This window comes from Poromitra crassiceps (genome assembly GCF_964638095.1).
Source record: "Poromitra crassiceps genome assembly, chromosome: 28".
NCBI lineage: Eukaryota > Metazoa > Chordata > Actinopteri > Beryciformes > Melamphaidae > Poromitra > Poromitra crassiceps.
Window position 1 is genome coordinate 14750045 of NC_139651.1, and position 137500 is coordinate 14887544.

The following is a 137500-nucleotide window of genomic DNA, read 5'->3' on the forward strand; positions in this document are numbered from 1 at the left end:
TGTTCTCTGTGTGTCTGTTCTCTGTGTGTCTGTTCTCTGTGTCTGTTCTCTGTGTGTCTGTTCTCTGTGTGTCTGTTCTCTGTGTGTGTCTGTTCTCTGTGTGTCTGTTCTCTGTGTGTGTCTGTTCTCTGTGTGTCTGTTATCTGTGTGTCTGTTCTCTGTGTGTGTCTGTTCTCTGTGTGTCTGTTCTCTCTGTGTGTCTGTTCTCTGTGTGTCTGTTCTCTGTGTGTCTGTTCTCTGTGTGTCTGTTCTCTGTGTGTGTCTGTTCTCTGTGTGTCTGTTCTCTGTGTGTCTGTTCTCTCTGTGTGTCTGTTCTCTGTGTGTCTGTTCTCTGTGTGTCTGTTCTCTCTGTGTGTCTGTTCTCTGTGTGTCTGTTCTCTGTGTGTCTGTTCTCTGTGTGTGTCTGTTCTCTGTGTGTCTGTTCTCTGTGTGTCTGTTCTCTGTGTGTCTGTTCTCTGTGTGTGTCTGTTCTCTGTGTGTGTCTGTTCTCTGTGTGTCTGTTCTCTGTGTGTCTGTTCTCTGTGTGTGTCTGTTCTCTGTGTGTGTCTGTTCTCTGTGTGTCTGTTCTCTGTGTGTCTGTTATCTGTGTGTCTGTTCTCTGTGTGTGTCTGTTCTCTGTGTGTCTGTTCTCTGTGTGTGTCTGTTCTCTGTGTGTCTGTTCTCTGTGTGTCTGTTCTCTGTGTGTGTCTGTTCTCTGTGTGTGTCTGTTCTCTGTGTGTCTGTTCTCTGTGTGTGTCTGTTCTCTGTGTGTCTGTTCTCTGTGTGTCTGTTCTCTGTGTGTGTCTGTTCTCTGTGTGTCTGTTCTCTGTGTGTCTGTTCTCTGTGTGTGTCTGCTCTCTGTGTGTGTCTGTTCTCTGTGTGTCTGTTCTCTGTGTGTGTCTGTTCTCTGTGTGTCTGTTCTCTGTGTGTCTGTTCTCTGTGTGTCTGTTCTCTGTGTGTCTGTTCTCTGTGTGTGTCTGTTATCTGTGTGTCTGTTCTCTGTGTGTCTGTTCTCTCTGTGTGTCTGTTCTCTGTGTGTCTGTTCTCTGTGTGTGTCTGTTCTCTGTGTGTCTGTTCTCTCTGTGTGTCTGTTCTCTGTGTGTCTGTTCTCTGTGTGTGTCTGTTATCTGTGTGTCTGTTCTCTGTGTGTCTGTTCTCTCTGTGTGTCTGTTCTCTGTGTGTCTGTTCTCTGTGTGTGTCTGTTCTCTGTGTGTCTGTTCTCTGTGTGTGTCTGTTATCTGTGTGTCTGTTCTCTGTGTGTCTGTTCTCTGTGTGTCTGTTCTCTGTGTGTGTCTGTTCTCTGTGTGTCTGTTCTCTGTGTGTGTGTTCTCTGTGTGTCTGTTCTCTGTGTGTCTGTTCTCTGTGTGTCTGTTCTCTGTGTGTGTCTGTTCTCTGTGTGTCTGTTCTCTGTGTGTCTGTTCTCTGTGTGTGTCTGTTCTCTGTGTGTCTGTTCTCTGTGTGTCTGTTCTCTGTGTGTCTGTTCTCTGTGTGTCTCTTCTCTCTTTGTTCAACTCTTTGTCTGCGCCCAGAGCGGAAACACCGGAAACCGTTGCCGCCATGACAGTCTGCCCACATCTCAGAAAATACCTTCGTTTTAGAGCCACAATATTGTTACAATATCAACAACTAGCCAACGGATATCAAAGATGGTGGGCTTTATGGAAAGAGCGTGACTCGAACAAAACTAATGTAGCTCACAGCTAACAGCTAGCTAATGCCAGAGGCTAACGCCAGCTATTTACTGTAACTTATAGTGTCATTATTATTATCTGAATATCATACGTCAGTCGTTAGACAACCATAATGTCTGACGCCATCACCCGTTTTTACCAACAGCTTATTTTTAGGACTTTGAGCCCAAAATCAGGTTATCTGTCAACAGGCGAACACTGTGGCTAATCAACAGAGCAGGGAAAACACAGCTACACAGGAAATATCTCAAAATGACAAAATACACTGGAGAGGCTGTTTTTGAACATTTTTGAATGTTGGCAGTAGGGCTGCCCTCGACCAAGGATTATCCTGGTCGACCAGAAATCGACCACAGCTCCGACCGATCGATTGGTCGGAGAAAAAAAGCGCCCTGAGCGCACTATATCGGATAGCTGATCATTTTAAATAAAAGCTATTTGCAGCATTGTAACTTTACCGGAATGGACAGACTGATCAGCGTGACATGCAACACCTGGCCACCTGCTCAGTTCAGAGAAAGCCTGTGCAATGGTTATTTAACGTTAGCACACGTGGCATGTGTTAATTAGTTAGTAGAAGCACAGCTAGACAGCTTTTGTGATTTATTCCAGTAACATCTTATAACAGCCTGTCTAACATTACCGGGGGTTGGAGTGTGAGTGAGTGTGAGTGAAAGCGGCTGGACGTCCAGTCTCACTGATGACTCATCTCATAAGGTGCGTAGTGTACTGCGCTCGTTAACAGCTGATGGTGGCTGCGTGCGTCCATCGTTTGCGCTGATAGCTGAGCCATTTGACTGTTCATTCCATCACTCTGCTGGTTGCTCTCCTTTCAGATAGCCCGCTAACTATGCCTAGCCTGTCTCTCTCTAGCCTGGATCCCTCCCTGTGTGCTTCTAGAGAAGGTCCGTGTTGCAACTTGCTTCCACGCTGCTTCGTTCCGGATCGCTTTTATTTTTATGAAATCGAATTTCTCCTGTGAAATTATTAACACCAGCGATTGCTCGACCGACGTTAATCTCGTCGACCAAGAGCACGCCGCCGACCAAACAATTGACCAATCGACCTGGAGGGGGCAGCCCTAGTTGGTAGCCCGAAATCGCAGCGGTTCAAATTGTAAAAGACTTAAGGTAAGGTAAAGTGACATCAGTGGCCAGGTCTGTGATGCTAGTTGGTACCAAAGGAAGCCAAAGGGATGAAGAGAGGAGAAATGAAGTCTAATGTTGTTTTAATGGTGAGAGCTTCACAGGAATAGATGTGACCCAGACAGCAGGTGTGGAGTCATTACTGTCCTGCAGTGCTGTGGTAGTCGTGTGGAGGTGCAGACCACAGCAGCACTCATTACATAGGGACATCATGTAACACAGGCCTGTGTGCTGCTGACCTGTCCACCCTGCACCGAACACCAGCTATTAAACAACAAGGCCGTGTCGAGAGAGGACAGTAATGATGCTCATCAGCGGGGTCTTTCTTTAGGAAATCATTAGGCTTTTATTCTTTACCGCCTCGGAAGCTGTTTCAGGGGGCGGCCGGGTGTCGGGGGGCACACACGGTATTACCAGCAAAGTCTCGTGTCAGCATATAATTGCATGCAGTGTGTGAGTGTTTGCGCGTGTGTGTCTACAAGATTTTAATCAAGAATTTCTTCCCTGACGGACATAAATTAAAGAGCAGGTAAACAACCCCCCTTGGTTCTTCACTGGTTCTACTAGGGATGCACCGATCCACATTTTTTCACTTCCGATCCGATATTCCGATACCTGAATTTGGATATCTGCCGATACCGATATTATTCCGATACCGATATTTTTCTTGAATATACAGTATAGGCAAAGATTTGGCCAATTAAAGATTTTTTTTTTTTTAAATATACCTTGCAAAAAGCAGACAAAATTAAGAAAATATACAAGGCAAAGAAGGATACTATTATACATGGGCAAATGACGGCAAATGACGGCTCGCGCTGGAATTGCAAAAAAAAAAAAAAAAATCTGATTCCGATCCGATCCGATTCGATTCGTGAATTATGTCAGTATCGGCACCCGATACCGATATTGGATCGGATCGGTCCCATCCCTAGGTTCTACACACACCTACCAGCTACGTGATTTAGGCTACCACTGCTAAAGCTCAGAAAAAGAAATACATATCATTAATTTCTCCAGAATGTCAACAAGAGTCGCTCCTTCACTTTTGCCTATTGCTTTCATGAGAGAGGTTTTGATCAAAAGCTAAGGAGACATGGGTCACTGGTTTGATCCCTGACACACGATCGTTGCAAGTGTCATTACATGACATTACGTCATTTAGCAGACGCTTTATCCAAAGCCACTTTGATCACATGGTCAGTGCTACGTGGAGTTTCTGCTTTAAGGCCTTGTTAAGGCTCCAATAGCACGAAGTGACAGCGACATGCTGTCACCCAGGAGCACGCAGTACAACTCAAATAAGGATGAGGGGGGGACTCACTATGGACTCGTGGTTGGTCTTTGTCTTGCTGTTGCCGAAGTCTCCGTCCAGGTGTTTGTCCTCGCCGTGGACGGGCAGGTAGCTGTCGTTCCGCCACGACGCCGTCATGTTGGCGGGCTGCTCCTGCTGCTGCTGGCCGGCTGAGTGCTTACAAGCCAGGGGAGGAGAGCCTGCCAGGTGCACACAAACACAAGGGATTGGACCCAGTTTCATTATAAAAAAACTGTGATGTCCAGTGTCCACACTGGTTGTTGTTGCTATGTTACAGAGTTGCAAGCTGGGGACACTCAACAACTCCATATCAAAATTGTCAGTGTAAATTCAACTCTTAAAAGTGTTCAAATCAACACTGGAAACGTAGGACGTAACAGTGAGTTTGTGATGGATACAGGTTTTGCCTTAGTAGGCACATTTGAGCTCACTTTCGACTTTAGCTAGGTTGCTTGTTGTAATAGCAGTAGGGATGCACGATATATCGGCAATCATATCGGTATCGGCCGATGTTAGTCATTTTTTAACATATCGGTATCGGGCCGATGTTGCAATGTTAATATCGGTTATCATTATCAGCCTAATTCTTCACATTGAGATGAAATAATGCAGTAAAGCTATGATTTATGGGCTTTTACAAATGTTTTTGAAATAAAGAAACGCAGTACTTTTCAAATTCACAGTGTTTACATGTGTTTTTCAGTATGTACAAAATTTGATTATCATAGAAATAAATGTGTTTTTATACAGATCATATCGACATCGGTAAATATCGGTTATCGGCCATAACAGCAATGTTAATATCGGTATCGGCCAAACTTTTCATATCGGTGCATCCCTAAATAGCAGCATAGAGTTTGGCTGGTTGCTTGTTGTAATAGCAGCACAGTCAAGTAAGCATTGTTGTAAATGTCTGTTCACCCAACTGCCATATTATCCCTGTCCCAGTGTCCCACACCACTTCTCTTTCCATGTGTCCCCTCAGCCAAACATGCATGATAGAAAATGGGCTATGTGGAGACGGTAATGCACTAACGTCTCATTGAGGAACAGGTAACAAATTATTATTAATTATATACAAATTATTCCATGCGTCTGCTCTTATTTTGTACTTCTTATAATGTTGATGTGAAACTTTATTTATGTGCAGAAAATGTGCTGTTTGCAACATTAACACTACTTCTATTGTGTCACATCTGTCGTTGGTGCACGTTGATTAACGACACTATTATTCCAGTGATTATGATTCCATACTGAACAACTTAAACAATGCTTAATGAAGTATGGAAACGACAATGTTCCTGTGGGGGCGGCTTTAACGACAATGTAAATATTTGAGCAGAATAGTTATTACATTCATAATACATAGCCTACAGAGAGAGAGAGAGAGAGAGGGAGAGAGAGAGAAAGATATAGGGAGAGGAGAGAGAGAGAGAGAGAGAGAGAGAGAGCGAGAGAGAGGGAAGATTATTGCATTTAAAAAGTACCCTAATCCTGTGTAAGCCAAATTGTAAAGTTAAAAAGCATGACCATCCATCGGAAGTCACCTTCTATAGCAGGGGGTTTTCAAAGTCTGAGACTGTGGGCCTCCCCCAAGACAAAGCCTGGAAAAAGGAGCCTCCCTCGCCCAATTCCTGGATGCCTATGGGATCATGATTATGTTGTTTGATCCCATAGACACTCAGCAATTGCAACCCGTCAAAAACGGACATTTGCTCAGGAACCCTTTCCGCCACTTTTCGGGATGAGCGCACCGACTCTGCCCGGTAGCCGCAAGTTGTGGCTCGGCCCGGTAACGTCTCGCCCCCGGGGGCCACAGCTCGACTCGTTGGTTAAGTTTAAGCAAAACAACTTGGTTGGGTTTAGGCAAGTAAAACAACGGTTGGGTTTAGGCAACAAAAGCAACTCAGTGGGTTTAGGGTTTGGGTTGGGATTCGAACACGCTTGTCTCATGACGAGGAAGTCGGGAACACTGCGGGTTCCGTCACTCCCACCCCTGCTCCCGATAGTGGAGATGTTCGACGTGCCTCGCCCGTAACATCAATATCTAAAGGGACAAGGTCACATGACTGGCTGTTCAAAAGTGTTTTAGTGTGGAGTTTGCACTGATTCATAGTGTTGTTGTTATCCAGCATAAAACACGGTGTATCATGTGAATTGTGTTTATTTGTGATTTTGTTGTTTGGTGGTGTATGAGCCATGTGTTAGATGATGTCATCATTCCTACTATGATGTCATAGATCACTGATGATGTCACAGATGGTGATGATGTCATAATTCATAGATGTCTTAAAATATGTCGTCTCTGATGGCCTTACTGATGATGTCACAACGCGCAGTGTGATGTCATAGTCGGGCCCTATAAGGCTGTGCTCTGCAAGTCCTCTGTAGTTGTTCATAGACTAACCTGACGGCAATCTTCTGCACAGTTTCCATCTTCGAACTTTGCAGACTCAGCTATCAAGTGCTACAGCAGCGTTCCAAGTTATCGAGACTTCAGTTTACCAAGTGTGTCTTGGACATTAAGTATCCGCACGTAAATCCACCAGTCTCACAGCAACCTTAACACCATGCCATGATTATGATCTGGACGAAGCAACAACACTACCGGTGTGGAATAGCGGCGATCAATCATTTCGACCAGTGTGATTAAGAGTTGTTTATGTTTTCCAACTCAAATACCTGAAGGGTACTTGAGTTGATATGTCTTGAATAGCAAGATTTCCCCTTGACAGTCCTTTGGTCTGGTATTATCTGTACTGCATACTTAGCATACTTCAAATCAACACACATATTGGTAGGCTACTTTAAAAAAAGTTATTCCATTACAGTTCCTACAAAATTGTTATCAAGTGTGTAGTTAAGGGATTACCCAAACTCAGTAATGCATTCTGATTACTTTCACTGACTTCCACATTACTTTGCCATATTCGAGATAAGGTGACCATAAAACTTTATGTACATCGACTAAAGCAGAGCACCAGGCCGCTTTTTAAGATGCTTTTTTTGGGTCCGTTTTTGCCTTCATTCAGTATTAAGACAGGCGAGATAGACAACAAAGAACAGGGACAACGAAGGTCCCAGGGCAGATTCAAATCCAGGACATCAGAGATATGCGATACGTGTCTTAGCCTGCTCCTCCAGGATGTCACCGTGACACATTCTTATTAGATGGGCCATTTATTTGCTTTGGCAGGTGTCCAGAGAACACCTGTCACTATTTAATTACGTAAGCTGTATATTTAGCTATATCTAATCAAGACACATCATTCTGTTTTGAGCTAACGTAATAACACAGTTACTTATTCTGTATTTAAAATACGCAACACTCTATCAACTGTGCCTTTATCTGGGAAGTGAGTTTTGAAATTCATAAATCTCATCAGTTAATGGTTAACTCATTTGTATTGATCAACAAACCTATATCATCCCCCATCTCATATATTATTACGGTCATCTTGTGCTATGGGACGGCAAAAATCTCACTTATGTCCATTTAAGTCTTCCGTCCTTACATCTGACCTCCAGTTCAATCACAGCTATGGCCATCAAGAGATCTCCATTGTTAATGAGACCCATCAACCTTTCATGGTTGAAGACTGAAGAGAGCCCTGAGGTGCTCTTTAGGTTAGAGAAGGATGCTTTACTACACAGCCATTCAAAGGTTCATGCTGTACGTACATGCAGGGTTCAAACATTGACAATGTTGATTCACTGCTGATGCTAACCTCGCGGAGCTATAGACTCGGAAATAGTTGAGTTATGTTTATCATCAACCGTTATTGTAATGTCTGCTCTCCAAATTCATAATTAGGCCTATATAGGTTGACAAAGTGGGTTGAAGAACCAAACCTAGGTTAGAATAACCGGTAATACTTTATAAAAACATCCAGTCGTAAGTGATTTATAAGCCTTTAGTTAATGATGAACTAACCATTTACAAAACATGAATATACATTTGTAGATGATTAATAAATGCTATGTTAACATATCACAAATGTGTTGTAAGTCATCTATAAGCCTTTAGTGAATGAAGTGTTCCTCACCTCTTATAAATGATGTGTAGGCTAAATCATTTACAATTCATTTACAAGGCTTTCTGCATCCCCTAAAGTGTAAACCATTCATCACACATGCATGTTACATACAAGGGGGTAACTCAGTTTGTGGAAATTGAAGCCGAAGCAGAAGTGACTTAAACCTGCATTCTTTCGAATGGTCTGCATGGGGCGACTCCACTGGAAAGAAAAATAAGTCTGATTGTATGGAAGTGAATGGGAAAATGACCCTGCTTCTCACTTGATTTAAACAGTAAACACTTTCCTAATGAGTTTATGGTCTCAATCGCTAGTTTCAGACTATGTTGTAGTTGCAGACTATGTTTTGGGGCGTGATTGACAGGTCGCTTGTCCATTGATCACACAGCTCGCCGATCACGGACCAATAGCAGTCCGTGCTCTAGATCCAACACAGTCTCTTAGAAAAACGTATAATACCAACGATGTGGACCAACGTTGCTATTTTACAATTTCGGCTCGAAAAACGTAAAATATTAACGTTCCGAGTGGTTAGGGTGAGGATTAGAGTAGGGGGAGGGGTTAGAAACAGAAAATCTCCATAAAACACGCCCAAACCCCGCCCACCGCTGTAGACGCATACGTTCCCATTTTACAATTTCTTAGCCGACATCGTAAAATAGCAACGTTTGTCCACAAACGTGCCTATTTTACGTTTTTCTAAGAGATCGGGTTGTCTAGATCAGAGGTTCTCAAATGTTTTTCAGCCAAGGACCCCTTACAAGATAGAAAATATACCGGGGACCCCCTCATTCTGATTTGTGATTTTGGGCTAAGCTTAATAGTTTCCACGGTAACGTGCTTGACTTTTAAATTTGTTAGATTAGAATCTAATCCATGAACCATTTTAGATCTAAAGCATAAAATATTTCCGTTGAACTATGAAGCTTTTGCAACAACAAAAAAGTTTTTATTTTTATTTCCCTGAAAACCTTTCGCGGACCCCCTTTGCAAAGTGCCACGGACCCCTGGGGGTCCCCGGACCCCCATTTGAGAACCAATGCTCTAGATGGCAATGGCCATAAACCAATGGGTCGCACATGCCATCATTCGAAAGAATGCAGGTTTAAGTGCACTTCTGCATTGGCTTCAATTTTGACAGACAGAGCTACCCCCTTGTATGTACTGTAACACATTCATGTGTGATGGTTTACACTTCTGCAAAGGGGATGCAGAAAGCCTTGTAAATGAATTGTAAATGATTTACACATCATTTATAACAGATGAGGAACACTTTATTTACTAAAAGTTTATAGATGACTTACAACACATGTGATAACATAGCACTTATTCATAAATTATACAAATGTATATTAATGTTTTGTGGGCCTAAATGATTAGTTCATCATTAACTAAAGGCTTATAAATGACTTAAGACTGAACGTTATTATAAAGTGTTACAGAATAATCTAATAACCGTATTTTAGACACTTTGCGTGGGAGTAATATGAGGGCTTCCCCGATTGATAGGCTGCGTGTGCGCCCATGTGTTTTCTATCGGCTTTTCAACAACCACAACCCACCTGAATCTATAGGAATCTAACGGACATCAGGGACCTTTCTAGCCTACAAAACGCAGCCTATATAGAATTAATATGAATTAGCCTAGACGCCTCTTAAAGACATGCAGCGCGTCACGGGAGCGCACACCTCATTATTGTGCATTTATTGCTGAATAAAAAGAAGATTGGTAAGTGGTGAGTGAAGCGCTCTTACCGGGCTCCGTACTATCATGCTTGTTTATGCTGTCAGCTGGTTCGTCTCCGTTGCCTTGTCTCTCCATTGGAACGCGGTATATCAAAAAGCGCACAGGTTCCTTCAGAGATCCCACCTGAGTGATTACTCTGCTCTCCCCGCACCTGCTACTCTGCTGTCGCTCTCTGCAGCAGCAGCAGCATCTATCCCTCCGCTCTCACTGGAGCGTGTGCGGCTTCACAGCTGCCTGCGCTGTTGCATGGTAACGGTGCACGGCTTTCCAGTGGAGAGCTTCATCCTTATGGTAACCTGACTATATATCTAAAAAAGCCTTCTATGAGACTTAATTGCCTGTCTAAAATTGACTAGACCTATATCCCCAGGAATTAGTTAAATGTCTCAAATAAATTCAGACTACCGGTATTCTATGCCTAAAAGCGATATTCTCCGTCTGACGACGATCCCCGTCTAATGAGATATCCACTGACAGACAGCAGCAGTGTGGTAGGCGCAGTAAATACTCTCCCACAGCGCGAATTCGTGCCAAAACGGTCTTGATATTGTGATGCATTCAAGTCCCATAGGAAAGAATAAAAGTGGATACCAGCTCCTTACACTGTATAAAATATTTGACATGATTGATGGTGACATTGTTGTAGGATATATGGATCTTGTGCTGTGTGGTATTGTGTAGGACTACTGTCTTCAAAGCAAATTGCCCCTCAGGGACATTAACGTTGAATATTGAATCTTGAATCTATTTGGGACAACTCGGACGGCACCAACAATGAAATAGGCTATAGTTAAGAATAGAAGATTATGTATTCATTTGATATAAAACAGACACAATTAACAATTTCCATCACAAAAATTAAAAGTTGGATTATTATTATTATTATTTATTTATTTATTTTTGTGGCTATCCGTGGATTGCAAATTACATTTTATTCTGGTAACCAGGCTGTGTTTAAATGTGTGAACCACTAGTCATTTATTTTATCCATCATATCGTTTATCGGGGTTTCTCCCACGGGACCTGAATGCAGCATCATCCTACAGCGCAAGAATCACTGTGCCAGCTGGTCCCGCCCACGCGTGCTGGGGTCTTCCAGCAGACGCGAGGCGATCTGAACGCATAGCATACTGTGGTCTGTTCCGAGAGAGGCAGGCACGTCTGCATACTGCTGACGTTCTGATGAGTGTTGATAATGTCTCTTGCTTATAATGGCACATAATAGCCTACCTGCAAATATGAGTTGAGGCCTTTATATTCACAAGGATCAATTAAATTGACATCAAACAACTTAATTCAACATTTTAACTTTTACATAGGTCTAGGTTCGCAACATTCCTTCAGACTTCTACCATATAGGCTACAGTAGGCCGCCCTAGGCTATAGGCTACGTGGTGGACGGTAAGGAGTTTTTATTATTATTATCATTATTATTATTATACAGTGGTGGTTGGTCAATCGTTTGTAGGCTACCTATGCATACGTCACCAGAATACCTCAACGATAGAGATCAAAGTCATGAGATTAGCAAAGAAGTAGGCCTATAAACTAACTTTAATTAAGATCCAGTTTTGGATTAATTCTTCTAATGAGCTCTATTCATTCCGCTCTCTCAGAGTCCGTATGAAGGCTATAGGCTATCTGGCTATGAAGCGTAACGTTATAGCCATATCAATGGCGACAGTGCGGTGGTTTAACCGGCACTGAAGAGACTACTAGGGCGTTTCAGCATCAAAGCACATTTTGAAGACTACGGTGGAACGTTCTGGACACCTGCGACATGTGCGTAAAATGAAGACATAGCCTACCACAACCACTCCACACACAGCAGGCCTATCCATAGAACAATCAATAAACAGAACACGATCCATTGAAACTATAGGCTGTAAAAGGGAAATCCATTCATTCCCAGATGCGCCTAAGGACATAAAAGCCTCTGAGTCTGTGCGTAATGCAAAGGGAACTCCCAAATATCTTCGCCTTCATTTTGGAAGCACAGCCAAAATCGTCAGCCAAATAACTGACTATAGCAACATTGGTTATTACAACAAAAGATCTCCATAAAATAACACAAAAACGCGCAACACGACTTGTAACCACAGAGCCAACAGTAGCCAGCTGCCGTTTACGCACAGCGCAATTGAATGAGAGAAGAGGCAGAAGAGAGGGAATGAGAGAAGATTGGCGTCGGCCTAATTAAAAGAAAATTTATTTGAAGTGAATATTTACCCTTTCTCAGTCACGTCTTTGTGTCCAGGTAGAAGGAAGAACAGCTAAAGGAGAGGTAGCACTTCCGACTCACCTGTCGGCAGGCAGGCAGGCAGGGCAGGGCGGAGGAGGAAATGCGTGAGTCAGCCCAGGTGAGGCTCTCCTCCCACACTGCAGCTCGCACACAAAATAAATGAAGTCACTATGCTGTTATGCAGGCTGCAGGCAGCACATCGGACACTGAGCCTGAGGTTCTTGCCAAGTGTTCAGATACAACATAATTTTTAATTAATTAATAATAATAATAATAATATCAATAATAATAACATTTAATAATAATAGTAACAACAACGACAACAACAACAACAATAATAGAAAAATATCTCTCTGTCTGTCTGTCTGTCTCTCTCTGTGTCTTTCTCTCTCCATAGCTTTTGCTGTAATTATTTTCTCCAGCACTTGACATACAGTACATGACAGATATGACTGCTATATGGTCATAGGAATATTGAAAAAGTGTTAAGTGCCTGACTGGTTGTGGTTTTTGGTGATCTATAATAGGAGGAAATGAGTGGGCAGCGCCAGCATGATAAATGGCAGCCGGGGAGTCTGTAGGTTAGAGACAGACATTCCTATGGGCAGGTATAGACTCGCAGCACACTGTCAAGTGGTTGCAAAGACACACAGACTTGGCTGCTACAAGAACGGTCAGCCGCACGACAGCATTTATTGTGCAGATAAAGTTAATGAATAAGAAGCAGGAATCATGCAGATTCACAGTATCCAGGAACTAATCATGAAAAACAACGAAGAACAGTCTCCTTTCCCCACCTCCCCATTTTCTCCCCTTGGCCAATTTCCCCCCTGCTGCTCCGGTCTCTGCTCCAACCTGCCGATCTGGGGAGGGCCGGAGACTAGCACCATCCTTCCTCATCCTACACATGCGCAGCTGCCAGCTGCTTCTTTTCACCTGACAGTGGGGAGCTTCACCGGCAGGACGTATAGCACGTGGGAGGATCACGCAGTTCCCTTCCGCCTAGAACAGGTGCCCCGAGAGGAGGTGCTATAGTGCAGCGACCAGGACACACATGGGGTATGTGTGTCCTGGGAGCATATCAACATGATCAGGAACAACTTGTTAACTATTTATTATTAGCAATTCATTCCTGATTTGTTCCACTTGTTCCCATACCAAGATTTTTGTTGTACTGTATTAAAGTAGCCTATAGAGTTCATAGATGTTTCAATACAAAGCATGGGAAATAAAATAGCATAAGCATGAGAAAGCAAATTGTTCTTGCACTATGGAGCCTAGAGCCGAATCTTTCTGTGCAAACAAATCAGATGGTGAAAAGCCTCCCTCTGTTTCCCAACCAAATGTTTCCACAACACGAAGGCATTTCCATATTCAAAGTGTGGCTCTCTCCATGTGCAGTCAGCTCAGGACAAATTGCTGATTTATTCTGGCTGCTGCCAACGGTGTGAAACAGACTTCTTCTACACATCTAGTTCCCTCATATGGCAATGTAAAAGCATCGGTTCCTTACTTACTGCTCCGGTTTAAGAAATGCTGCTATATAGAATCAGTGATTTGGAGGCATCGAATTCAGTACGATCAGTACAGCAAAACTGGATCAGCACTGTTACTGTGAGACATTTGACCAAAAAGTCTCATAACTCTACTATTCCTTCTCTGTGAAGTCCTTTATGTGCTTTTGTGATGAATCAACTTGACTTCACTTGATGGTTCCACTAAGGATTTGACACATCTTCCCCTAAATAAGGTCTTCTATGAAAAGAGAAATGAATAACAAATTAATATTAATAACCAATTAGGCTACATTCACAATCCGGCACAAGCAACTCTTAACCAATCACAGCGTAATGTGAAATCTCAGATTACATTTCCCTAATGTCTCGAGACAGACTTTCGACTTGCATCGAAAATCTGTCGGCGAGCTCGGTGAAAAGCCGAATGACAGCTCTCGTAGGGGGCAGGCTCGCATGTCGTGCTTTACCCAATCAAAATGGAGCGGACGTGACCGACAGTCAACCGGTGTGTAGTCAAACTGACCATTTTCAGCGTGTAGCAACAAGCTAGCGTTGTTGTTGTTTCATAGCGACGGAAACGTTTGAGAGCGACACACAAAGAGATCCATTAATGGGCAGAGCCGGTCGGTCGGAGCCAATGGCAGAGCTTGCAGCGAGCGGAAAGGGATTTTCTTCCGCTGCCGACGGAGCCCATTGAGCTCCGGTTATTCAGGCATTAAAACGAGCCTGCCCCCCAGAGGTTAGAGGGAGAAAATAGATGTTTTTTCTTTTAACCGTTGGGTTCCCAGATTGACATTTCCCAAGCATAGGAGCATAACTTACTTAATCCTTTTCGTGCTCGATAGCACGTAAGGTCTTTACCAACGAACGCCAATGCTGCCTGTCTGCTGACCAATGCTGCACTTCGCCCCAGGTCCATCCCAGTTGTTCCATTTCCTCCTCCACAGATCTTCTCCATGTCTCTTTGGATCGGCCTTGTTTTCTTTTTCCAGGTGGTGTCCATCTCATGGCCACCCTCGGCATAGCACTTGGGTCCATTCTGCAAATATGTCCGATCCATAGGAGCATAAACAACAGAGAAAATATTTAGTTTATTTTTTCAAGATTCTTTTCATCCCATTTTTATACCCCATTAGTGCTAACTTTAATTTATTTATCCTGGTTGCTGCTCCACCCTCTGCTGATCTGGGGAGAGCCGAAACTGGCTCCATGCTTCCTCCGAGACATGGGCAGTTAGCCAGCCGATTCTTTTCACCTGACAGGGGAAGCTTCACCGGTAGGACATAGCACGTGGGAGGATCACGCTATTCCAACGAGTTCCCCTCCCTCCGAACAGGCACCCCGAACGACCAGAGGGGGCACCACTTCAGCGACCAGGATATTGCATGTTTTGGTGAGGGGTTCCTATAGGAAGGAAACCCCCAGGGGGCACGGGGAGAACATGCAAACTCCACACAGAAAGGCCCTTTTGACGACCCCACCCGGGCGGCGGGCACTCGAGGACATGCGGACGGGCACGCACTCCTTCAGCGCTCACAGCGTCCCAGGTGAGAATCGAACCCAGGACCTTCTAGCTGTGAGGCGACAGCTCTTACCACTGCACCACCGTGCCCCCCTAATATTTTGTTTCTAAATATGTTTTATGCCGTTTAACTGATGAAAATTGTGTTGCTTCTGCATGTATTATTGAAATATTGGTTGTTCTGAATGATTTATACACTCTGCGCTTCACACAAAGTGGCTCTCATCAGAGGATGGCACAGATGATTAGTCAATGCATGTTAGGGGTGGGGGAAAAAATCGATACACCATAGTATCGCGATATTTTGCCTGACGATATTGTATCGATATTTGGACGCCAAGTATCGATATTGCAATTTTTTTTTTTTGCAGGCCATGCCAGGCCACCGGACTACTATAAACTTTAGTTCCAAGGCCAGCAGTAAACAAACGGTAGCATATTTTCATTTTGTTTTAACAGTAACAGTTTTGTCATAACCGTAATTTACAAATTCCCCAGTTACTGTTTTGTGCAAGTGAAGTGAAGTTGCATTGTTCAAAAACTACCTAAGTACAGTAGTCCACACACATCCAGTAGTACAGTACACACATGTAAGTAGACTGTAACAAACAGTTCAGTTTGTCAGGTGCATGCAACTATGACATGACTTTATGAAAGTTGTTGGTCTGTCTACTTGACAATGTTGCTGCAATAAAATGGTTGAAGTCAGATGTACAGACTGGAAAATTGTTCTTATATAAATCAGATGTTGACAAAGTTTTCCTTTGGGGACATCATTTGCAGTTGAAAAAGTAAGAAATCGCAATATATCGAAATATCGCAATATTCAATATATCGCAATATCGGCGATATCGCAATATCGCAATACTATCGTATCGTGACTCAAGTATGGTTCTAGTATCGTATCGTGGGCATCTGGTGATTCCCACCCCTAATACATGTGCTATGTTGTGTAGGCTGACACATAACGGCTCATACCTTTAATAGCCACTACTGGAACTTTTTACAGTAACAGAGTGCCACAGGGATGACATACTTTTGTAGGCCAGCCGGGAAGTTAGCATCGCACTGGTTCTCTCTTGTCTGGAAGTCAATGGGAGGTTTGTATGGGGATTTTGGTTAGATGCATGAAATAAGGTCTGTGGTTAACACAAGTTTATGAAACTGCGTGTTCAGCAAGATCATCTTCAATGAGGACCACTTTGATCATTTTTGAAGCGTAAATGCGTTATTTCCCCATACAAAAAACCCATTGACTTCGATACAAGGGAACCAGGAAGTCCTAACTCCTGGGTTTAGGACTCATTCCTGCGGTACTCTATAGTAGGCCTAGTAATACTAATAGTAGTATTATTATCCAGGATGTACTGTAATGGACTGCTGCCTCGAATTATTGCAAGGTATTGCAAGGTAGCAAAAATTCTATTGAGCACATTGTGTCGGAAACCTTCAGAATTGAGTCTCCTTTATATTCAGCATTTGTACATCATTTCATGAAGGGGACAGAGCGATCTGAATTCAGGCAGAAGTGAATTTGTCTTCATTTAGCTGCCCTGTCCAAAAGGAAATCTCTATAACCTGTGTCCTCTTCTCTGAAGACGAGTGAACAAGTGGTTGACATTCTCAAGTATGTGTGATTTTGATCTGATGTGAAGATGTCATAAAAGCCTTTTCACATCAATTGATGTCGACAAACAAATTAAATATGCAATGTCTCGCCTGCAAGGAAATGTGAGAATAGAATGTGAGTTGTTCCTGTAGGTAGTGTAGGATATGCCTGTGGGGTCCTGTGGGAGGTGGAATGTGTCTTGCTGCTCGCCTGATTGCACCAAAGATGATCATGTGATCTCATCCCTAACAAACACCTTGATGAGTGTAAACCCCCGGCATTCCTGGACCACTTATCCATGTGACTCTAGAGTCCATATCAAAAGTAACCAAATCTGACAACAGACGCTATCAGAATAACTTAAGTCATCGGTAAACAAGTGTGTTTTCACACCACAGCTTCAAGCAGTTTTTTTTGCAACCTGTTTGGGTTCGCTTGCTTTCTCACACACCGTGGCAAATCAAAACCAGGGTAGCGCTGTTTGCGAAATATTTCCCAAATGGGTGTCAGTGTGGACATTGGGTAGGATGGCTGTTGATTGAAATTCAAGCCTTTGCCGTGATGCAGGTGAGGTGAGGGCCCGGGCAGGGACAGTTTCGGGTGGGGAGGGGTGCGTTTGCATGAAGTGAGCTAATGCTGAGCTATTGTGTTGCTTTACTCACATCATTACTCGCTCTCCCTCTCTCTCCAAACAGCCTCAGGTGTTGGTTTACACACCACACCTAAACCTTCCAGAGGCATCATCCTGCAGATCAGGAACCAGGGCAGCGGTCACTGAAATGTGAGTCCTCTGCAAGTAGTCTTTTGAAGCGCCCCATAGTAGCTCTGTGGGCGGAGCAAGGCGGAGTAAAGACACTTAAATCAATCATCAATCATTATTTATGCAGTAGATTTCATACAATTCAACCCAAAGTGCTTTATGAACAGGGTTAAAACCAGTTCATGACAAAGAAAGGAAATAAGATAACCAACTATTAAAGGAGAGATTTTCTTTTTAAGTTGGACGGACAAACCTGCCTATTATCTAGGGCTGGGTATTGGCAGTACCTCACGATACGTATCATGATACATGGGTCACGATACGATTGTATCACGATACATTGCGATACAATACATATTGCGATATATTGCAATACTCTACATAATTTACTGAACATTTAATTAGCTGTGTACCACCACCCAGGTAGTGTAATAATATGTACATCACTTTATATTGATAACTTAGTGGGCAAATTGAGTCAAAACTAGTGTGTGAGTGTTGAGTGTGTTACTGAACGTACTGAAATAAAAAGTATTTTTATGGTGTCACTGAACCATACCATTTGGCTGTGCCAAAAATCGATATGGTGATATATCACAATATTTTTCTGAAATATCTATAACAGTATTGCGTAAAAGAAATATCGCGATATATTGCCGTATCGATTTTATTGCACAGCCCTACTATTATCCCAACACACACATGCTGCCAGCCACACACACACACACACACACACACACACACACACACACACACACACACACACACACACACACACACACACACACACACACATGCTGAGGGTGGCTGGCCGGTGAAATGTAGAAAACCACAGGAATGAGTCCGGAATGATACTTCCGGGTTCGTCAGGCAAAAAGTGAATGGGGTTTAGAATGGGGAGAAGCTCTGAGCAAAATGTGTTGCAAAATACTGCTCCCACTTCCTTCTATGATAACTGCTTTAATGGGCACTGCTGCTCTGGGAGTTGAGTGGGTGGGACTGCTGTACCTGTGCAGGGAAAATCAACCAATAGCAAAAGCTCTTTGCAATATGCATGTGGGGGCGGGGGCACCCGGGGGGTGGTGTAGCAGTCTGTTCCCTCAGCGTGTGTGCGTGTGTGTGTGTGTGTGTGTGTGTGTGTGTGTGTGTGTGTGTGAATTTTGGAACGTAAATACATTTTTTTAAACGTGATTTTTAGAAAACGCTTCAAAAGGCATAAAAGTTATTCACGTTTGTGAAGAGTATTATGCTGAACCCAAATTCGCGTTCCCAAAAACTTTTGTTAACCACAGACCTAATTTTATGCATTTATTTTTTATTTTTTATTTTTAATACAAACAAGAAAAACAAACTCAGACACAGGAAAGAAAAGAAAAACAAAACAAACAAAAAAACATACAACATTACAACAATAGTGTTACCAGTCACATAAGGTGCTTGTGCTTGAAAAATGATGGCGCGTGGGATCCCACCCAAGGGGTCCACGAAAACCCAGACGGGCGAGCCATCCGCCACCTCTAACCTCAGTCACTTGTCATTCTTGACCTCGTCAAAGTAGGCCAAGAACGGCTCCCAGATAGTTGAGAACCAGAAGTCAGTTGGTTCTAAGTGAGTTGGTTCTCAGGGACCCGAGTCTTATTTTATGCATTTAAGTGAAATTCCCATTCTAAAAACCACAGACTTTTCCACTGACGAACCAAAATGGCGGCGATTTCTGGATAAGCCTACAAAAATACGTCACCCCTGCGCCGGTCCTCTATTGTCTCTGCTTTTAACCCATCCAGGCTTGTCCTTCCTCCGGGGGGGCAGGCCAGCAGCAGTGGGCAGCTTTCTTGTGTACAGCGCCCACCGACCAACTTCAAAAATTGTCGTCAGTGGTCAGATGACGATCTTCTGCGTGTTTTTAGTGTGGGTCCATCCATACTACCAATGTTGTATGGAGGGAGCATGGGGAGAACATGGGGAGAACATGCAAACTCCACACAGAAAGGGCCTTTTGACAGTAACATCAAAGCCTTCGCTGTATGCGCTAGGGCTGTGAATCTTCACTGGCCTCATGATTCGATTCGATTACGATTCATCTGTCAACGATACGATTCGATTCGATTCCACGATGCATCTCGATACAGCTCCAAGTATCGCAGCTCCACGTATCACATCCTCAATTTTCTGTATTATTACTGCACATGGCTACTTTTTCATCAATTAATACAAGCAGTCAGATAAATATCAACTCCCTTTTTTACTTAGAAAGTGCTTTAAAATCTGAATGTCAATAGAAATTTAAACATAAATCCAATTATATTATGGATTAATTAAATCTGAGTGAAATCAGTCTGTAGACTGAGCTCTGCCAGCCATGCGCATGTGGTGGAACACACTATCCCCCCCCCCCCCCCCCAGTTCCCCTCCCTCCTGAACAGGCGCACTGACAGACCAGAGGAGGCGCAGTGGTGCAGCGACCAGGACACATACCCTTGTCCGGCTTCCCACCCGCAGACACGGCCAATTGTGCCCCACCAAGGGGGATGCGAACCTGCGACCCTCCTTGTTCGGTAGGAGAGGGAACAGACTGCTACAACACCACCCGGGTGCCCCCGCCCCCACATGCATTACTGCAAAGAGATTTTGCTATTGGTGTGATTTTCCCTGCACAGGTAGTCCCTCCCACTCCCAACTCCCAGAGCAGCAGTGGCCATAAAGCAGTTCTAATAGAAGTGGGAGCAGTTATTTTGCAACACATTTGGCATCAGAGCTGAGATCATTCAGGCTCGACAGAGAGGAGCTTCTGCATCGCCGCTGTTATTTGGAGCCAGGTCTTCATGGGAAGAAAGAAAACACCAGTCACCCGCCCACACATCAAGTATGTGCGAGTTTGAGCACTTCCCCCCATGCACACGCACACACACACATACACACACACACACACACACACACACACACGCGCGCACGCGCGCGCGCACACACAGACAGATACACACACACACACACACACACACACACTCACACACACACACACAGACAGATACACACCTCAAGGGCTGGCCGCCTGTCGGACTGTGAACGTGTGGGTTTGTCAGCATCTTGCTGCAGTCCAGCCATCACTCACCTCCCACCACACACACACACACAGACACACACACACACAGTCTGTGCCGTGGTCCGTGGACCACCGGTGGAAATGTGGAGAGGAATCTGGACCAATAACATCGCAATATTGTGCTACTGGCCACCAGCACAAAGTCTTTGCAGTCCTACTGCCAGAAATTCTCGAAACTTGAAGATGCATTTTCCATCAATTAGGGTTGGGACCGATCCGATCCAATATCGGTATTGGGTGCCGATATTGGCACTAATTCACGAATCGGAATCGGGGGGGATTTTTTTTTTTTTTCAATTCCAGCGCGGGCCGCACAGCTGGCCGTAAGTTGCCCATGTATAATAGTATCCTTCTTTGCCTTGTATATTTTCTTAATTTTGTTGTCTGCTTTTTGCAAGGTATATTAAAAAAAAATCTTGAATTGGCCAAATCTTTGCCTATAGACGGTTTTAACATTCTAAATTGAACCCCCGCTCACTTCCTGTTGCAGTGTTTGCTATGGACATAAAAGAAAAAAAAACATTCAAGTGCAGGACTGACCATTCCGTGAAAACCGTCTATACAGCTGAGCAGCGAAAACAAAAGTAACGATGTCGAGTGAATATTTCTGCAGTTTGCCGAATGCTGAGAAAAAGGAAGTGCTGTGGGGTTGCAAACCGTCTATACTGTATATTCAAGAAAAATATTGGTATTGGCATAATATCGGTATCGGCAGATATCCAAATTCAGGTATCGGAATCGGATCGGAAGTGAAAAAATGTGGATCGGTGCATCCCTAGCATCGATACATATGGACATGGTATTGATATATTATATCATTGTTAAATTAATTGTGATACTTATTTTCACTGTAAACAAATAAAAATTGATTAAAAATCTGAGAATCGATTTTTTTTTTACCCAGCCCTAAAACTGAGCATCCCTGGCTGCATCTGAACCAGCTGTTCAGTATGAAAGACAAGACAGACAAAGACAGGGACAGCTTAGGTAACACCAGTAACATGCTAGATGTGTGAAATGTAATTATTAGGGTAAATAATTAAGATATACTTTTTTAAGTAACGCAAATGTACTTTTACTTGAGTACTTTTAAATGGGCTACTTGTTCACTCTTACTTGAATCATTTCCTAGTCTAGTAATTTTACTTGTACTTGAGTTCATTTTCACTAAAGTAACAATACTTGTACTTGAGTAGGACTTGTCAGTACTCTTTCCATCTCTGAATGAGGGGGGAAAGAGCTTTGGCTATCTATAGAGAGCCAAAGTGGAACGTCACTTCCTGCTTCAGCAGCACTGTACCAGAGATTTTCATCCGCCATTTATTTTCCCATAGGCATTTAGTAAAATGCTTAAAAAAATAGTTTTACTTGTTCAAACCAAATGGTGAAGATATATTTAGAGGGACGGCTTTAGCTCAGGAGGTAGAGCGGGTCGGCCAATGACGCAAGGGTTGGCGGTTCGATCCCCGCTCCCTCCCAGCTGCTGTCGTTGTGTCCTTGGGCAAGACACTTAACCCCAAATTGCTCCCGATGGTGTGTAGGCACCCTGCGTGGCAGCCTGCCGCCATTGGTGTATGAATGGGTGAATGTAGACTATCTACTCATTGTAAAGCGCTTTGGATAAAAGCGCTATATAAATGCAGACCATTTACCATTTACCATCACATAACATTTCACTTGGACCAAAACGTAAAAAAAAATTAGGGTTTAAAGAAAATATTTTTTCGATGTTGTTTTTTAAAGTTTTGGTGAAATGTTCTATGCTCTCTCCCGATTCTAAATATAGCTGAACCGTTTGGTTAGACCAAGTAAAACTATTTTTTATAAGCATTTTACGAAATGTCTATGGGGAAATAAACTGCGGAAGAAAATCTCTGGTACAGTGCTGAAGCAGGAAGTGGCGTTCACTTTGCCTCTCTATAAATCCTGATACTTCTTAGGGTTAGGTGGGTTTGGCGGCCTCAGCAGTAGTCACTGAAACCTCGTACAGCAAAGGTCCACACTGAGCCACACACAAGATGGCCGTCATCTGTGCTGCTTTATTAAAGGTCATTGCCAATAAAAGACGTGTCACCACACACGCACTGGCTCAGTGAAAAGAGGATGGCCACGGTCATTCACTTTCCCTTTTTATCCGCTTGCTAATTGTGTTCATCTATCCATCTTATTTGTTTGTTGTGTAAAGCAATTTGTCATGGCTGTTTGGAAACGCTTTGGATAAATAATTCAATTCTTAATGGATCTCGAGGAGTTCAAAGAAGACATTTGTACTATAGGGTTAGACACATAATTGTCATCATCGCCTTTACTCAAACACGATGCAGTTTCATTCTAGATTCTAGAATAGATCAATGGTTCTAGTCAGACATTTGGATCAGTTTCATTCATACTCCTCATGCATGATGTGTTGTTCTGAATATCATTTTAAGTTTGAATGGCCCGTGGTCTAAAAACGCTTTTAGAGGCATTCCCACCCCGACGAGAGTAACATTCCAGGGCAGTGGTACTCAACCTTTTCCCTACTCGAGACTGAGCCACAATCCAAAAAAGTCAGTGTCCTTCCATTATTTATTCTTCGATTTTTATTTATTTATGTATTTTAAGTAGGACTTAAAAGAGCCACAACTACGCATAAAGGAGCCGCATGTGGCTCTAGAGCCTCGGGTTGAGTATCACTGTTCTAAGGGAATACTTTTATTTGTTTAAATAAATAAATAAATATGTCAGCGCCCGTGGCTCCTGCGTCACATCACTGGCTTTCCTGGGGAAGCTAAGCAGGCCTGGTTGTGGATACTCCATGGATGGGAGACTGGTGTTGGAGGAGCATTAGGAGGTGCTCTTCTCCTCTGGTCTTATTAATAATCTCCCCAATGCCCCGAGGCAGAGACAGGAGGGACTCTGTCCTTGAGTGAGCACCGTCCTTCGGACTCTCTCAGTGGTCAATAAAGATCCCATCGGCACTACCCCGGTGCCCTGGGGGGGTGTAACCCCGGTGCCCTGGTTCCCACTAGGGGTGGAAATCGGAAGTTTGATCACGATACGGTATTATATCGATTCATTGGACAACGATGCAATATTTGCCGATATCACAGAATCTGCCACGATACGATTTCGATACGATTCTATTCAGGGGGGCTGCGATGATTGATATTAGACGATATGCGATTTATATCAGAGAGGGGAGCGAATATCCTCTCCCTCTTTTTCTCGCATTGTTTGTAGCCTATGCGGAAAGAGGTGCGCTTGGGTGGAAATGGTGACGCAGATGTGGTGTGGAATTTCAAAATAAAATAATAGAAATAATGTTTATTGGCAATTTATATCGATGTTTCCACTGTGTGCATCATCAATGCTATTGGATTGTTCATCATTGAATCAATGTATCGATGCAGACCTCCACCGCGACGGTAGCTGATGTGTGCTGAGCGTTGTGGCGCAAACTGGCTGCCGTGCATCACCCAGGTGGCTCCTCCTACACATTGGTGGTGGATGAGTTGAGCCTCCCTCCCCTGATATATTTGAGTAGAAAGGCGCTATGTAAATCCAATCAATTATTAGTATGATCACTATGTACATAGACTGTTAAGTGTTTGACTAGAAATAACTGACCTAGAAGATACCATAGATGCATATCAATGAGTGCTAAGTGTGTGTTGTTGCAGGGCAGATCAAGCCTTATTAATGAGCTTATGAACGGGATGAGAGATAAGATCAGACTTTAATGATCCCTGTGGGGGGGAATTGCATTTGCCATCAATCTAAAGTGCAGTGTAAAAAAAATTAATAATCAAACAATGAGGTGGACTAAACCAACCTGGGTCTGACTCCCACTCCGCTGACACCACACACTACAGGCAGTTATACAGCAGCACACGATTTGGCTCAGAGCATAGTGATGTGATAGGAGGAGCAAACATTAGCTCCCTTCGTGTCTGTGTTTCAGGAGTAACGTTAACACCTTTTAGGCAAACATGAACTCAATAATAAAATAACAAATAATAAAACTATAATTAAATTGGCTATGTTAGGCTATACATTAGATGACTCTTGCTCACAGTCCAGCCAAACCTGAACCTGCAACAACATGGACCCAGCTCGTGAGTTGGCATGAGTTTGGTCACGCCCACAAAAAAAAGTGTGCCCATAGAGACACTGCATGAAATAGGCCACCCCCATCACGGGGGAAAAGCTCCGTTCATTTCCACACACCAGCGTCATTTTCCTTGAATTAAACATAGCTAAAAGCTGTTGTGTGGTGGTACAGACAACAAATGTAAAAAAATCACCAGTTAAAGTTTTTTTGTACTCCTGAGCAAAACAAGGAAGCCATTGAGAATTGGCGAGAAGAAAAATGTGGATCTACTGTAGCTGTCAAGGAAGTAAGTTGGAGTGTTCATCTTCCGTATATACGATCTTTTTGTGCAACACGCAACCATGCACGCGACATAGGAGAACGGCAGGATTGGAGGGAGGGGGGGTTTCTGTTTTCCCCCGTCTTGGGCGTGGCTTCTGAATGATGACGCGTTACGCAGTGTCTCTATGGCACCGCGTTCCAGAGGCTGCACCCCTGAAGTTGAGCGCACGCAGCATGCAAACATTATATTACAACTGTGTAGGTGGAATTGGGTGCTTTTGACTGGGGTCCCCAACAGCAACACATTGGTATCTTTAAAAAACATGAATTAAAACTAAAATAGACATGATAGAATAAAGTACCTGCAAAATATGACAAAAAGTAGGCTTATACCTCTGGGATCTGCAGGTACCCGCCGGTAGGATTCATTACAGCAAGATTGAAACAACAGCATCAGAGGCCACATATGTGAGTGTGTGGTCCTGAAAACCAAGGAAGCTGCAACCAGATTACAAACACTGAGGGGGGGGGGGGGGGTAGAGGGAGCGAGAGAGGGAGAGAGAGGAGGGAGGGAGAGGAGGGAGAGAGAGGAGGGAGAGAGGGGAGGGAGAGAGAGGAGGGAGAGAGAGGAGACCCCTAACCCTGCTTCAGATGATCTATAACTACCATTTCCTGTTATGACTCTGAAGGGGCAAGTCTCTTAAAACTCTAATATGCAACTTTTTATACTTTGTTAAAACTAACAGTAAATACTGTAAATAGGATAGGATAGGATTATATTATAATAATACATTATAAATATCAGTCTGTGTGTTCTTAAATCCTCCTGTTTGCTTGAAATTGATGTTTCAATGAATATACTGTGTACGTAGTCTGACATTGTGCCTTCTAGGAGTGACAGAGAAGCTAGTGGTCATTCTGCTGGGGATCCCTGGAACCTTGTCAAGGGCTCCTCGAGGTCCCTGCATGCCTGACTCACTGCCTGGGCCTCATCTTCACTGCCTGGGCATGCCTCATCTTCACTGCCTGGGCATGCCTCATCTTCACTGCCTGGGCCTCATCTTCACTGCCTGGGCCTCATCTTCACTGCCTGGGCATGCCTCATCTTCACTGCCTGGGCCTCATCTTCACTGCCTGGGCATGCCTCATCTTCACTGCCTGGACATGCCTCATCTTCACTGCCTGGGCCTCATCTTCACTGCCTGGGCATGCCTCATCTTCACTGCCTGGGCATGCCTCATCTTCACTGCCTGGGCCTCATCTTCACTGCCTGGGCCTCATCTTCATGCCTGGGCATGCCTCATCTTCACTGCCTGGGCATGCCTCATCTTCACTGCCTTGGCCTCATCTTCACTGCCTGGGCATGCCTCACTGCTGGGCATGCCTCATCTTCACTGCCTGGGCATGCCTCATCTTCACTGCCTGGGCATGCCTCATCTTCACTGCCTGGGCCTCATCTTCACTGCCTGGGCCTCATCTTCATGCCTGGGCATGCCTCATCTTCACTGCCTGGGCATGCCTCATCTTCACTGCCTTGGCCTCATCTTCACTGCCTGGGCATGCCTCACTGCTGGGCATGCCTCATCTTCACTGCCTGGGCATGCCTCATCTTCACTGCCTGGGCATGCCTCATCTTCACTGCCTGGGCCTTATCTTCACTGCCTGGGCCTCATCTTCACTGCCTGGGCATGCCTCATCTTCGCTGCCTGGGCCTCATCTTCACTGCCTGGGCCTCATCTTCACTGCCTGGGCATGCCTCATCTTCACTGCCTTGGCCTCATCTTCACTGCTTGGGCATGCCTCACTGCTGGGCATGCCTCATCTTCACTGCCTGGGCATGCCTCATCTTCACTGCCTGGGCATGCCTCATCTTCAGGCTAGATGACAGCTCACCAAGAGGAGTGACAAGTGTTGGGGAGGGAACTTGGCCAACTGAGGGGGAGGAGGAACTAACAAGAGGAATAAGTCAGAAGTATACTTCCGGGTTCTTCGGTTACATGCTGCCACTCCGACGTTCTGCCACTCCGAAATATCGGCACTCAGAAAGGGATCATGTCTATGTTCCCCGGGTTCTATATTCCCCGTTTTCCCACGCCAAACCTAACCTCCCCCCATGCCTAAACCTAACCTCCCCCAGACCCTAACCCAAAACCTAACCTCTCCCACCCCCACGCCTAAACCTAAGGTCGGCATTGCGGCTTCTAAGGTGAACGACCGCCAGTCCGAATAATGGAAGTTAACGTTGGGAGTGGCAGCATGTCGGAAAGGCAGACAGTTACCGGGTTCTTCAGTGGAAAAGTCTATGGGATTTAATATGGGGTTGCGCTTAAATGCATAAAATAAGGTCTGTGCAAAAGTTTATGGGAACGCGAATCTGGGTTCTGCATGATAATCTTCACAAACGTGAATAACCTTTGGAGCGTAAATGCATTTGTGAATGGCCAGCTAGGCATCCGTACAACCCCCGCCCCTCCTCCTACTAGTGCTATTGACCTCAGTGACAGGCAGCACAAACTAGCTGGCCAGCTAGTTCACTCATGTTTTTGCCAAGTACATTAATAACATACCAGACAATCAACAGTGTTGTCGAGATAGGAAATGGGGATCTTTAACTGTGATTGTTTATGAACTTTTAGAAATAAAAATATACTTGGATAGGTGCAACTAAGGTATTTCCTTTTTATTTGATCAGATTGCCCTGGAAATGATCCGAAATATATTTCACAGGGGCAAAAATAGCCCTAGTTTAAAAAAGTTAATTTCCTACCCCTGAGGCAGACAGAGCACAGTTGACTACATGCTTCCAGTGTTCCGCATTTCTGACACTGATACCAAGCACACTGACTCCACCATGACTCTGCAGAATGTTTGACATGACTTCTTATTATTATTAGAACTGTACAGTTTCCTCTTTGTTGTGACAATATGACACGGGACTTTCTCTCAGTCTACCCACATTTCCAAAGAACTGTAACCGGTAACCCCGCAATTTCCATTCTATTTGATTGTTTTGTATTTTGGGGTATTTCTAATTTCATTGCTTATATTATATTTCATTTGTGTGCTTATTCTATTTGCAACACGTCCTCATACTGAAACGACAGAATAAGCTGATTTTCCAAAGACTCCCAAAACGACATATGAGCCAAACAGTCCGTGCAGAATTTGAAAACGCCACGTCAGTTATGTTTAGATGTCGGTTATGTTTAGGCAACTAAAACAACTTTGGTTATGTTTAGGCAACTAAAGAAACTTAGTTAGGGTTAGGCAACTAAAACAACTTGGTTAAGGTTAGGGTTTGGGTTAGGGTTAAAAACAGAACACTTTGGGAGGCGCACCAGGTCTCTCGCGACGAGGAAGTTGAAAGGCGAGGACGTTACCATTCCACCAATCCCACTCCTCCACCCTTACGTGTGAGCTATTTCAATATCAGACTGTCGTTACGTTAAAGACCACCAGAGGTCACCACTACTTCCTTGTTACAGTTTCCGACTCTGGCATATTATGCACTGCACGCATGCACTTCCTCACGCGACCACAAGAGGTCGCATTCGTAAACATCGATGGTTTAACCACGTTAATGTTGTCGTTTCCTCGTGAGGACGGCCTGTCTATCTGTCTCTTTTCCCTGCTGAAACCCATCACTTTTTCTTCTTTTTTCTGCAACGACCTAATTTCCCCATCAGGATTAGTTTCACCTAATCTTATTTTATGATTTAGGTTGCTGACCTATTAGCTGCTTTATCTTGAAGGGAACAGGAAAAGCCAGCAGCTTCAGAAATAAGACCCCTGAAGTGTTAGATTTAATACATTTTAAGACCTTTTTCAAAACCTTTTCAATATATTTTAAGACCTCAACACCACTTTAGTCACATCAGTGTCAAGGTTGTAAATCACAAGTTCCATCATATTACTGGATATAGATTATTTGGACGATGATATGGTAAGTGCTGATATCACAAACTGTCACAATACAATTCTGATTCAAATCAGGGTTCTGTGATCGATATGAGATGATATCATATGCCCATTTAACACAATCAGCACAATAGCTACAAAATGCAATGCCTCATCAAATGGCCATTAAGACTTTTTAATCATTTCTAAGGACCTTAATTTTGCCTCAACTAATTTATCAACTTTTAATACTTTGCAAGACCCCGCAGATAGACCTGCATTCAAAAACCCTCAGTTGAGGATGTCTCCAGAATAATATAGACAATATAGAGACATGTTTATCCTCCCCTAACCTAACTTTGACCATTGTGACTGGCAGCTTCTAATATTAGGCCTGGTTTCTATTTTTAGCACCAGTGTGAACAGGACCTAGGTCAAGCAGCCCTCCTCACACCAGAGTCCTCCGCCAAAATAACTCTATTAACTGTTTCCCATGCACCGTCCTCTCCACTTCCTGTTGCTGCCCCCTCCTCCAAAACACTCTCACACACACGCACATACACACACATGCACGCACACACGCACACGCACACACGCACACGCACACACACACACACACACACACACACACACACACACATACACACACACACACACACACACACACACTTCCTGTCATGACAAGGCTGAAATTAAAACAGGCTGTGACAGAGTTTGGCCCCCTCCACAGCCCACAGTGAGATAGGGCCATTTTCTCACAGTCTCATTCACAAAGGTGGGAGCAGTCAGGAGTACGCCTGCAACTATAAGGATTATTTTTCATCCTCGATTGTTTTCCTCAGTTAATCCATTCATTGTTTGGTCTATGAAATGTCAGAAAATGGTGAAAAATGTCGATCAGTGTTTTCCCAGAGCTTAATATGACGTCTTCAAATGACTTGTTTTATCCACAACCCAAAGAGGTTCAGTTTACTGTCAATTAGAGTCAATTAACCAGAAAATATTCTCATTGAAGAAGCTGGAATATTGACTTTTCTTTCTCCTGAAAATGACTCAAACTGATTAATCGGTTGTCAAAATAGTTGGCGATTAATTTAAAAGTCCCATCTTGTGTAAAACAATATTTCTTGCTTCTTTGATTATAAAGGACTTGGGCTTGTTGCTATATCAACATCATGAAAGTCTCAATGTTCCCCCAGATAAAGACACAGCAGCCATGTAAGGAGAAAAAGCCTCCAAACGAGCCAGTTTGACTTCCGTGACATTGTGACATCACAAAGTAACACTCATTTAAATTGCCCGCTTACAGCACCGCCCCGCCAACTCAATGTGGAAGAGCAAACCTTGTCGTCTGTAGCAAAGCTGTGTAGCATGGAAACATGTACATAAAACAATCAACTGAACCAAGATGGATCTATCCTAACAGATAATCGTATCATATTATCTTCTCAAAAGCGGGCATAGTTAATGAGGGGAGAGACAGAGGACATATAGAGAAATCCCACAGAGGCTTGCAACACAATTCATAACCTTGTTTTAAAGACCCATGAGACATGTTTTATTATACAGTTAAAAATAGCATGGGACCTTTCGTAGTTGACAACTAATTGATAAATCAATTAGTTGTTGCAGCTGTAGTCAGGTGTTGTGGGTTTTCATATCAAACAATAGGACTATCTTGACCAAAATGTGATTCAACAGCAGCGTCTCGTTCCCCTAAGCCTGAGGCGGATCAAACGTCTCAGGTGAGCATCATGGCCTAATTGTTTGTCTGTGACCCGTATACCTGCCTCCTAAATGATGCCCGGAAGGCAGAGGTAGGCAAATGTCACGCAGGGCGTCAGTTAGTTTATCTGGTTGTGTGTTTTGTCTGACTGGCTGGAGGATCATCACCAGTATGACTTTAAAGTGGCTTTTGTTGTTAGTGAAAGCATGCCAGGGCTTGGCAGTGATACAAACGCACACGCACGCACGTGCACGCACGCACGCACGCACGCACACACACACACACACACACACACACACACACACACACACACACACACACACACACACACGGTAGTAGGGTGGCTGGTTACAGTAATGTTGACATTTCATATATATATATATATATATATATATATATATATATATATATATATATATATATATATATATATATATATATATATATGATATATACATATATATTCATACAGTCATACATTAAAGTCATACATACAGTATATATTCATACAGTCATATATAATATACCGGTAATACATATTCTCATTGTATTGGACCCCAGGAAGACTAGATGTCATCTAGGCGGCAGCTAATGGGGATCTTTTGAATAAGCAAATAATAAACAAATAAACAAATAGTCTGCAGATCTTCTGTCTGGTGTTAGGAACATATGGCAACTCTGCTCAGCAGGGTGCTTACTGGTTAGACTAGACACGGTTGGTTTGAAAAGAGATATAAATGTAATCAATAATTAATTATTACTACCACCACCACCACTATTTTTATCACACCTTGATTGAAGTTTCCATGTGGATCACTTTTATCTAAACAGGAATATATGAGACGATTGGTACCGTCGATCTCACTATAGGGATCAGCCGAGCAGCATTTTGGTAAACAAACTGCTGGCAACAGCAATGGAACCCTATGGAGCACAAGTGGTGCGAGGCTTGAGTGTCTGACTCTAGCCAGTTAATTATGTTTACATTGTAAAAACTGCGACAGTTCACACAACTTTAACCCGACATGCATATATTATACATCAAACTATTGAGCTACTTCTGCTCTCACTCAGAATGAAAATATAAGCGATGTGATGTATAGCTTTTGAGATATTAACGTTTGTTTGGCACAACTCATACTATTAACTGCCGCGGCGTTCAGCATTTCTGGGTGGCGAGTGACGTCACGCTGATTCGTCGTATAGTACTAATGTTTCTCAACATTAAAGTGTAATTTATACTCGGAGGTGAAAGCCCTCGCCGCGCTCGCCGTATGGCTACACCAGTCCGTGGCCGGCGTGCAGCTCCCCAAAAATGTGACGCGACTGACATAAAACGCGTCACAGCAGAGCATTTTGCCAGAGGAGGAAATGGGAAAACAGAGAGAGATGGTAAACACTGATACACTGATACAAAGTGGGTTGATAATGGGTAAAGCCATCCTTTAAATAGCACGGGGACACTAATGGTTTGTCAAAGTGCCATCTAACCGCCCCGCCCGCTCACGGCATGTGCCGGAAAATGAGCTGGGAGCTGCTAAGCTAAAGCCGCTCTGCTAGCGCCACGCGGACCTTGAGGTACTTGAGGCTGAGGTGGGAATGTAGCGCGCGAGCGGGAACGCGCTCATAGCGGATAATTGTTGCTAAACATGCAGGCCGACCGGGTAGCGTCAGGAATTCACTGCCTGTTTAGAAATATACAGTGATCATGGGCGTGTTTGCGTACTGTAATCTTACCAAATGTCTCAAAATGAATGAGGCAATGATTTCTTGATGTTGAAATATTACACAGAGCATCTAGATCGCGGTGTTAAATCCCAACATTATCTGCATTGTAGTATGTCGTCTGTGGTCTGTCATACTATTGTTCCAGTGGAAAACTACCAGCAAGTCAGGACCACACACCCTTTAAACAAGCTGTTGTCCATTCATTGTCCTCCTGTCTGAGTGAGCAGAAACCTGATGGGCAGGTTGGTGTGTGTGTGTGTGTGTGTGTGTGTGTGTGTGTGTGTGTGTGTGTGTGTGTGTGTGTGTGTGTGTGTGGCACAGGTGTGTGTGTGTGTGTGTGTGTGTGTGTGTGTGTGTGTGTGTGGAAGCTCCACCTATTACTCACCCAGTAACAATTCAGTTTACCTGCAAAACTCTTGTCAGTCTGACGCCTGCAGCATGGAGAGCAGGGAGAATGTTATGTGGCTCACCATCGCCATCATCTGGTAACCTGAAGAAAAGAAAAGGCATGGTAGATCAACAACAGACTAGTACACACAGGTTTCCTTTTCCCCACAGTCCTACTCTCTGGAATTATTTAGCATTTGTTTTTATTAGGAATGCAAATTCTAATCAACAAGGACGCCTAAAAGAAACTTGTGGGTTCAGCATAGGTTTTGCCTAGGTTGGCTCCTCCTGGATTCGAACCAGAAATCCTCGGTTTACGAGACAAATGCTCTACCAATGAGGCTAAAATCTATGAAGCCTCGCTCCCTTGTCTCACGTATATATTGTCAAGATTTGGCCAGATTTGGGATTTGATACCTATTGAATTGAACAATAATAAGAATGCGCATTAAGATGAGAAGGAACACTGACGGACCACGTGACAGACCACACTGACCACCTGACCGACCACACACCAGTGGTCCGTGGTACAGTGACGGACCACACCAACTGGTCCGGACCATTCGCTTTAGCACCCCCTAGTGGTACAGACCAATGGTCTGTACAGACCACTGAAATGGCTACAACCCCTGCTGTAAAAGTAAAGTAAATTTGATTTATATAGCACTTATCACAGAGAGGACTCACAAAGTGCTTCACAGGTTAAGAAACACACAAAATAAACACAAAGACAGGACAGTGCATACAAGTGAAACAGTGAGATGCTGCCCGCCTTGTCTTCAACCAACCCAAATTCTCTCACGTCACCCCCCTCCTCCATGACCTCCACTGGCTCCCCATCCTGTCACGCATCAAATTCAAAACCCTTGTCCTCACATACAGAGCTGTCCACTCAACTGCCCCCCAATACCTTCAACCCTTGGTCACGTTCCAACCCTCCCACCGCTCCCTCCGCCCCTCCACTAGCGCAAGCCGTCTCATGCCCCCCCCTTGCTTCGCGGGCTCAAGGGCCGCTCTCAATCTCGCCTCTTTTCCTGTCTCGCCCCCAAATGGTGGAACGAGCTCCCCCCCTTGGTCAGGACATCCGAATCTCTCCCCATCTTCCGCAATCGGTTAAAAACCCATCTCTTTTCTCTCCATTTCACCTCCCCCTAACCTTCCCTCTCCATCACCCTTAACATGCTGCCCACGGACCTTCAACTGTCTGTTTGTTTGTTTGTTGGCTTTTATTGTATTTATCTTTTTCCTTATCTCTGCTTTCCACTATGTATGTTACATGATCTTATGGTTGTTATTTTCTGTATGTACGTCGCTTTGGAGAAAGGCGTCTGCCAAAATGAAATAAAGATGGAGAAATAGCATACAGGATAGCAGGGTACAGAGAAACGAACATCAGACCAGTCTAGGCAACAAATGCCTGTCTAAACAGAAATGTTTTCAACTGCTTTTTAAAGATCTCAACTGAGGCCGCGGCCCTCAAGACCGGTGGAAGAGCATTCCACAACCTAGGAGCTACAGACTCAAAGGCTCGGTCACCTTTGGTTACGAGTCTGGTGCGAGGCACAACCAAAAGACCCTGGTCAGCAGATCTCAGTGACCTGCTGGGGACGTGTGAATAAAGCAGGTCACACAAATATGCAGGTGCCTGACCATGCAAGGCTCTGTAAGTAATGAGCAGAACCTTGAACTGGATCCTGAAATTAACAGGAAGCCAGTGCAGGGAGGCCAGGACAGGGGTAATGTGACTAGACCTACTTGTCCTGGTCAACAATCTCGCCGCAGCATTTTGGAGCAGTTGGAGGCGTGGTTTGTATTTAAACTTCACATCTTTTTAAGTTGCATTTTATATCTACCCATGTCTTTCATTTTTATATCTGCCCGTGTGTGTGTGTGTGTGTGTGTGTGTGTGTGTGTGTGTGTGTGTGTGTGTGTGTGTGTGTGTGTCATGTAGGCAGGATATTTTACAGCTTATCAATCAACTTTATTGTCCAAAAATGACATCAATGCAATGAAACAGTCAACTTCACTGGGGATTTAATAATGATAAATAACTAGAGATACAAAAACACATAGAACAAATATAAAATATAACTTGAATTAAGAAAAAAGATCAAATATACACAACATGTTGTCTATGACTTAAGAAATACTATCGGCATATCGGCCGATAATATCGGTGGACCGATATATCGGTCGGGCGCTAATTAAAATCAGTAGACACTGCAGTCTAGTGTGATGGGACTGGTTCGTATCCCTCATTACCGCCACTGAGGTGCCCTTGAGCAAGTCTCCCAACCGCTCCAGTGGAGCTGCTCAGTGGCCAGCAGATCAGACTGTGGTTGTACTGGTCAGCTTCCAGGTGTGAATGTGTGTGAGAATGTGAACAGGGCTCTCCTGAAAGAGAGAGCATTGCTCTCAGTGAGACTCCCCCTGTATAAATAAAAGGTAAAAAAAGATAGAGGATAAAAGTGTCATCCAGAGGGCCTACAGCAGAGCCCATAAGACACTTATAAGACATTTAATAGGTACCAAATGCTGTCCCGAAAGTATTATAGAAAGCAGGAAGCCCACAGTATTCAGGTTTACAATCATTTGCTTTGCCAAAACGTAATAAATAAAAAGCATGGAACATTCGTAGCCTATATTTAACAAACCTAATTGACACAAGTGTTGGTCATCATAGCCTGGCTAACTACAAATGTACAAGAAAGATACATGTGTATTGTGTAGCCATAGGCGGATTATGACATCTACATTGGCTGTAGAGATGACTGCCTGCCTTCTCTCCAATACAATGGAACTGGATGGCACTCGGCTTGTGCTGCTCGAAGCACTAAAATAATCCATTTGAAAAACTCAACAGCAACGTCTCTTTCCAGAAATCATGACCCGGTTACTCAAGATAATCCACAGACTTTGCTGTGAGCATTTCATGTAGGAACTATTTTCTTTTGTAGGAACTAGCTAGCACTAGCGGGGTGTAGTTCAGTCAAAATAAACAGTCAAAAGCATTGAAATAGTTATAAAAGCAATGAGTATGGCTCTGTATTCAATATTTTTTTTATTCGGCAACATGCTTCTCAGGCAACTTCATGTCAGCCTATGGCCTAATACTTCAGTATCACGCCACATATCTGTCTCTTCTACAGCTGAATCGCTTGGTGTGACCGAGTAACACTATTTTTATAAGCATTTTACGAAATGTAGATGGAAAAATGAATGGCGGATGAATCTGCTGGTTCGTATGTTTAACCCGGAAGTGGGTGCGACTTTGGCAGCCGAGGAGTAATCAGTGCTCATTGACTACACCTGTGCAGGTCCAGGCTGTAGCCTACATAAGCTGGCTGTGACTACACTCTGTCTCTCTTACCCTCAACTACTGAACCAGGTAGGCCTAGTCCACTTTGGCTTGTGTTACATACTTGTTCTCAGTCAGCCATGCACCTGTGATTATACTGCTTAATGCATCCCATCCTCATTTGATGTAGGCAAATTTATTACCCTTAATGTTGGTTATTATGTCTGCTTTACCTGTGACTTATCCCTTGTTTCTTCCTTCTAGAGTGTGTTCCACAACGAACAAGTCATTTCAGTAGTGTAAGTCCTTTCACCTTTTTAAATGTCCAGGAATGTTCTATATCTTTGCCTTTGAGGAAAGAATGGCCGTGCGGAAGTCCCGAACTTCCTGGTTCAACACTGTTTCTGTCTGGGGACTGCCCCCTAGTCCGATACCTCACGAGTCCGACACCTCATGGTTTTGGGTTAGGGTCTGGGGGAGGTTAGGTTTAGGCGTGGGGGTGGGAGAGGTTAGGTTTTGGGTTAGGGTCTGGGGGAGGTTAGGTTTAGGCGTGGGGGTGGGAGAGGTTAGGTTTTGGGTTAGGGTCTGGGGGAAGTTAGCCTCTTTTTTCGGACTCGTGAGGTATCGGACTCGTGCCATGGCACCTTCTGTCTATGGGATTTTTGAATGGGTTTTTGCCGCGATGCTTCAAATAAGGTCTCTGGGCAACGCAAGATTAATCAAACGCGAACCAGAGTTCAGTCGGATAATCTTCACACATGAGGACCACTTTCATGAGTTTTGAAGCGTAAATGCGAGCCCTAGAAGTAAAATGCTCGAGCTAAGCTAATTCAGAACTACACACTGTCGCATAGGCTTCCACGTCACGTCACCACTCAACCTGGACTGTTGTTGATGTGTGCACTGACTACCCCGGGCTGAACCAGGTGAGGGAAAGAGAATTTCCGTGTTCGCCCTTTGAAGTGGTGACGTTATTGACGTATATATCCCCATCGACTCAAAAGTGTAGTCTCATTTAGCCGTTTGCTAGCTAGCCACCCTTTTAACGGCACATAAAAGCTTCAAAACTCATACAAGTGGTCTTCATGTGTGAAGATGATGTTACTACCATCTGGTTCGCGTTTGATTAAGCCAGCGTTGCCCAGAGAGCTTATTAGAAGCATCGCGCCAAAAACCCATTCAAAACTCCCATAGGCGAAAACTGTGTTGAACCAGGGCTGTTAGCATCGATGATTTCCGGACTCGTTACTGCGGCTCTCTTGAGTTTGTGCTTGTGTGAACAACATTTGTCTCCATTTTTGTTTGTCATGCCTTATGGTGACTACTGTTTAATTTACAAACATTCATGTTTGACTGAATCACTGCCCAATGCTCATAATGCTAAGCTAATTGTTTGAGTCTAGTCTATATTAAGACTAGACTCTTTGTGTAGTGTGCTATATATTTGCTCACAGAGGCAGAGCCGCTCCTGTCTGACGTAAGGAATTAACCCTCTGCTGGAGAAGCCAATGATGTGAGTGAAGTTATGACTGCGATGTGAATAAAAATGTCTTTCCTAGTATCCTGCTCTACTGAACACTTGACATAGGACTGGTGTTGCAGTATCGTCAATTAAAAATCACTTACTATTTTGTTCACAATCAGACTACAGCTTAATAATTCAGAGTGCCAAAGTCACGCCTCCTTCCGTATTCAGCATATGCACAGGCATTTCAAATGCTTAGTTTTACTTGGGCAAATGAACTGATTCAGCTACAGTGTATATTTAGAATGGAATCAGGAGAAACATAACATTTCACTTGGACTAAAATGAAAATCTAAAAAAAAAAATAGCATATAGGCAAAACTTTTTAAATTTTGGTCCGAGTGCATCTCATGATTCTAAAGATGTCTGCATTGCTTGGGACTCAGTAAAACTCTTTTCTATGGGTAAAATGAAATCACTCAGTGAATATGCTGAATGTGGAAGGAGGCGTGACTTTGGCTACTCTTACGCCATCATGAAATAATGACTTGAGTTCATTCTGCCTGAACAGGAGGCCCATATGGAGGAACACTGCCAGCCGGAACACTGCCAGCCTTGAGGCCATGAGAAGGCGTCATGACGAAGCCCGCGTCATGGCTGCCACCATCCTCAGACGCTATGGCCCCACAGCCTTCCTCCTCCAAGACCAGGCACAGGACAGGACCTTCAGGGTAATTACTCTGCATTTCAGCATCGGGCTGCATTGAGTACCACAGGAAGAGTCCTAACAAGACCTGCGTGAGACCAGGATGTTGGCAATGCCGGTTCCCTCATCTCAAAAGTCATGGGGTTTCGGGTTAAATGGCTGAAAAAGCTCTGTGGTTAACAAGCTTCTGAAACTGAACCTTGTATTGATCAAGATCATCGTCACAATGAACACTACTCTTTGAAGCGTCAATGTGCTTTGTTACAAATTCCAGAACTCTCCAAAGCTCACAACAGTGGTCCCATTTTGTGAAGGTCCTCTGGCTGAACACAAGGTTGGCCTGTTTTCATAAACTTTTGTTAACCACAGACCATATAGGCATTTAACCAAAATCCCGTACAAAAATCTTGACTTTGAGATGAGGGAACCAGGAAGTACCTGATTTCTGGGTCAATGGCTAAGTCATCCTTGTGGTACTCTATTGCTTCTCAACAATGCTGCTTTGAGTCTACTTTTTCAAGGGGTTGTATAAAATACCTGTATTGATGGATTTTCTTAACAGGTGTCTCTAGGCGACCGGCACACCTGTACCTGTCCTGTGTTCCGCCGGGAGCTTCAGCTGTGCAAGCATATCTGCTGGTATGACACAATATGATGGTATTGAAGTATATTTTTAGCCAGCCAAGCAATCTCATTCTTCACACACTTGGTTGGAAGTGTACAGTTCTGTTCAGATTACTTGGGTCATGGGGTTAAGTAGAGAACCACCTGTGATATTTGCCTGAAAGCTAATGGCTTTAGGTTAAGATGGCAGTTGCTAGTTTGCACGTCACATCTATTTCAAGTTACCCCAACGCTAGAAAGGATTTCTAACCCTTTTCCACTTCATTACAGGGTTCTGAGGTCGGAATTCCTAATCCATCCAGACAACGGATGTAAGTTGACTATATGAATTGTTTTTTTTTCTTCCTTTTTTAAAATCCAGTAATGGTGTCATTCTTCTTGTTCCCGATTTCCCCTCGGGGCTCAACGTTCTGATTTTTCTGAAAATGTAGTTGTAAAGTAGCTTGGAGTCAGAGTGTTGGCACTTCCGGTTCCTATTCGGCTTTGGGTTAAATGCTTGAAATATGTCTGTGGTTAAAAGGAACAGATTTTCAACCAGCTTTATCATTACAAACTCATTACAAACTCTTGACTTATCAGAAAACTAGTTTTGCAGGCATTCATTTTTACTTTCAAAAGTTTGAGATTTGAGTTGTGGTTAAATCGACTCTAAATAAATAACTGCAAAACTAAATTAATGACTGCAAAACTGTTATCTCATACTACAGAGCTTTATTAAGTGCGGCGTGTAAGCCGAGCTAGATCTAACAATTTCACCGAAAAACCAGCTCTGGTAATTTTTCAAAGAACTGTCATAAAAATTAGAGATTTTAAAAAGGACTATGCTCTAGATGCTTATCAGCTGGGGCTGGTGGGAAGCCAAATGGAAAAAGTCTTGAAGAGACGCGACAACATGGCCCTGGCAGGTCATGTTGCGCCTCCAGTCCAGCGAGGCCCTGCAGCACCAGCTCCGATGCCACAGAGCCCAGGCCGGCGACCACGGAGCCCAAGACCACCTCTGGCACTCCCACTTGAGGAGGTGCGGAATGCCAGAATGGTCGCTGGTCAGCCTGTCCGCAGCCCCACAGCAGAGGCCCCTGCACTGGTCGCCCGTCAGCCTGCCCCCCGCCCCACAGCAGAGGCCCCTGCACTGGTCGCCCGTCAGCCTGCCCCCCGCCCCACAGCAGAGGCCCTCCCGGCACATGGTAGGCTATGCTGACAGGCTCTTCCAAATCTTTTAAATAAAGTGTCCCACAAAATCGAATTACTTTTACCAGCCTTGTGCATTCATACAGTGACTGCAAAGGGTTTCCAGAAGTTGCTTCTTCTTTTGACCGGATCACTAATGATGCCACTCTTTTTGTAGGTGCTGCGGGAGGACGAGAAGCTGCAGCCACTGTCTGGGCAAACCGCCTGAGGCCTGGGGACCATCCAACCCCAACCAGGCAGTGACTGCAGTACTTTTAAGTTGTTTTTAACGGTTTTAATAAAAGTTGTGTTTTTTGTATAAACAAAGTTTCTGAACTGGTATTTGTAGTGCACAAAAAGGAAAGATGTAAACATCATTATAGAGGTAAACACAAGAGTTGCCCATGTTTGGTAAAGGAAATCCCCTAATCAATGGCTAGAGATGCAACACAATACAAATGCATTCAGTGAGACTACTTGAAGAGGCTCAATGGTAGGCTTATTTTGTCAGCACAAATGCAATATACCGCTCCTTACAATTAGACTAACTCAAGCTGCTCAATAGCAACTTTGGTCTGAGTGACAACGTGTTTTCTACATAGAATTACAACGCTTGATGAGTCTTTCACAGTAGGCTTTTGTCTTTGTTGTACACGTTGAAAATCTACACTGCTTCTAACGTGGTGTCAGTAGCACAATAGTGTGCTTCATTTGACTCGGGACAACAGCCAATCACAAATTAGTAGAAAGACTGACCCAGAGATGTGACCTCAGTGTACAATCAATATTTCACTTGGGTAGAATACTTTTCAATGTGATTAAAAAAAAACAAAACAGAATTGGTAAGCCATCACATGTCGGCACCAGTGCATGGTGGGACAGTGGTAGCGCAGTCTCCTCACAGCAAGAAGGTCCTGGGTTCGATTCCCGCCTGGGAGGCTGTGGTGCAGCCCCCCCCCAGTTCAGTGCCTCTTGTCAAAATGAAACAAACATGCAAGATGGTCGCCTGACCAGCGACGATGACAGAAGATGGATGCCGCCGCGTGCTGAAAGCTGTTCCTCTGAGGAAAGGACGAGCCTTATCTGGGTTAAACAAGCGACTTATTTCACCAGCCTCTGTGCGGCTGCAATGCATGTGTTGTGGATGTCTGTGTGACAAGACGGGTTTGTCCATCCAGTTGGTCTTTCATTTGAAAGTTTCTTCAAACATCTCACTGCAAGGCAAAAAATATACTTCATTCTGTGGTTAAGACCTATTTCTTAACTTGATTAAAAGTATTCCAACTACTATTTTTGACTGAGGTGGCAGAGTAGGGGCACAAAGGGTGACCCCAAGTGTTTATACCTGAACTTCTGCATTGTGAGCTTAAGGACACATTAGGATGTCTTTGAACCTGACGTCAATTTATTCTGACATCCATGAATGAAGGAAACTGTCTGAACCAATTTAATCCCCACTTCCCCACATTTAAGCTGTTTATGTGCATTTTTCTGCATGGCGTTACCATGAGCTCTGGCCTTGGAGGGGTGTGTGAACTTAAAGGAACACTCCGCCGATTTTCCACCAGCTTTGTATCATTAGAACATCAGTATATCAGAAAACTGAACGATATTGAAGTAATTAATTTAGCTTGACGCAAGCAGAGAGCAATGTGGATGTGTGTGTCACATTTGGAGACCTGTGTTCCAGACCAGAGGGGTCTAACTCCCAGGGGTCATCCACTAGTATTTGTAGTTTCTGGAGCCATATATTTGCATAATATTGTGATAACTTGTTTGATAGCCCCAGTCTCTTGGATAATGTCAGAGTGTGTGTGTGTGTGTGTGTGTGTGTGTCTGTGTGTGTGGCACAGGTGTGTGTGTGTGTGTGTGTGTGTGTGTGGGAGCATGTGTGTGGCACAGGTGTGTGTGTGTGGAAGCTCCACCTATTACTCACCCAGTAACAATTCAGTTTACCTGCAAAACTCTTGTCAGTCTGACGCCTGCAGCATGGAGAGCAGGGAGAATGTTATGTGGCTCACCATCGCCATCATCTGGTAACCTGAAGAAAAGAAAAGGCATGGTAGATCAACAACAGACTACACACAGGTTTCCTTTTCGCCACAGTCATCACGGTCCTACTCTCTGGAATTCTTTACCAATTGTTTTTATTAGGAATGCCAATTTTAATCAACAAGGAAACGTGTGGGTTCCGCGTAGGTTTTGCTTAGATTGAGCGTTGCTTCGACGTATAGTGTGGACGGGGGCTTTAACGCATGAAGCCACAAGTCTCTCCTCTTGCTCCTTATCCCACTTGTGCTTTCTGACCCCATGCACCACCAGAAACACAAAGCAGACAGGCTGCCTGGCTACACAGCTGACTGAGGCAGTGTGAGCCACTCTCACGCCACCTACTGTCAGGGAGTGAGCATAGCAAGTCTACTTCCTTGTGATAGAGAAACAGTATTCACTTTGTTTGTGAAGTTTATTTTGTAATATCCAATTAAATAACTGTATTAAACCCAAAATACAGCAACGTTCTGTTTCACAACATAGTCACAGCCTGCAACAGCTTTGAGCCCCAGCCAGTGAAAAAAGCGTCGCTTTCCCATTCAGTCTGGTACATTTGTTTTCTGTGCTTACTTTTTGGCTGTCCAGGCGGCTCCCCTCCCGGCTCTCCCCTGTCTTCTTCATGTTCCTGGTCGGCACCACTCATTTTCTTTACGTTTTAGTTGATAGACTAGTTTACCAGTGTTGGGGTAACTCATTACAAAAGTAACATATTACATGTAATATATTACTTTTAGCAGTAACTCAGTAATATAACTTATTACTTATATGATTTCAGTAATATTATACCAGTTACTTTGTCAAGTAACTCAAGTTACAAATTGAGTTACATTTGATTAAATCAAAGCACATATTTAAAAAAGATACAATCATTTCCTAATCAAACTGTGTGTTTTTATGCAAATAACCACTATAGATGACAATAACAAAGCAAAAGAATAAAATTTAGAATTTGGGATTGTTTACACTGACTTCATGGCGGTTGAAATTATTTTTTCGGGATGGTTCTGGGGCAGGGATGTCATTCTGCTGCTGCTGTTGTTTTGGTAAAAGTAATGCAAAAGTAGTGTAATAAGTAACGAGTTACTTTACACAGAAAGTAATATTGTAAAGTAACTTATTACTTTCTAATGAAAGTAACTAGTAATATGTAGTATATTACATTTTTAAAGTAACTTGCCCAACACTGTAGTTTACACAACTCGTCCCGCATCTTCCCGCATTCTGCTCTGTCTGTGACGCGCGCCTCTGTGACTGTGTTTATGGTCTTCAGGTTGCGCGAGCCGCGCTGGCCAGGCGGCGACGCATTCAGGGTCACTCGGAAATTAGGCGAATGGGAAAAGTAGCTCAGTGCGGCCCTTATGCTGCATTAGTCCAGTAGTAATGTGGGTCAATTATTATTATTATTACCTCAGATATTTCACTTAAGTTAAGTTAAGTTAAGTTAAGTTATCCTTTATTTATCCCCTTGGGGAAATTCATCCTCTGCATTTGACCCATCCTCTACTAGGAACCTTCCTAGAACTAGGAGCAGTGGGCAGCCACTGTGCAGCGCCCGGGGACCAACTCCAGTTCTGAGAATGATTGTTGGAGAAGGCAAATATCCTTGTGACACTGTACGAATGCACTGTACTAACTTCTATTGTATTGTTTATGGTACATTCTTATGCCTATGTGTGATGTTTATATCTTTTCAGGCCTGCGTGTGAGCAACTGCAGCATGACTCAATTTCCCCTCGGGGATCAATCAAGTTATTCTGATTCTGATTCTGAATCTGAATCGAGGTGTGCTTAGATTACCGTACTCTGGCGTGGGTGCGCCCTTTGGCTGCACCTGGGGAGAAGTCCGTCTGCGCGCGCGCTTCCGTGTCACTTCCTCGTTCTTCAGCTCAGCAGGAGGAGGCAAAATCTTTTCTCCGGACGGGGCCATTCGAACAACAAGACTGTTGTCTCATATTTTGACACTTTATTTAACGCCTGGTTTAACCGGCTGAGCTATTAGGCTACATGCTCCCATCGTCAAAAACTTAGTTTGGTCTTTCTTCGCCTTAGAGCTGCTCCTCGACCCGGACTGAAAGTTTGTGTGGAGCTATGGCTGACGGTCGGGAAGCGGAGGAAGCAGCGGGAGAAGAGCAGGGCGCCGTGGGAGGAGAAGGTAACAGACCGTGTCAACTAGCTTCTTTCTTTATGCTTGTCTGTCACTGAATGAACTATAATTTAGACCAGACAAAGCTGCGCCGACTCGCCCCCGATACGCTCCTTCCTTCCTCTGTATGGAGGGAGCAAGTACGCCAGCGTCCATTTAAAAAACCGTCTACACTTTGTTTTTCTTGTTGGCAAATGTAGGCCTACATACCAGTTGGGACATGACAAAAGACCTACCCAAATTTGGTAGAGCCTTCTAGTAAATTCGCCATACAGACAATTCATAAAGTAGCCCTCAATGTCATGTCATCACAATCTCCCCTTTTACAACGTATTGCTAAGCTAGCTACTTAGCGTATGGTTTGGTGGGTTAGTTCGGGGACACGACAGGCGAACCAATTGTAAAAGTTGACATTTGCTAGTTGGCGTATGTTTGGGTGTATGCCGAATTGAAGAGTGAATCCTAAAGACACGGTGGTCTTATTAAAGTGTTGTTCTACCTGTTTGTGTTTGCTAGTAACTTGCATACAAGAGAGACCGGTGTGTATTGGGGCGGGGCTATGCAACCTTTTAAACCAGGGGTGGGCAACTATTTTTCATGGGGGGCCACATGAGAAACCCAGATTGTTGCCGGGGGCCGAACAAATATTGTCATGCCGTAACCCATGGATGGGCAACTTTGATGATAGAGAGGGCCACAAAAAATGTCCTCGCTACCAGATTTTGCTGAGGGCTGAACGGCGCCAGCGCGAAAAATTTGGGGCATTTGAAGCCAGGTTTAGAGGAATAACTCATTTTAAATTAACAATTGTGATGCCATTATTCAGTCTTAACCACCAATATTTGATCCTTTTTTCACTCCTATGTCACCACCTGCTCTCCCTGCAGGGCTTGAAATTAACTTTTTTCACCACCTGCCAATATGGCTGCTAGATTTTAAAGTTACCAGCCAATTAGAATTTCCACTAGCCGAAATGTTTTTCTTGAAATAAACCAGAATATGAGTGGGTTAATTTAAGCATAAGTATCAGTAAGTGGCCCGGGATTCTCAAAGCCTGTGTTGAGGGTCACACAAGAACAAAAATGCACTCTTGAAGCTAAATAAATCCAAAACCAACAAGTTAATTATTTAAATTTCTACTTCAATGTAGAACAGTCATTTCTTACACATGGGATTACTTTTAGCCTTTTAGTCATAAATATTATTGAAAGATATTCCATATTCCAGACTGAAATGCTATAACAGAGTATTGGCCAGAATGACATGAACATTTGGACACTTATTCAGCGGGTATCTTGCATGTTGCGTTCAGGAGCACTGTAAAAAAAAAAAAAAAAAAATTTTTTTTTTTTTTTTTTTTTTTTTTTTTTTGCAATTCCATCGCGGGCCACACAGGGGGCGCCCGCGGGCCGCATACGGCCCGCGGGCCGTATGTTGCCCATGTATGTTTTAAACAGTGGTCCTGGCGAGTTTCGATGGTTTAAACTTTAGAGCAGCAGACTTCAACTATCATTTGATTTATTAGAGTGAGTAGCCTACGTAGGCTATATTTTTGAAGACTAAAGTGTGACTGAAAACTATATAAATGTGAGTCAGTGTGTTGTGCTATTACAGTGATGGCGTCAACTTTATTAGGGTTTAAAGGACAGGGTGACATGCCTGTTTTCAAAGTGGCCCCTGACGTCATAGGAAAGCTGACATCACAGTAAAGCTGACAAGTGACAATTTGGAAAACAAAAAACAAAACAAAAAGCTGACAATGTGAAAGAGGAACTTTGAAAGCGGAAATAAGAGAAACCTTGAAAGCAAAAATAAGAGAAACCTTGAAAGCAAAAACAAGATAAATATTAAAATAAATAAAAGTAATTTCAATGAAATATGACTAAAAATGAGTGGAGTGCCCTATCTCATTAAAGGGATAGTTCAGATTTTTGGTCATGGGGTTGTATGGGGTACTTATCGATAGTTAGTGGGCTAGCCACAATAGATTGCATCCAGCACGCTTCCATGTAGGAGCAGCGGGGCAGCTCTGACAGGTAAACAGAGCTGTCTGCTTCTGTGACTGGGTTACGTTTTTGCTTGTGGCCCCCAGTCACAGAAGCAGAGAGCTGTGTTCCCCTGCCAGAGCTGCTCTCCACTGCTCCTACCTGCTGCAATTCAGAGAAACAGGAGAGACCAAAGAACATTTAACTCGGCCCAAAACACACAATAAAACAGGTTAAAAACAAGAAAATCATTTATTTATTTGTTTTTATTTTTTGTAAGATTTGTGGGCAATAATTGATATACTATCACATTTCCAGATGTCTTTGATGACCCCATCTTGGAGCAAGGAGCTGTGGTTCTCAGAGGGTAAGTCTTCTCAAGACCACTATTGTCAGTTTTTCTGGGTGAAGACGTTCTGGGTTCAAATAATCCACAAAATACACATCTGTTGCTATTATGGTAGGTCCTGTTTTATGTTCTTGTTCTCTGACTGAATTTGAGTACTTTATGGGGCAACTGTATTGGCTCATTTCCACCACATATAACAGCACAGTACAGCTCTACTCGACCTGGTCTTACTCATCTCTACTTGATATAGACTCTGTTTCCATAGCAAGTTTACTCGCCTCCGCCCACACCTGGTCGTCATAGCGACCGCATATCTGCCCTCCGCCCATAGCCGAATTAAAATTGAATCCATACACAGAACTTTTAAACTGTTTATGAAATACTGGTGCCTCTAAATGACCTACAGTGTACATGGGCAAATGTGACAATAGTGTACATGGGCAAATGTGACAATCGGCCAGGAGAATGGATATCACTTTGTTGTTACTCAAACTCACATGCATGCGCTGCGCGAGGGACGGGAGTTGCGCTACAGGGAGAAGGGAAGCCTCTACCCCGGCGGCCTCTCACCAGGCAAGACCGCGGCTTCACTAAACCCCCGCCTCCGGCCTAGCGGAGCCAACGCACCGCACAACTACAAAGGGCTTCCCGAGGAGCGGACTTTTTCTCTCTCAAAACAATTGAAAACCACCGTCATGTTAAGCTGAGCAAGGAGATCGATTTTATTTCACCAGAGCCGAAGGCAGCAACACAAAAGACTGATGGAAATAACATTAACAGAAGAGAAGGTAAGCTCCACTAAACTGGTATCCAGCATTGACAGTCAGTAGATACAGTAAACACGATTCTGCCTGACCTGCCTGATCAGTCGTCTGCAGTGTTTTCACGTCACCGTATGGTACCGGGTTCACAGCGCTGGAACCTCAACAAAGCAGGGACCAAAACTAGCACGACTCAACGCCGACTCAACCCGGGCTGTCCACGTTTTTGATCGGTGGAATGAGACAAAAAAGCGAGACGAGCTGGGCGGGGCCGCGCTGATACCAGCAGTGGAAATGGGTCATATGTCCCTTCAACCCCCCCCCCATTGGGGGACAATGACATGCTGATAAAGTGAACCTAATTTGATTTCCTGATCTTTGTCTGGTGGTGGTGACACTGTAAGAAAGGCTGATCTCTGTCTACCCTGGACTTCTAATCTGAATGTAATGTATCACAGTTTTCTTCCAGTAAACTGTTGCACGCTGTTTTCTGTCCTACAGGTATGTGATTGAGCGTATAAATGCAGAGGACCCTGGTCGACGCGTCTCTGCTGTGGATTTGGGGGGAAGGCCACATGAACTCCAGGATCCCCAGATCAAAGAAGTGGTGGTGCAACTGCTCAAGATCGCCGACGAGATGAACAGGAATGCTGAGCTCCAACAGTACGGCAAATACCGGAAAACAATACGTTTTATTTTTGGTTTGGGGCACAGTGGAAAAGTTTACTTTATTGCATTATTTTATTTGGTTTGTTAAAGTTTGCACTGCCCTATAGACCCTTTTCATGGGGGCCATTTTGTGTCGAGGGTGCAAGCAAAACACTAATGAGGATTTCCAACTTCCATGATAGTAAGTTGGAAACCCTCATTACTGTTTTGCTTGCACCTGTGTGTACCCTGCCTTTTCGACACAAAATGGCCCCCGTGAAAAGGGTCTATTACCAGATAACCAGAGCTTGTAAACAAAAATTACATGCGCTCACAAGTATGGTTGCATGTTTTTTGCACAGTGCTTTGGCAGTCTGTTATCCTGAGAGGTTAGAGAATTTCCAGCATATGAACAGTTCATGAAAACAAATTAACCTGAAGAAGACCTTAACCAGAGTGTGGGCAATAGCCTTCCCTGGCTGGTGTCTCTGGCATCGAATTACAGCAAAGAGAAGGCTAGCAGTTGAAACGTTTGCCTGCTGGCCACAACAGCAAGCAAAACCTTCCAGGTATCTTTGCTTGCGGTTGTGGCCAGCGCCAGCGGGCAGCCGAAAACATTGCCAGCCGACTACTTTCTTACTGTCACAATCACCGCAATATTTGTAATACCGTGCTTATTAGCAGTTTTAACTTGACAACAATAACAACCATCACAACCCACCTGAATATCCGGTTTACTTCCTGTATACATAGCGCAGGCTGATATTCGGTTCATATTAAATGTTAACGTTAGTCCGTGTCTCCGACAGACACAGTAACAACGTCGTAGCCTATTTCGGTCTTTATGTTTTGTAACAGTTAGTAGTAGCGTTAGTAGTTGTTGTTGATAGTTGTCATAACAACCAACCCTGTTGGAAAGACGTGCACACGCTGGGTAGTAGGAAGCGTTGTTGTCTGGTCCGGAGCTAGCCTGAGAGGCTAATAAAAGCTACATGTTACAGAGTAAGCTGAGCTCACTATCAGTACGTTATTGCACGCATAGGCCTATCTTAATATTTAAACATTTACATAGCAAAAATAAACAAATAGAAATAGAGGTATGTCAGTGTTTCCCTCTGAACAGCTGAGAAAGTGGACACTGTAAATAGTTAGCAGACTTAGCACTGTGAATATGATACAATTCAGGAGGTGGCGGTAATGCAACATTTAAAGATGCCAACTGCCATAAAACACTGAAGAAGAAGCTGAGAAAAAGGAAGTGCTGTGGGGTTGCAGCTGATGAAAACCGTCTTATAGACAAGCCAACCGCGGTGGATGGCAAGCAACTGCCACGACCGCGCTATGTTCCTGTATTTCCTTTTTTCCCATGGTGCAGCAGAGCGCATCACACGCCAAATTCAGCTCCTGCGTTAATTCATAGGTGTCGCTTCATGAGAAGTCCTCTAGTTTCTGGTGTTTGGACCTTCGGGCCAATCACCGTGCTTAAACACCCGCAAACTCCACTCAACCGGGACGCCGAGCGACTTTAAACAAACGCACATTCAAACAAAAAGCGCAGACAGTTTATGTTGTGAAAACTTCGATTAAGAAGAAAATATGCATTCTTTCCTGTTTTCAACCCAATGTGAGTGCAATGTGTTCATTTCAATTCAACTTGTTTGTTTCTATGAAGAAACGGAACTAAGCTGTTTCTGCAAATCTTTTGAGGGTGAAAGAAATTGGGGAACTCTACTGTGCACTTTAGATCGCTGATACAGTTGTCATATTTGCACTTTAACCGTTGTGCTGCACTTTAAACTGCTGCTCTAGACTGTTCTTATAATGTTTTTATTTGTCTTATTTGTTTTTATGTATGTACTTGGTATAGGGGTGTCAAAAATAATCGATTATAAGATGCATCGCGATGCGGACGTGCACGATTCTGTATCGATTCACAAATGTCAAAAATCGATTATTATTATTATTACCGTATTTTTTTTTTTTTAAATAATCAAATAAAATATAATGGAAGTACATGCAGTTGTTTATTTTAATTATGGATCATAATACAATGCAATTCCAAATGCACTTTTATTTTAAAAGTAGCCACACAGTGAGAAAAAAAGAAAGTGAGAAAAAATAAATCATGTATTGCGGAAAAAAGTGATGCATCGATTTAAGATGCATCGATAATCGTAATCGAATCGAATCGTAGCCCTCTGAATCGTAATCGAATCGAATCGTGAGGCCAGTGAAGATTCACAGCCCTAACTTGGTACTACGCTTTTTGCAACCCAAATTGCCCTTTTGGGACACTTAATAAATCTTGAATCTTGATCTTGAATCTTGAAAGAATGAATGTTCCTCATGGATAAAAACAACAACTCATTGATAAAAATAAAAAAAACTCTTCAGTCATATGATGATTTTTAGAAGGATTATCTAGTGACAATCTCTTGATATGTGTCCATCTCTTCCTGTCAGACTCATCAGCCAGGTTCAGGGCAACTGTGCTCAGGACGTCTTCATGACGGTGGCCAGGAACATCTTCACCGATGGCATCAACTGGGGTCGAGTGGTGGCCCTCTTCCATCTGGCCTACAGACTCATCTACAAGGTAAGTAAGCAGCTGGACACACCATCAACTGATCTGACAGTCTCTAAGCAGCTGGACACACCATCAACTGATCTGACAGACTCTAATGGCTCATTTCCACCGCAGGTAGTAGCGCGATCCCGCTCGACTCGATAAATGGTCTCATTCCACCACTAAAAACTATCCCAGCCCTGGTCGTATTGGGGTCGAGTCGTGCTACTTTTAGTACCTGCCTCGTCGTGGTTCTATTCTGTGAACCCGGGTTCATACGGTGACGAGAAAACATTGTTGACGTCTGATTGGTCAGGCAGAATCGTGTTTACTCTGTCTACTGACTGTCATATGCAATGCTGGCGGCTGCATACCAGTTTAGTGGGCTTACCTTCTCTTCTGTTATGTATATTTCCATCAGTCTTTTGTGTTGCTGCCTTCGCCTCCGGTGAAATAAAATCGTGGCGGGTGTTCAATTGTCTGAGAAAAAAGTCTGCTGCTCGCTCAGGGAGCTCTGTAGCTGAGTGGAGGCTGCAGCGCTCCGCTAGGCCGCAGCGGGTGTTTGGTGAAGCCGCGGTCTTGCCTAGAGGCCGCGGGGTAGAGGCTTCACTCTGTTGCGCCTCTCCCGTCCCCGCACAGCGCAGCGCAGCGCATGCCTGTGAGTTTGACTAACTACAAAGTGATATCCATTCTCCTGGTCGATTGTCACATTCGCCCATGTACACTGTAGGTCATTTAGAGGCACCAGTATTTCATAAACAGTTTAAAAGTTCTGTGGATGGATTTAATTGTAATGTTATGTTATAGCCTACTTCGGCTATAAGCGAAGGACAGATATGCGGTCGCTATGATGACCAGCTGTGGGCGGGGGTGGGTGGGGGCAGATGATCCGCGGTGGAAGCAAAACGTCCATCGAGCCGAAACGATTAGAGCCGAGTGGTGACGAGCTGTGCAGGGCAGTAAAATGTGGTGGAAATGAGCCATTAGCAGCTGGACACACCATCAACTGATCTGACAGACTCTTATGAGGAGCAGAGATCAGTCCCTGTTACGTAGGGCTCAATCATTGTAGCTTTTTGAAGGCCAATGTGCTTTAAATGAAGCTGCCCAATAGCTGATATTTTGGGCCGGTCGGTACCCGATCTGGGTCGCGCGAAAGTGAATGGTTTACGGCACAGGCCTCCCTTTAGCCATAAGCTCTCGACCGCAGATTAATGTGCATATAAATTCAATTGGAAAGACAACTGTAATCATCTGACACTGGAATAGCATTAACACATTCAGTGCCAAGGACGTCTGTGGACGTCCTAAAAAAAAGTAACGAGGAGTGCCAAGGACGTCTGTGGACGTCCTAAAATCATAATTCATATTATTCCATAATTCTGCTGTTTAAGGTCGTACCTAGCCAGTGAGCATGAATCCCTTCAAGGGATCACACGGCGCCACCTTAAACATCGTCACAGGAGCTGCTCCACCCACCTCAGATCCTTTACTTTGTACAGGAGACAGCGGAGAAAGTGGAAACCGATGCATGCTTTCTGCCAGAGCCGTATATATTGCTCTGTCTACAGCGGACAGTGGGCTCGGCTGCATCCGCGCTCACAACTGAGCTCTTATGCTTCTATCTATCTCCACACGATTTCCTAGAAAGCCAGCATCCGAAGCCGAACGGCCAAGCCTTTTCGTTCAGTCGCGTTTGCCAGCGCGCATCATTTCCTTCTTGATGGGCGCTGGGATCTGTCCGGGGCAAAAACGAGAAAACAAACTCTGTGCGTGTGGGAGGAGCCCGCAGCTCAGAGGTGGAGAGGGGAGAGGGGGGAGGGGGGGGGGGGGGGAGAGGGGTGTGTGGCACACAGGCTTCACAGAAACCACACCACACGCCACCACATCAGAAAACACCAGCCAGAGTCAGTGAATGTGCTCGAAATTAGAGTGCAAAAGGTATTCATAAAAGGGCCTATATCTTGGAAAGTAAAAAAAAACGACAGAAAACCCTTGAAAGTGCACTTTTTTGAGAGGCTGTAATTTCATAATGGAACTGTCTAGAAACAAAATTTCTTCTTTGGAAGAAGCAGGAGTGTTCAATGTTTCATTAAAGTCCAGCCCCGTTAATATAGCCATAATAGAAAAAATTCTATAGCTGTTTTCAACTGAATGGAAGTGAATCTGGCACAGGCTCCAGACAATTTTACTGAAGCGCTGTGGCACTCAATGTGTTAAGGTTGACGCAGACTCACTAGCCAGCTACAGCTTTTTTTCTCCCATGGCCATTTTTGTTAGCGAGTTGGCTAGATAGCTAACTGATCACGTCAGCAAAAACACAGATCTATTGCAGATGAGAGGTATTTAAAAATCAGTTTAATTTTTGTGTTTGACAGTGTTTGACCACCTGAATAAGGGAAACCCAGAGAAGGAGTTGTGACTGGTGTTTTTGTTGGTTCGCTTTCTAAGGCCCTGACCACCAACCATCTAGAGAACATCAAGATCATCATCAGCTGGGTTCTCCAGTTCATCCGAGAGAAACTCTACACTTGGATCTTACAGCAGGGAGGCTGGGTGAGTGATCAACTGTCCACACATCATCTGTCCACAGGGCCAGTGTTTCCGTTAGCCGCTAATTGCTGCTATCTCTCCTGCACTCTGGGGAGAAGCCCTCGTTGTCTATAGCCGCTTTCACACACAGATCGCGCAATATTGCAGTTCAGAAGGCCCGCCACACCGGCAGCCTTGCCACAGAAATTGCTTTCACACCAAGCAGCCCAGCCATATTTCCGCCTCGGAGTGCGTTTTCAGGTAGCATCCAGCCATCCACCCCTCCCGGATTGAAACGAGGGTGAACAATGGGCGCCGAGTTTCATCATTATAATAATTAATCAAACTCTGACTAATTAAAATGATGCTGGTCACGAACCAAACCAACCAAAACATCGCCATGTAGCGTCGACCGCTCACCCAAATATGCCGACAATGCAGAAACGGGTAATCATTTAAAGTGTTCTCCAAGACAAGGTAGGCTGCTGAAAAATCTTCATATTCCACCTGCATTATTACGAGAGGACATACTGCGTGCGGATGCATGAATATATTCTGGGGAGTTGAAGATAATTTTGCAGCTGTGCATACAGCAGGCTGCAGATGGATTTCTCTGTGCGCACCTATTGCGAGAGAGATTATTATTATAACCGAGGAGTCATAACGCACAACAGGCGAGACAGACAGCAGATATGTAAGGGATAATGTATAGGGAGGCGGTGATTACGGGGGAAATAATGACCGACAGGTGAATGATTGAGCCCGACGCGTAGCGGAGGGCTTAATCATTCACCTGAAGGTCATTATTTCCCACTAATCACCGGCTCACTATACATTATCCCGCTTAGAACACGGCCTACAACTAAATCATTCAATAATCTGACAAAAATAATTATTCAAATAGATTTTTTAATAGCGTTTTCAACGACAAAGCGGTTTCATTCGTAATTGGCACACAAGACACCACAGCTGCAACTGGTTGGCCTAATTAGTAGTGTCTGCTGACAAAAGGCTCTTATCAACTGATTAATCCAGGTGTGGCAGAGCAGCGGTCGGTTGTCGAGACATAATGACCGGTGAATCTTGTTGATTGACCAATCAGAATCGAGTATTCAAGAGAGTCGTGTTCTAAGCTTTGGTTATCTTACTTCTGATAGTAGGCTGTTCCGTGTTGCAGCTCCTACCTTTCAGGTGGAGGCGGAGTGGATGGTGATACGGCGCTATGACTACCTCCACTGGCGGAACACAATTATCCACCACCCCACTTTCATCACTTTCACATCGGAGGTGCGGATCACATATTCCGTAACATTTACCGCTTTCAAGGCCGGTGTGAAAGCGGCTTATGATGCTGAGCGGGTGCAGGGTTTTTGAGGTCAAGCAGACTGATCACCCGTTATTTTCTTCACCTCAGAGTTGGTTTAAGTTTAGCGCTGTAGTGTGTGTTGGCCAGTTGTTACCACTGAGCGCTGTTCCGCTGCACCAATCTGGGAATCAATCTGTAAAATAAATAAATAAATCCAACCTCTGGGGGCAAGCTAGTTTTAATACCTGATCAACCGTAACTGGACTTGAACTCGCCCGCCGCGCCCCTGAATGCTAATTTCACCGAACGCTCGCGCTATTATTGGAGCGCTATTAACCCGATTTTCTTCCACCATGCAGACAGATTTTCATGCAAATTGAAAATCTGTCTTGACTCGAGAGATTACCGCTGTGCTAACGTTAGTCTCTGAGTGACGGCGAGTTCATAATATACTTCACGTTCATCTCACAAAGGTAATTATCGAGTCATTATTATTATAATTTCTTTGCAACCGCTGCCTTTTTGCAGGTGAACGACAGGATACATATATATTTTGACAAGATAGATCAGAGTTCCGCCTTTTTCGTTCGATGCACGCAGAACTGTATTGCACGGGTGCTACTGCGGTAAATTCATTCATCGCACAGACTGATTTGTTCGTAGCACGTGGAACATATGTGGCACTGTACAGCCCTGGTCCATAACATACTGTATCTCTCACTGCTACTAATTTACCCCGCCACTCCAGTCTACACTTGCTGTCTGAGATTAATTGAAAATTAGAGTATTGGTCTTTAGGGCTTTATGGTAGACCAATCCGTAGACTCCGAAGCTCTCAACGTTCTCTCATGATGCACTTCCTTTCTTATTTGATCTTGCTCTCATATTGCTTTCTAGGAGGGAGTGATCCAGGGTATTTCTCAGTGGAGGACGGTAGCCATAGTAGCATCAGTGGTATTGGTGGCTGCTATTGTTTTCTACAGGAAGACACGCTGAGGCCATCAGACATCCACACCAGAACTGGAGATCTATCTCTTGGATAAGCTTTGCCTGGAACTATAATAAAACGTGATTTCTTGATTTTAATACCCACACTCTTCAGCGCTGGAGGTCAAGTATTTAGACGGGGGCCTCCTGTGTTCTCTCTCAGGTGTCCAAGGACCAACAAGGCCATTTGAGCCAGTTCTCCTGTGTACAACTACTGACCACCGTCTGTGGAGTTGTGAATTCTAGCACACCCTGTGAGGCTGTGAACAGCTGGTAGCATTTCTAAATGTGTGACTAAACTGGTCTCAACATGATTCAATAGATATGGTCAATTTCTGTGGTTTTTGACTGGGAACTGATATTTTGACACTGATATCGATTTTGTGTTTAACGTCCGCTTGGTAGCTACTAGCTAACTAGGTGAGCTACTTCCTTGTAAACACATGTGAATTGCACACTAACTGAAGTGTCTCGTACAGCCATTCCCAACCTGTGGGCCATGAAGGTATTGCAAGTGGGGTGCCAAATCTTTTCCTTTGTGATTAAAAAAAAATATATATTATTACCTACGAGAATGCATTTCTCCATTGTTGAATGATACCGTTTTAGAATTTCTAATCAATTATTCGTTAATTACCCTATTGCAGACAGCCCCTTACTTTTAGTTTTACCGTTAAATAAAAAGTGCTCTGAGGATTTGGCCTCCGTACTGTTTACGGTCGGATGTGGGCCGCGGACATTTTTGAGATTTTCAAGTGGTCCATGAGTCACAAAAGGTTGGGAACCACCGGTCTAGTAGAATCTCACCTACGTGCTGATATCAGGCTCGCAGTTGGATGTTAAAGGTATGGTCTGATTTGCTAAATTAGCCAGCTAGCTAACAAAGCCTATTCTCAGGCTACAACTGTGTTTTGGAGTAGCGCTAAAGACAAGACCGTTTTACTGTGTCACAGTAACCTACATTTGCAAACAAATCAACCTTCTCAGACTATTCACTCTGACTACATAATTGAATGGACCTACACCCATGCCACAAGTCTTTTTTTGTCTTTTTTCTAACCTAGTAGTTATATGGACATTTATTTCATACTGTATTCAGCCAATTCTCCAATGGACCTCCATGTTGGCACCAGACGTGGTTGACAGGAGATTTATGATACTGTACAGCTACAGAGTCTCTTTAACACGGGTGCAGAAAACTGCTGCATCCTGTATGTAGATATCAAACCTGTAATGATCTGTATCCTGCAGCTGAAGTTTGCACAATTCAGGGGCCAGAGAAGACATTTGGAATAAGGGAAAGGGTTCAAGGTCTCTGGAAAAGCGGGTTTAGGGACAAAGAGAATTTTAAAGAATAGTCTTTCTTTTGCTCATTCCAGGATGGGTCAGATGTTTGGGTCTAATGAGGTGATGTGGGGACCGCTGGTAATTTATGTGCTGTATAGTGCCTTATGAACTTTTGTCAAGTATTTTTCCTACCAAATTGATCTTGTATTTTTGAAAAGGAGATTGTGCTATTTATCTGGTAAACCATGGTGTTTTTTTTACGTGATCTAGGAGATGTTATTTGTCTCACCAAATGCAGAATTTCTTCCAGTTTTTATTTAAAATGTGTAAATTGTTTTAAGAGGAAATAAAAACCATGAGACAACCTGTTCACTCCGCCTAAATGCATTTATTTGATCTCATTTATAAAATATTTGACATGACATGTTTTCAATAACGTGCATAAAACAAAGTTATGATTCACCAAACATACAGTATATCTTCCAAATAGCTGGTTTACCTATTCAAGATCATAGGTGATGTAGAACTGGCAGTAAAAATGGTCAGGAATGTTCATTTATGCACAAATCCGCTCTTTTCACGATTTATAGATGAGGCCTATTGTGAATTGGGTGACTTGTTTGTCATTTATAAAAATAAAAATAAAGTGGCTCCCCAGAAAAAAAACATTTGGGAAACTGTACACTATACTTTCTTGCTGCAAGTCAAACCAGCTGTTCACAGTTAAGAGCTGTGGACCTCCAATTTGACCACTAGAGGGTGTTATAATATCACCTGAAAATTATAATCCCGTTGATTTAGTGCAGAGATTCTCAGATGTTTTTCAGCCAAGGACCCCTTACAAGATAGAAAATATACCGGGGACCCCCTCATTCTGATTTGTGATTTTGGCCTAAGCTTAATTGTTTCCACGGTAATGTGCTTCACTTTTAAATAGGTTTGTTAGAGTAGAATGTAATCCATGAACCATTTTAGATTTAAAGCATAAAATATTTTCGTTGAACTATGAAGCTTTTCCCCTCAAAAAATGGAAGTTTTTATTTGTATTTTCCTGAACACTTTTCGCGGACCCCTTTGCAAAGTGCCACGGACCCCCATTTGAGAACCACTGATTTAGTGGGTCTATGATACAACATGCTTCTTCTGGACCACATTTTGTAACAGTCCGGTTAATTTAGGGGTGAAGTTTTGGGTGCCTGACTATAGGGACTCCATGCCATTTAAATCATGAACTTGAGTAAACTTACACAAATGAGAACCAAGAGCTACTCCCCCCCCCCCCATACTGAAGCGATAGTGCTTTTAACAAACAAGTATTGGAAAGTGCTTCACAGTAAATAAATGAAGGGTTAAATTCCAAGACACCATGTACTCTAAATCGCTTTGTAAACTGAAATGAGTGGATATTACATGGGAACTGTCAACTATGATTGAATGCATGGTCAGGGACCACCTGCAATGCCTTCACGGACGACCAGGGGGCCGCGGACCGCCTGTTGGAAACCCCCTGGCTGAGCGCCGACACAGAGTACACGGAGTACTCATTATTGTTTCCCATTTGAGTTTGTGTGCCAAAACTGTTGTGACACACTGAGTTGGCCAATTGGATGTTGAATAAATATTCTTATCAGAACAGTTTGTTGCTCCTGTTCCAAAGATGGGTTTAACCCAGACATGTACAGTAGCTTACACATTGAATTTTAGTGTTTTTAAGGACAGGTTGACAGCAGCAGAAACACACAGCAGTAAAAATTAAAAAAGAACTTGAAAAACGTGACGGAGACAATGAGAGTCAGGGATTGAAAATGCCATGATGTTGTCCGATCATCCTCCATGCAAATCATCCAATCATCCTTTCAGTTGCATCCAAATTCTAGTACTACACACGTGTATTTATTATTGATATTGTTATTATTGAGACAAACATGTGCATTTATTATTGATATTGTTATTATTGAGATTATCTTACTTTGGAGCAAGTCCAGCAGCCACAATTCCATGCTGACCACTATATCACTGAATTGATATACATTGTTTTTAGATTGTAATATTCAAAACGTTTTGTGGTGTTATGCAATGAAATGATTTTTAAAGTCTTTTAATGAAATGAAATTTGTTGGATTTCTGGGGGGAAACTCACGCAGGATGTCACTTTTAAAGAGTGTAGTATATAAATACATTGATTTAAAAAATATATACAAAAAATGATCTTATTTGATGCAATGTAATGCACTTTGAAACGGACTTGATAATTAAATTGACGATAAAATCATTCCGTTTCCCTTTTGAAGCTGGGGTTTCCTCATTGTAAACAACAATCACATAAGAACCTGTTTGGATCCTCTCAAAAATCTAATTTCTAATTGTTATCATTTTGATATTTTGTGGCTGCAGCATAGGGCTACACAGGCCTTATGAGGACGACTATGTCACTACATGACCATTTTGCCAGCTATGTCAAAATGTTGTTGCTCAATATGTCAGAACTGCCCTTCTTACCCAAATATAACCTTATGATTTCAAGCTCAGGGTCTTTTTTGTGACGAGCGTTAAATAGATGCAATAACTCTGCTGTATCATTATGGCTTTCTATTACCCAGCTTAATAGGAAAAATTCAACTTCATGGCACTGATTTCCTGTGTAGGTTATCATGTTCTACAGCTTGTGATGTCAAACATTTCCTTTCCAATTTAATTACCAAACAAGACGCACAATTATTGTTATATATAATATTTTAAAGGCAACATGGAAACACGTACAAAAAGAAAATAGATATGCACAGTAAGACATACAAGGCTCGCATTCACAATCAAGCTGACATTTAAATAACTAAATAAATACTACAATTTACATTCATCTCTTTGTCAGGCCTGAGTATCAGGAGTGGTGAATGTGAGTGGATTGTCCAACATTCTGATCCTTCACACTGGTTACCTCATAAATTCGTGGTGCTCTTCTTCCTAATCAGTAATCCATGATATTCTTATTTTTTATTTTTTTCCCACCATCTTTGGTGCTAAACTAAGCCAGCACTGTTTTGACTTTCTCTTTTCTCTGTTCAGCCATGGTGGCATCACTGCTCATAACTACCCAGTTCTTCTTCTGGTTATTCCAAACAAACGTAAATGGCATCACTTCTTGTGTCCCAAGAGCTACCGGACACCGGCTGTTCAGAACAGCAAATGGAAAAGCTTTCATGAACCATAAGGTTGAAAATCACTATTGTGTTAGATCGATAGTGTAGCAAAATAGAAATGTATCTTATATGAGAATGTGCTGGATCATTATTTTAAGATGGCACATTGGATCAGTATGTGCCACTCTCCACTCTGCAGCAGCACTGCTCTTAATCTCTGCAGCCATATCTGAGCAGACCACGAGGGCTGGAGGTCCTAACAGCAGAGTCTGGACATCGGGTCAGTCCCTCATTTGGTCCAGATTCTGGTCTGATTCCACTGCTTTATAGCATGCAGGGAGGTGTGTGCACGGCTGCAGCCTTCAGACAATCCCGGACCCATCTCTTCACAAGTGTCCCGATGCTGTCAGCGTTCACAAGTGTCCCCATGCTGTCAGTTTTCACAAGTGTACCGATGCTGTCAGTGTTCACAAGTGTCACGATGCCGTCAGCGTTCACAAGTGTCCCCATGCTGTCAGTGTTCACAAGTGTACCGATGCTGTCAGTGTTCACAAGTGTACCAATGCTGTCAGTGTTCACAAGTGTCCCATGCTGTCAGTGTTCACAAGTGTCCCCATGCTGTCAGTGTTCACAAGTGTCCCATGCTGTCAGTGCTCACAAGTGTACCGATGATGTCAGCGTTCACAAGTGTCCCCATGCTGTCAGTGTTCACAAGTGTCCCCATGCTGTCAGTGTTCACAAGTGTCCCATGCTGTCAGTGCTCACAAGTGTACCGATGATGTCAGCGTTCACAAGTGTCCCATGCTGTCAGTGTTCACAAGTGTCCCCATGCTGTCAGTGTTCACAAGTGTCCTCATGCTGTCAGTGTTCACAAGTGTACCGATGATGTCAGCGTTCACAAGTGTCCCCATGCTGTCAGTGTTCACAAGTGTCCCCATGCTGTCTGTTCACAAGTGTACAGATGCTGTCAACGTTCACAAGTGTCCCCATGCTGTCAGTGTTCACAAGTGTCCCCATGCCGTCAGTGTTCACAAGTGTACCGATGCTGTCAGTGTTCACAAGTGTCCCCATGCTGTCAGTGTTCACAAGTGTCCCCATGCTGTCAGTGTTCACAAGTGTACCGATGCTGTCAACGTTCACAAGTCTCCCGATGCTCTCAACAGTCACAAGTGTCCCCATGCTGTCAGCGCTCTCATCTCTTGTTGAAGCTCGGACTGTGGATGATCTGGGAGAGCTGTCCAAAGGCGTCCATGGTGTCCACAGTGTCTTGATACTGTGTTCCTGTCGCGCTCTGCTCCGACTGGTCCGGGACACGCAGACCGGCGGCTAAGCCTGGATCCAGGGTGCTGATCCTGGGGAGGAACTGGGACAGAGCTGGGAGACCTCGGTCTCGGCCCTGGAGCCTCTGCCGGGGGTTTCCCAGGCTGAGCAGGGCTCCGTGTTTGTCGGAAGTGTAGATGTTGTAGCCGTCTGGCAAGATCTGCTCTCTGAAGGTGCAGTCGTCTCTGGTGTAGATGTGCTGTGGGACATGGAGAACAGCTTACATTTAGAGAAGATATTTTAATACAACTAAGATCAGATTCAATCCGTAGAGTCTCTCTCAATCTTTAGAAAAGGCTAAAGACCCTGCTCTTTAGTGACTACTTTCTCACTTTATGGCACTTACACTCGTTCTCTCCTGAATGGATCCTTGCTTGTGTTGGATAAAAATCTCATATGTACGTCACTTTGGTAAATTGTTGTAAATAGTACGGTAATAAATAAGATTAAATTAAACTGGTTTGATTCCGGTGGGGAAATTGGATTTTTGCACCAACAAGATTTTTTCATCATTATCATTAATATTTTGACAGCAAAGACAACTCAACCAATGAGATCATGTCTGCCTCCGGGGCCATGTTTGTATCACTAAAACTCCAGTCTGTGTTGCGGTTACTGCTGTTCAAGTATACATGTTGATTGGTCCAGAAAACGCCCCCCTTTTTATCAAAAAGTGTGTAGATTGTGCTGGACGTTCTTCAACAGCTGTTTACTCAGAGTCAGTCAGAGGCCAAGGTTGTTGTTGCTGCTCCTGGTGGTGGAGCTTTTCATTCAGCTTTTTCACTTTGCAAACATCCTAGCCTGCACCAAAGGTTGAACCCATCGACTGACTGACTGACTGACTGACTGACTGGCTGGCTAACTGACTGACTGACTGGCTGACTGACTGGCTGGCTGGCATGCAGTATTTTCTGAACGTGTAAAATGATTCACAAAATAGGAGTGTCAATATAGGTCAGTGTGATAGAACTATAAATATTGGAAAAGCACAGTCTGACTGTTTTAAGATCACTGATCTATAGTGAGCAATAGCGAGTAACTTTAATACTAAGGAAATAAAATTTTTTTTTATATGATTGTCAGTTTTATTTTATTCCAGTAGTCATCTTAGGTAAGATATTTCTAAAATGTTCAGTGGTTTGTCAAATTTTCGAAGGACACTCACTAATGTGTCAACTATGATCATTCAATGTTCTGATGTGTTTAATCATTAAACAAATCAGAACATTGAATTAATGAATGAATGAATCATTAATGAATTCATTAATGAAGCATGAATTTAAAATCACATTAAATGTGATATTAAATTAAGCATGTAGCCCTAAGCGGTAACGCTTTATTGAGGGTGCATATGACCACTGATATGACACCATGACATGACACCTGATGAAAAAGTAACGCACGCTAAAAGTTGTGGTGAGGTGCCGACCACTGGAAGCAAACTTCATATAGAAAGAAGCGTCGCACATTCTGGCTCCATATGCATCTATTTTTTATTGTATGACGTTTCGGCCCTCCGGCCTTCTTCAAGATCAACAAAAGTATACCTGTCATGAACATGACATGACACTGTCATAACCATGACATGACACCTGTCATGAACATGACACCTGTTTAGTTTAGTTTATTAGGATCCCCATTAGCCATTACACAAGGCAACAGCTACTCTTCCTGGGGTCCACAGTCAAAACAAACAATACAGATACATTACAAATATGCAAAGTAAAAGACAAAACACATTTTAAAATCATACGTTTAAGATAAACAAGAGAAAACAAACAAAAACCTATACAGGAATATAATACTATAATATAATACATCTACCTATAACCCTATAACACATGCATATGTTATATAACGTCTAACTATATTACTACATTAATTACTATCAACTCTATATGATATCTAGGTGTATACTCACTATTTTTAATACCAGTTCCATTCATTAACCTATAATTAACTAGTTATGAAATTATAAAATGTACTTTTAGCTTCTTTTTAAGTCTATATCTATTTTTTATGTTTATAATTGTAGGAGGTAAAGTATTCCATTCAGACATGGCTCTGTACATGACAGATTAGGCCTAGGTAAAGTGAAATACTCCCTTGCCACCTGTCTGGTAGTGCAGGTATGTCTGTCACATGTATATTGAATATGATTATATAAACATTCTGGTTCCTTGCTACCACAGATCTTTCTGAAAAACAAAATTAGACTCACAAGCAGTCTTTGTTCCACCATCAGCCATGCTAGTTTTTTATGCATTAGCACTGCACTTGACCTGTAACTACATTTAAGTGCAATACGAGCTGCTTTGTTTTGACCAATTTGTAGTTTCCTTAGTTCCTGTTTTGATGCACTGGACCACGCAGCAGGACGGTAGTCAAGATGACACAAGACCAGTGCTTGTATAAACTGGACCACTGAAGCAGATGTTAAATACTCAGCAGATCTTCTGATTAATGCTAACCCCTTCCCCATTTTCTTAGTTATATTATCAATATGTGATGACCATGAACATGACACTGTCATGACCATTACATGACACCTGTCATGAACATACCTGTCATAACCATGACATGACACCTGTTGTGACCATGACATGACACCTGTTGTGACCATGGCATGACACCTGTCATGAACATGACATGACATGACACCTGTTATGACCATGACATGACACCTGTCATGAACATGACACCTGTCATAACCATGACATGACACCTGTCATGAACATGACATGACACCTGTCATAACCATGACATGACACCTGTCATGAACATGACATCTGTCATAACCATGACATGACACCTGTCATGAACATGACATGACACCTGTCATAACCATGACATGACACCTGTCATGAACATGACATGACACCTGTTATGACCATGACATGACACCTGTCATGAACATGACATGACACCTGTCATGAACATGACATGACACCTGTCATGAACATGAATGAGGCTTTATGAATGTGTTCATGACTGTTGTCGTTATGTGTCATTCGGTAAGTTATGTCATTGTTAATGCAATGTTGACATTGATGGAAATCTGTTCGTTATGACAACTTGACATTAACTAAGACAACATAGCATATGACTATTCAGCATGCAATGTGAAAATGGAAATTAATTACAGAGTTGATTTTGGCTAAATAGTAACTTTGTATACTCCTATAATAGGCCTATACGCCACTTTATTTGCTATACAGGACGAATATAAGGTTTTTAATTGGTGAACGTCTTTTTTGGAATAAATTCATGCTAAAAAGTCCTTACCGAGGAGTACAGTCTCCCATTGCCCTCTATGCAGAGAAACCGTGCGGTTGCTACTCCTCTGATGACAACACAGCCTGGGCCCACCGGCCGGATCTCCAGCAGACCTGCAATTCAAATTTAAAATCATCAAAATCCTGCATGTGCTCCGGCTTTTGTTCACGTGGCTTTATCTACATGCATTTCTCAGTCGCCAAAGATCTAACGCACTATTTGAAACTCTGGTGTTGTTGTGGTGGACTCACTGTGCAGGGTCTGGTCTGCAGAGCTGTGGATCTGTCCATCTCCGCTGATCAGTAGGTGCACGCCGGTCCTGGCTGCGTACAGATGCCTGAGCCTCACCACCTGGTCCCAGCCCTGGGCCATGTGGGGCCCCTGCTCCGCCAGGGGGAAGCAAACGACTCCCACGGCAAAAAGCACATTGGCAACGGACACTGCAGTGAACATTAGGAAAGGCATCTTAGTGCGTAAAAATCCTCTGTGCGCGCTCTCCTATACCGCTGCTGGCAGTTGGCAGTTGTGAAGTGAAACGAGCCTAAACCAACCCCAGCCTTTTAAAGGTGACCCTTATCAGCTGCAGATAACCCCCCTTCCCCAAAACCAGTTCTGAGAAGCACCACAAACACACCCCTGCTTGGCATCCAACTAAATCATAGCGCTCTGTTGACCCGGGCCCTGTTCGTCACCATCTGTCTGCGGAGAGCACATTGCACCAAACTCCATTTGAAAACTGGCAATTTGACGTTGCCTCGACTAATAGAGCTGATATTCTATGGAAATAATAGTAATAGGGGAAAAAAATGCTTATGGCTAGCTAGGCTGGTGAGTACATGTATGAATAATTATGTTGCATAAAAAGCTGCCAACGCACACACACTGTGAAATAGCTTTTTTGTGTGTGTGGACAGGGTTAAAGTCTACACATTTGGGCTAAATCCAAAAGCTGCTGCCAGACTTGAGTTGACACTCATAACAGGCTTCTTTCCTGCTCTTCTTATCACATTGTGACCTGCGCTTCCGATGCGCCCGCCTCACATTCACATACAAGTTAAACAGTAATGGAGAGTAAATATCCCCATTCATGAAATTGCAACCAGCTAGCCCACTTTCCAAAATGCTTATCTCCGTCACTTTTTGGATTTGTAAAGTTGATCCTCACCTCGGCTGACAGGGGAGGATTGTTTGACTGAGTGTGTGACGATGACACTCTGACAAGTTCATTTTGCTAAGAAGTATTTGTTTTTTCAAAGCTTCCTGGTCACCCACAACGTCTCTGTGTAGATTCTGTCACTAGATGGCGCTCCTAGAATATGCATTTATCTCTTGAGAGCCAAAGGCAACATTGGGGATTTGCAGCAATGGGCTATTGCAGGGGTTTTCAGAGTGGCAGGGGAGGCTCATTGAATGGAAGTGAAATAATATTACATTAGTTATCCAAATGTGTGATCTGGTTAAAGAGATTTTGATTTGATTTGATCTTCATCAAATCAAACATCACAGTCACAATAAAGACAAAATATAACCATAAACAAGTCAAAAGTCTTCAAAAAACAAGGATGAGTTTGAGAAGGGGCAGAAGGAAGCAAAATCACAAAAGCCTCTTCCTTACAATATCATAAAATAAAAATCTCTTACAAAAAATAAATAGCCTACAAATTTAAAATAAAGATTTTTTTTAAGAAATCAAAACCTGAGTCGAACTTGTCGATAGACTCGATAGACTCGATAGACCCTTTTCGCGGGTATACAGGATAAACAGGTGCAAGCAAAACACTAATGAGGGTTTCCATCTTCCATGAGTGGAAGTTGGAAACCCTCATTAGGGTCTATTCGTACTGCCGTGCGCTTGCTGATATAATCATCGTGGATAGCGCATATGACATCACCGCTGATGGCATAACATCATCGGCTCTGATCATGTCACCATCTGATGATGTCATAGGTCATTTTGTGCTCCCATTGTGATGACATCGGTGATGATGTTATCATTCACAGGAGATCCAGGGATAGTTTCAGGGTTTCCTGATCACTCAGGAACATGACCGTGTGTAAATAACAGTTTGAATTCGGCAAGCTGGATCGAAAGCCTAAAATACATCTGGCACCAGACACCCCAGAGTCCACCACAACCCGTCACTGTGCTGCTGGAGATGAATGTTGGTTCTTCATGTCAGCCCATAGTTTATTACAAGTAATCCAGTAGACCACACTTAATTGTCCAGAGCTTAGGCAATGATACGATTGGCAGACTATATTTAAAACACAGGCCTATGTGATTTGCATGTATTCTCAGACAGGAGAAGTCAAACAGCGCCACATGAAACCTTAGGCTTTCTACTCTATTCTTCAGCAGTCACTATCGTTCACACATCATTCATTCACATCACTATAGTCACTATCGTTAACACATCATTCATTCACATCACTATAGTCACTATCATTCACACATCATTCATATCACTATAGTCACTATCATTCACATCACTATAGTCACTATCATTCACATCACTATAGTCACTATCATTCATATCACTATAGTCACTATCATTCACATCACTATAGTCACTATCATTCACATCACTATAGTCACTATCATTCACATCACTATAGTCACTATCATTCACATCACTATAGTCACTATCATTCACATCACTATAGTCACTATCATTCACACATCATCCATTCACATCACTATAGTCACTATCATTCACACATCATTCACATCACTATAGTCACTATCATTCACACATCATTCATTCACATCACTATTAGTCACTATCATTCACACATTCATTCACATCACTATAGTCACTATCATTCACACTCGGTGTGAGTGTGAATGATAGTGACTATAGTGATGTGAATGAATGATGTGTGAGTGACTCACACATCATTCACGTCACTATAGTCACTATCATTCACACATTCATTCACATCACTATTAGTCACTATCATTCACATCACTATAGTCACTATCATTCACACATCATTCATTCACATCACTATTAGTCACTATCATTCACATCACTATAGTCACTATCATTCACACATCATTCATTCACATCACTATAGTCACTATCATTCACATCACTATAGTCACTATCATTCACATCACTATAGTCACTATCATTCACACATTCACATCACTATAGTCATCAGTCACACAGCCAATTTGCCAACATGTGTTCATTGTGAATGAAGCTGTGTGTCATTATTAAAGTTAAGGGGAGCCCTGGTGGCTTTGGCTTAGTGATCTGATCTGATCTGATCTGATCTGAGACAGGTAGCATGTAACCCTGGCATCCTGGGCACGAATCCGGCCTGGTCTGTCTCTCAACTGAGCTGTCCAATAAAGCAGTAATGCCATAAAAATAATCTTATATTAAAAAGAAAAGAAAAAAAATACTAAGTTAAGATAAGATGATACTTTAAATACCGCATGAGGACAATGATAGGATACAACAAAGAACAAACGGAAAAGCAATAAGAATATAGCAAATGGATTAAGCATGACACAAAATTATGTGTAATATATTAATGGGAACTGTTGATTTTTTTTTACATCAGTAACACAATAAGTCGTCAAAACCATAAGAGACAAAGACAAATCAATGAAAATCCACCAAACATAAATTATATGCCAAGTCAAGTCAAGTCTATTTGTATAGCACAGATTTCATACACGGAGGCAATTCAAAGTGCTTCACATAAAATGTGACCTATGTCATGCCACAACATGACATAGGTGAGAAACCATTTTAAAGAGCAAATCTGGTCACAATACAATTAGTGCTGTGGGCCATAAAAAACACTTGTGCTAAGTGATATTTGTGGCGATGTGTTGACTTGGTTACAGGCCCCGCCCACAGTCCAGCTGATGAAGTGAGTGAGCCTTGAGCCAGACGACTTGCCCCGTCGTCGACATCTGAGAAGCAGCATGGCGGTCCTGCAATGTTGATGACGCCGCGCGGGTCAGAGCAGTCTGTCGGTTGAAAGACACTTTAAGACTCAGCAAGATGACGTCAGGCCACAGTGAATAGAGAGGCCAAAGTGACCGCCTACTTCCTGCTTCAGCACTGCACCAGAGGTTTTCGTCCGCCATTTATTTTCCCATACACATTTCGTAAAATGCGTATAAAAATAGTTTTACTGGTTCAAACCAAACGGTACAGATATATTTAGAAACAGGAGGGATCGCATAACATTTCACTGGGACCAAAACGTAAAAAAAAAAAAAAGCGCGTTTAAAGAAAATATTTTTTCGTTGTTTTTTTTTTACGTTTTGGTCGGAGTGAAATGTTCTGTGGTCTCTCCCGATTATAGCGTTAGCTGAACCGTTTGGTTCGACGAAGTAAAACTATTTTATAAGCATTTTACGAAATGTCTATGGGAAAATAAATGGCGGATGAAAATCTCTGGTACAGTGCTGAAGCAGGAAGTGACGTTCCACTTTGCCTCTCTATATATCAGGCGTTTGTGTGCGCAGAGGCGGCTACTCCCATACAAACTAATGACCTATGTGGTCATCCACATACTCCTTGGTCAAATCATAGGGATGTTCTGTGCATGTGCTCGCTTGTCTAATTGTCTTCCACAGATCAGAAAGAACAGTAGATGTGACATTACATTATAACTTATGGTATAGAGAGGCAAAGTGAACGTCACTTCCTGCTTCAGCACTGTCCCAGAGATGTTCTTCCGCTTTTTATATTCCCCATAGACCTTTCGTTAAATGCTTATGAAAATAGTTTTACTTGGTCAAACCAAACAGTTCAGCTATATTTAGAATCAGGAGAGACCATAGAACATTTCACTGAGACCAAAACTTAAAGAAACAACATAAAAAAATTAAATGCGCAAATTTTTACGTTTTGGTCCGGGTGAAACGTTACGCGGTCTCCCCTGTTTCTAAATATATCTGAACCGTTTGCTTTGAACAAGTAAAACGCATTTTACAAAATTTCTATGGGAAAATGAATTGCCGAAGACAATCTGTGGTACAGTGCTGAAGCAGGAAGTGACGTTCACTTTGCCTCTCTATTAGTCCTCAGACTGATAGACTCTGGGCCCTATCTTACCTTTTTTCTTTGAATGACCACTGAGTCGCTGACACGCGCGGCCATCGATGTACTGACCCAGTGGTAATTAAAAGAAGAAGAAAAAGATTTGGAGTGCTAGAAACTAGCAATGAATGACAACGCCTTGTGCCTTGCACCGGGCGTAAGATCCAGCTTCTGGTGCGTGCGTGCGTGTAATGTATGTGTATGTGTGTCATCATGGCAAAATGTGGTCCTGGAGACACCTATTCTAGCAGGAACTACCACAGAGGTGGTTTTGAATACTGTGCCAGGTGTTTATATGTTTTGTATATTTTGCGATCGCGATAGCGTCGAAACCCTGCCAAAAGGCAGTTACGAAACTTTACAGGCGTGTCGTTGACATCAAAATGAAGGCCAGGTTTGCTGAGTGAGTTTTTTGGCGTTCATCGATAGCAAATAGAAGTGGACCCTATCCTACAGTCCCTTGCTCTAAGGGGAGGGAGGGGGGCTATGCTGTGTTAGGAGCTGTGGTGGTTGAGGCCTGTCACGGTGGAAACCCAAGACCTCCCTGATGGATAAGGGGCTGTTGAGCTGGAGAACTTTGGCATGGTTGGCATAAGGGACTCCTAACACAGCAGAAACTGGCAGGCCAAAAAGGCTGCAGCTGCTATAGTGATATAGTAATGTGAAAATGCAGCGAAGGGAAACGCTGACCTCGACTGGGGACACTGTTAGAAGGTCCAAGGAACAGTTTTAAGAAACTCCTACATCTGACTGACAGACATGCCCTCTGTTCAAGATCCTGTAGGATCTGGTGGAAGATCGGTGGAAAGCTCCTCAGTGGCAAAGTGCTGGGGTGGACGAGGATGGAAATGCTGAAGGCTGTGAATATAGACCCTTTTCACGGGAGCCATTTTGTGTTGAAAAGGCAGAATAAACACAGGTGTAAGCAAAACACTAATGAGGGTTTCCAATCAATCAATTCCAATCATGGAAATTGGAAACCCTCACTAGTGTTTGTGTGTTTGTTTGTTTGTTTGTGTGCACGCACACGCGTGTGATTGACTGATTGGCAGGTGTGTGGCAGGCAGCAGGTGTGCGCTGGTTGCAGCCGGTGAGGCCATTTGAATGTTCCCACTAAGCAGCTGATTTGCCTCTGGCCCCGTCCAGCAGCCAGCAGCTAACTCAACCACTCACCACTTTCAACCTTGTTTGTTTTCCTAATACAGGAATTCAATTGATGAATGAATTGCTGTGCGTGACTGTGTGCAAACGGAAAAACACAGCTGTTTTTACCTTTGTTTTTGTTGTAAAATGACAAAAAAAAACGTGGCATTTCTGTTTACTTCTATTTTGGTTTCAGCTCAACACAGCTTTGGCCGCAAGGTACATGGACCCAAATGGGTGGTGGGGAGTTTATCTTGAACATTTTTTATGCAACATAGACACACGCGCACACACACACACGCACGCACAGACGCACACACACACACACACACACACACACACGCACAACATTTCGTCTCAGCCAAGAGCAGAATACTACGTCAATGCTCTTTCTTTCTGTGCTGTGAAGACACACTCACTGTTCTCTCCTCCAAAGTCTCCATCTAATAAAACATCAAAACAAGTTGTGTGTGTGTGTGTGTGTGTGTGTGTGTGTGTGTGTGTAGGCTCTTCAAAGGAAAAAAGAGGAAATGGCGTGTTTGACCTGAACCCTCCTCACCTATCCGTGTGTCTACTCAGACAGCAACAAATGGCTGTTAAATTGCTTTGCTCTGTTAGCGCACACATCGTTGCTAACCCGTCTTCATTGAATTTTGCTCAGCTTGAAAGGCTCAGACATTTCAACCCTAAGGGGTGTGGGTGTGTGTGTGTGTGTGTGTGTGTGTGTGTGCGCGCGCACGTGCGTGTGTGCGCGTTGTAGTGGTGATGGTGGTACTTCTACATTGTGAGCTTGGTCACAGACTAGGGTTGTCAAAAGTATCAATACTGAAAATTTGAATTGCATACAATACTCATTTGCAACAGGTATCGATGAGTATCAATACTAAAAATTTGAAACGGATACAATACTCATTTGCAACAGTTTCGATAGCATCAGTGCTTTCTTTTAATGAAAAATCGCAGATTTTTCCATCCCTATCATTGGTGGCTATCTGTTGCTTCAACAAGCTAAACGTGTTCTGATAGGCTGATGGCTAGAGCAGGGGTCATCTGCTGTCTAAATTCAAAGTTTGATCAGGCCTAGATTATGGAGAAGTGTGCGTCTGTCCGTCCATCTGTCTTTATAAAAAACTTTATTTTTATGCCTCTTCATGTGTCGTCATCCCCCCCTTCCCGTGATATTGAGTATCGATATTTTCCTGGGTATCGGTATCGAAGTAGAAATGATAGTATTGTGACATCCCTACAACAGACAATGGGTGAGTGAGTGGATACAGGAGTGTGGTCTCTCTCTATCTCTATCTTTAGTCCAGTTTACAGCCTTGGTGTCCAGGAGCAGAAAGCTGTCATTCTTGAAGGCCTGTTTTAGCCCAGCATGCTGCAGCTGAAGGCAGCTATGTGAACACCTGTCCCGCTCTGAGGCCAAGGCCACAAGCAACAAGCTCTCCATCAAACTACTACACCCCTACTAGAATAAAGCCAAGGAGTCATTCCATCACTTCTAGAAGAGTAGTTCAGGCAGACATTTTTAAAATGATTATTTAAGCAGCTAAAATCTTTACCATCTGTGCTGGTCAGTGGGTGGAGTCTGTGATGTGTGAGGATGAGATGCTGGTCAGTGGGTGGAGTTTGTGATATGTGAGGATGAATAAGGCGGGGCTCTGTGTGCTGGTCAGTGGGTGGAGTTTGTGATATGTGAGGATGAATAAGGCGGGGCTCTGTGTGCTGGTCAGTGGGTGGAGTCTGATCTGTGAGGATGAATAAGGCGGGGCTCTGTGTGCTGGTCAGTGGGTGGAGTCTGTGATCTGTGAGGATGAATAAGGCGGGGCTCTGTGTGCTGGTCAGTGGGTGGAGTCTGTGATATGTGAGGATGAATAAGGCGGGGCTCTGTGTGCTGGTCAGTGGGTGGAGTCTGTGATCTGTGAGGATGAATAAGGCGGGGCTCTGTGTGCTGGTCAGTGGGTGGAGTCTGTGATCTGTGAGGATGAATAAGGCGGGGCTCTGTGTGCTGGTCAGTGGGTGGAGTCTGTGATCTGTGAGGATGAATAAGGCGGGGCTCTGTGTGCTGGTCAGTGGGTGGAGTCTGTGATCTGTGAGGATGAATAAGGCGGGGCTCTGTATGCTGGTCAGTGGGTGGAGTCTGTGATCTGTGAGGATGAATAAGGCGGGGCTCTGTGTGCTGGTCAGTGGGTGGACTCTGTGAGGATGAGATGGTACTAGATCAGGGGCGGGCAATTTTTCTTCCTGGGGGGGCCACATGAGAAACCCAGATTGTTGCCGGGGGGCCAAAAAATATTGTCATGCCGTAACCTCTCATTGTATCCCTATAAAATGATAGAAAACATACTGGGCACTTATTCTTCAGCATCTATTATATTGAAAACCACTCCAAACAGCCAATTTAGTTCATCTCAAAGGATTTTTCTAGCTTCATAAACGAAATTGTGTGGATGGTCAATAATGCAGAGCCCCCGGCTTCCCTACAAAGAGCTAGCAGCACTCTCGGAACAGTCTTTCATGGGATGCAATAATGTTGCCGTTGACTATTTGACAAGCCGTTGGAATACAGATGGAGCAATGCTAACAATGCTAACTTCACAATTTGCATCGTACCTTGAATGAACTTGGATAAGGCGCTTACCCATAATGCATAGGGTTTATTTGCAGAAGGCACCAGTGTGCTGATAGAAGATGAATTGAGTACAGATAAAGACACACTTTACAACGGGGAGCTCATGTTTTATTTATTTATTGTCAACTTCCCTTATTAAGTTCGACGTAAAGTCATGTGCACAGCACATACAGTGTGGCATTCTAGCAGGCCCTGTATACAACTACAGGACAACTGATAAAAGCAGGAAATACAAAATTGTCACAAGACCACAGGACTCAGAATCATACACAGTACAGTATCATCACTTCACAATTGAAATCCCCGAGGTGTTTTGAAGAAAGACACCATGTCTAACAGTTAATTGAACGAAACACATTGCATTCATATGTGTCTAAAGACTGGTTTGAACACAGTCAAACTATGTTATGAGCACTGTGACTATGAAAGGAGGCATCACAACTGTGCTGGTTTCGCTTGGAGAATAATCAAATGAGCAACCGGCCAGTGTAGAGGGCTGGTCCTGGGTCAGTGACAGAGGGCTGGCCCTGGGTCAGGCGTGACAGAGAGGGCTGGTCCTGGGTCAGTGACAGAGGGCTGGCCCTGGGTCAGTCACAGAGGGCTGGCCCTGGGTCAGTGACAGAGGGCTGGCCCTGGGTCAGTCACAGAGGGGCTGGCCCTGGGTCAGTCACAGAGGGGCTGGTCCTGGGTCAGGCGTGACAGAGGGCTGGCCCTGGGTCAGTCACAGAGGGCTGGTCCTGGGTCAGTCACAGAGGGCTGGCCCTGGGTCAGTCACAGAGGGCTGGCCCTGGGTCAGTCACAGAGGGTTAGCCCTGGGTCAGGCGTGACAGAGAGGGCTGGCCCTGGGTCAGTCACAGAGGGCTGGCCCTGGGTCAGTAACATAGGGCTGGCCCTGGGTCAGTGACAGAGGGGCTGGCCCTGGGTCAGTCACAGAGGGGCTGGCCCTGGGTCAGTCACAGAGGGCTGGCCCTGGGTCAGTCACAGAGGGATGGTCCTGGGTCAGGCGTGACAGAGGGCTGGCCCTGGGTCAGTCACAGAGGGCTGGTCCTGGGTCAGTCACAGAGGGCTGGTCCTGGGTCAGGCGTGACAGAGGGCTGGCCCTGGGTCAGTCACAGAGGGCTGGCCCTGGGTCAGTCACAGAGGGCTGGCCCTGGGTCAGTAACATAGGGCTGGCCCTGGGTCAGTGACAGAGGGGCTGGCCCTGGGTCAGTCACAGAGGGGCTGGCCCTGGGTCAGTCACAGAGGGGCTGGCCCTGGGTCAGTCACAGAGGGCTGGCCCTGGGTCAGGCGTGACAGAGGGCTGGCCCTGGGTCAGTCACAGAGGGCTGGCCCTGGGTCAGTCACAGAGGGGCTGGTCCTGGGTCAGGCGTGACAGAGGCCTGTAAACATGATGCCAGCCATGCAAAGCAGTGATACTGGAGAACATCCAGCACAGCTGTGCTGCACCAAACACACAAATATGGCCCATAATAAAGCCGATGGATGGACTTAGAGAACTGCAGTGTCACAAGAGACAGAGTTTTAGTTTGAGCGCAGGCAGATCTTGTCACTTTTTTGGCACTGATTTTGCTAAGTTAGATGTAGATTTTGTGGATCTCAAACTACTCAGTTTGAGAGGATCAGTCTCTACAGCCACGCTAGTCTGAAGGAATGGCTGCCTCCTAGGCCAACTGTAGTGACAGTTTGCATGAGATTTGGTTGAGCTATGTGCAACGTAATACCCCAACGTGTGCATTTAGTTTAGCCGACCTCTCTGTTCATACATCATCACTCTTGCTCAACAGCGAAACATTTCATTTTCCCTATAGTGAAGGAGTTAGGCTAGGTACAGTACGTGCTATGCTATGTGGAATGTTGAAAGTGAGATTTAAACCATGTTAAACCTCTTTACATAAGATTCAGTAAGAAAAAAAAGAGAGAACATAGCAAAGAAATACGGAAAATGAGTCAGATGTGCTCACCTATCAACAGTCCCCCCCCCCCTGTGCGTTTTGTCTTTGACCTGGACTGTTTGGTGATTGGTAGAATTATTCATTGATCGCACCAAAGCAAAGCCAATCAAACACAACGTTGTTGCGCCTTCAGACAGACATTCCCCCCCCCCCGTCTCTGTTGGTCTACGTCTGAAACTGTCCTCCCCCCCGACAGGAATACCAGCACCTTCAGTTACTTAGAGGTTATATTTACAAAATATATAAAGAAAAATATAGGGTTACTGGGCCCTAGCATATAGTACAGTCCAACAGCTGTCCGTAAATATTTCTACCATGATTATCCTTTCTAAAAGTAAATCAGTGGGTAAAGATAGCCGGAACGTGACAAGGCGCAACTAGGACAACATGGCCACCAGAGCTGGGCTACAGGCGACTGCAGGGAGACACAGAGAGAGAGAGAACGAGAAATGAGAAGATACCGCCGTTCATGGGAGAGGAAATATAAGTAGTTTCATGGAGATAGAGAGCATGGGGCAACTACTGTTGTATGCTTCGAGTAGGCTAAAGCTGGCAAACATTTTCTTTGTTGTTTCTTTCTTTTATTTATTTATTTATTTATTTATTTATTTATTTATTTATTTATTTATTTATGTATTTATTTATTTATTTATTTATTTATGTATTTTGATAATTGAGAGGATACAGGAGAGGGAGAAGTCTGGAAGTAGGGCTGCAACTAACGATTATTTTCATAATCGATTAATCTGTCGATTATTTTCTCGATTAATCGACTAGTTGTTTGGTCTATAAAATGGGTCAGAAAGTGGTAGCAAATGACGATCAGTGTTTCCCAAAGTCCAAGATGACTCCCTCAAATGTCTTGTTTTGTCCACGACTCAAAGATAATATCAGTTTACTGTCATACAGGAGTAAAGAAACCAGAAAATATGCACATTTAAGAAGCTGGAATCAGAGAATTTAGACCTTTTCTCTTAAAATTGAACTCGTAGCGATTCATTGATTATCAAAATATTTGTCGATTAATTTTCTGTCGGATCGACTAATCAATTAATGGTTGCAGATCTATCTGGAAGTGGAAAGTGGTCATAATGGTGTTGCGGCAACATTTGTGTTCCCCCACAAAATGTGTCACTAGTGGTGCGTCCTCGTTTATTTTAGTTGTTTTTCCAACAACAAAGGACATGATTGTGTAGGAAATTGACTTAATAAATGACAAGCAGACTCATGTATAACCTGACAGCTTCCTGGTAGAACCAGTGGGCACTTGTGGTTTGACATAAAAGCATAAACAAGTGTAGCCACATTTTTAGCCTAAAAACTAGGATACTTTCGCTATAGGACGAATCAGCGCGACGTCACTCGCCACCCAGAAATGCGGAACCCCGCGGCAGTTAATAGTAGGAGTTGTGCCAAACAAACGTTAATATCTCAAAAACTATACATCACATCGCTTATATTTTGACATTCTGAGTGAGAGCAGAAGTAGCTCAAGAGTTTGATGTATAATAGATGCATGTCGTCGTGTTAAAGTTGTGTGAACTGTCGCAGTTTTTAAAAATGTAAACAGAGTTAGCTGGCTAGAGTCAGACACTCAAGCCTCGCGCACACTTGGGCTCCATAGGGGTTCCATTGCCGTTGCCACCCCAGTGACGCGGTTTGTTTACCAAAATGCTGCTCGGGCTGATCCCTCGTATAGGCTACTTTTAATTCCTTGTCATCCCGTGAAATGTTGTCTTACCATTTCAAACGGCAGCGAGAGGAAAACAAGCCACAGAATTGAAATTATTTTGTTTGTTCCCCCCCCTGGCGTGAAATCAAGAACCACATTTTTTTTTGGGGTGGAGATCAATTTTGGAGTACGTGTTCATCCTAGCAATTCAGTGTGTCACGTCTGCACGGGGCATCACGTGCCAAACGATGCCGCCGCCCCAAACAATCTCCAGTGTACTGGTTCCGACCCGCGAGGCATGTTTATTTACACCAGGCCAGCTCCTATTAGACAATCGGGAATAACTGGGATCATCTCCGGACATAAAGGACTGTGGTATTCCACCGTCAAGGCCATGGTTTCTCCATCGCATTTCAACCAGGTTGACCTTGCCTTTTAAACTCCCGAAATTCCCCCGCTTATATAAAGTCAAGAAGATGCCTCTCTCTATCGGCAGTCTTATGGATCTGACTAAGATTGACGGCGGAGAAGTTCAGAGTTCACCAACCCTGGCAGAGCTAAAAACAGACCAGGGGAGGTTGGGGGGGGGCTCTTCAGCAGCAACACCATCTCTCTCTATGTCTCTCGCTCTCTCTCTCTCCCCGGCTCCCAGTAAGATGATACTCTTTCAATTAGGCTCCAGTGCCACACAAAGGAGCCCGAGCGTTGGGCAATCAGTGGCACCTCGGCACACCAGAAGACCTGGATAAGCTCATTTTCTTTTTTTAGCGCCAGGCTAAGACTCGAAAAGGGTTCTTCTTTTTTTGTCTTGAACGAAAGAAAGAAAGAAAAAAAAAAGTCACGAAGAACGTGCACAGCACACTTTTGCTACAGCGTATTTCCTCATCAGTGCAAAGAAAAACCGAGTCCAAAAAATGGGGATTTCACTCATCCGGGACTCTCAGTAGCAGCAAACGTCGGATAAATTAGATCATGAAAACATAAATAAATGTGTTTAGCGTCTCAGACACCCGTCCCTCTAACCCCCCCCCCCCCCCTCCCCCCACACCCTTCCCACCTGCTCAAAAGACAACCTGTTATGTCCCTTATAATAAACCCTTATAATAAAAAATTACAAAACTGTAGTTAATCATAAATAAAAAACAACAACGCATAGCGGTATATACAAAGTGAAAACATCAAATCTGATACACTTGGACGTCTCGCATAAAGCTCAGGGTGAAAGTGCATCATGGCCTGGAGTCCCCCCCCCCCTCCCTTCTCCCCCCCGCTCCCCCCCTCCTTCTCCTTATTGAGGTTAGAGTCTATTTATGAGGCCCACTAGATTCTTGGCAAGAAATGTGTCACCGTCATGGCGGGTGACACTCGGTTTCCTCTTTTTGTTTTGCCGTTCTTGCTCAGGCCGATGAACATCCTCGGGTAGGACGCCGACTCGTAGGCGTTGTAGTTGTTGGCCAGGAGCTTCTCGCTGAACTTGCACTCGTTGTTGTAGTGCGTCTGCAACAGAAAAGGGAGACGAGGGATTATTTGAGATGTCGATTGTCTGGTGACTCTGAGACAAAACAAAAGACGCCGGCCATGTTTTTTTTTGGGGGGGGGGATTTGCACTCTGTATTGTTCGTCTTGATTACTATCAGACAATTGCCTCTATTTTGAGTTATGATTGTAGGGCGATGGTAGCCATTTTATTCAGGGGCGTGCACACAGTCACTCGCAACTCATGATCAAATGCTTCTGCGCAGGAAAACCACGTCACCAACGTACGTATTTACTGACGCCCACCATCGTTACCATAGCAACCCATGCAGATAGGCTGTTTAGGTCTGGACACACAGATCCGACTTGAGAATCAGATTTGTGGCAGTGCGGACACACTCCCAAATCAGATTTGGGAAACCAATCAAGATAATAATGATTAATGACTTTATCAGCATAATGATGATTAATGACTTTATCAGCAAATCAGATTTGCCTGTAATCTGAACATGGCTTAAATGTGACTTTTGGGTATTCATATTTAAAAAGATAGAAAGTAAAGTTACAGTTTTGCCAGCTGGGATGTCAAAACGTTGATGCTGAACATCTCAGAAGTGCACTCCACCCAGACTGTTACAGTTCCAAGCTCAAAACATTTTGTGTGATATTTTAGCCTTTCCTCTCAGACATTTTGTCTCACTATTGTCATGTAGTCCAGAAAAGGACAGAAGTGCAGAACATTAGCTCTACTACCGTTAACGTTAGCGCTCGTTGCTTCGGGAGCCGCCATTACTGTTTTGCCAGCAAGCGTCCCTGATTGGCCGGTTACGTTGTCAACAATGAGGCAGGTCCCTGATTGGACCCGTGGACTTTGTAATTTCGGGAAATCGTCCAGAGTCCAGACTGATTGGCAGCAGAGTGATTTAACCCATTGATACCTGATGCAGCATTTGTGTGTGTATCCCTTTAAGACCGTGAACCGCGTCACGCGGTTCTTTTGGCTTTTGGTGTGCGACTGTGTGTGCGTGTGTGTGTGTGTGTGTGTGTGTGAGTGTGAGGGGGGGGGGGGTCTCTTTAAGACCAGTTTGCTGAGGGAAGAACAGTAGGTGTATGTGGTGGCTGGCAATGCTTGGAATGACATGCTCAGTATGATGACAACTCATGCCATAGTCTCTCTCTCTCTCTCTCTCTCCCCCTCTCTCTCTCTCTGACACACACACACACACACTGCACATGCCATGTGATCAACCATAATGCATAGACAGGAGAGTTCTTTCCTAAATATCTTTGCCTGGCCCCAGACCTTCGACTCCGCCCACTCCACTGAGTTGAGTTTTGGCTGCTTCTAAGATGGAAACGGAGTGTGGACTCGGAGTTGACAATTCAGTCTGCTATAAATTAGAGCTGTGGCGATTCACTTATCTCCCGATTCGATACTATCACGATTCTTGGGTGCTGATTCGATTTATATTGCGATTCTTAAGTATTGCGATTCTACGATTATTGCGATTCGATATTACGATTTATTGCGATTTTTGTTTATTTTTTTCTTTTCTTTTTTCAGTTTGTTTGCTTTTTTACACTAGATTAGAACATGGGAAAAGTTGAATCATACACTAGAGACTGTATATTATATATCATGAGTAGGGCTGGGCGATATAGTTAAAAACAGGGGCGGACTGGGATCATAATTCAGGCCGGGCATTAGATACCAAGCAGGCCAGGCCGATATGGGCCGACGCGCGTGAAATTTGGGCCGTTTGAAGCCCAATTTGGGCTGTTTGAAGCCAGATTTGGGCCGTTTGAAGTCCAATTTTACAATGAGATGCACCCACTTTAACCCTGAAGTGTAATTATTACTTCAGACTAACTAATAAAGTAATAAAACCACTAGTAAACCAGTAGGCGGCGCCTGGCCTGCTGTTCAGTGAATGGCCTGACTGCAAGCACCCAATTTTTTTTTTTTTTTTTTTTTTTTTGTGATTATCGATTCTGGAATAAAAGATCGATTCAAAAAATCGTGACATTAAAAATCGCGATACTTAGGTGAATCGATTTTTCCCCCCACCCCTACTATAAATGTATGCTTATTATTAGAATTATTGGTAACAATTTATTTGCATAGTCCACCAACAGAGAGTCTACAGAGTATTTCTAACATTTCAACAGCTATTTTCCCTTTTTGTCTGTAGATGTTGAACAGATTCTGTTTGCTTCCCATTCCAAGTGATTCTCATCACCTGGAGCCCCTAAATTATTCTGAGAAGGTATGTTCATGAATTGTCACATATAGATAATCAGACTCTATAGATAATACACACAGAGTGAATACAGTTCAATTGTTGAATGTCAACTAATAGGCACTTTTTATGTTTGTAAACAGCGATTACCTATTTTGTGGGCGGAGCCAAACTGGTTGCAGAAAGTGACATATAGCGGTTCAGCTGTCATAGAAATATGGAAGATCCGGACGCCTCCTCCACGTATTTTAAAGCTTTGCCAGCAACAGACAGGTTATCTTACACAGATAAGAAAACTCTTTCAATGGGGTGAGGTTTCCTGAGCTGTACTCACTGTCAGGATGGCTCTAGGATCCAAACATGGCCAAAGTTGCAGTGCCGACATCGTCATATTCCTAGGCTTCCTGACAGACCTCACTGCTCGTGTGCTGGTGTACACAGTACATTAACACAAAGGTATCTTACAGACCTCACTGCTCGTGTGCTGGTGTACACAGTACATTAACACAAAGGTGTCTTCCTTACAGACCTCACTGCTCGTGTGCTGGTGTACACAGTACATTAACACAAAGGTGTCTTCCTTACAGACCTCACTGTTCATGTGCTGGTGTACACAGTACATTAACACAAAGGTATCTTACAGACCTCACTGCTCGTGTGCTGGTGTACACAGTACATTAACACAAAGGTGTCTTCCTTACAGACCTCACTGCTCGTGTGCTGGTGTACACAGTACATTAACACAAAGGTGTCTTCCTTACAGACCTCACTGCTCGTGTGCTGGTGTACACAGTACATTAACACAAAGGTGTCTTCCTTACAGACCTCACTGCTCGTGTGCTGGTGTACACAGTACATTAACACAAAGGTGTCTTCCTTACAGACCTCACTGTTCATGTGCTGGTGTACACAGTACATTAACACAAAGGTATCTTACAGACCTCACTGCTCGTGTGCTGGTGTACACAGTACATTAACACAAAGGTGTCTTCCTTACAGACCTCACTGCTCGTGTGCTGGTGTACACAGTACATTAACACAAAGGTGTCTTCCTTACAGACCTCACTGCTCGTGTGCTGGTGTACACAGTACATTAACACAAAGGTCTCTTCCTTACAGACCTCACTGCTCGTGTGCTGGTGTACACAGTACATTAACACAAAGGTCTCTTCCTTACAGACCTCACTGCTGCTCGTGTGCTGGTGTACACAGTACATTAACACAAAGGTCTCTTCCTTACAGACCTCACTGCTCGTGAGCTGGTGTACACAGTACATTAACACAAAGGTATCTTACAGACCTCACTGCTGCTCGTGTGCTGGTGTACACAGTACATTAACACAAAGGTGTCTTCCTTACAGACCTCACTGCTCATGTGCTGGTGTACACAGTACATTAACACAAAGGTGTCTTGCTTACAGACCTCACTGCTCGTGTGCTGGTGTACACAGTACATTAACACAAAGGTCTCTTCCTTACAGACCTCACTGCTGCTCATGTGCTGGTGTACACAGTACATTAACACAAAGGTCTCTTCCTTACAGACCTCACTGCTCGTGTGCTGGTGTACACAGTACATTAACACAAAGGGCTCTTACAGACCTCACTGCTCGTGTGCTGGTGTACACAGTACATTAACACAAATGCCTCTTCCTTACATAATTCCATCACAGTCAGTGCAGGGCTGGGGCCTCCGCATAAAAATTCACTCAAGAGTAACGTCACGTTTAAAAGGAAATGAAGGAATAAAAATGCAAGAAAGCCACATTTAAATAAAATGAGTGCAGATGGGTTTTTCCATAGATTTCTTTTTCATTTCATTTCTGGTGAATAGAAATGTTTGAGGCAGTTAGGCCACTGTAGACTCTCTGTAGGTGGACTATCAAAATACAGTTACTTATACTTTATTTTATTTACATGGACCATTCCGAAAACTTTTATATTCAAAACATTCTTTGGGACTGTGGGACCTATGTGAACGATCAACCAAGATAAACTCCTTGTTCGTACAAACAATGTGATGTGTGGGTGTGTGTGTGTGTGTGTGTGTGTGTGTGTGTGTGTGTGTGTGTGTGTGTGTGTGTGTGTGAGTGAGATGTGGTCGAGGCAGGGACATAGACAGTAAATCACGACGTGTGTGTGTGGACACTCACAGATCCGTACAGCTTCCCTCGGCGGTTCATGGCCACAAAGCGTCCACTGCGAATCCCCAGCAGAGTCACCACCCCTCTCTCCACCGGAGAGATCTGCAGAAGACCTGCAGGATCAAACCACATGCACATCATCAACAAATGCGGGCCAAGGAGAAGACCTGCGGGATCAAATTACATGCACATCAACAAACCCTGTGGGCCAAGGAGAAGACCTACGGGATCAAACCACACGCACATCAACAAACCCTGTGGGCCAAGGAGAAGACCTGCAGGATCAAACCACATGCACATCATCAACAAACCCTGTGGGCCAAGGAGAAGACTTGCAGGATCAAACCACACGCACATCAACAAACCCTGTGGGCCAAGGAGAAGACCTACGGGATCAAACCACACGCACATCAACAAACCCTGTGGGCCAAGGAGAAGACCTGCGGGATCAAACCACACTCACATCAACAAACCCTGTGGGCCAAGGAGAAGACCTGCGGGATCAAACCACACGCACATCAACAAACCCTGTGGGCCAAGGAGAAGACCTGCGGGATCAAATTACATGCACATCAACAAACCCTGTGGGCCAAGGAGAAGACCTACGGGATCAAACCACACTCACATCAACAAACCCTGTGGGCCATGGAGAAGACTTGCAGGATCAAACCACACGCACATCAACAAACCCTGTGGGCCAAGGAGAAGACCTGCAGGATCAAACCACACGCACATCAACAAACCCTGTGGGCCAAGGAGAAGACCTGCAGGATCAAACCACACGCACATCAACAAACCCTGTGGACCAAGGAGAAGACCTGCAGGATCAAACCACACGCACATCAACAAACCCTGTGGGTCAAGACTGAGGAAGACCTGCAGGATCAAACCACACACACACATCAACAAACCCTGTGGGCCAAGGAGAAGACCTGCAGGATCAAACCACACACACATCAACAAACCCTGTGGGCCAAGGAGAAGACCTGCAGGATCAAACCACACACACATCAACAAACCCTGTGGGCCGAGAGGAAGACCTGCAGGATCAAACCACACACACACATCAACAAACCCTGTGGGCCGAGAGGAAGACCTGCAGGATCAAACCACACACACACATCAACAAACCCTGTGGGCCGAGAGGAAGACCTGCAGGATCAAACCACACACACATCAACAAACCTTGTGGGTCAAGGAGAAGACCTGCAGGATCAAACCACACACACACATCAACAAACCCTGTGGGCCAAGGGGAAGAACTGCAGGATCAAACCACACACACACATCAACAAACCCTGTGGGCCAAGGAGAAGACCTGCAGGATCAAACCACACACACATCAACAAACCCTGTGGGCCAAGGAGAAGACCTGCAGGATCAAACCACACGCACATCAACAAACCCTGTGGGCCAAGGAGAAGACCTGCAGGATCAAACCACACACACAAGATTCAAGATTCAAGATTTTTATTGTCACTCCATGGTACAAGTATCACGTGTGAAATTCTTGTGCTGTGAACTCCGTTTACAACATAGTACAAATATAGGAGAAGACCTACAGTATATCAACAACATCAACAAACCATGTGGGCCAAGGGGTCCTGATGAAACCTCAACATAGGATGCGGTTGGAATGAGAAGGTGTTGGATGGGGAGACAAACGCCCCCCCTGCTCAACACAGAAATCGACTCAGCACATTTTGCATAGTAGTTCACTATCCACACGTAACACGTTCATGTGTCATCCCAAAATGTGAGCTGGCTATTATTCACCAGCTCATCAAAATGCAAATAACTTGTATCTTTGGAATTGTAAGATTCTTACAGACTTCTTGAGTTATCCACCTATTCATGTTCTATTTCATAAGACTTCGGAGTCTCGCTTTATGGGTGTTCATCTCATGGCATCCCTGAGAGATGGACACCCATAAAGACTTCTCGCTCGTATTACTCATAGAACTGTGGTTATATTCATAACCTATAGATTTTTGAATGTTTCAGTACTTCATGCATGTTTTTTTATATATACTTTTGAGGTAACATATTTACAAATATAAAAGGAATTTCCGCACACTTGAATCTGTACAGATTTCACATTTATTAAGCTTTCGGTCGACTAGACCTTCATGAAGGTCTAGTCGACCGAAAGCTTAATAAATGTGAAATCTGTACAGATTCAAGTGTGTGGAAATTCCTTTTATATTTGTAACTCTAGTTATTTTTCCAGCACCTTGGCCGAGACTTGGCTGGGTTGAGCGGTGGCCCTCCCTCAGAGGTAACATATTTAAAAAGAGACAAAGTACATAGCAGTTTTGCCAACTTTTGCCAGTCTAATCTCTGATGCTCAATATCGCAAAACTGCACTCCGCCTATGGGGCGTTTGGCAAGGTGTGGTATTCTCTGTATCTTAGCCTAAGTGAGTGCAAATTTCTGTAGTTTTTATCACTTTAAAAAAAATCCCCAGAAATCTTCTGTATTTGGAAGCCAAATCAAAAAAAAAGTCACATCAGCATTTAAGACAATGTTCCCTCTAAGCTGAGAGTTTTCTGACATATCTAATCACATTTATAAATATATATATATATATATATCTGCAGGCCATATGTCTGATAGATTAACCAAATTATAATGTCCTGTCAGAAATGTACAGGCATGGTTTCTGTCCCAGGAGGTAAATGATATTAGATGTGGGGATCGTCTGGGTTTAGTGGACTGACTCCCCTGCTGATGCTCAATGTCTCACTTGTCCCGGGCTAAGCCTCTGGGTTACAGCAGCCGCTGGGTTACAGCAGACCTCTGGGTTACAGCAGCCCTCTGGGTTACAGCAGCCGCTGGGTTACAGCAGCCGCTGGGTTACAGCAGTACCTCTGGGTTACAGCAGTACCTCTGGGTTACAGCAGACCTCTACAGCAGTACCTCTGTGTTACAGCAGACCGCTGGGTTACAGCAGACCGCTGGGTTACAGCAGACCGCTGGGTTACAGCAGTACCTCTGGGTTACAGCAGACCTCTGTGTTACAGCAGACCGCTGGGTTACAGCAGACCTCTGTGTTACAGCAGACCTCTGGGTTACAGCAGACCTCTGTGTTACAGCAGACCGCTGGGTTACAGCAGACCGCTGGGTTACAGCAGACCTCTGGGTTACAGCAGTACCTCTGGGTTACAGCAGTACCTCTGGGTTACAGCAGATCTCTGGGTTACAGCAGTACCTCTGGGTTACAGCAGACCTCTGTGTTACAGCAGACCTCTGGGTTACAGCAGACCTCTGGGTTACAGCAGTACCTCTGGGTTACAGCAGTACCTCTGGGTTACAGCAGACCTCTACAGCAGACCTCTGGGTTACAGCAGATCTCTGTGTTACAGCAGACCTCTGTGTTACAGCAGACCTCTGTGTTACAGCAGACCTCTGTGTTACAGCAGACCTCTGTGTTACAGCAGACCTCTACAGCAGACCTCTGGGTTACAGCAGACCTCTGTGTTACAGCAGACCTCTGGGTTACAGCAGACCTCTGGGTTACAGCAGACCTCTGTGTTACAGCAGACCTCTGGGTTACAGCAGACCTCTGGGTTACAGCAGACCTCTGTGTTACAGCAGAACCTCTGGGTTACAGCAGACCTCTGTGTTACAGCAGACCTCTGGGTTACAGCAGACCTCTGGGTTACAGCAGACCTCTGTGTTACAGCAGAACCTCTGGGTTACAGCAGACCTCTGTGTTACAGCAGAACCTCTGGGTTACAGCAGACCTCTGTGTTACAGCAGACCTCTGTGTTACAGCAGACCTCTGTGTTACAGCAGACCTCTGTGTTACAGCAGACCGCTGGGTTACAGCAGACCTCTATGCATGTTTTGTTCCTGATATCATTTTGAAATGTTTTACGGCAGCTTGGATTCTTCAAAGAGATCCCGTGTAATGTATCTCCCCGAAATTTTATGCCGCCGCGTCTCAAAATAGTGCCGAGGGAACACAAAAACAAGCTTGGAAGTTCCCAAGCATGGCTGTCAATACCGCAATACCTTTTTGTCACTTAATAGCACTCCAGTTCAGAATGCATGGGATGGCACGGATTAGATTTGACATGTTGGGTAAATACATGTTTGTTATTCTGCGTGTCTGCAAATGTCAGGCATTGTATGACTTTGTCAGGGTCGGGCTGCTGGGGTTAATCTGCCTTAACAGATGGGTCTATGTTGTAGCTGTGTGTCCTAACTTTAGGAGCTGGCTGGCCGCTGGCCTGGATCACAGCGAGCTCTGGTTACACACAGAAGAGAGTGGAAAGCACCTATACACACCTCTGCTCAACGGCACTATGGCAGGACTCCAGATGTGGGCACTGACGACTGGATCAATATCTGCAACCCGTTCGCTATTACATACAACAGGTGTTTCGGTGATTTGAGTGAAGCCAAATGGCTTGCAGGCAGAGAGATGGCAGCAGGTATAGTGGCACGTTTTGATTAGAAACTGTCTCCTATTTTGTCATTCATTGAAAATGTATTATAAAATCAACCTTTTGCGAATTGTCAATTTAGCCCATGAAGCCTGTCCACCTACAACTGAGGGCTGGCGATATATCTATATGATATCAATATTGTGATATGACACTAGATATTATCATCTTAGATTTTGTTTATAATGTCTTGATATGGCATGTGTTCTTTTCCTGGTTTTAAATACATGACATTAGAGTGATGTCATTTTCTGAACTTATCAGACTGTTCTGTTAGGCTATTTGCCATTACCCATTTATCCATTTATCCACATTAGGCCTACTGATGATTTTTTAATCAAAGATCTCATTGTGTAAATATTTTGTGAAAGCTCATCCCCCAATTGCAATGTCGATATTGAGGTGTTAAGCCACAAATATTGTGATATTTGATGTTGTCCATATCGCCCAGTCTAAAAAGCTCGTAACAAAGTTCAATTAAATAGCCTAATTTATAATTATATATTCAATTAGGCTATCTACAAAAATATACGCTGGAACTGTTAATTGGAATATAACTGCGCATAGCCCACATGTGTCAAAAATGGAGAAATAGCCTGAAAGATCCACTGCATCATGTGTATCCATTAAATAATTGCTCCAAACTTACTGAAACGATTTTCGTTGTGCACTCCCGTTATTCTGCCGTCCGGTGCCACCTGAATATGAAAGCCGATGCCCACGTTGCAATAGAGGCGCCGCAGCCTTTTAATGCCCAGGAGGTAGTCGCTGTCCCGGCTGGTCTCCACCCGCTTCTCCCCCGGGATCCGCGCCAGGGAGCGCGAGTAGAGGGCCTCCCAGCGCTCCGACGCCGTACCGTTCAGCCCGGGGGCGCATCCCGCTAGCCCCGCCACCAGCCCCAGGATCAGTGCGGTCCGCAGGGCCGCCAGAGAGCCCATCATCCCGGGTCTGGCTCTGCACACAGCCGCCCTGTGCCGACGCCGGCCTCTCCAATGAACCGAGAACAAGAAGAAGAAACTTGGCGATAGAGAGCGTGTGGAAGTTGCGCTCATACCCAGACCGAGAGGCGCACTGGCTTCAGCTGGAGAGACATTGATCTGCATGGACGCGCTGCAGCCATGCCGCTATATTTATACCTGCCAGGGACATTACATCACAGCTCCACACTTCTAACATCTACAAACTACATTTTCACGTTCAAGTGCACCAAAAAAACAGCTGGGAAGTGATTGAAATCAAAGAATAGCCACGTCTTATCTCACAGCAAAGTGCGGGAGTTTGTAGAGAATAAATGAATAAGATGTAATAATAAAAAAAACTGTCTCTTTGTGTGAGGCCTTCATTATCAGCAGTGGAATATCATAATTTATGTATGGGAGGATGTCAAATAGGAAATGGCCCAAGTTAACAGACCGTGGTGTCGAGACAGGAGACAGTTCTATAAATGAACGATAACAGGAAAAAACAAAGGTTCCAATTCAACCCAATGAAAAAAAAAAGCACCAACTTAAGACTTGTAGAGAGAAAGGGGAACTAATGTCCCGGGTTCTTTAAGAAAACAATGGCAAGACTAAATAGAGGGTTAGCAGCGTGATAAGTAGATGCTGTCACTGTTGGCCGAGGCCTGACACACTGGCCTTTACTGTAAAACACATCATCATCTTGTTAAAGACAAATGGACTTGCCTTTATGTGGCAAGAGTGGACTCCATGTATAACAGTGTGTGGGTTTATAGTGAAATACTACCGTAACTAAGCTTGGGATTATTATTATTATTACCTATATATATATATTTTTTTTTCATAAAGTCTGGTTATTGTCTGCAGGAAAGTGTTTCTGTTCCTCAAAAAAGCCAATCCTGTAACTATACAATTCCGCACAGTCCAGATAAGCATTATGTCTATACTTGCCTATTCACTGATTTTTCTGAATTGTAAAAGTGAAGGACTGTCTCATTCGTTCACAATCTAAATACGCTACACATTTTTTTTCCATCTATATAGTCGTGTGACACACCAAAGCCCAGTTTGCTACCTTTTCCGACCAACTGACATCTTTATGAAGTATACACACACTATACATGTATGTGGAGAACATGTTGCTATACAACATGTGGCAAATCATGTTATCACATTAAAACATGTGATAACATGTTTTCCTACATGTGAACATTTTCCCAAACCACACGCTTCCCATGGGTTCCACATGTGTTCCACATGTTTTCACATGTGAAATTTAACATGTGAACATCATGTGTTTTTTCTGTAAGGGTGTGTGTGTATGTTAATTTACCACTAGATAGCTGCTAATACTATGTTAAGCATTGTGGGTTTACCCTAGTGTCCCATTGTCTCTGTCCATGTTCAGTCATTGAAGGTCTTCCCTGTCTGTCAACACAGAGACAGAAGACCTTTGATCTCTGGGGTGGCTCGGTCTTGCTTCTTATTCTCCACGCATGAGACGCTTTCTCACGTTCACATTCGGCTGATCCTCAATGTTCTTTGTATGCTGCAAATTGGCACCGTGAATGCAGTCAGATCTTAGAGACGACCCTAAAGCGCTGGAGCCCTGGGTCGACGACCACCAGACCTCCATGGCCACTGAACCACCGGACCTGCAGCACCGGGTTCAGGACTACCAAAAACAGCTGATGAACCATTGAACCACTGGACATTCAGGGTAACCGATGGACCTCTAGGTCTAGAACAATGGTTCACCAGACCTCCAGGATGGCCAATGGACAACCACGACCTCCAGGACAGCTTAGGTCGCTTTCACATACTCTATAAGCTGGTGGACTTGCCTTGCCTGCTGAGGGCTGACTGCACACAAGTGAATCCGCGAAACGCAACCCATAGAGAAACATCGTCCTTTATGCGATCTTGGGATTTCTGGTTTTACTTTGGTGTTACTATCAAATAAATATTTGACAAGATTGCGCCCAATATGAGCATCAGATGAGGCAGCGAGCTGTTGGGTCCAACATCATTCTGCAGATGAGCGAGGCAGCGCGGTGCGCGCCGACCCGTGTGCACGCCTCACTGTTTGTTTTGCTTCCTTCTACTGCCTTCTACTCATGATGCACTGCCTTTCCTATATTTGCTCTTGTGTTTGGTTCGGTTTGCTTTCACACCACAAACGAACCGCGCTAGAGTTCACTTGCAAACGAACCGAGACCCACGTTTTCAAGCGGACCAGAGTTCGCTTGTTTGTTCCGCAACAGAGTTCGTTTGCGCTTTCACACCACCCCAAACGAAGCGCACTATCCGAGGAAACGAACTCTGGCGCAGTTAAAGCGGACCAAACGGCTTATATGTGAAAGCGACCTTAAAGTCGAGCTGAAATGAAAAATGACTTTTTAACTATTTTAGATCACATCCCATGTCATACAGTGCACCTATTGAACAATGTATGCCAAAGAAATCACAAAAAAATCAATTTCTTTGATTTTTCACATGAAAAGTCAACGATGTCTTCATTCATAACGAAATCTATAGTGTGCTGACGTCAGCTATTCACCTTATGTAGCCCCGCCCACTTGACCCGTTTGTGTTATGACTTCCTGTTCAAAATGCCAGCTGTTTTACCTGCTCAAACCAGAGATGGTCTCTGGTCACAGCTAGTGGCTCCCTGGAAGCATGCTGCGGGGACATAGCTCTGCCACAGGAAGTGTCAACACAATCGCTTCCGATGTGACCGTGGGGGCTTCTTCATGCTGAGGGGGCCCCTGGGTTTGCCCATATGATAGATCCGGCCTTGCACCAGTGCCACAGGCCGCTGCACCTTCAAAATCCAGGGTGGCTGATGATCTGTTGGGCCTCCAGGATGTCTATTGGAGCACTGAACCTCCAGGACGGCCTGGTATGATCAAATATGTAGATACCACGGTGCTCAGTCATGGTGATGTCTATGTGCCATGGTGATCACCTGTATGTGTTTGTGTTTATTAGTTCCATCCTCCAAATGTGATCTGGAAACTCAAGTTTCCGATCCAGATCAAGATATGATCTGGAGATGTTTGTGGGCTGTATAGAGTAGCACAGTGATTCTGAACCTTTTTCATGTCAAGGACCCCTAATTTAGTCCACATTCGATTGACATTCATTTGACGAGAGTTTGTCTCTCCAACCCAAATCTGCAACAATTCTTTATTGGTAGATATGATTTTGTCCAGAATTCCATGACTATCAGCATTGTAGGAAAGAGATGACAGCTAAACTATGTCCAAAATAGTCTTTATTCTACATTATCTAATTGTGTTAACTTCTTACTTAAATAATGGTGTTCAACATGTCACCAATAGCCCTAATTTGGATGGCATAGTGGCTCAGTGGTTAGCGCTGCTGCCTCACAACAAGAAGGTCCCGGGGTTCGAACGCCCGGTCCGTCCCAGGTCCTTTCCGTGTGGAGTTTGCATGTTCTCGCCGTGTTTGTGTGGGTTTCCTCCGGGCGCTCCGGTTTCCTCCCACCATCAAAGACATGTATGTTAGGGGTTAATACTCCTAATATCATAATAACATCTAGGCTTATGGACCCCAGGAACAATATGCTGCTCCAATGCTGTAGCTACATGGTCATCCTAATCAACTTCAACTTAATTTCATGTGGACCACCTAGAACCCCCTAAGGACCCCTGGTGGTCCCTGAACCTCACATTGAGAACCACTGGAATAGCAGCTCTTCTGCTGTCGCTCTCCATGGTTCTGTAACATCCTTTTCTCACAAGATGTGGAAGTTAGGTTGAAATGGTTGAGATGTTCCTCTCACATCATCTTGACATTTGTGAGTGATGGTACGTCTTTAGTTTCTGTGTGTGTTGTAGGCTACTGAAGGCAATGTGTTTTTATGTCATATTTATGCAATGTCATTGCTTGGGTGACAGCTGCTATTGAAGACTATTCGCATGCAACACAGCAATCACTGATTCATTTGAAAATCTTGGATATTGTAACTATTGGAAAAAATTGGTTGGTACTTGTATTATTTTAACCCTTTAGACCCAATTGGTGTTCTGTCCTTTTATCTTGTTGCTGCAAGCCTTGAATCTATTTTTTCCCCAACCAAAAAATACAAACAATTTATACAATTACCACTGCAACTAAGGTGGGTTAATACAGTCTGATGTCTAACCAGCTTAACAGAAAAATGATTCCTAAAGACACAGACATTTTTCAAATATCAGTCGGGATTCATGTCATGAAGGTCTTTGCATTGTGACAAAGATGTCCTATTAGTTCATGTGTATATCAAGTATCATTTATATCCGAGCAAAGGAGGTGGGGATGTTTCCTCTGTTATTGTTGGCACAGAGAACTTGGATGGTGGCCATGTTGAAAGCTGTCGCTGGACTGCTGCCAGATTGAGGTTGCTGTGTGATTTGTAGGAATACAGTTGTCTATGTTCAGTGTTGTAGTTGAGTCGGACTCCGGAGTCCGTGTGATGAACAGATCCTACAGAGTTGTTGTTGTTAACATCGAAGGTCTTTACAAAGTATTAATAGAATAATTTGATATCTAGCCATTATATGTTTTTGAAAGTAGCAAAACTTGTAATTGACTCTGTAGGTGGACTATCCAAGTAAAGTGTGTTACCATATATATAAAAAATAAATAAATAAATAAATAAATAAATAAATAAATAAATAAATAAATATATAAAATTATATTTTCCCATTAGAGGAAAGTATGACAACGATTACAGGTAAAATCTCAGTTTGTTTTTGTGGGTTTCTTCTGTGCTCTATGGTTTCGCTTTATAGAGATATGCTTCAACTGAGGCATTGAAAACCAAATCAGTGTTCATCCTGGTCGACGTCTGGTGATGAAAAGGCGAACAATCATCTTCTTGATGTAGGTTGAAAGAACACGGTGTATTTGTTTTGGTCATGAGGGGCTATACGTACGTTTTATGTCCTTCGCCTGATTGTCAACACTAAGAACCATGAAGTTCAACAGAGCCAATGTGCTTACTGCCCGCTGAGAGCCCTGCAGTCCTCAGACCGAGATGGGCCAAATTCACATTCACACAGGGCGATGGTCACCACTGTGGAGGGAGGGAGCCGACCAGCTGCCTCTAGGGGGCAGTGTCTACATGTGAACACTCCTGCAATGCAGTCTGTCACCTGCATGCTGTGAACAGAAGACCTATCTTGAAACGTTTTCAACACCCTTCACCATCTCTCTCAGGTCACCAGCAGTACTGCAACTGTAACTGATGTGGCTTTTTATACTGAAGCTGGTCATAGGCAATATTTTGTGCAGATTTTCAATATCTTTAAATGTTACCATTTTCATACGTATTCAGTGTATCCCCTACAATTGCAATCCTGACACGGTATAAAAGCCTCTGAAACAGCATTTAGAGACTAAAACCCTAATAATCAATGCATAAATCAACAAAATGATCGGCCTACTTATAAATGTAGCCTTGTGTCACATCATTATTATGCGATGGCTTTAACAGAAGCAGCCCAGCCGGCTGAGGGTCGGTTGACAAATCCAAAACATACAAACTCTATATAGTCTGTTGTTCAAACAGACACTCAACAGATCAGAAAGGAGCAAGTCAGTGCAAACATGATCCAGCGTGGGAATGATCAACCCATTTATACAACATCAAATCACATGTATAGAACAAAACAAGTGGTGTGGATGCTGAAGCCATGTGATCCTTGGCCAAAAGTCACATATCTAAAAATGTTTGCCTTAGGTCATTGGTTCTCAAATGGGGGTCCGGGGACCCCCAGGGGTCCTTGAGCGGGGTTCCAGGGGGTCCCCAGCCAAAAGGGGGGTCATTTATTTTGGCTATAATTCCATTCATAAGTAACACAATGACTATTTTGGTCATGGGTTTTATACATTTTCTGTAATAAAACATCTAAAAGCATCAATCATATGGGGGACCGTGGGACAAAATCCTATCAAGTGGGGGGTCCGTGGTCTAATTTTTGTCAGTTGAGGGGTCCTTCATGTGAAAAAACTTGAGAACCACTGCCTTAGGTTATAGTCACTTTGACACGAAGCCATTGAGCCACATTTTGACATAGACAATCTTGACGTTGACGTTGAAAAGGACCCTCTGGGTTTCCCTTTCTGAAAGACAGGCTCTCAGCCATAGTTATTATATCATTCATGTCAAAATGCTCTCCGAGGGATTCTTATCCCTGCAGCCATCAGCCGCAGCGGATATCGCCGTTCTATTGGCCGGCTGATAAATCTTAGTAGGGCAAAATGGTTGTGGGCAGGATCTCATGGAGGGGAGAGATAGGGGCGGGTTGTCCCGGGCTATAGGCCTTGTAGGAAGAGATTCAGAAGATAAATGCTGCTAAATGAAAAAAGACAGAAGAGGGGCCTCAACAGGCCATACCTCCTCTGCATTCCTGTTGAGTAATATTAGAGTTGGCCATTCATAACGGACATAGCAAAGGTGTTACACTTTGTATGACACAGTTTCTGCTTTCAGGAGGGCCTGCCTTGTTTATGGACTCCGCTTCGCTCCGGCTTTCGGTCGGTGTTTTCAAAAAAAGCCCAAAAGTCTCAGGCGACATCGCTTCCCAGGCCCCCCCTGGGAGGAGCTATTGTCCGGGCCAGGAAGCCTGCCCAGCCCGTAGGTATAGAATGACAGGGCCTTTCTATGCAAGCTACCTATAGATGGGAGCATGGGGAAGGCCAGGGACCTGCAGAGCTCGACATCCAACCAGGAGAGTCCGAACGGCGGCCCGTGATGAATTTTGCATCGGGCCGGCCGGTCGTCTTTCTGGTTTGCAGCTCCGCCGTGTCGCCAGCGACAGGTGCAGCACTTTAACAAATGAGTGGCAGCAAAGAGTGACGGATAATGTAGCACGGCTGTGTGGGGGGAGGGTGGAACTGCGGTTTTAGTCCTAGGACTTTATGCAATCATGTAATAAAAAACGACCGCTACTTAAAGGTATTGAGAGCCCTTTGACTGACCTTTAGTTTCGGTCATTCATACCGTGTTGACAGTTACCATAGCTGTTCTTTTACAGTCGTATAATAGTGAGTTAAAATTAGATCTAATTATTTAATTGTAAAGGAATGGTTTAAAATAGCGTTGGGTCTCATATAGCGGACGAGAGATTAAGAAGGATCATTCTGCCCAGGCTTAACTTTTGCCATGAGTGACTTTTTTTCCTTGGCAAAAAACAAAAGCACCTCCTTTGTGTTTCAGTCGATGCCATTATCAAAGCGAAGTGGCCGGAGGAACAGAGAAGCAATGAAAGAAACACTCATTAAAAAAAAGTCTCAATTCGACAATTGTGACCTTTGTGAAAATATTCAAAAGTCGATTTCTGAGTTTAGAACACTTGGGCAGTATAAGGTTCCATGTGGCCCTTTTGGACTTTTTTTTTTTAATTGCATGTCGACTGAACATTTTGAAGAAAAAGTACAACTTCAGTGGGTTGATGTCAAAACGTCTCATTTTTGAATATTTCAACGTGGAAACTCATCATTCCAATCTGACAAAAAGTAGTTTGAAAGTTCATCTGGAGGAAGATAATAAGAAAGTACACATATACGTTCAGCTTTCTTAAAGTGTCCAAAGCTTTTTGTACACTTCCATTTACAACTCTAGCACAAAAAGCCATGCCCTAAATTAATAATAATAATAATAATGTTTTTCTCTTCTCGGGGGGGGTGAGAGGAGAAGTAAGATTCAAGTCCTGCGATCACAAACCTTGGCCATGAAACCTTTGGGAAACCATTCCGTTGTGCCGGTTGCAACAAATGAATGAAAAGTAGCCACATAGTAAGAAAGTAGCCAGTTGATTGTTTGAGTCAGTACCATTGTGTTTTATGTTTGAACCAGAGGGCAAAGCTGGCAAGTGAGAACTATAGGAAACAAATGTAGAAACAGTCTTATTATCAATAACTTAGAAAAAAACACGGGCACCAAATAAATATTCATATCATTAGTAAATATACAAAGTACTTCTTGCAGTTTACAGACAGTAGGCTATCACATCGTAAGAACGTCACAAAAATACATCTGATCCCACCTCTGAGTTACTTTCCCTTCGCTTTTCCATTTGAATCTGAAAAAAGTGCTTTGCTGTGTAAAGTCCTCTCTTCAACGCCCATTGTCGACCTCCTCTTGTTTGTTTGTTAGCACTTCAAAATAGCAACATATTATATTCTGTTTGTCTTTTAAGCTTTTGACACGTGAAAAGCGATAGAGTCACTGTACATGCATATACTGTATATACACACATTAATTGTACCACTTTAAAAAGTCACAAGTTCTGATCCAAAATGAACCGGCCACCGTCTGAAGTTTGACGGCCGATGGCAAAATGATTGCTTGCATGGAAGTAGAACTCTCTACAAAAATTGACATTTTTTGAGCTATATTCAGACATCTTCTTGAAAGATAGGAGCATTTTGGCATTTTGAAGAAGTCACTCATCAGTGTCCAGGCAATGAACCACTTCCCAATGCCAATCTTATTAACAGCTTGTCATCTTTGCCACACTGGAGACAAGATTATAGCTGGGGTGACTTTGGCCATATCAGTGCGTGCGTGCGTGTGTGTGTGTGTGTGTGTGTGTGTGTACAGTACATGTATGAGTGTAAAGAGCAAACACACCACCATCAAAGTGTGACTTCACACTCATGTCAGTGGAAAACCTAGATTTAATATATGTGCCCCTAAACCTCCTCGGATGGTCTTTCTCTGCTATTTCCTTCTTCCTCTGTGTTGTTTTGTTCCTCTCCGCATCGACAGCAGAAGCTTGCGCTAATCCGGAAGGCTCCCGGATCCGACCGACTTTCCGCACGGTATAGTCTTTCCAGGTCCTCCGTTGATCGCTCAATCAAGCTATGTGCCGAGAAACGGGTCCGTGTCAGGGCGAGTCGTAGCTCCGCCACTTTTTTCAGCTCCCCCCCTTTTTTCCGACCGCGCGTTCAGTCGTCCGGCCGGCGCCCGCGGCCCTTCCTGGCCCGATGCCGGCGTCTCCGGCGCTCTCCGCGGCCGTGCTGGTGGTGGTGGTGGTGGTGGTGCGGACTCTGGCTGTCCCTCAACCTCCGCACCATCTCGTGGTCCTTGTTACCGAGCACCCGGGGCAGGAAAAGAGAGGCCTTGTCGGTGCTCCGGGTCTTGAACCCTCGCCGCGGCCGGCCCTTGCCGTTGATCGACACGTACCACTGCCGTTTGGCGCTGGCGCGACGCTTGCCGCCGCCGACCCCCGGTGGCGAGGGCTGCTCGGTGGAGTGGTGGCGGGATGCGTAGGTGTTGTAGCCCAACTCGTGGATGCGCTCCACGAACTCGCACTCTTTGTTGAACACCTCCTGGGAAGAGGAGGAGGAGGAAAAACAGTGAACAACTTTGGTCATGCAGCTCGTCGTACAGCCGGTCGGTCATGGTTTTTCTTCAGATGCAGCGAGTGTTTCCAGTCAAACGCTGCCGTCAGTCACACAAGAGTCCTATATCAGGCACCAGGAAAAGTGGAAATCTCCACAAAATTATGCAATTTATCCCAGATAAAGATTACAGTCGGCTCTATGCAATCAAATCTCCATGCCTTGTTAGTTGAGGCCTTCAGACTGGCTGCTTCACGGCCACTTGTCAAAGAGGTGCGAGGTGTTTGGGTGTGGGTGAGCTAACAGACGGAGGTAAAGGTGTGGGAGCGGAGATCTGTGCTTACCGAGGCGTATAGCCGGCCTTTATCATTCATGGCCAGATATCTCCCGGAGAAAATCCCTTTTATGGCCACGACACCCACGTCCACCGCTGTGATTTCCATGATACCTGCAACACAGAGACGAGCATTATTATGGGATGCAATTATGGGATTAACACGTGTGCGGATGCTATGGGAATTAGAATGATGAGTTAGGAGCTCATTTTGAAGAGTAACCCAAAGATGTATTCATGTTCAAAGTGCCAATTGTCCATTTAAATTTGAAACGTAATTCTTTTTGAAAGATAGAAATAATATTAGTGTTCAAGAATGTATAACTTCCACATACTAATTGAATGAACGAATGAATGAATAAATAAATAAATAAATATGAAACTCAATTCATTTTACGCACGGTTAGAGTGACTAATATGACTGATGGATTGCGTTTGCCACCTCTTCCCACTGTAGCAGGATGTGTATTGGTTTGTTTAATCAGTGCTTGATTAGTTAACGGCCTGTTGAGCGGCCTGGAAAGGCTGTAATTGTCGCTGATGAGATAAATACATCCGTTAGGCTTTGTCCCGCCTGGATGTTCATTCTCGTCTGTGATACTCTAATGCAGATTAGTCTGCAATGAGATGACCTCACACGCACACGCGTGCGCGCCCACACACACACACACACACACACACACACACACACACACACACAAACAGAAAGTCAACTGACGAGCCAGCGACTAACTGACCGTGAAAAAATAAAATAAATAAAATAAAATAAACGGTTGGATTGAAATCCTGAATAGCCTAGACTGACCTCCAATACGTTACTATATTGCATATAAACATAGACAGCATATTTTAGCCATAACGGAAGCATATAATTTGATCCCAAATTACATTCCAAAAAATATTTGAATCAAGAATGTGGTCCCAAAATGTGATAGCACTTTTCACTCGGGCTGTGATCCAACACCGCAGCACAAAGTTCACCTCACAGCTCCATCACGCTGCAGGCAGAGTTTGGAGTATTGCGTGCGTAAAAGTTGCGCTTTTACTCACTGAGCGGGTTGTTTTCCTCCAGCGAGCCGTCTATCTTGCCGCTGCTGTGGATCTGGAGGTGATATTTGGTGGCGCAGTAGAGCTTCCTGCGCCTCGGCGCTCCTCCGAGGTGCTCGTACACTCCTCCGCGGCCCCCCGCGTCCCTCCGCTGCCGGGGGTCGCAGCGTGCCCGGGCCTGGCCCGGCGCGCAGGGGACCCGGGAGCTCTGCACGGGACGATCCAGCAGCACGCTCAGCAACACCAGCAGAGGAAGAATCATCAGCATTGTGGCATGGCCGGGGGGCGACGGCTGTGGCGAGAAAACAGAGAAGAGCTGCCCGTTGTTAACGGTCCCATTAAAGTGTCGGGGGCCCCCCAAACAGCCCCGTGCGCATCCGAGCCTACCCGCGACAGACAGCGCTCCAACACCCGCTCCTCGCCTCGCCTCTCCTCTCTCTCTCTCTCCTGCTGAAGGAAAGCCCTCCTGTGGTCTCTGACTGAGAGCCTGTGCGCAGACTGAGCGCAGATATAAAAGAAGCTTGCGGTGACAATGGGCTGAACTCCGACCAATTGATACAAAGGAAAGGGGGAGGCGAAAGGTATCAGCCCTGTGTGAAGTGAGAGACTGCGGCGTGGATACAATTACACCGTGGCTGCTGAGTGCGGAGGAGCAGCTCCCCTCTCCTCTGAACTCCTCTTCTGAAATATCCCCAAGAGCAATTAGACAGCCCAAATTATACAGGCAGCAGGCAGAGCAACAGGTGAGGGGGGTCAGGAATCCTGTTGGATCCTCGTAAATCAATCGCCTTTAAATCCTGTCAATCTTTTAATAGTTGCAACTTTTTTTCTCAATTTGCATTTACATTTTGTGCCCTTTTGATTGCCATTCATTTTTTGTTCAGGCTAAATAATAAGGCCTAAAAAAAGTTATTTTGCCACTTCTCTCTCCCTTTGCATGCCTGCATTGGACCATTATAGGCCCGGCCTCTATACTGTATAATATCTCAAAAATGTCCCTCTGAATGCAGCGCGCTCGAGATATTTTAATATGCAACATTCTGGAATAACGGAACGTTTCCCGCGCTTCTTGGTTTTGGGTGGTCCTTGTCTACACATCAAGTAGACATATTTATCCCCCGTTTAGCAGGTGCTTGCCCGGCGCACGCAGTAAAACCATCATTACAGACCGAGGTCGATATCAAGTTTCTCTAATTTGTAATTTGCCTTGAATCAGTGCTTCTCGATGGCAGCCGAGACCTGCATGTGGCGCAGAAAGGGGAGCGTCCACTTCTCCCATGCAGCAGCAGACAGACAGACAGACAGACCAGAGGGGGGTGGCGAGCCGCCACTGTAGATTAACTTGTGGGAATCAAACCGCCGACCTCTCGTCTCGCCGAGTTAAGCTTTTCCGACCCCTCGCTTTGTCCTCGAGCATTTATACGCTCCTTCTTCCTCCTGAATGGGAAACACTGCTCACCGTCGCTACGCGTCTAGTGTCTCTGGACGCTGGATAGGAAAAGACAAATGTCTAGTGTGGTCTAGTCATTGATCCCAGAGGGGCTCTCTCTGTGCATGTGTTCTCCACACCATGCAGCCTCTCTCCTGGTGCCGTATATTCTTTATATCCTTCACCCGAGCAGCGGGATTGTCCCAGACTTTTTCCCATCCTCCTGCCCCGGCTCTGGCTAGGCAGCAGCCGGTGGGCGGAAGAGCAGCAGGCCTAAATGACTACTGCCTAAATTGCTTCCATCTTGGTCGCATTATGGTTTGCATTCTGGTAATTAGCACCATCATCTACAAATCTCTCTGCCCTTTGGCGCTGCTCCACCGCCGCTGCGAAGGGCCTGCGCTGAGAATCCCCAAGAGGAGTCCAACGGTTAATTTGTCTTCCCCTCCCATACATCACCCAGCGAGCCTGCCTCTGTCACTTTATTTACCCCCCGAAAAAGGGGGTCTTTTTTATGATGGCAAAATGTGTGCAGCATGATGCCTGGAAGACCCCTCTCTCTCTGCACAGGCAGACAGCACAGCAGAACCATGCAGCCAGCCAGCCCGTGTGTGTATATCAGAGGTTGTTCTGGTGGCCGTCTCTAAGTGAGACGCCCTTGATGTGGTTAAATGCTGGAAGAGGGTGGGACCTCAGATGTGGTGTGCTGTTTCTCTCAGAAACTATTTTAATGACGCTCCCTCCGCACAACCGCCCACAACGCGTCCCAGCCATGAGCTCTGCGAGCGGGCTGAGTTTGCGAGGCATATGCACACACACATGGCCGGGCCCCCTCGCTTTCAAATCGGGGACCGAGCGCGTGTGTTGTTGTTTTTGAAGACTTCATTTTGGCAGCTTAATCTTCTGTTATGAATCTGTGTGCTGCTGCTGAGTCACAGCTTTGCAATGATGGAGCAGTTATCTTTACAGCTGCTGATTTAGCTGCAGTAAATAAGCAGATTTGAGATGACACCTCGAGCCAAATTCCGCCAAGAGGCAGCAACAAGACAGCGAGCGATATCTTTGCTTCAGAACCCTTATGTTAAATAGAGACATGTTTAGAACCCTTAGAGACATGATTAGAACCCTTATGTTAAATAGAGACATGATTAGAACCCTTATGTTAAATAGAGACATGTTTAGAAGCCTTATGTTAAATAGAGACATGGTTAGAACCCTTATGTTAAAGGAGAATTTCGGTTTATTTGAACCTGGAGCCCTCTCCTCACATTAATTATTATCTGACGACTCACCCAGTGTTCTCCGTTGCGATTTTGAGCGTCCTAGGCGTTGTTGTGAGCTAAATAGTGTCCAAGCCAGTCCTTGAACGGCGCCGCATCGGGGCCACATGGCAGCGTGCTGTTACTCCATGCAAATAGACCGTTTTCTTCCCGTTTTCGACCCATATCGTCTGTGTCACCAACTCTCGTCAAGTCACGCGAGACTTTCCTGCCGCGTGACTTGACGAGAGTTGGTGACACAGACCCCGAATGAGGAAATGAGATCCCTGGTAAACACTACTGGAAATAGCCCGGGGGTGATTAGCATTCTGATGTTTCTTTAGGGATCATATAATGACGATATGGGTCGAAAACGGGAAGAAAACTGTCTATTTAATAGTGAGTAACACATTAGTGTTAATGTGAGGAGAGGGCTCCAGGTTCAAATAAACCGAAATTCTCCTTTAAATAGACACATGTTTAGAACCCTTAGAGACATGTTTAGAAGCCTTATGTTAAAGGCGAATTTCGTTTTTTTTTAACCTGGACCCATCTCCTGGCATTAATTATGATTTGGCCACTCATCTAGCGATCTCCGCGGCGTTTCTGGCCGTCCTAGCGTTGTTTTGAGATCAATGGCGTCCAAGTCAGTTGTAAAATGGAGCTGACTTGGGGCCAAGTGTGAGCCTGTCTTTCCTGCATCTAAATACCGTAGCTATTTTTATTCCCGTTTTCGCCAAATATCGTCATAATCTGATCCCTCAAGAACCACCACAGTGATATTTCGCCAAAGGCTGTTTCCTGGAGTCGCACAGGGATCAAATTACCTCAAACGTGATCTCGGTCACCAAGTCTCGTGAAGTCCCGCGATACTTTCCTGCCGACTGGCCAAGTACAGGAGGACGCTTTGCGGTGGTGGTTTTAGCGTAACCTATGTGGGGTTTGGCGTAACCTATGTGGGATTCGAAATAACGAAGGTTATGCCAAACCCCACATAGGTTGCGCTAAAACCACCACCGCAAAGCGTCCTCCTGTACTTGGCCAGTCGGCAGGAAAGTATCGCGGGACTTCACGAGACTTGGTGACTGAGATCACGTTTGAGGTAATTTGATCCCTGTGCGACTCCAGGAAACAGCCTTTGGCGAAATATCACTGTGGTGGTTCTTGAGGGATCAGATTATGACGATATTTGGCGAAAACGGGAATAAAAATAGCTATTTAGATGCAGGAAAGACAGGCTCACACTTGGCCCCAAGTCAGCTCCATTTTACAACTGACTTGGACGCTATCTATCTCAAAACAACGCTAGGACGGCCAGAAACGCCGCGGAGATCGCTAGGTGAGTGGCCAAATCATAATTAATGCCAGGAGATGGGTCCAGGTTAAAAAAAAACGAAATTCTCCTTTAAATAGAGACATGTTTAGAACCCTTATGTTAAATAGAGACATGTTTAGAACCCTTAGAGACATGCTTAGAACCCTTATGTTAAATAGACATGTTTAGAACCCTTATGTTAAATAGAGACATGTTTAGCCAATTTTAGGTGATTTACCCAACTCAAATATTTCCAGCCATTCCATTTGCCATCATCGTCCACTTGACAAATGAATCCAATCCGAGCCACGTGAAGTAGCTCCGACACAAAAGCCCAAAGCACACATTTTAACTTTCCCCTCCTCTCTCCTTTAGCCACGAATGAAAGCAAGAATTTCAGGGCTCCGTTTTTTAATTGACCTCCCCAAAATTCTCCCCCCACCACCACCACCACCCCCAAAAAAACCTTCTGGCACAAAGGGGGGTTCTTTTCTGCAATAATACAAAGGTTATTAGCCAGGTCCTTTTCTTGCACCCCACCCCCCCACCCCACCCACCCCCCTTTTAGTGGAGGAAAAAGGAGGTACCAGTAATCCAGAGCAAATCAAAATGACCTTTGAACCCTTTCTGCTGTACTTTTTCTCATGGGCAGATTTCTTTGGTGAGGCGGTGATCAGAGGGGCTGAGGCCCGGCCTCTCGTCTCCTGACAAATCGCTGCTGAGCCTCCTTTGTCCCGTTCACTTTGATCTCACCTGCTTGTCAGCCGCTTCAGAAAGAAGTCTCGTACAGTTCCAGCACACAGCAAACAAATTGGCAACTATTTTCTTCTCCCTCCCTCTCTCTCTCTCTCTCTCTCTCTCTCTCTCTCTCTCTCTCTCTCTCTCGGTTCAGTTCAGTCCAGTTCAGCCTGCGCTCCTATCGGCATGCTGGAGGTCAGATGAACAGCATCGCTAAATACACCTAAATACAATGGAATGAAAATAATAGTTCATAACACATGATTAAAGGAACACTCCACCGATTTTCAACCAGCTTTTGTCATCGTTACAAAATCAGTAGTATATCAGAAAATTATTTAAAAAAAAATCGAAGCCATTCATTTAGTTTGACAGTTATTGAGAGTTGATTTGAGTTAAGCTGTGTGGACCAGTGATGTCATTTGTGCATGAATGACATCACTGGTCCACAACGTCACTCAAATGAACGCTCAATACTGTATCTGTCAAACTAAACGAATGCCTGCGAGACAGTTTACAGTTTTCAGATATGTGTGAGATGTGAGAATAAAGATGCAAGGAAATCTATTCTCTTCTACTTCTGCCCTCTCCTTTTCCCTCATCAACTCCTCATATTCTTTCCACTGGTCCGCCCAGGGATAGAACATGAGTATGGTGTATTGTTGATTAATTGATTGATTGATTGATTGATTGATTGATTGATTGATTCTATTCTATTCTCTTGTATTCTATTCTCCCCACCTGGTTAAAGGAATTCACAGTAGTTTGTGGGTTGGGTTAGGTTGAGAACTGTAATCCAAGAGTGGATTTGCGTGTGTCCTGGGCACTCTGAGGCAACGATAATGGTGCGCTCAGTCGCAGTGGGGGGGCTTTGCGCTGAGTTGCTTTTCAGAAGTCTTAGCGCAAAGAGTTCTGCGCATACTGACGATAGCATAATGCAAGCATTTTGCGGGGGGACGCCTGGTTCGGCATGCGGCACGCCCACAGTAGCGTAAGCGCACAGACCCCGGTGCAAAACAGAATGCTATCGTCACCGTGGCTCGGCACGGTGGCTCAGTGGTTAGCACTGTTGCCTCACAGTAAGAAGGTCCCGGGTTCGAACCCCGGTCCGTCCCAGGTCCTTTCTGTGTGGAGTTTGCATGTTCTCCCCGTGTTCGTGTGGGTTTTCTCCGGGCGCTCCGGTTTCCTCCCACCATCAAAGACATGTATGTTAGGGTTAATACTCCTGTCAGTGCCCCTGACCAAGATACTGGCAAAAAGAGCTGGAGTTGGTCCCCGGGCGCTGCACTGTGGCTGCCCACTGCTCCTAGTTCTAGGAAGGTTCCTAGTAGAGGATGGGTCAAATGCAGAGGATGAATTTCCCCATGGGGATAAATAAAGGATAACTTAACTTAACTTAACCGACGCACAAATTGGACACTTGCGCAAGGCAGACAATCGCGTAAGACACACGTTAGGGTGCGCAAAAAGCAGATAGCGTTTGTACAATGATAGGGCTGTTTGTCTTTATGTCTTTATGTTTATTGCAGATTTATGACTAGAAAAAAACCTTGACACAGTGTTTGTTGCCTGAGCTGCATCTCAAGTTACATGGCTCTATTTAACATAAGGGTTCTATAACATGGCTCTATTTAACATAAGGGTTCTAAGCATGCCTGGCCCCAAATCAGCTCCATTTTACAACTGACTTGGACGCTATTGATCTCAAAACAACGCTAGGACGGCCAGAAACGCCGCGGATATCGCTGGGTGAGTGGCCAAATCATAATTATTGCCAGGAGATGGGTCCAGGTAAAAAAAAAACGAAATTCTCCTTTAAGAGCCTTCTTAGGAACTTCCTAAATTTTCCTCTTACGTCATTTCTTAAGATATATCTTAAGAACACATTGGTGAATCCGGCCCCAGGTTCCCAGGTTCCCAGTTTTCAGATATGTACCACTTCTGTGCATGGCATGTAGGCTACTGTTGACCTGCTATCTCACCCTAAACATCCCTTGTCCCCCTTTAAAACAATGTGTACACCATAACAGCTTGATAGGTTTTGAATATATAGCTATTTGCATAAAATCCTCAAGAATGCACGAGTGTGTGTGTGTGTGTGTGTGTGTGTCTGTGTGTGTGTGTGTGTGTGTGAGAGAGAGAGAAGGCCAACTTCAAAAAGAGTGATTGAAAGTGTTTAGGTGTGTGAGGGAGGGTGTGTATGAATGGGGAGGAAGGCCTAGTGGAAGAGACCTCAATGTGGAAGGTTGGGCAAAGTCATGAACTGTTACTCTACATGGAATTGTATTAAGTGCTCTCACACACGTGAGCACAAAACAATGGAAAAAAAGAACAAATAAAAAGTTGGAAAAAAATCGCCAAGAATGCAGGAATAAAGGCCATTCTTTTGGCCCTGCTCATTGCGCAGATTTGTGCAAATTGCACCAGTGTGAATGCCCAAATTTCAAACTATAAATCAATGTTGAAATCCTGGTTGGTGCTCACTGATTTCATTCATGACCGTTTGCATTCATGATGTTGGAAGGTCAGCTAGGTTAACTAGCTAACGTAGCATGCCTTAAGCTTAATTTATACTTATTATAAAGTGTCGCTCAGCACATGGTCGCAGACGAAAAATAAAGTGTCGCTCATGTTGCTGCATTTATGCTTCTCTCCTCGGCTCAACGGTCACGTGACGCTATAGACAGAGGGAGGCAGAGAACTAGTGCAGACAGCCAGGAGAGGGAACGCTGTCAGTGAACCCACGTCGGAGGCAAGATGTAACTGCAGCCGCATATAATATAACGACACACAACCACACCATCACCTCCTCTCTCTCTGGGAAGTTGGTCACGGTGTTCTTTGTGATTTTCACGAAGTCATACAGCAAGGACATGCTGATCAAAATAGCAGGGACACGTTCATTCATTTCATTTCAGCGAAAACTAAAACAAGGAAATCAAGCGCGTGCCCGTCTATATAGCCAATCACACTTGCGTGACATTATGTGACGTAGTCAGCGACACTAGACATTTCACCAGGTAGCAGACAGACACTGCTCGCTCACACTTGAAAGTGTCGACTCAAGTCCTCATTTCTGTCGGCGACCGTTTCAAAAGTGTCGGCAGACAAAGCATAAATTGGGCTTTAGAATGGCTAGCTAGCTTAAACCTTTTTCACTTAGTAGTAGTAGCAGTAGCAGACTGCTTGGATTAGCTTGCTCCTCTCTTACATCTTACTTTTTTCCCACTGGGCCCCAGTCTTAACGTCACTTATAGGCAGAAAAACTGTGGTTCTGGCTTTGCCCATAATGAGGTTTAACTCCACCGACTGAGATGATTTCGGCCTTGTGTTTGTCGAACCAAAAACTCCCATCGTGCCGTTTCATTGGCCGAGCAGCAGGCGTGGTATTTCGTAGTCACGTGCTGCATCGGCACATCAAAGCCACAGGACTTCCTTTATGACTATATAGTACGTGTCTCCCATGTCGTCTTTGTGGCATAAATTGGTTCTCATGCAGAATAGAGGAAACGTGAGCGAGCGAGCGAGCGGGCAGCTGGAGAGAGAGAGAGAGAGAGAGAGAGAGCTGAAAGATGGCTGCAGGGCTGAGGAAGCCTCAACGTTTTGTTTGCTTTGGTTTAAAAAAAAGACCGGTAGGCCGGCCTACTACGTTTCATCAGAAGACCGGATTAAAACCGCAAAACCTCGATCATGTTTTCTCTCCTTGTGTCTTTCTTACGTTGTTGCTTTCTCTTTCTCGCTACTCTCTCTCTCTCTCTCTTTCTCTCTCTCTCTCGCTCGCACTGTCACTCTTTGTCTCTCATTCACTCGCTCGCTCTCTGTAACCAGATAGGTCTGTCCTATACTCCTACAGCCCTTTGATTGTTGGCTGCAGGTTTCAGATGCCTGCAGAGCGGCTGCACCTTCCAACAGGCACATGATTGTGGAGGGATGAAACCCTAGAGGCCATCAATGGCTGTCACAGACAAACACACGTGCACGCGCACGCGCGCGCACACACACACGCACACGCACGCGCGCGCACACAAACACACACACATGCACACAAACCTGCCACACATTAACACAGGGGGAAAAAACATTCACATACATGCAAACCCACACACATGACTACATACATACAAACACGCACACACACACGCACACGCACGCACGCACACACACACACACACACACAAACACACACACATGCACACAAACCTGCCACACATTAACACAGGGGGAAAAAACATTCACATACATGCAAACCCACACACATGACTACATACATACAAACACGCACACACACACACATGCACACGCACGCACACACACACACACACACACACACACACACACACACACACACACACACACACACAAACAAATGCACACATTGTCAAATGCATACACACACACACACACACACACACACACACACAAATTGTCAAACGCACACACACACACGCACGCACAAGTAGCCCCCGCCCACATTATGTACACATCCATACAAATGCAGCTGTAACCATTGAAACTCTTCTTCAGCCTGTGTTGTGTTGTGTGAGACCATGTGTGAGACAAGGGACTTTTGTGTGGACTCTTATTGTGAAAAGTCAGCGCTCATGTTTACTCTTATTGTGAAAACCCAGCAGTCACGTGGACACAGCAATCGGCACAGCTCTACCAAAAGAAATTGCAAAATGTTAGATTAGCCTAGAACCGAATGAGACTTAACGATAAATACGTTGACAAAATAATATAACCAATTTAACACTTTCAAATACATGTAGGTGCAATGCGATCGCCACATTCTGTCGTCCAATCCACCATAATTCCACGATAGCTGTGTCATTCAATCACGTGTTTTGACAGATTTGATATAATGCTGTACACCGTGGGATCAATCCTCTCATACTGCTGGCAACATGCTGAGGAGAGGCCCACCGACCAATAAGAATCCACAATACTGGCAGGTGGAATCAACAAGATATAATGTGTGTGTGTGTGTGTGTGTGTGTGTGTGTGTGTGTGTGTGTGTGTGTGTGTGTGTGTGTGTGTGTGTGTGTGTGTGTGATAGGGAGGGTGTGGGGGTGTGAACCGCTGTGGAGAGCTGTAAATTAGTTGTGGTGTTGCGATTTCTCCCAGTTATCGAATGCCAGCTTAATTTGAAGGCGTTGCTCCTCAGCTCAGTGTTGATGTAATATTACGTTTCCCAGTAACAAGTAGGGTCACTGTAACACTGTAAGAGTTACATTTGAGAATAATATTACAGTTATCAAGTCGTACCTGTATTTACCATCCCCTAAATATCACATCGAAGTTGTACCCTCCAACGTTCCTTCTCTCTGTCTCTGTGTCTGTGTGTGTGTGCGTGTGCGTGTGTGTGTGTCTCTCTCTCTCTCCGTGTGTGTGTGTGTGTGTGTGTGTGTCTCTCTGTCTGTGTGTGTGTGTGTGTGTGTGTGTGTGTCTCTCTCTCTCTCTCTCTCTCTCTGTGTCTGTGTGTGTGTGTGTGTGTGTGTGTGTGTGTGTGTGTGTCTCTCTCTCTCTCTCTCTCTGTGTCTGTGTGTGTGTGTGTGTGTGTGTGTGTGTGTCTCTCTCTCTCTCTCTCTGTGTCTGTGTGTGTGTGTGTGTGTGTGTGTGTGTCTCCCTCTCTCTCTCTCAGTGCATATAAACACAGTAAGATGTGATAGACAGATGGATGCTGCATCTAGCTGACAGTGATTGAGTAGCTACTGTACTATGAGGGCCTCATTTGAAACTCAATGTTGCCTCATTTCCCCATGATACCGCTCTATAGAAGCCAAACCCCAGCTGCTCCACAGGGGGCGCTGTGTGAAAAAGCTGCTCGCTGGAGACGGAGAAGACGGATGGAGAGAAGGGGGAGGAGGGGGGTGGTTGGTCTTCCCCCATACAGGCTGGAAAGTTGAATTTTGCTGCAAAGTAATCTTTGAATCCTTGGTGTTACAACACTCTCAACCCTGGTCGTGTGGCATTCCCTCCTTCATACGACTTAAGGCTGATTTATGGTTCTGCGTCAAAGTGTCAAAGTAGACGGTGTAGCGGTTTCTTTTTCCGCGCTTTGTTAGCGTGGAAGTCATAAAAACTTGACTCTGCCATCTAGTGTTTTGGTGGTTTCCGTTCAGAACCACCAACGCAGAACTATCAAATACTCAGACCACCGCAAACAAGCTACTCTATGGCGTCATTTGAACGCAGAACTACAGTATATTTCTTTCACATTTGGACTTGGCATCCCACTTCTGTTGACTGTCCTCCACCACAGGACTTTAGGAAGTTGTGGACCAGTGATGTCATTTGTGCACGAATGACATCATTGTCATTCATGCATCACTGAACTCAAAATCAACTGTCAATAACTGTCAAACTAAATGAATGCCTGCAAGATTGTTTACATTTTTGGAATATGTGTGAGATCAGGTGCAAAATAAATCGGCGTTGTTTTTCGGTGAACCTCTCCTTTAAATAATCCAATTAGTGTCGTCCACCTCTGACATGACAGATATGATGCAGTTTGTTTCATTGCAATAGTTTGATTGATTCCAATAAGACATTTTGAGGGAACTTTTTGGCATGAAGATAATCTGATTTAAAGACATCGAATATCGGCACAGAATATCTGCAGCTTCACTCCAAAAATACATTTCAAAACACATATCAGGCAAACCCTAAATTAGAGATCAGTTTGACTTTGATGCTTAATTACTACATAGGGATGGTATGTAATGGCTGGGTTGTTTTCAGTCACTGTTATTTATCCACCAGGTCAGGTAGTGACTCTCATGCTGGACACAGAGGGAGGGAGGCTGCTCCGTCACTCAGCGAGCTGCTTGGCCTGATGACAGACGTCTGTCTTGAAGGCACTTGAGGCAGCGATCTGTTTGCCTTCGTCTTTCAGCCGACATGCTGCAGCTATGTTAATGCCTCTCTATAGGCCTCTCCACACAGGCTCCCAGCAGTTTCCCCAACACACCATAAACACACCATAACAAACACACCATACCATACCAAACACACCATACTAAACACACATACCAAACACACCATACTAAACACACATACTAAACACACCATACTAAACACACATACTAAACACACCATACTAAACACACCATACTAAACACACCATACTAAACACACATACTAAACACACCATACTAAACACACCATACTAAACACACATACTAAACACACCATACTAAACATACCATACTAAACACACCATACTAAACACACCATACTAAACACACCATACTAAACACACATACTAAACACACCATACTAAACACACCATACTAAACACACATACTAAACACACCATACTAAACACACCATACTAAACACACATACTAAACACACCATACTAAACACACCATACTAAACACACATACTAAACACACCATACTAAACATACCATACTAAACACACCATACTAAACACACCATACTAAACACACTATACTAAACACACATACTAAACACACCATACTAAACACACCATACTAAACACACATACTAAACACACCATACTAAACATACCATACTAAACACACCATACTAAACACACCATACTAAACACACTATACTAAACACACATACTAAACACACCATACTAAACACACATACTAAACACACCATACTAAACACACCATACTAAACACACATACTAAACACACCATACTAAACATACCATACTAAACACACCATACTAAACACACCATACTAAACACACTATACTAAACACACATACTAAACACACCATACTAAACACACCATACTAAACACACATACTAAACACACCATACTAAACACACCATACTAAACACACATACTAAACACACCATACTAAACATACCATACTAAACACACCATACTAAACACACCATACTAAACACACCATACTAAACACACATACTAAACACACCATACTAAACACACCATACTAAACACACATACTAAACACACCATACTAAACATACCATACTAAACACACCATACTAAACACACCATACTAAACACACTATACTAAACACACCATACTAAACACACATACTAAACACACCATACTAAACACACCATACTAAACACACTATACTAAACACACCATACTAAACACACATACTAAACACACCATACTAAACATACCATACTAAACACACCATACTAAACACACCATACTAAACACACTATACTAAACACACTATACTAAACACACCATACTAAACACACTATACTAAACACACCATACTAAACACACATACTAAACACACCATACTAAACATACCATACTAAACACACCATACTAAACACACCATACTAAACACACCATACTAAACATACCATACTAAACACACATACTAAACACACTATACTAAACACACTATACTAAACACACCATACTAAACACACATACTAAACACACCATACTAAACACACCATACTAAACACACCATACCATACTAAACACACTATACTAAACACACTATACTAAACACACTATACTAAACACACCATACTTGCTCAGCTACACTATTTTCTGCTGTCTGACCGAGGGGGCAGGCAGAGGAAGGACAGATAAAGCCTATGCGGAAGTGATAACAGCTGTAGTTCCTCAAATGGCCACTTGAGGCTGGCTGCAAAAGCGAGTCAATCCCCATTCACCCCCATGTTAAAGTGTCAGAGTTTACAGCAGAAATAAATAATTCGTTTAGAGTAAAATAAATGGTGACTTTTGATTGGCAGGTCACCTGTCCAGTGATCGCGCAGCTTGCAGATCACAGACCAATAGCTGAAGCAGAACCCTGGCTGGGACACCAGAACTCTCCATTAAAAAAAAACAATAATAATGACCAGTATTATTAGTAGCCTACTATTGATCAATTCTACAGTAAATATGTAATCAATCAAACTAATCAGAGGTGGACAACAATGAATGGCCCAGATCCCATTTTCAACAAAAGGACAATATGGGCCTCATGTATCAGTCTAAAGCACAGCCACCTGTGAACAGGTGCTGGCTGCTGCACACTGCGGGGCCACTGGCCTCACTCTCTGGTTACGGGCCCGGGTGGGGAGGCAGAGGAGGAAGGCTAGAGGAGGAGGAGGAGGAGGCGATGGTGAGGTTGGAGTGGGATTCAAAGGAGCTGGGAGGAGGAGGAGGAGGAGGAGGAGGAGGGGGAACAATGAGGTTCAAGATTCAAGATTTTTTTTTTTTTTTAAGGTTGGTTTTAAGGTTTAAGGTTTTTTAAGGTTTTAAGGTTGTGGAGAGGAGAGGAGAGAGAGAGGCAGCCTGGGAGAAAACCTCTGGGGTCTGATGCAGCAACAACACATCTGACAGAGGCTTTCACCATGATGGGCTTTTGAAGGCCCATACCGATATCGTTTTTGGATGAAGATGGTGGTAAACGATATTTTTGGCCAATATTCAATCTTTGAATTTGACTATTTGCATGTCAACACCTGATAAAATAGTCAATGTTTCCTCCACTTATTATTTCTTCTTCTTCTTCTTCTTCTTCTTCTTCTTCTTCTTCTTCTTCTTCTTGAGTTGAGTTATACGTATACGATGACCAAAAGAACACATTTGTGATCATATTCAAAATTAAAATAGAGGGCGAAATCCAAAAAGATTCAAGTGAAAATCCTCGATGGGATTTGGTGCAAAAAGGGCAAACCTTCACTTAATATCTTTTTATATAAATCTTCTGTAAAATTATCAAATGCTCCTATATGTTTAATAAAAAAAAATAGATGCAATTGTTTGGAGTTGGTGCATCTCACATGGCTGAGATCAACCAAACACCTACAAACCGCACCGACATGGAACAGGCCATAACGCCAGCGGCAACGCTTCCCACTCGCCACTGGATAATTGCCATTCCACGAGTAGTCCCTTTCCCAGCCCTGCCACCCCCACCCGCAGTCTCTCTCTCTCTCTCTCTCTCTCACACACACACACACACACACACGCACACACGTGCGCGCACGCACACACACACACACACACACACACACACGCACACACACACACACACACACACACACAGAATAGCCACTGGTTGGAGACTTGTTTGGCATTCCCTGGAATTGTGCTTTCCAGTCTAAGGGCATTGTTCTCTGTAATGACACTTGACATGAGGTGACATGGCAAAGTAATTCAGGGGGTAAACAGCAGGCTACCGGCCGGCCTGAAACAAAGATGGCTTTGACCGTTTCGCAAAGCCGCCCGTTCTATTGCAAGAGCAGGTTAGCGGCTGGGAAAGAAAGGCAAACACAAGTGGAGACGTTAAGTCTCATATCTCATATTCACACCAATCATGTTTGGAGCCGTTTATTCAAACTCCTTTTCCTCTTCTGGTTGCGGCTCGTTGATTTGGCCAGGTGAGAACCTATGCCATATGAACTCAGGTAGCACCAAATGACCGCACCGAGACGCCTGGAAATGTCTCAGTCCGACAAGAGAACTGTGGTCCGGTTCATTAGCAGTGGGAATTCGTTCACCAGAAACACATTTTCTTTCTGAGCTTTTAAAACTCCTTTCTGCGGAGCTTCTCCCTCGTGTTTAGAAAGTGATGCAGTGGTTTATTGAGTCTGGCAGGATAACTGCGGGGGATAGTCGGACCTGATTCTACGGTTATGTCCACAGTTCGTGTTTAGAAGTTCTTGTGACCTTTGTCTAGAAGTCCCGGGCTGGTTCAGTTGTAATTGTGTCAACCCATGAGTCAAATTCAACATGGTTTGGGCCAAAGAAAACAAACCGTAGGTGCAATGAGACCCATGAGATGTACTGTAGCTGTGGGGCAGCATGTCATCAAGAGGCAGGAGTCTGCAGATGTTCATTCCAACCAAACGCTCCAGCAGCTGGTTTCCCTGCTCACTTCCTCTTCTCTGGCCGAAGACGTGTCCTCACAAGGCGGGTTTCCCTGCTCACTTCTTCTATGGCCGAAGACGTGTCCTCACAAGGCGGGTTTCCCTGCTCACTTCCTCTTCTCTGGCCGAAGACGTGTCCTCACAAGGCGGGTTTCCCTGCTCACTTCCTCTTCTCTGGCCGAAGACGTGTCCTCACAAGGCGGGTTTCCCTGCTCACTTCCTCTTCTCTGGCCGAAGACGTGTCCTCACAAGGCGGGTTTCCCTGCTCACTTCCTCTTCTCTGGCCGAAGATGTGTCCTCACAAGGCGGGTTTCCCTGCTCACTTCCTCTTCTCTGGCCGAAGACGTGTCCTCACAAGGTGGGTTTCCCTGCTCACTTCCTCTTCTCTGGCCGGAGACGTGTCCTCACAAGGCGGGTTTCCCTGCTCACTTCCTCTTCTCTGGCCGGAGACGTGTCCTCACAAGGCGGGTTTCCCTGCTCACTTCCTCTTCTCTGGCCGGAGACGTGTCCTCACAAGGCGGGTTTCCCTGCTCACTTCCTCTTCTCTGGCCGAAGACGTATCCTCACAAGGAAAACGTCAACATTTGTCGATTTTCAAGCTGGTTAAAACTGCCGATGTTTACGAATGCGACCCCTTGCGGTCATGTGAGTAAGTGCATGCGTCTCGTGCATAGACCAGTCATTAGCTGTAACCAGTAAGTAGCGGCGACCTCTGGTGCTCTTTAATGTAACGACAGTCTGATATTGAAATAGCTCTCTGACACATAAAGGGGTGGGATTGCAGAACGGGAATTTCCTCGTTCGTTCCATTTTGAACCCAAACTATAACCAAGTTGTTTTAGTTGGTTAAACATAAGCAACGTTTAACATCACTGACGTGATGTTTTCAAATGAACCAGCATGAGGCGTATCACCTGGATCAACTGTTTGACTCATGTCGTTTTGGTGTGAGGACGTTTTGGTTGATCAAGGAAATCACCTGCCGTAGTGTTTGCTTCAAATGAAAACCTGGAGACACATGACTCTCCATGACACATGCTCAAAAACCACTGGGAGGTGTGTGTGTGTGTGTGTCAGTGTTTTCCCATGCCATGAGGTACGGGACGGGTGCTGTGTGTGTGTGTGTGTGTGTGTGTGTGTGTGTGTGTGTGTGCGTGTGCGTGTGTGTGTGTGTGTGCACACGCGTGTGTGTGTGTATGTCAGGGTTTTCTCATGCCATGAGGTACGGGACGGGTGCTGTGTGTGTGTGTCAGGGTTTTCTCATGCCATGAGGTAGGAGACGGGTGCTGTGTGTATGTGTGTGTGTGTGTGTGTGTGTGTGTGCATGCCATGAGGTAGGGTGCTGTGTGTGTTTTGCGTGAATGTGGTACGAGGCGATTAGAGTGATTCATCAGTAGACAGAAGCCACACTCATGTTAACGACGTCTAGCATGTATGTGCAGCACGGTGGGCTGGCTAATGGAAAGCAGACCGGTGTGTGTGTGTGTGTGTGTGTGTGTGTGTGTGTGTGCGCGTGCATGTTTGTGTGTGTGTGCATGTGTGTGTGTGTGTGCGTGTGTGTGTGTGTTCACGGGAGCCGCATGCCTCAGTGAGGAAGTGTCACACTTTTAATGCTTATTATTCCCCAGTAAACACAAAGACACTTCCTGTTTCCAGGCTTCATCCCAACAGGCAGCCTCACAGTAGCTGATGATGGCATGTGGTGAAATAAAGGTTTGACAGAATCATATATTAGCCAGTACAGTCACAGTGTTGATATACATTTTTGATTGAGATTCATTAAAAAATGCAATGAATAATCCAAACACGCTTCATTAGGGTGTCAAACTCAAACCTAGTTGACGGGTCACATACAGATGCTGATTGGAGCAGCCAACAGTTTGCAGCAGTAGTTGAGTTTCTCTCTGAGCCTTGGAGGAAGGGGTAGCATGTGGTAGCCCGTCCCCCGCGGTAACCCTAGCTGTCCCCGGGGACGGCGCTCTCCTCCTCCCCTGCCCATGCACCAGCACCACACACTACCTCCTCCATTAGCTGCAGCAATACTCCTCCAGCGCCCTTTTGTTGTGATACCTACTTAAAATATCAAAGCGGACAGAGCCTTCAATGAAACATCTGAAAACTGAGAAACGCTGGTTTTATGTGTCAATGCAGCACAATCCAGCACGCCCCCCCTCCCCCCGCCCCCGTCCTGCATGTCATTCATACTCTCTCTCTCTCTCTCTCTCTCTCTCTCTCTCTCTCTCTCTCTCTCTCTCTCTCTCTCTCTCCCTCTGACCCTAGCTCACTCGCCCCTGCGCAGGTATCCCCGGGTGCAAAAGGGAAAGGACAGAGTAAAGCAGGCTTAGGGTGGGACCACATGGTTGGACCAGAACAATAAGTGGAGCCAGGAAATCAAAGGCTCTAAATACAGGGAACCAGGTCAAAGGCATAGCTATGCTACGTGTGTGTGTGTGTGTGTGTGTGTGTGTGTGTGTGTGTGTGTGTGTGTGTGTGTGTGTGTGTGTGTGTGTGTGTGTGTCCAGGCCAGTCATTGGTCTCAGAGAGCAACTATGTGGACCAGATCTTCCTGACTACTTCCTCTCTGAGTGATTAGGCTGACCAGACAGTCTAAACTGCCGTGTGTGTGTGTGTGTGTGTGCCCCCGTGTGCACGGGTGTGTGTGATTAGGGGGGAGACTATTTAAGACCTGAGGCTATTCACAGTGCCAAGCCAGGCTGACATTAGTTTCAAAGTGCAGTGTGTGTGTGTGTGTGTGTGTGTGTGTGTGTGTGTGTGTGTGTGTGTGTGTCCCATCATCTCAGCCTAGCTCCCCCTCAAACTAAACTCACTCTTTCTTCCTTTGCCCTCCACGAATCTCTTCCTCTGCTCTCCCACTGGGCCACACAGAAACAATTACCAAGCCAACACACACACACACACACACACACACACACACACACACACACACACACACACACACACAATTTCCACTTAGCAATTTAGATTGTCAGACACATTCAGTTTTCAAAAATCCATTCACTCATTTATTCATCAACAGCAGACTGGAGTTTTAGTTCTATACAAACATGTCTCAGGCAGAGCTGTCATCTCATTGAGTTAAACCAAACATGTCTCAGGCAGAGCTGAGACATGTTCTGAGACATAATCATGAGGCCTCAAAGAGTCAGGATCGGAAATAATCTGTCTGATATACTTGTTCTGAGCACTGGCTCGCCGCAAGGATGCATTCTTAGCTCTTTCTTGTTTACTCTTTTTACCCACGACTGTATCGCTCACTACCTCAACAACCTCATAGTTAAATACGCGGATGACACCACTGTCATTGGGCTCATTAGCTCAAATGACGAGTCTAACTACAGATGTGAGGTAGAAGAACTTGTCAGGTGGAGCGAGGCCAACAACCTCATTCTCAATGCCTCCAAGACAAAGGAGCTTGTCGTTGACTTCCGCCGTAAAAAGGCACCTCTCCATCCTATAATAATCAATGGAACAGAGGTTGAGATGGTAAAAAGTATTACATTTCTTGGTGTCACTATTTCGGATGATCTTAGCTGGCACTCAAATACCAAAGCGATTGTTAAAAAGTCTCAGCAACGTCTTTTCTTCTTAAGAAGACTTAAGGAGTTCACCCACAACAGCCAGATCCTTGTTAACTTTTATCGCTGTATTATTGAGAGCATTCTCACTAGTTCCTTCACTGTATGGTTTGGTAACCTTACTGTTAAGGAGTGAAAATCCTTAAATAGGGTAGTGCGCCTTGCCCGCAAGATAACTGGTGCCAACCTGCCGGCTCTAGAAGAGCTCTATAGCTCCAGACTTCTGTCCCGGGCCTCCAGCATTATCAGGGACCCTGCAGGTCACCCGGCCGCCAGTCTTTTTGAGTTACTCCCTCTGGGTAGACGCTACCGCTCCATTAAATGCTCCACCACTCGCTTTGCGAGAAGCTTTTACCCGAGTGCTGTGTGTAGTTTGAACGATCACAAATCTAAACGGTAGATCTCTGTTTTGTCTAGACCATCTAGACACCTAGACTTTTCTTTTCTTCTGTTATTTTCTTTTGTATAAGATGTCTTATACTGGTTTCTCATGCAATTAATCCTTGCTTAGGCACTTTACTACTGTGCACTTCATGTGTGATTGTGCACTTTGTTCCTGCACTTTAATAAGTGAGCTGGATGACTCGGGCCTTTATCCACAGATGTACCTGTCTCATTTTATTGTTTTATTCTCTTATTTTATATTTACTTTTTAAACCTTTTTACTGTCTGTCTTTTTATATGCAATTTTATGTTGTCATGCCTTGTCATATATGTGTCTATGTTTTAAGCTCTTGCACCCCAATTCCAATGTAGTTTCGACTGCAAATGGTAAATAAACTGACTCTGACTCTGACTCTGTCATCTCATTGAGTTAAGCCAAACATGTCTCAGGCAGAGCCGTCATCTCATTGAGTTCAACCAAACATGTCTCAGGCAGATCTGTCATCTCATTGAGTTAAACCAAACATGTCTCAGACAGATCTGTCATCTCATTGAGTTAATAAACCAAACATGTCTCAGACAGATCTGTCATCTCATTGAGTTAATAAACCAAACATGTCTCAGACAGAGCTGTCATCTCATTGAGTTAAACCAAACATGTCTCAGACAGATCTGTCATCTCATTGAGTTAAACCAAACATGTCTCAGACAGAGCTGTCATCTCATTGAGTTAAACCAAACATGTCTCAGACAGATCTGTCATCTCATTGAGTTAAACCAAACATGTCTCAGGCAGATCTGTCATCTCATTGAGTTAAACCAAACATGTCTCAGGCAGAGCTGTCATCTCATTGAGTTAATAAACCAAACATGTCTCAGGCAGAGCTGTCATCTCATTGAGTTAAACCAAACATGTCTCAGACAGAGCTGTCATCTCGTTGAGTTAATAAACCAAACATGTCTCAGGCAGAGCTGCCATCTCATTGAGTTAAACCAAACATGTCTCAGACAGAGCTGTCATCTCGTTGAGTTAATAAACCAAACATGTCTCAGACAGAGCTGTCATCTCGTTGAGTTAATAAACCAAACATGTCTCAGGCAGAGCTGTCATCTCATTGAGTTAAACCAAACATGTCTCAGACAGAGCTGTCATCTCATTGAGTTAAACCAAACATGTCTCAGACAGAGCTGTCATCTCATTGAGTTAAACCAAACATGTCTTAGACAGAGCTGTCATCTCATTGAGTTAAACCAAACATGTCTCAGACAGAGCTGTCATCTCATTGAGTTAAACCAAACATGTCTCAGGCAGAGCTGTCATCTCATTGGGTTAAACCTATGTGGGCGGAGCCAAAGAGCACAAACTGGCATACTTGGCTCAATGAAGGAACTCTGGCACGTTTCCTGGTTCTGTTTCGGCAAGTGTGTGTGTGTGTGTGTGTGTGTGTGTGCGTGGCAGAGGCAGAGTAGGGTGGGCTGCCCCTCCCATCCTGTATTTTGGAAATTCAACTATGTGGTCACAACTATTGCAAATTCCTGCTTGTTCCTAATTGTCCCGCTACAACACTGCATCATCGGTGGGAGATGTTGACTGTGTAATTGTTTGGACATTGAAGGTCAGCTTGGCTAACGAGCTAATTTAGATGAGCTATTTTCCTCTAATGGTACGTACGCAGAAAAACTCTGCTTCTTCTTCTTGGCCCACTGCGGTTTAACGCAGATGATGTCTGCCTTTGAGAAATGTTGATATAACTGCTCATGAACGACTCATGCCCTTTCAGTTGGTGTTTGAGAATGATTTAGTTGAGGGTGTAAATATCCCATAAATGTCAAATGGGGAACACAAACTGTGGATCTATAGATCTCTATAGATCTCCAGTTGATCCAAGTTGATGAGGACCTGCATTCAGGTATATTCAGTCAGCTTGTTCACAGCTAATCTCTCTGTGTTACCCCGGCTTTGTTGCTGTGTGTGTGTGTGTGTGTGTGTGTGTGTGTGTGTGTGTGTGTGTGTGTGTGTGTGTGTGTGTGTGTATGTGTGTGTGTGCGCTCGTGTGAGTGGGTGTGTGCACGTGCGTGTGTGTGTGCACGTGTGTGTGTGTGTGTGTGTTTGGAGTGGTCTGTCTGCCTGCCTGTGATGTGGTTGCTCCTGCTCTATTAGAACGTGTTTCTGATGTCTGCAACATGACCTTCCTCCTCTCTTCTGTCTGGGTGGTGTTTGTGTGTGTGTGTGTGTGTGTGTGTGTGTGTGTGTGTGTGTGTGTGTGTGTGTGTGTGCGCGTGCGTGTGCGTGTGCGTGTCCGTGTCCACGCATGTGTGTGTATGTGTACGCGTGCGCGCACGTTTGCATGCATGTGTCTATTTGGGTATCTGTCTGCTTACGTGTGTGTGTGACATTGGTTTTAATGCCTATGTCCTCCTGACAATTTCCTGTTCCAGTTTAGACCACATCTGAGTCTTTTTCCCTTCAGAGTTGGAAAACGTCCTCTTTGAAACCGATTTAAAAGGGATATTCTCATGTTATTAAATTACTGTAGGGTTCAACCAATTTCAACCAATGTGGGTTTTTGAAGGGCGATACCAATAATGATCATTTTGGATAGAAGCTGCAGATAGACTTCAGGTTTTCGGGTTTAAAAAAAAGAAGAAAATCCCCAAATTGTATGTAATTTTTTCTCTTCCTTGTCAAGCATTGTCCAGGGGACACTAAAACTCTCCATCGAAACCCATTAAAATTATTAATTATGATTAATATTAATTATTTTAAATAATTGCTATAATAATTACAACAATAGATCACATGCAGGCATACTTGTGTGGAATCTTCAGTTTGCAGTGAACGGCTGGTTTTCTTTAATTACTAAAAAATATTTGAATGAAAGGACAATATTAGTAACGAGTGATCAGTGATGGTCACTCAAGCAATTGTGATGTCATCAGTGATGCAATTGTGTTGAGCAATTGTGTGCTGTGCATGCCAATAGACCCTTTTCACGGGGGCCATTTTGTGTCGAAATGGCAGGGTAAACACAGGTGCAAGCAAAACACTAATGAGGGTTTCCAACTTCCAATCATGGGCCGTTTCTCAATACCAAGAATGCGTTCTTGTTCTTGTGTTCTTGGGGAGAACGTTCTTGCTAGTCGTTCTCGGAAGAATGAACTTGCGAGGTCACAAGCACACATGACGCTGTTGGCCGTTTGAGACGATGCGTTCTTGAGGGTATTGCGCAATACCCGCGCAGAGGCCGCCTGCAGTACTACACAAATAAAAAGCTCAGCTGATGTAGATGCAGCCAATTGTGCTCTGGAGCTTTTTTGCCATTTTTCGCCATAAATGTTGGTAAAGTGGCACTTATTGAAACCTACTATCCTGCTTGTAGGCATCAAAAGTCATCAGAAATTAATTTAGTGATGAAATAAAACTTTAAATTGTAAAGTATTGTATTGTATTGTACTTCCCGGAGCTTCTCTGCTGCGTTCTGCCTCCGCTTATGCCGAAATGCATGCTGGGATATCTGCCTTGCCAAGTTGACACAAGTCACCACCCAGAGCATCCTCGGTAAAGTGGGCGTGTCGAGAACACATCCGGGAATTGTAAACGTTCTTGGCGAAATGTGAACTTTGCATTGGAACAGTACTTGGGCTGCGACTGATGACGTTTCACAGGGACACAAGAACGCAAGAACACACAAGAACCCTTATTGAGAAACAGCCATGGAAGTTTGAAACCCTCATTAGTGTTTTGCTTGCACCTGTGTTTACCCTGCCATTTCCACACAAAATGGCCCCCGTGAGAAGGGTCTATAAAGCAGGCGAGGCCATGCAGCAGCCGAGCTGCGGATGTGAGCCCGCGCCGCCGGCTTGCTGCAGGGTTTGCTGCAGGGCGGGCGAGGCCGCGCAGCGGCCGATTCTAGGAATCGAGCACGCGTAGCACGCAAGATTTCTATATATACATTTTATGTTAAAATATAGCTATAGAGCTCAACAGGCACGTGACTTTTCATGATGTAATTTGCCCCGGCAGTAAGTTCCGCATTCATTTCCTCCATACATTTCGATAAATCCTTATATAGTCATATCGGTCATTTATCATTGTTTATTGTTTGTTTATTAAGGATCCCCATTAGTCCACACCAAGGTGTAGGACTACTCTTCCTGGGGTCCAACACATAATATAAAAAGACAACATAAAGACATTGGAACAGTTACAATTGATCTATCAAACAACAGCTTGAATAAACAACTTCAGTTTACAACAAAAATATGCTCCAACTACAAAATACAACACAAACAAAAATAACTAACTAATTAATGAAAAAACTGAAATTAATTATTAATAATAATTATTATTATTAATTAATTATTAATTAATTATCATCAGTCATATCAGTCATTTATCAGTCTCTAAAGCAGCGATTTTAAACCTTTTTCACATCAACGACCCCTAATTTAGTCCACATTAGAGCCATGGGCCCCCCATTTCATCAGATTTTGTATTTTTGTTTGTATATTTGAATGGTTAGATCATAATTGTGTCCAGAATCTCATATGGTAGGTGGAGAGATAACACTGACACTATGATCAAAATATCAATTCTTCAACATCCTCTAATTGTGTTAACGTCGTGTAATTTACTGTACATAATGGTGACGTTTAAAAGTTAATCAATTTACTGGGGACCCCCTGGAAAACCCCCTCAAGAACCCCCTGGCAACCATAATATGCCAGCGTGAAACCCATGTTAGATACCTCAGGTGCTGCTTAGGGGTTTGCTCTTCCTAAAATTCCTCTGCTAAACTGCTCAGTTCACGAAGCACGACACACCAACTGATTGTGATGCTTAGATGTAGGCCTGTGTGTGTGTGTGTGTGTGTGTGTGTGTTTTAGTGGGTGTGGTGGCTTGTTTGAAGTCCTTGCTTGTTGCGTCTGTGTGTGGTGAGACGAGCGACAGACGGACAGACAGACAACGATGGACGGGTAGACTGCGACAGGCCAAACAACAGGTGTGTCTTTTGAACGCAGCCCAGCCGCCATACGAATGCCCTCTTTACCTTTAGCCCCGCTGATTCTTGTTTTCATCAGCGAATGAAAAGACTTCTCCTCCTCCTCCTCGCCAAACCGTCTTTCATCTGTGGGAGAGACAGACAGCCCCTGTCTCTCTGCCTTTATGTCCCTCTGCTCTCTGTCTTCATTGCCGCTCTGGTTTCTTTACTTAGTTATGACTAGGGGCTGGACCGGTATATCACTTTGCCTTAGTTTGGCCTTTTACCGTCCGCTGGCAGCCAGTCCGGGTAGTGCAGCAGTAGATTCCAACACGAGGGTTGCAGGTTCGAGCCCCTGTGTTGTTACCTCCGGCATGCATGGTTGTGCGTCCGTATCAGTGGGCGAGCCCACCCCCTTTCCTAGGAAGGTTACGGAAGTCTTTGTTTAAGATGTAATTCATTGAATGGCCACTAGGCGTCGGGGGGCAGTAGGCAGATCTCCCCATGTTGAAATGCCCGTCTTTGTAACAGGATTAAACATCTTTCCAGTTAGGGGCAGTTTTGGTCTATATAGCTCATTTCACCTTTTCATATAACAACTGTAGGGGGGTCATTCTTTATATAACTCACCCGTTTGGAGTAAAATAGATGATAGCAAAGGGGGTGATTGACAGATCGCCTGTCCAGTGATCGCGCAGCTTGCCGATCACGGACCAATAGCAGGCGGAGCTGCGGCTCTGGGAAACTCCCATCTCACGTGAGGTGCGGAAGGACTCAACCCGTTCCCTCCCCACTCTGCTGACGAAAAATCAAGATGGTGACGGCCAACGTTTGAACTCCGCCAGGTAGAAGAAATTGTATGGGATAGCTACGTCCATATTATTTATGTCTATAGCCCATATAGGCACAATTGGCACAATTTCCAAAATAAAAACAGTGGTGGTTTCATGAATCATGAATCATGATGATATCCGGAGTATTAGGAGATGCTCTTAATAACATGGTGTGCTGTTGTGCACACATTATGATCAGTTGCCCTGCTTTTAAAGGACTAGACACTGCGTGCCGTGACCACATCGTGGACTTGATTGCCAAAGAACTGCGCCGTACCACGGAACATGTGACAAAACTTCAGTTCACACACACACAAAACTGTTCAGATGGACTAGTTTCTTCATCTAATCATGATGAATTCCAATGGTTATTGTGCAGGAGGCAGTATGATTCATGTTGTGAGGGGTACCAGAGAGAGAGGCACAACTCAAAGGCTGCAGGCTTTTATTGTTTATTGTTTTATTGTACATGTAAACTTGAAAATGTATTTATTTATTTATTTGTTTATTCGTAATATGGAATGGGGATGCGGTGTGGTCAGCACATGACAGGCAGGCGAGTTTTCACTGGAAATGAGGGTGCTTTGTCACTTTTAGCTTCGTACAGTACAGTACAGTACCATCTATTTCCCGGCTGCGCCGTTCGTGAAATTAGGGTGTGGATTAGGGTATGGGTTAAAGTTAGGGTGTGGGTTAGGGTGTTAGGGTGTGGATTAGGGTATGGGTTAAGGTTAGGGTGTGGGTTAGGGTGTTAGGGTGTTAGGGTGTGGATTAGGGTATGGGTTAAGGTTAGGGTGTGGGTTAGGGTGTTAGGGTGTGGATTAGGGTATGGGTTAAGGTTAGGGTGTGGGTTAGGGTGTTAGGGTGTGGATTAGGGTATGGGTTAAAGTTAGGGTGTGGGTTAGGGTGTTAGGGTGTGGATTAGGGTATGGGTTAAGGTTAGGGTGTGGGTTAGGGTGTGGGTTAGGGTGTTAGGGTGTGGATTAGGGTATGGGTTAAGGTTAGGGTGTGGGTTAGGGTGTGGATTAGGGTGTGGGTTAAAGTTAGGGTGTGGGTTAGGGTGTTAGGGTGTGGGTTAGGGTGTGGATTAGGGTATGGGTTAAAGTTAGGGTGTGGGTTAGGGTGTGGATTAGGGTGTGGGTTAGGGTGTGGATTAGGGTATGGGTTAAAGTTAGGGTGTGGGTTAGGGTGTGGATTAGGGTGTGGGTTAGGGTGTGGATTAGAGTATGATTAGGGTATGGGTTAAGGTTAGGGTGTGCTGCTGTTTCTACCTGCTGTGTGCTTTTGAGAGGAAAGCGACTGCGTCATGTTTTTTCTCGTGCCCCGCCCCCTGGCTGGCGTCATGTTTTTTCTCGTGCCCCGCCCCTTGGCTGGCATCATGTTTTTTCTCTTGCCCCGCCCCCTGGCTGGCGTCATGTTTTTTCTCGTGCCCCGCCCCCTGGCTGGCGTCATGTTTTTTCTCGTGCCCCGCCCCCTGGCTGGGATTGGTCCAGAGTGACTGACGGCAGAGGGACGCCATACATAATGGAGGTGGACACAATTTGAGAAGGTCAACAAGAAACAGGCTGGGAATGAACGGTACTGATGTGCTGTTAAACACAACAAAATGTTTGTTCATTCAAACAGCTCTTTCTTTCTTGCTTTCTTTCTTTCTTTCTTTCTTTCTTCCTTTCTTTCTTCCTTGTGGTCCTCACGACGATAGAACGATGGGGGAATTCCTCCAAATTGCTAGCATATTGCCTGCTCTCCACTTCTACAAGTGGTTATTTTAGGATTATAACTTTATTAGATTAGAATTAGTGTTCAGGGCTAGAATTTTGTTTTACGGTTAAGAGGTTAGCGGTTAGAGAATGCATTTAGTCAGTGTGTGTGTGTGTGTGTGTGTGTGTGTGTGTGTGTGTGTCTGTCAGAGACCTACAGTAGCCTATATGTGAATGAAATATTTCAAATGAAACTGATCTTAAGGCAGAAAAGGGGTGGGGGGGGGTGGGGGGGGGTGGGGCTGGTCTACTATGTGAGAACATAACGTAGATACACTCATTGAGCAGGTGACACAATGAAGAGGTTCAAAGGCGTTACACCTGCCGCACAGTTCAAAGCTCTTCCACCTGCCGTACGTTGATCCGCCCTGTGAGGAAACGAAGGAAGACCTGGCCCGGTGCCAAACCACAGGCGGGCGTGGAGAGCTCTCCACCGCATGGATCTGCTGGGCTCCGAAGCATCTTTGGTGTTGAGCTCCTCACACACACACGCGTGCGTGCGCACACACACACGCACACACACACACGCGCGTACACACACACACACACACACACACACACACACACACACACACACACACACACACACACACACACACACTCGGCAAGGTCCTCCTCAGCTGTTTTCTATGATAGTGATGTCATCTGGGTCATCCTGGGGTGTGAATCCCAGAGATACTTTACATCCCCACCCAAAGCCAACAGAATCCCGTCCTCTACCGCCTCCTCCTGAAAAGCAAATGTTGTCGTTTTGAGAAGCTGCTCGGGCAGCAGAACATCTCCAAACTGTATATGGCTGAGTTACACAATTTCTATTTACATGAATGTGCTATATTATGATCATTGTCAAATGCCATGGTTTCCAGATGTGTGGTGGTCTGACCAGTCATGTTTCAAATTAGATTTAAAGTGTAACTTAACCCCAAAACACTTTTTTCAGCTTTTAACCAATATATATGGCTTTCGGGGTGGTATGTGAAGGATTCTGGTCAAACTCTCCACATTTGAGACCAATCTGTTACAATTTTACAAACCCCTATCATTTCAGCAGCATAAGTTCCCTCTATGGGTTCAAACCTGCTTTTTTTTGTGCCCTCAAATGAATGGGCGATTTGGTACATCGTGACGTCACGGTGGTATTTGCGCGTGCCCCACTTATGTAAAAAAAAAAAAATCCCCATGTGATTATTACTGTAGTTCACGCGGCGCGAGCCCTTTAAGAGCAATGCATCCATGGGTAATTGCCTACTGTGGCTAATATTAGCCGCTAGTTAGTTATGTTACATGGCAGTAAAACGCCACTGAATGACCAAATTGATATAACTTTTAACCATTTCGAGTAACACTGTTTTCCATACGGATCACCAGCGTTAGTTTGTTGTTTATAACGTGGCTGTATTGATCATTTATCGTTCTCTATCTCTGATACACTGAAAATACTGGGAGGCGGGCCATAGCGTCTCTGTCAATGATTTGATTTGACAGTTCTGGGCACTGGCGTTGGCGTTGGCCAATCCTGGCGTGTTCCACCCCCAAATCGATTGTGTTCTGGCGCAAAGCGAGTGGGTTTCAGGACGAAACAGTCTCGAGTCACTTACGTTATGTTTAGAGCAGCGCAGTAAATACAATATTCCTGGAATGCGAGTTTAACTAAACAGTTACATGTCCTCTGCATTCTACAACAAATAAAGACATTACAATTTGTTGTATTTTGTATCTTACATACTTATTGGCCAACTTATGATAGTTTATTCTGCCAGGGTACAGAAAAAAAAAAAAAAAAAAATCCTGGCTGCGTCATGCTCCCGGAAGGGAGTGCAAGCGAGACTAGCCAATGAGAGTCGAGCATGCTGCATGACACGACGCCCACAAACACGTAGATGGATGCGGAGTAGCCAGGCAGGTCCGCTTGCATGCACGCACACACACACGCACACACACACACACACACACACACACACACACACACACACACACACACACACACACACGTTACCAGCATGTATCTGTTGCTATCAGCCTGACGTGGAGGTGAGAACATCTCCTACCTAATGATCCTTGATCTAGAATCCCGACTTTATGTGGGATTATCAAAACTGATACAAAGTATCAGACATCATAATGTGGCTTTGCAGGACGCCAAAAGTCCAGTTGCATAATTGAATTGGGAACATGCGCTCTGAATTATCAGCTACAATTGAGACATATAGTAACACTTTTCATGTTGACTGTTTTATAGTACAGATGATCCACTTACAGAACTGACAGATTTGAACATATTGAGGCTGGCCTTGATAACAGTGTTTATCCCTCCCAGGACTTTTCCACCTTCCAACACCTATCTCATATCTCCACGGCTGCTTCTCTGCCAGACATAAACTTTCTTATAAAATTCACATTGAAAACCTCATGAAGAAGCTGAAACCAAGACTAGGTTTTTATTTTCGAAACATGGCTTGTTTTAATTTGTTAGCTAGGAAAAAACTGGTGCAGGCTACCTTTTTGCATGAACCGCGTTAACGCGGTTCGAGGTCTTAAAGGGATACGCACACAAATGCTGCATCAGGTATCAATGGGTTAACTGGCCGTCACTAACTCTTTGTAGAAAACTTCACATGTACATATTTGTGTACAAGGTCATGATTGGTATATTTTATATTTATACTTATATATATTTATACTTTATATTTATGTAATCTCCTGACCCAGGCCTCCATCACTATACAGCTTCGTTCCACCAGGTGGCTTTCATACCAGGTCCCAAGGGTTTCCACAGAGCTGCTCCCTGGTCCTGGAATAACCTGCAGAGCTCTCTTCATCTAACTAACCTAGTCTCTTTGGGGAAATTTAAAGCCATGTTAAAAGTCTTTGTAACCGAGAAATGCAACCGCCTAAACTGAGTTGGATTTTTAGTCTCTTGTGTATTTGATGTTTGTATTAATCGTCTGTTTTATTTGTATTTTAATTTTTTACTTTGTAACTGTAACTGACTTGTAACTGACCCGTCTTGGCCACGTCTCCCTCGGAAAAGAGATTCCAATCTCAAGGGGCTTCCTGGTTAAATAAAGGTTCAATAAATAAATAAAATAAGGAAAGAGAGACACAGACAGACGAGAGATCTCATATCTCCATGCCACGGCTGCTTCTCTGCCAGACATAAGGAAAAGAGACACAGACAACAGACAAGAAACAGTCCACCGCTCGAGGCTGCTCGCCCACAATCCAACCCTCAATCCCCTAAAAAATTCACTTCTTGGCAGCTGGTGTCTGCAGTTCCCTCTGAACATCTCAAAGCACGGGGACGTGAACAGCGGGAGGAATGGGGAAGTTTGGGTTTTGGAGGGATAAATCGCCCATATGGCTTATATGTGTGCAGGCAGGGTATATGAATGTCAGTTGTGAATCGGATGGTACGCGCAGGGTAAGTGTGAGGAGTTCTTTTGGGGGGTGGTGGTGGGGAGGTTTGCAGAGCATCGCCTGCGGTGGCATCCATGGTCTGATCTTCTGTAATGTTGTGGAGAGTGTTGCACGCAAGCTGCAAAACTGTTGACATGTGGAGGAGACCCACTCCTGATTTAGAAAACATGTTCACCTCTCTCTCTCTCTCTCTCACTCTCTCTGTCTCTCTCCCACTGCTTAAACACAAATGAACTGAAGATCTGATCCTCCAAGGTGGTTAACAACAGTGTGTAAATGCATCTCTCCCGCAGACACTTGAAGCGACGTAAACAGAGATAGATTTCCAGGAAGCCGACAAAGCAAACAAACAGTGGGGCAGGAAGGAGACAGCAACGTACTTGTAACTGGATTGTCAGGATACTGGGCGGATTGGGAACGAGCCAGATGGAGGCGTACACAGTAAGAGAGGTGACGCAGCAATCTGCATGTTGTCCACAGGAAGAGGAAACGGATTTCAATGTGTCCACCAGGGAGGTGTAAATGTGGTCCAGTTACATGAGATCCAGACACAATCTGGACGCAACGTGCATGTTGATGCCAGGTGGAGAGGAAGTCCTTCTAGTTGTCTCTCTCTCTCTGCCATGTGTGTGTCTATCTGCTGTGCAGGAGGTTCAGTCAGGCAGCACAGTGTTGTATGGTGTTTAGCATTTCCCTGGCTCTTGTCCCGGTCGTAGTGATCATCAAACACTGGGAAGGCCTGGGAACACACGCAGCTGGCTAGTGGAGAGCAGAAGACATTGCAGGCTGCGTGACCTGAGTTCAAATCAACTCTGAAGTGACGACTCTGTGACTCACCTGAGTTCAAATCAACTCTGATGACTCTGTGACTGACCTGAGCTCAAATAAACTCTGATGACTCTGTGACTGACCTGAGTTCAAATCAAGTCTGAAGTGATGACTCTGTGACTGACCTGAGTTCAAATCAAGTCTGAAGTGATGACTCTGTGACTGACCTGAGTTCAAATCAAGTCTGAAGTGATGACTCTGTGACTGACCTGAGTTCAAATCAAGTCTGAAGTGATGACTCTGTGACTGACCTGAGTTCAAATCAAGTCTGAAGTGATGACTCTGTGACTGACCTGAGTTCAAATAAACTCTGAAGTGATGACTCTGTGACTGACCTGAGTTCAAATCAAGTCTGAAGTGATGACTCTGTGACTGACCTGAGTTCAAATCAACTCTGAAGTGATGACTCTGTGACTGACCTGGTTAGAAAATAAGACGGTCAAGCGGCTTCATGGGGTACAGTCTCATCCCCCTCACAAGCTTTGACATCAGACTGTACCTCAGCGAGAGAACATACAGTATTCTTAGGAAGTGAGGTACAGGGTGTGTTGTGGGTCACTGGAGTGTAGAACATCTAGCATGTAACAGTGCTCACTTGCCTTGGTGAGGCTGAAGTGTCATTGCAGCTCCCCCAGTGGTCCAGGATTGGAGACACAGCAGGCTCTATGGACAGACAGCCAATGTGTGGCACAAACCCTTGGGATCTGCAAAGGCCTCTGACCACAGAACTTTGTCTCACAGACCGCCTTAAGTTGTATGCATGTTTGCGCTTTGAAGATAGGGAGAAGCAGTTGTAAGTTTCTCTTACCATATACTCTACACTTTGTGGGATTGTGTCCTTTAGAGGCACAACTCACCACTAACTGTAGAGAGAGACAAACACAGCAGGATTTTTGAGGCCTGTCCTGACTCCGAATTGTGTGCACCCCATTGTGTGCATCATCAATAGATGCATTATCTGCAGTGTTGGGCAAGTTACTTTTAAAATGTAATAGACAACATATTACTAGTTACTTTCATTTGAAAGTAATAATAAGTTACTTTACAATATTACTTTCTGTGTAGAGTAACTCGTTACTTATGACACTACTTTTGCATTACTTTGACCAAAACAACAGCAGCAGCAGAATGACATCGCCGCCCCGGAACCATCCCGAAAAATAATTTCAACCGCCTTGAAGTCAGTGTAAACAATCGAGTGTTATTCTTTTCCTTTGTTATTGTCATCTATAGTGGTTATTTGCATATGATAAAAACATTCGGAAATGATTGTAACTTTTTTAAACATGTGCTTTGATTGAATAAAATGTAACTCAATTTGTAACTTGAGTTACTTGACAAAGTAACTGGTATAATATTACTGAAATCCTATAAGTAATAAGTTATATTACTGAGTTACTGCTAAAAGTAACATATTACATGTAATATGGTCTGAAAAGTTGCTAAATCTAGCGACAAAGTTGTCAACACTGGGCCCTAACCTAACCACCCACTGCACATTTTAGCAGCTCAGTCAAAATTTGGCACCAGTGCGTAGGTTTTGAGATGTCAGGTTAGGCGACATTATTTGTATATTTTCTGTTCCTATTTCTTTTAAAGTGGAAGTATTACAAAAGTGTCATGTCTGCACCTTACTGGGACATCACCTTACTATTACTATTGTATGTGATTTTCTTATTTTATTTTATTTTTAATAACCCATAGATGTGAGAAGCAGCTGCTAAGTTACATGTAAGAGTTACATGTAAGTTACATGTAGTACAACAAAAATGATACATTATGACAACATTCCGAACATGTTTGTTGTCTGTTTACTCAGAGCCTTACTTGAAAAAAATCATTATAGTGTCACCTTAGTGTTTACCTTGTGTGTGTGTGCGTGTGTGTGTTTGCGCGCGCGCGTATGTGTGTGTGTGTGTGTGTGTGTGTGTGCGTGTGTGGCCTAATGATCCTGGAGCATTGAGTCAGTGGCTCTCTTGTTCCCACCTAATTGATCAGCAGATGGCATTGACAAATGATGAATAGGTTGGACATGGTACACCCCTCACCCTCCAAACACACACACACACACACACACACACACACACACACCGAGTGGCGCCCCTCTCGGTGTCATCACTCTTGTCCTACAAGACTCCTAACACCCCAGTGGCATGGGAGAGTGAGCGCATCAAACCACAGAAGAACAGCGGCCTCCTCGCTCCACTGAGAGGGAGAGAGACTACACAAAGACATTAGAGAGAGAGCGAGGCGAGAGAGGAAGAAGCAGAAGAAGAAGGAGGAGATTCCTCACATAGCTTTCCCATCATGCACGGCTGCTGCTGGAGAAACGGAGGTATCCCCAGATATCCCATCCCCATGGCCTGGTCCTTTCATGTGGGATTCAAAGGCAGCTCTTTCCTCTCTGGGCCTATTGAGATGCCACCACCTGTAACTGGATGCCAGGTCTTCTCTCTTTTGTCCTGACACACACACGCGCACACACACACGCACAGACACACACACACACACACACACACACACACACGCGCACACACACACACACACACACACACACACACACACACACACACACACACCACACACACTGTGGCTGTGGGATAACATGAATAAGAAATGAAGGAGGGAGTCAGTGAGTCAATGAGCTGATACAATACACTACACAGGAGTAAAGCAGAAGAATGTACAGAAATTAATTCATTGATAGGATAAAACAAGATGAAAGTTCAACGGCAACCAGGTGGGAAACTCAAACTGCATGACTGATCATAATACCATGCACTAAATAAAGATCCTGCACATAAATAAGCAAACCTGCCGATCTCTGTATCTCCGTTTGTCCTTCCTTGGCCACCGTCGTCGGCCTGACAGCATTCATATTTGGCGCGGGTACCAGCAGAGGTCCCGAGCAGACGGTGACAGCACTGGTTATTTTAAGTAGGTCATTACGGCCAATTAGAAATTGCACTAACCACAGCAGCCAGCAGGTGGTGACGCACAATGTGTGGGCACCAGTGGCCAACCCCCCTCTGATGACGTGGAAGTGAATTGAAAAGCTGTTAGTTCCGTCTAGCGACTTCTAGCAACTTTCCGAGCAGCCAATCGCTACTTTCCTTGGAAAAGAGTTGGCAACATTGTGCCCACAACGACCAATCAGCATGACCCACGCGGCAGCCAGGAGGTGCAGGGTGGGCGAGGCCGCGCAGCCTGGAGCCGGGCCTGCCCCCCACGGGCCCTGCTGGCCCAGCGCTGTGGTAAAAGGAGCACGTGGACAAACATGTCATCCCTTTTGGTGAAACTTTTCAGCGTCCTTTTGTCTTCATCACTGTTATTGAAGGTAAAAGTTTGGAAAACTCAACTTTTGTAGCCTGATGACATCACTAATGACATCATCACTGATGACATCATCACTGATTATTATAGCCACAGAGGAGCATGTCACCTGAAAGCCACTACATCATATCACCTTAAAAAAAAATATATATTTTTTTTTTTTTTTTTTTCAATTATTCTTATTCTTAACTAAGGCATTAACTTGTTAACTTCTTTTGCATACTGGTGGTCTTCCTCTCTCTCTGGCCACCTCTTATATAGTCTCTCTCTCACAGACCCTGTGGGCAGAGTTTTAGTAATGAGCTGGCAAATTACTGTCTTCAAGCTTGATGGAGAGGTCCCCTGCTGACATCCTGACACACACACGCACACGCGCACACACACACGCACACACACACAAACACACGCGCGCGCACGCACACACAAACACACACACACACGCACACACACGCGCACACACACACACACACACACACAAACGCACGTACACACACACACTCACATGCGCACACACACACGCACACACACACACACACACACACACACACACACACACACACACACACACCGTTCCCCTCAGGCCTGTCCTCTACCCCCTGCCAACTGTAAACCAACAATGGTGGAAACTCTTTATTGATGAGACAGCAGAGGTTTTCACTCACTTGCCATTTCCCTCCAGCCGTTTGAAGAATTGTTCTTCTCCGTTTTCACAGGACGGCTTGATTGACATCTCTCTAGGACCAGAGAGCCTCTATTTAACCATAGAAGAAGAAGAAGAAGGGGCGGGGATCTGGAGGAGGTTGGAAAGGCATTCAATCAATCAATGTGTTTTGTGTGTTTTTGTTGAGATAACACACATCAATCACATCACATCAGTGTATGCAGCCATACGTGATGCCACAGAAAAATCTATGAAACGTTTTCTATACTATTCTAGTGGTTTGTGTATTCGGATGTTTTTTTATAGAGGCCATTACAGGCTATAATTATGGAATCAACCATAGTGAATGGGAATAAAGCTGCTAATTGTTTTATTATACCAGCTGCAAAACAAATCATTCGATGTTAAAATGGGTGCTGGGTTCATAAACTTTAGTTAATGGCTTCAGGTCATCTTTATATATATATATATATATATAAATATATATATATATATATATATATGAAAAGAGTGATTCCCCCTGTATAAATAAATGTAAAAAATAATATATATATATATATATATATATATATATATATATATATATATATATATTTTACATTTATTTATACAGGGGGAATCACTCTTTTTCAGGATTTTCCCTGTTCACATTCACACACACATTCACACCTGGAAGCGGACTAGTACAACCACCCAGTCTCTGATCTGCTGGCCACTGAGCGCGCGCTTGGGGTTAAGGGCCTTGCTCAAGGGCACCTCAGTGGTGGTAATGAGGCGGGGGGTCACAATTATTGCTTCTATAAGGACGTCCTTGTTGTCCTTCTAATTTGAACCTGAGGACATTTGGCAGTGCCGTAAGGAGGAAATGGGGAAAGTGGGAATTTCAGTCAATTACCGACATTGTTTGGGCTGCCATCATAGCTTGTCTGTTACTTATGTACTATAGACAGCAGTGACATTGCTATGATTAGCTCAATTAAATTAATTGTCCATTAATTGACACAAAATAAATGCTAGGTCAGATCAAACAATGCTTTGCACGTAACAACCCAGGAGGGACCATGTCGGAAATAAGTGTTTTGCACTTTTACATGTCTCTATCCCTTGGATTTTTGTCTGCTATTTCCATAAATACAATTAATCAATCAACTAACTCCCTACTTTTTGAGTTGTAATCGCACTGGAAATGATACAGCTCATAGACCCATGCAGCTTAATGTGCACATGTGCAGCAAGTTTTTGTTGCTTGTTGTTTGTTGTTTGTTGAATTTTTGGACTCAAAATGCTGACAAGATTAATTGTCATAGCTTATACTGTTGATGTTGCTACATGTACAATTACAGTGAAATCTGATATGAGAGGACAATATGGACAAGACTCATAACTAACACAGGTAAGTAAGGTAAGATGTCACCTATATAACATGGGCGGCTGTGGCTCAGGAGGTAGAGCGGGTCGTCCACTAATCAGAAGGTCGGTGGTTCAATCCCCGGCTCCTCCAGTCCGCATGTCGAAGTGTCCTTGGGCAAGACACTTCGGTGTGTGAATGGGTGAATGTAGGCACATTGTAAAGCGCTTTGGATAAAAGCGCTATATAAATGCAGTCCATTTACAATTTTTTACCATTTAACATCCAGGCTCTTAGGCTCTGAGTCTCTGTTGACTGTCTGCTCAGTCTAAACCAGCAGACCATCCCAAAAGTTCCTCTTCTCATGTTTGGAGCTCACATCCATGAGCTATGTGCTGTGAAGCAAAGCTGCATGCACATTGTGGAGCTATGTGCTAAACTGGATCTGGCCATTTACACCTGGGGCCGGTTGCACCAAGTATGCCTGGTCGTAACTCCTACGTCGGTCTTAGTTAAGACCAGTCTTTAGAGTGGATTTATGCCTGTTGCACCAATAGGGCTTACATCTGGTCTTAACTACGCTGGTCGTAGCAATGCGCGTCCATGTGAATTGCCGGGGAATGCCCCCTGATTGGGCCAAAAATGTGCCTCGCGCCGTCACCCACTACTGTATGTGCGTCACTACTTTTCTGCAATCTGATTGCAATCTGATTGCAGAAATGTTTGTCCTCAATCCGCATAAAGTTGCTGTATCCAGATTGAGAGGACACATTGCATTTACACTTGTGTTCAATGTGTACACAATGCATCCCTGACCACCTCCGGAGGTGGTTTGGCCGATCAGATTGCAATCCTTCTTCAATGTGTTTTGGGGGCGTTTACACCTGTACTTTCAAGTGATAAAACACAATCTGATTGCAATATGATCACAGAAAACACATGTTAAAGCCAGGTGTAAATGGCCATTTTATCACCAGTGCTGATTGGAAGTGCTGCCTCCTGCTGCCCGCAGACACAATTTGGTCACAAAAGTTTAGTTTTCCCAACTTTTACCTTCAGTGATGAAGACGACAGTTTAACGCTGAAAAGGGATGACATCATATGTTTGTCCACACGCTCCTTTTACCACAGCGCTGGGCCAGCAGGCGCCGTGGGGGGCAGGCCTGCTGGCTCCAGGATGATGTGACTGAGGGGGGGCAGTTACAAATTGTGACAAGGCGTTATTGCGCCCCCTTCCAGACAAGCTATGCATGACATGGTTGGTACGCACAACCATGTTCGTACGGGGCAACGCGAGAGTAGAGGAGGAGTTCAACCTGGGGGGGCGGGGCCAGGGGGGCACCGTGCCTGCGTCGTGGTCAGGGGATGGCAAGGTCAGGACATCAGTCAGTCAGCATGGACCTTTAGTGAGTTTAGTGGGAAAAGGGGCCGTAGCTAGGGATAGGAAGGTGGTAGAGAGTCGGGATTGGAGGGATGGGTAGTGGGAGTGGCTAGGGGGATGTGGGTGGTGGGAGCGTGCGTGGTGCCATAAAGCTGATTGGCTTTGGATATGCTGCGCTGTGGGCTTAAACGTTTGCACTTGTCACCTTTTCCAACAGAGAGTGGAAGTTTCTTCTTTTGTCCAGGAGAAGAAGGTGTACAGTCTCTGTCGTCGGGTTTCCAATCCACCTGTTTTTATGTGAAATTTCAAGTTGCGCATAAAAAAACGGAGTGGAAACGCTGCAAAATTAGCAAAAACCTCCAAATATCGCAAAAAAGTGTTCACGCTCGAAGGAGGTGTAAAAGTCGGGTGTATCGATAAGTGCAGTGGAAACGGATGAATAAATAATATTGTAATTTGAGGGCTGTGGTCGGGGAGGAGGGGCCTAAACACGTGCCTTTAACACCGCAGAGCCGCGTGTTCGATCCCCA

At 44.3% G+C, this 137500-nt stretch overlaps 6 protein-coding genes across 6 annotated transcripts in view; 2 read left to right on the plus strand and 4 right to left on the minus strand.

Moving 5' to 3' along the window:
* The window catches only part of ano1a (anoctamin 1, calcium activated chloride channel a), a 79198-nt gene extending 66955 nt beyond the window's left edge, over positions 1-12243 (minus strand). Inside the window, exons 1-2 of the mRNA XM_083662411.1 lie at positions 12144-12243; positions 4140-4309 (exon numbers count right to left, since the gene is read on the minus strand). Of these exons, the coding sequence (XP_083518537.1) occupies positions 4140-4247 (108 nt within the window). The 5' untranslated portion in view covers positions 4248-4309; positions 12144-12243. The remainder of the gene's footprint in view (positions 1-4139; positions 4310-12143) is intronic.
* A 25233-nt stretch (positions 12244-37476) lies between these two features.
* LOC310799574 (uncharacterized protein) lies at positions 37477-40280 on the plus strand (the record flags this gene model as incomplete). Its single annotated transcript, XM_083662164.1, has 6 exons — positions 37477-37567; positions 38091-38250; positions 38788-38864; positions 39120-39160; positions 39680-40033; positions 40195-40280. Exons 1-6 carry the CDS (start codon positions 37563-37565, stop codon positions 40278-40280), a joined length of 723 nt encoding a protein of 240 aa, XP_083518290.1. The 5' UTR covers positions 37477-37562.
* Positions 40281-43963: 3683 nt separating this feature from the next.
* Positions 43964-56998, plus strand: LOC310799530 (apoptosis regulator BAX). Its single transcript, XM_083662126.1, has 6 exons — positions 43964-44220; positions 46515-46563; positions 47808-47969; positions 50418-50550; positions 52972-53076; positions 55256-56998. Exons 1-6 carry the CDS (start codon positions 44157-44159, stop codon positions 55352-55354), a joined length of 612 nt encoding a protein of 203 aa, XP_083518252.1. The 5' UTR covers positions 43964-44156; the 3' UTR covers positions 55355-56998.
* A 3963-nt stretch (positions 56999-60961) lies between these two features.
* fgf19 (fibroblast growth factor 19) lies at positions 60962-64830 on the minus strand (the record flags this gene model as incomplete). The annotated part of the gene is made up of 3 exons (XM_083662495.1): positions 60962-61288; positions 64375-64478; positions 64617-64830. 3 exons carry the CDS (start codon positions 64828-64830, stop codon positions 60962-60964), a joined length of 645 nt encoding a protein of 214 aa, XP_083518621.1.
* Positions 64831-78153: 13323 nt separating this feature from the next.
* On the minus strand, positions 78154-88130 carry fgf4 (fibroblast growth factor 4; the record flags this gene model as incomplete). The annotated part of the gene is made up of 3 exons (XM_083662214.1): positions 87794-88130; positions 82703-82806; positions 78154-78330 (listed from the first exon to the last, which is right to left on the minus strand). Exons 1-3 carry the CDS (start codon positions 88083-88085, stop codon positions 78154-78156), a joined length of 573 nt encoding a protein of 190 aa, XP_083518340.1. The 5' UTR covers positions 88086-88130.
* Positions 88131-97064: 8934 nt separating this feature from the next.
* fgf3 (fibroblast growth factor 3) lies at positions 97065-99109 on the minus strand (the record flags this gene model as incomplete). Its single annotated transcript, XM_083662166.1, has 3 exons — positions 97065-97448; positions 97805-97908; positions 98845-99109. 3 exons carry the CDS (start codon positions 99107-99109, stop codon positions 97065-97067), a joined length of 753 nt encoding a protein of 250 aa, XP_083518292.1.
* Positions 99110-137500: the final 38391 nt, after the last annotated feature.

What these genes read in the sequence shown, in the direction of transcription:
- LOC310799530 (XM_083662126.1), top strand. Translation starts at nt 44,157, where the DNA reads ATGGCTGACGGTCGGGAAGCGGAGGAAGCAGCGGGAGAAGAGCAGGGC. An exon ending in GGAGCTGTGGTTCTCAGAGG is followed by an intron (nt 46,564 to 47,807) that starts GTAAGTCTTCTC and finishes TCTGTCCTACAG; the next exon opens with GTATGTGATTGAGCGTATAA. An exon ending in TCTTACAGCAGGGAGGCTGG is followed by an intron (nt 53,077 to 55,255) that starts GTGAGTGATCAA and finishes ATTGCTTTCTAG; the next exon opens with GAGGGAGTGATCCAGGGTAT.